Source organism: Centroberyx affinis, unplaced genomic scaffold (assembly GCF_046629955.1).
Source record: "Centroberyx affinis isolate AG114_WGS23_722 - 3 ecotype Tasmania unplaced genomic scaffold, CSIRO-AGI_Caff_v1 ptg002675l_1, whole genome shotgun sequence".
Lineage (NCBI taxonomy): Eukaryota > Metazoa > Chordata > Actinopteri > Beryciformes > Berycidae > Centroberyx > Centroberyx affinis.
In genome coordinates this window covers 548,788-692,966 of record NW_027280859.1, presented here as the reverse complement: position 1 = coordinate 692,966, position 144,179 = coordinate 548,788, and the positions used below count along the sequence as shown (strand labels likewise).

Genomic DNA, 144,179 nt, shown 5'->3' with positions numbered 1-144,179 from the left:
AATCGTCGTGTAATGTAATAATGTGATTTTATTACATTATCCATCAAGTTGTTACATTAAGGTTTTTTTTACTGTTCAACCCATTTAGAGAGACATTTTATTACATTTTGACAAGTTATTAAATTCTCCAGCAGTTATTACATTACCAGTTGCTACAAGCCTAACCCAGTTGATGAAAACACACCAAATTTGCATTTTATTTTTTGCAGCATGTCGAAATTCCCTTACATTTATCTTGACAGTTGGATAGAAACACGGCTATTGACTCAACAAAAGAAATGACTCATCGATCAAATTGGGACGGTATAATTGTTAGGATTAGATCAGCCAGATGAGGATATTTCTTCATTTTAAAAATTCAACAGTGGTGTTTTCTCTTCTTTCCTCTGTGCTGCAGTGACAACCCGTACTTATATATGTAATCGGGGGTCTTGTGTAAGGGCCTCTGTATCTGAACGTCTGTTTTGATTGGTTTGGCTCGCAGCAGCCTCTGCCAGATGACCTACAATTTCCCTCATTATGCAGGAGAAATGGGGGTACTCAGAGGGGAAAGGGTGATTAGAGTAATGATTATAGTAAACCTCTTTCATATTGGTCTGCTGGGCACATGAGAGGAGAAGGGGGAAGTGGGGGATGTGGAGGGGTGAGAGGATGCAGGGGTTAAAAGGAGGATGAGAGGAGAAGAGGGGGTGCAGATGTAAAGAGAGAGAGGAAGAGAGAGAGAGAGAGGGTGATAATGGGAAGAGGAGATTCAACGAAGCCTGCAGAGGTTAGAGAGCGAAGGAAGATGGAACATAAAAACGCAGGAGGAGTGAAAACATAGGAAAGAGCTTGTTGGTGGAAATCAAGAGAAGATAGATGAGCGAGAGATGAGCAGAGATCGCTGGTAAGAGCTAGAAAAGAGGAGGAGAAAGAGATAAAGACAGATTATGGTGAACTGTTGTTGACTCCAGGCTTACAGCTGCTTGATTGTTCATCTGCCTGTGTGTCCCACAGACTATTGGACACAGGACCAATCCTCTTACATGTACCCCGACCTGGGGCCGTCTAATCCATGGCCTCTTTTTCCCAGTCCACCCTGCGCACCCATGGAGAACTGCAGAGTTTTACCCAACCTGGCTCAATTATTAATCGAAAATCCCTTCACTGGAAGCAGTTGCTGTAGCTGTAGAGTATAGTAAGAGAGGGAATTGTACTGGGGTTTTTTTTGCCAATTCTGTTGGTGCCATTGTGCTGAAGGAAATTGATTGTTCCTAGAAAATAAACTAGAAAATAATCTTTTTCAAATAGTAATTAGTCTCTGCTCTCACCTCACCTCTGATTAAAACTGACCAATCAACTCCACCAATACTGATCAAGCTGTTGCTTCACTAATAGGATCCAGTGTGGAGACAACAGCTTTGGGTAAATGGACAAAACATCAGTTATCCACTTCTGTCCTCCTCCGTCTTTTGCCATCCATTTCTATGCAGGTGAAGGAAATACACATTTCAATATTTTGTGGATCCCTCTCTTGTCTCCAAATCTGACCGTCACCAAGAAGTACATATCTGCTTCAACTCTGATGAACAGTTTGATGGTGGAAAGCCTGGATGATATCTGCTTGTCTCTGCTAACATCTTAACATCTGTGATTCAGAGTCAGGAGTGTAAAGGTTTCGTGGCACACAGCATGCATCACACCGCTGTTATTCACACATTACTGTAATTCCTTCGCTGCATTGTATATACACTTCCTAGTTTTTTTTAGTACAGCACTGTCCGCTGACTCACATAGTGGTATTTCCACAGAGGTGTATTCAGGCATATCGTGAATCATCCAGCGTACTTTTCCTCTGCTTACTTCCATGCGAGTAGCTTTCAGACTCTCATGCTCTCTCTCGAAAAGACAGGATGACATAAAATAAAGATCTGTAAGCTTTGAACAGAAGTGTGACACATCAGTTTCTGTCCAAGCGATTTAACATACGGTGCTTTCTGATCAAAATGGCCTCATCTGGCAAAACTTTCAAACGTTTCAAAATAGATTAGGCAGACAAAAGCTTTGGCTCGACTGATGTGTTGGCAGCACAGCCAGCATCCTAAAGAACACAATGGTGGCTGAAACTGAATGTTTCGTGAAGTGCCAGCTTCATAAATGGTTTTCCCAGACTAGACTATGGCTTATACACATACAGTAGGTAGTGGGTGTGATGAATTTTGTGGCTTAATCATCGCTGGAAACCATTGGAAACCATTTAAAACCCCTCATGAGTATACATATGTACTAAAGAACTGCTATTACTCTTCTTCATTTTGACGTATCTATGTGAACTTCAGAGGGAGCAGGAAAAGAATAATGTAAAATTATTATTTTTCTTAGAGGAACCATAGACATAATTAGTCAGCTGACTTAATTGTGTTATCCTGAATGTTAAAATACTTTATGTTTGTTGGTATATTGTACTTTACTGTAATATAGGCCTATCAAATACTTCCATGCCCGAGTCTATATAATGTCATTGTCCTCTCCTTCTTTCTTGCTTCCTAGCCATGAGCCTAAAGGTATTGAGCAAAACCAGAAAGTTACACAAAATGAATTAAACTGTGAAGTAATGTTCGTTACCCTCTTGACACGGTTATCGGTTAAATAATTCCACTAACGTCACTTAGACAGCACAGGTAATAACGTGACCTACCGTTAAGGTTTGCAGGACAGCAGAAGATGTGGATGTCTGTAAATTGACGGCAAAGAGTGTGGCTCTGTGGGATTCAATATGCCATTATCAGTGTATGAGACTGAATGTGGCGTTTAGCCCATAGGCGAGAGGCCATCTCTTAGTCAGAGACGCCCTCTAGAGGCCATCTCACAAAGCGACATCTCACTAAGCGTTACCTGACTGACTGACTGACTGCCTGACAGACTGACTGACTCACTGACTGACTGACTGACTGCCTGACAGACTGACTGACTGACTGACTGACTGACTGACTGCCTGCCTGACAGACTGACTGACTGACTGACTGCCTGACTGACTGACTGACTGACAGACAGACTGACTGACTGACTGACTGACTGACTGCCTGCCTGACAGACTGACTCACTGACTGACTGCCTGCCTGACAGACTGACTGACTGCCTGCCTGACAGACTGACTGACTGACTGCCTGCCTGACAGACTGACTGACTGACTGCCTGCCTGACAGACTGACTGACTGACTGACTGACTGACAGACTGACTGACTGACTGACTGCCTGCCTGACAGACTGACTGACTGCCTGCCTGACAGACTGACTGACTGACTGACTGCCTGACAGACTGACTGACTGACTGACTGCCTGCCTGACAGACTGACTGACTGACTGCCTGACAGACTGCCTGACAGACTGACTGACTGACTGCCTGCCTGACAGACTGACTCACTGACTGACTGCCTGACTGTCTGACCTGAATCAGCCTTGTGATGCCCTCGGCTGCACCGTGGCAAAAACGAATCAAATCTGGATCAAATCTCACATTACAGGTGTGATACTTCCTTGCCCCAAGTCAATGACGTCATTGTCCACGCCATCTTTCCTCCCACGATAATGAAACAGGAAGTTTATGAGGTCAGGTCACATGGGCAGGAGGTGGAAGGGACTGTAATAACTAGTGTATGTGTGTGTGTGTGTGTGTGTGTGTGTGTGTGTGCTTTCATTCCTTTGTGCCTACTCATGTCCACTTAACCTCTGCATTCTCATCAAAACACAGTCTGAGTCAGCAGCACAGTGGTCAAAGACAAACAGAAGTAGTAGCATTGTTAATGGCATATTATCGATCCCTCCGGTGGGAAAGACTTTTAACACTGTATCAAAACTTCTTACTCACTCACTGTGCGATACACACCCTCTTTCTTCCTCTCTTAAAACATTCTTCTCTTGTCCGCTCGCTAAAAACTATTTTCTTACTAGGAGGTGGCAGTTCAATCATTTTCTACATTGTTCATTTGTTTCTCAGCCATTTCTTTTACTGGAACGGCTGCTATTCATACACCGCAATGTAACCTGAGGCAGAACAGAGGCGAGGTGTGGAATTTCACTGGCGAGAGTGTGTGTCTATGTGTGTGTGTGTGTGTGTGTGCGAGAGAGACATGGTTGCACGGCTTTTCTGATCAGCTCCAGGCGAAGGAGAGCTAATATCACAGCGTGTTGGTTTCTGTTCCTGGTCAGGAGTTGCTGCAGGTTAGTACAGCCTGTCATGCTGTCATCATCACCACACTGCAGCCGTGTTCTCTCCGCTGCCTCGCTCCTATTCCCACGTCACTGAAGCCAGGTCAGAGATCTGATCCAGCAAACACAACTGCTCCTCATAAAACACAACACATTCACATTTTAGCACTTGTTTACTCTGTTTCTCAAAATTTAAAAAAAACGTATCGTCTTTGCCACCTACTGTATATAATATGTGATTTTTTATTGATTCTCATAGGTAAATTGTCTTTTTGATCGTCCTCCTCGACAAGGGGGTCAAAGGTCAGGTTCAGCTACAGCAGCCACAAAGCTAGGAGGGATTCAGTGTCTTGCTCAAGGACACTTCAGCAGGGTGGATGCTTGCCAACAGAGGGACTTGAACCCCTGGTCCTCTGGTTGAAAGATGGTCTCTCTAACCTTTCTTCCTTCTTTCTCGTTCCCTCCCTTGTTTATCCGCACTGCATTATCTCTGCACTGCAAAGAAATATCCATCTTAACTTAAGCACTGATTCTTAAAATCCAGTTTTTCTTAAAAAAAAGTGAACAAATCTGTCAAAGGGTCGAGACAATGCCACTTTTTCCCCCAATGCAAATCATTTTGATTCAATAGGTTTCAATAGGTAAGTGTCATTTTCTTGACACTAGCAGAATGATATGCTTTATTGTCTCTGTTTTTTGAAGGCACTGGCACTAGTTTGGCGAAAATTCCTGTGAAGCTGCAGTTCCGAGTGCTTCTGTTGGGTTCCTGTATGTGGAGACATTTGCAGAAGGTGCTCTTTGGTTTAAAGTTGTTGATCTCCCTGAAAAAGTACTTCTTCAAGCAATAAATTAAAAGCCTTAATAGCATGACTAGTTCAAAACAAAATATTAAAACCAACTCCAGTGTCAACATCAGGGAGTAGCACATCAAACTCTTAAGAAAAAATAAGATTTAAGACTGTGAATATGAGACTGCATGGCTCGTTCAGATGGATGTTTTTTGCAGTGTGTCTCTCTCCCGTCTCTCACTTTTATCTTTTCACCCTAACTGAGCTGTCAGCTACTTCAAATCTTCTCCACCTCTGTCTCTCTCTCCCTCTCACATGCTCTCCCAAAAAAAATTTTTTCCAACCCGCGCTCCAGCACACACACACACACACACACACACACACACACACACACCCACACATTACATAGAAACTGAATCACCTTTGGCCTCCGTCACTCTGACGTCAGTAAAGCTGACGGAAGAAATCAACCCCCCAACATGTGAGTTGGAGTAAACACACACACACACACACACACACACACACACACCCAAACAGCCCCCCCCCCAGGTAACAGGGAGTGTACCTGAGGCTGTCTTTGGTGTCTTATCAGCCCTAAATCCTCCACTGTCTGTACTCCCAGACAGAAAACACACAACAGACGCAACGCTTGTGCAACATCTGAAGAGGCGACGCAATAAACTTCCTATTTTGTTGTAAGTTCTTCCCCTTCTTTGTCTGCGCCTGCTGTTTCACTTCTCATTTCCATCTGTCTGTCAGTGGTTTGAACGGGCTTGTTCCAGGTCGGAGCTCCATGAGTGTGAGCTTGCGGGCTGCGTAGCTCACATAGCTGTGATGCTCTGGTGTTTGACAGACATCTCCTCGGAGGCGCAGACAGTGGAAGAGAGGTCTAAATATGTCTTTACGTGGGCAGCGGTGATGGAGATGATACTAATGAGCAAGTTGTTAGCGTCACGGTGACTGACGTGCCGGCTGCATCAGCAGTCCTGCCGCCTTTTATGCAATAATATTGCTCGTCATAATTGAGATCGAGTTGCTGCACGCTGATACGGAGCTGGATGCACTTTGGCACAAATTCTATTCAATTCTGCATGTGAAAACATATTGGCGGCAATTTTAAATGTCTGTTAATGTACTGCATGCATGCTTAAAATAACACACACACACACACAAAAACACACACATCCGAAACACGAAAACGGTAAAGCATGCCTCTTGATTAGGGCCCACAATTAAAAATTGATGCTATGCTCTAGTGAGCTCTTGGCTGTATCTGTTGAATATTTGATAAACAGTCTGACTTTTTTTTTTTTTTGTTACATTGGCACTAGTATGATGTCCTGGGTATATGGGACAGGAAGCCACTTTCCACTACTTCCCGTCTGATAACACAGATCCCCTCTGGAAGACCCGGAGGAAACCCCACCAGAGGAGAGAGGGAGGGCGGGGCGGCTGCTTGGTGACAAAACAAAACCAGGAGTGTTTGGGACATTTCGAGAAGAAGCTGTAAAATTGATGCGTTTAGAAAAGCATATAGTTACTCTCACTGCTCGGTTAGAGTGGAAGACATGGAGACAGAATGGGACCTGTCATACATTTGTCTAATCAAGTTGAAGAGATAAAGGAGCAAAGAAAGTGAGGGAGAGAATAACAGAGAGAGAGAGAGAGGGAGATGCTGGTTAGGGGATGATAGACAGTTTAAGAGTGCAGCGGTAAAAAAAACACCCAGACAGCAAGGAAAACATACAAAGATAGCATGGCAGCAACGGTGTCACAAAGATCCAAGGACTTGTTTTGTCTCTGTGAGTATCAGAGAGGAGCAGGAGGAGGGGGCCAGGAGCTGTGTGAAAGACAGAGTGTGTACTGCTGCTGCTGTGTATGTGTGTGTGTGCGTATAAGAGGGTGGGGGGGACTCAGGGGAAAAAGACGGAACTTCGGCTCAGCCTCCTAAAATCCCTTTCATGTGCGATTGGGGCTGTGCCTCTGTCTCCTCGTTATCTCCTCTCACAGGCCGGGTATCGCTTTCTCTGCTCCGGCTGACTCTGTAACCGACACCGAGTCTCGCAAACACAACTTTGGCCTGCTTTCTTCAGCCCCCCCCCCTCCCCATCTCAACTGATTTGAATGAAGTTAATGCCTCAAATAGCGTTCTATCTCACTCGTGTTTTTGACTTTATACAAGAGTCTGCAGAGTAATCGTTACTAAATACAGACTTAAAGTTGGATGGGGTGAAAGGGAAGTGCTGAGGATTAGATGTAACCAATCACATTGCTTCTGCCATTAAGTGATATCTACCAAACCTGATTGTTTGCTGCAGTGATAAAAATGATCTGTAGCAAAGGTACCACATGATTGGCAGCTGGGAGCCGGTGCGCTGCAAAAAATGTCCATCTAAATAGCCATTTAGAGTACTGATTCAAGATTCAAGATTCAATAATTTACCTTGTCAATAAAGTTGATAGGAATTTGCCTCAGTGCAACGCTCAAGATGATAGACCATGCACAAAATACATAAAATACACAGAATACATAAGTCTTCTTCTTCTTGAGTCTTAAAACATGCATTTTTTCTTGAAACAAGTGACAAAATCTGCCATAAAGGTGAGATAATTTCACTTGTTTCTGTTGAAAATCAACTTGTTCCAACAATTTTCTTGAATCAAGTGACATCACCTTGATGCTGGTGCAGTGATCCACCTTATTTCAAGACGTCACTTGAAATGTCACAAGAAAATAAATGAAATTACCTAATGCATCGGCAGATTCTTAACTTTTTAAACAAGATTTTAAGACTCAATGCGTGATAAAATGACTTGTTTAGAGGGACATTTTTTGCAGTGTGCTGCCCAAACATTTAACAGCTTCCCACATTTTGTCATCAGCAAACAGGTGACCAGTATTGATTAATGTTCAAATTGTCTTGGGCGTTCAGCTGTCACAGAAAATGGCAGCATCTCGAGTGAAGAGTTGCTGGAGTTGATTGCAGCGTGAAAAAACACCACTACATTATACACTGATCAGATTGCTGTCCTCTGGTCCACTGCAGATGATCACTGTGCAGCTGCCAAGGTATTGACTGGTTATTGATTAAGTTATTAGGCTGACTTCATCAATGAGGACAGTGATTTGTAAGGCTTTACCAACAGTCACACATCTGTATAATCCTGTTCATCTCTATCTGTCTCCTAACTTGGTGTCTTTGTCTCTTGGTGTCTCTCTTTGTCTCTCTCTCTCTCTCTCTCTTTCTCCCTCGCTCTCCGTCTTCATTTCTGCACCCATGCAATGTCAGTGGCTTACATAAGGACATACAGACAAAAAGAGAGAGACAGACTGAGAAAGAGGGAGACTAAGCCTTATTAAAACATGACGATTGAAGCAGAGATTCAAGGGGAAAAAAACAGGGAAGATGAAAGGAGGACAGAAAAGGGAAAAGAGAATCTTTAATACCGATGAAAGGGAGACACTTGACAGCGTCTGTGTCATATTTTAAGAGGCTCAGTTGGGATGAGGGAGATCAATGTTTTAACCAGGCTCTTCATCCCAGTCATCCAAGTCAGCATATAGAGCAAGAATATATCTGAGCCTTAGATATGAGGGAAAACTAACAAAAACAATGCAAAAAAACACAAAATAGAAAAACTCTTAAAAAGGTGTCAGAGCATGAAAGAGACATTTTACAGGAGCAAGAGAGGACACATTCACATGAACTCCTTTTTGACAGTGTTTTGGGGAGTTTTAGGGTGGATTTTTCCTTTAAGTCACAGTTATATTCACCATAGACTTCAATCAGCAGCCTGTGCCATACACACACACACACACACACACACACTAGCCCCTCCCCCAATGCAAATGCATCTACTGTACACTAATGCAGACACACAGACACCAAAGACTGCCAAATGTCAGCTGGGATCTGGGGCAGATTCCTCGCAGGCATGGCCCAGACGCCTATATGCGGCCAGATGAGGTCCTATATCCAGCCGAGCATGCGGTTACCACGGTGACCCCGGCCTCTCTTCCTCGCCACCAATGAAAAACGCTAAAAAGCCATGGAAGGGGGATTGTGTCTGCGAGACATTTAGTGGAATGTCACATGGTATTACCCTAAACAGAGGGTGTGTTTGTGTGTATGTGTGTGTGTGTGTGCACATGTTTCAGTGGGACATTTAAAGGGTTGGAAAGGGCCTTGTCTGGACGCTCCGATGGGGTAATAAAACACACACTAAGAGACAGGCTTGTTTAATGTCCCTTTATAGGCTGTTTTTATGTGCGTTTGATTTAGGTTTAGTAGCCATTAACAGCAGCACAGAGCGCCTGCGGGCTTTATTGCACTGATGATTACACAGGCTGATTGACTCTCTTTGTAATTTCCAATGTGGATGCATTTAGGCGCTATTTAAATGGACACATGTGGCTCTTACCAAATTTGCTCTTTCTCTCTCTCTCTCTCTCTCTCTCTCTAGCTTAATCCCATGCACACAAAAGCGCAAACATAAACAATCTCTAATATATTCAGTGTAGTTACACATAACCCATCATGCTTTCGCTTCCATGAGCTACTTTGACCTTAAATGCTCATGAACCAATTAAAGGCAACAGTTAAGCATGTTTTCCATAGCCGCTTCACATCTGCTTACTTCAAAGTTTACATAAATTGACTCTTTTTCCACATCATCTGAATATAGGCATGAAAGCACACTAATACCAAAACAAATGAGAGCAAATTTTCTATTTAATAAGCCGCATTGATTTGTTTTGTTTTTTTGTTTGTGTCTCACATGTTACTCTACATCATTCACTTTGCCTTCATTTGCAGCCAGCCTGTCAACTGTAAATCACCGTGTGTTTAATTAAAAGTTTTGCACCGCTGTGTCAGTGTGTGTCCTTCACTTTACAATGAGGGAGTGGTGGGTGCTTGACCCTAAATGAAACTGGGACGGGGAGGGTGGATGGATATTTAGGGAGAAGAGAGATGGATAAAAAAAGAAAATACAGGGAAGGAAAAAGGGAGAATATTGGGAGGAAGGAGGAATGGGGAGAGACAAAGGTGTAAAAATACAAGAAGAGGGGTGAAGATGGGAAGGAAAGGGGGAGGTGGGAGAGGTGGAGAGAGGCAGGAGAGCGGCAGCATGATGGTGGTGGTAAATCTCTCTCCTGGCTGCTGAGGGAGAGGAGAGAGAGGGCCGCCGCCAGATTTATGGCCGCCTGCTGGGGTAATAAGAGAATGGATCGGATCCTCCTCAACCAACCCCCTTCCCAGCGTTATACGGCCCAAAGCCAATATCAGAGAAACCTCACCACTGCTATATGATGATATATTTACACTCTGAGGTCCAGTACATTATGCAGACTGTTTAATCCAGTGTGATTTACAGTGGATATACTTTTGTCATATGTAGGTCAGTGGCTCCTGTCTGTGTCCCCGCAGACCCGGTTCTGCCAACTGTATCAGGTGATTGTCTGCTGCCATGGAGATAAAAACGGAGCTGGCATCATCTCTGGTGTGAGAGACACACACACACAGACAGATACATACAGTGATGGTAAATACAAAGGTGGGTAAACTATGCCTGCCCCGTTGGTGATCATCATAAGGCAAACAACCACCAATATAAACAAAAAATCATTCATGTTTTCAGAAAAACATTGGGTTTTTTTTGTTGTTTTTACCTTAACACACCCTATGCTCCAATAACCCACATCAGTTTGAAATTACTTACATGATGTATACTATGATATTTCATATCACATAGATTTTGTCAGACTAAAAAAGTGGGTAAATGAGTTTAGATTATCTTAGATTTGTTTTACCACTATATCCCTGCATGCATACATACATACATACTCTACATAAATATATGCATACATAAGGGGAAGACTGTATGCAGAGTAGACAGAGGCATTGCAGGCAGTTAGGCTCACTGACTAAAATGTCAGATTGAAAAATGATTGAAGTCGGTGTGTGTGTGTATGTGAGAGAGAGAGAGAGAGAGAGAGAGAGAGACAGAGGGTCAGACAGACAGACAGGCTGTTTTCAAATGTGCACGTGCAGAGAGGCACCTATGGCAAAATGGAGGTGCTATCTAAGCGGTGTAATGGCCAGTGAGATAACCCCCTTCCTTTTTCCTTCTTCCTGTTGATACCAGGCTGTTTCTCTATAGCTCACCCTGCACATCTTCAGGGGCTAAACCAAAACACTGGGAATAACTAGAAATGATAGAGTTGGGTATCCACCCTGCCAAGTGTCACTCAAGGGAAAACTTCTCTTCTCTCACAGAGACGATGGAGAATGTAGATATCATTTGCCTACAGCAGCGTTGTGTTATTTCAGTGAGATATCATCCTATTTGTCGGAGAGATGGCTGCTGCTCACCTAATCACGTGTGTACATGCACTCTTGTTTGTGTGTGTTTGTATGCATGTGTGTGTGTGTCTTGAATTACTCTCACTCAATCTCAATCTACAATCACAGACTGCCTCTAAGCTTCTATTATGTAGAGGCTGCAGGCCCTTGGCTCTTCCTTTTCCGTTTCTAAACTGTTTTCACTGCTCTGTTGGAAAGATCTTGCAGAGAGACTACAATTAAATTAGTATCTCATTTTGGCAGAGCATTTTCATTTTTAGTGCACATGTTATTGCTCCATAGAAGCTCATGAACAGTCAACCACCGGTATTGGTTGCTTTAGGCACCCGTAGTCACCACCACTACTCCAAAAATGTACTTTTGTTTTGAAACCTCAGTCTAAAAATGTCATTTCTAACACAGAAAAACAATGTAAAGTAGCTCCCAGTAGAATTATGTCATCCTGATCCAAAGACAGACTGATCTCAGTTTGTAATTATGGATATGGTGCCTCATGTTGACAGTGACCCTCCAGGCAGCTATTGTTGGAGGTTGGCTTCTCCTGGTGTCTGGTGGTCTAAAAACTAAAGAAAATATTCTCCCAAAGGGAAATATCCATGTAACAATGTGAATGCACTGGTGGTTTCATTTGACTAAGCCTCCGTTTGGTGATGACATCGGCGTCCTGTGACACGGGATCAAACAAAAATCCTCTGGCTACTTGAGACGAAACATTCAATTTGACATTCATCCTGACAGCAGACTGGCATCGAGTTCTGTGCTGAGCTGTGTTACGAGGGCAGTTCGTACAATTGACAAAAACCATCGTGTTTTTCGGCCGCACGAGCCTTCATCAGGGTCCCTTCACTATATTAAAGCTTTCTCAATTGTCCTCCAAGAGCAGCTGAATTCCTTTTCATTCCTTTGCTTATTTCTATTCCTGCACCTTGGTGGAGCCGTAAGGTTGCGGCAGATTTTTGCTCTTCGTAAACTGTTACCAGCAGAATCAAATTGGAGGCTACAGGTCATGACACACAGGCACTTTGAGGCAACACAGACAGCCAATTTTATCAAGAATTATGACCAATCGTTTTTTCTATTACACTTTCATGCCTTACTGCTTTTGTCCCAGTTACAACATTGCCCATATCCGCTGCCCATGCGTTGCGCGCGCTCTTGTTTTGAGATTCCGCTCTAAAGCGGCCGATGGGTTGTGACTCTGTTGACCTTTAGCGGGGCCGTTAACATGACACACAGCCTTGACCCCCTCAGACAGCATTGTCACTATTAGCTGGAAGCGAGGGAGATATATTGTTCTGCTAACACTCCTACAGGGGGAGGAGGAGGAGCGGGAGGAGGAGGACAACATAAAGTATGAAGTGATCAGATATCTGGGCTGAAGTCGAAGTAGCTGTGAAAAATAAGGATAGGGGAGACACTTGTACTGCAAAAAGTAGACTATTTCTTCATGCTAACAGCTGCAAAGATGATAATGCATGCATAGGTTGTGTAATAGTAAGTATGGCTGTACAATTCATGCACACTTAGAGCAATGCATTTCAAGTGGATACACTCTCCCTCGGGCAAGAATGGAAAAAACATCAATACGTGCCAGCATATAGGGGAGGAGCAGAAACCCTGTCAGTTGCACATAACATGGGCAGATGTGACAATACACAACTATTAAATATGCACACACACATATGCCAAATATGGAAATCTCAAATATCACAATTGTATTTTTAGCCCCTTAGCAAGGGTGTTGCCTCCTATTGTTCAGCACATAACATATTAACTGTACCACAGCCTATGTAGACATTTTTTGTGAAATGCGAATGAAAATCTTTGAGAAAAGTGGTTATGTTGTTGGTGCAGAAGACAGTTATTATATCAGTCAACACTCACAGACCTAATACACTGCAGATCAGAACAAAAAAACTCAGAATCAAGTATTCAATTTCAAAAGTGCAAAGACATTAGCATGTCTTGTTTAAATGAGGCTCCTTCATTCCCCTTTGCTTTCGATGAAATACTACCACAAAGTGCCCTCGGGTCAAAAGGTTAGGTACTTTCCTGAAACTGACAAGCTGTGTGTGTGTGTGTGTGTGTGTGTGTGTGTGTAGAGGGTATGGAGACAGGGTGGGGGAGGGATCCACCCCTCACAAACTGTCAGCAGTCATAAACGATGCTGCGGTTTCTCTTTACGACATGACGCTGTTGCCCGAGGAAGGACAGTAGAGCGAGATCATTTCGCAACTTCTGAGTATGAATGTGTGTGTGTGGCTGGGTGTGATTTAGAGGCGTTGGGTGGGGTGGGGCGGGGTGGGGTTGGGGGTGGCGGGGAGTTGTCTACTTGCTATGGGCTTTATGGGTGCTTGTCCTAATCAACCTCCTGCAACAGCTTCACTTTTACAAGCTGTCATTTAAGCCGACTTTCATGATGCTCTGCAGGTTATTGACCTCCTGCATGCCTGCCCAAGGTTAAACTACTGGGCTTGTGAGCATAAAGTGTCTTAGAGCAGGAGTGTGTGTTTTTCTTCTGACAGCACCATGCAACTGGTCAGGTAATCTGAATACTGGTGCAGCATGAGCTCTCCTGTTCCTACATTCTAAAACTAATGATGGGGTAACTATGGTACAAAGGGAAAAAAAGTTCTGTATAGAGCTAAAACAAACCAGCAAACCAAACGCTTTATAACGCTCTATAACAAAAACAAAGACTCATATTCGTTCACATTCACACACTTTCACTTTCACTCAGCCAGGTTCATTGAGTCGGCTCCTAGCACTGTCTCTTCTCTCATCCGAATCTTCCGTGTGATGTGATTTGACGTTTCTTCTTGTTTCAGAAACCTCTCTCATCATCTTGCCATTCAAATGAGCCTCGACTGACATGTCAGTGTCCATTGCCTGCTTCTTTTGTAAGAACAAAGTCGTGGCAACACTACACTACACCAACATCAGCCTCAATTCTCATGGGGAGAAGCACGCATACCCGCGCACACACACACACACACACACGCATCCTCGGGGTTTCCTGAGGCAACATTCGCTGCTGTCAGTCCATCACCTGGATTATGGTTGACTCTTACTGCCACTGTTGTGTTTTGTCCTTTCTCCAAAGTGATGGGTGTTTGACACGCTCACGTCTCAAGGGGCCAGGAGGTTAGAGCAGGAGACGATGGGATTTAGAAAAAAACCTCTTTTGATCTCTGGTTTGTCTCTGCTCTCTTGAGTTCTTTGTTTCTTCATTCGTCTCTTTCCCTCCCGCTATTTCCCCCTCACATACACACAGACACACACTTTCTCTCTCTCCATGTCTGCCAGTCTTTAGTTTGTAACTTATTGCCTTTCTTTCTCTCTTTGTTTGTTTCAAGCCCACTATGCTTTCTTGTTTTCCTTCTTTGTCTCTCCCACTGTCTTGCTCTGTATCTGGGTGCTGTTGCCTCATCACACGGACCCCGAAGCCGAAAACCACCAAAGGGGAAACAATATATGAATACCGCCGCTTAAACCTCCTCAGTGCATTGCCGTGTATGCTTCTGTTTTTGTGCTTGTTCTTTGTGTGCATACACAGAGAGATGGGGGTTGCACTTTACTTTAGGTGACAACATGGTTTTCTCACTTTGCTACGGATTAATTAGCCTTGAAGATCAAACAGCCAACAGCTAGCGCATGAAAAAGCCATCAGCCCTTTTCCCCCCAGAAACAATTAAGATGCTCCCAATCTGTCTAGTATTCATGGCCTTGTACCATCTGACTGGCCCGCCATCAGACACCTTATCGAGGGTACAAAGGTATCTCTCATGGGAATATTCCCCATCTGCTTATCACAGTGAAATCAGTGGCACATCATGTTTACTGGACCCATTGTGTCAGAGGTGAGGTGTTTCACACTCAACCCTGCAATGTGAATTCAACCAACATCTGGTTTGATTTTGGATTTGGATAAGAGCCTCGATGAAAGATACGAGTGCAGAAGTGCGATAAGATGCTGATTAAGATGTGTGAGTGAGTGCCGTGTCAGAAGCTGTAGGTCTGATGCCCGGAGGTCTCAAATCCTGATGAGATGAGATGAATCAGATTAGATCAGATCAGATCAAATCAGATCAGATCAGATCAGATCAGATGAAACTTTAATGATCCTGTGTGGAAACTACATAATTGCAGCAGCAGAATGAAAGTCAAATAATCAACAAATCAAGACTATATAGGTACAGTTAGCAAAAAGCAGAGTAAGATGTAGATAGCAATACAATAAATAAAGAGAATACCTGCAGAGAGTAGGCTATGTACAGAATATAAAAAGTGTCCATAATATGTACAGATGGGCCAAGGCAATATTGAGCACACCTTCTAAGGTCTCAGAGTCAGCACTTGTTAAGATCTTTTTACATTTGTCACAAACCAACAATTCACATATGAGATCCTATTGTAGTTTTGTGTAACCTGTGGATGCATTGCCATCTAATGGTGACAACAATGATAGCAGGGAAGCAAGACGTGATAAACCAAGTCAATAAACTGTTCATATTAAACACAGCCACATGCAATCTTTAAAACCCAATTGCGCGGTTTTAACCACGAGTTAATTATTAATATTTCAATCTAGGATTTTTTTTCTTCGTCTCACTTGTTATGATCTTTTGTTTGGAGCTCGATAGGAACCATTAATCTGTTGCGTGTTTCCTCAGGTGGAGGCGGACCTACCATTGAAGGAGCAAATCAAAATGGCGAACCAAGAGGAGTCTGTGAGGGAGTTCGTTGCTGTTACTGATGTCGATGAGGAAAGGGCCCGGTTTTTCCTGGAGTCTGCTGGCTGGAATTTGCAGGTACGTGTTAACTTGATTTTCCCCTTGAGTTGTGCGGGATTGTACACTGAGAAATCAAACGGAAACACCAGTGACAGGAGATGTCCGTGTCAGAAGCCTAGCATGCCGGCTAACTAGGCTGGCTAATGTTAGCCGCTGTTGCCGGCGATTTGTGCAAGTCACCCTTTCACAATGGCCTTAGTAAAAACCGCTGTTGTCACCCAAAGACATAGCTGTTGTGCAGATAGCTGTCACAGCTACGGATACAAGGCGGCCTGTTCACGTTACTTGGTACCCTTTAAAGCAGATTCAATTTCATCAACTTGTAGCTAGCTACATTACCTTGAGTCCATTGAGTCGTGCTAGACAAGTAACGTTAGCTTGTAACGTTAGTTAGCTGCTGATGCGACATTGTCAATTGTTCGTTTGAAGCATTTACTAGGGGGTCCTTCTGGAGGTTTCTAGGTGGCCCCCCATCCAAATAATGTTAGTTCACATTCATTCTTATTTTATCCATTAGAAGCTAACGCGAGGAGAGAAAGTATGACTATTTTGATCAGCGGTTTCACATTTTACTGCTCTCTCTCTTCCTGCAGCAGAGTCAGGTGACATAGCCTAAATCTTGTTGTTTTGTCCAAGGAACAAAACCTTCATCAGCTGGTATGCTGTGGTGTAAATAGTATCTATTTCATTTTTATTATTTTTTTGGGGGGGGAGTACTAACCCTTATTTAGATAAGAAGTTATTTAGCCATTCACTGAGCTTTATAAGGCCATTAGTAACACTTATCAGCTTTAAAAACTATTGGTTGGTTAAATCGTCACTTGCTACATAAATTAAGTTGCAGTTAAGAATTGATTAGCTCTCTTGTCAGGGTTTTGGTATGACATGGTCTGACTGAATTCTGCCCCCCGCCCCAGCTGGCACTTGCCAGTTTCTTTGAGGATGGAGCTGAAGATGACATAGTGACACTTCCTCAGCCTGAGGGTGGGTCTTCAGTGTCCCGGTCTGCAGGTCCAAGGTAATGTTTACAACCTCTCATCGCTACTCATCATCTTCTCACACAAAGCACAACTAACATCACAGTTCCCCTCAAAGGTTGCTTGAATTTAAAGACTACCAATGCACTACTACCATTGAAATTTCCATAGTCTTTTGCTTGCTTATCCCCCATCTTTATACTTCTGTCAATCTAAAGTCCAAGACAATAGCAAACAGTCTGAAAACATATCTTTCTATGCAGTGTTGACATACACATTATCAGACTTACTGGTTGTGTAATAGTAATATATTATTGTGACTTGTAATTGACATCATCATCAATAAATGTTTGCTTTGTTTACAGTAGTCAGCCCAGAGTGACCTCCTTCAGAGATCTGATGCATGAGGCGGAGGATGAGAGCGACGAGGAAGAAGGCCAAAGGTCCGTTCCATTCATGATGTTGGATATCTGTTGATCTGTCTAAGCTAATTTCTGGTTATCCTTAATACTGCCAGAGGGAGCACTAGTCAAGGTCAGCTAAAAAACAGCTTCAGTAGGGTGGATTAGGGATTAAAACTGAATTTAAAGACAAGTTTACAAGAGATGTTCCAGAGAACTGCCCAGTTGCTTTCTGTGTGTCTCATCCTCCTAAATGGCTGTCACAGTTGTTCACATGATATCAAGGCTGTAGGCATGCCTGTCTATTTCTAATGTACATCCTTGTAGCGTTTGGATGGTATAACCTCACGTAGCGAGTGTGATTCCAGAATGCACCAAACTATTTTTGGTCTCACCTCATTCACTGGGAGCTGGGCGTGCTTTCTGCAGCATCAACAAATTCTGCTGCTGGGCCGGTGTAGTGGACTGGTTGTTAAGAGATGGTGTTTGTTTTTGGGTGCTGCACTTCCCTACATACATTTATTTCTCATCCAGTGATCTAACATACATCTGCAATGTGTCTCAAAGGAAAATACCAATGTCATTTAGAGTTATAGCCCGTTTACTACTGTCTACGCCTACTTTACATTTCCCCTGATCATTTTGCAATGCATGCGTATGTAATTATATGTTTTAACATAACTTGTTCTTCTGCCTTTTTATAATACAAACGTTATGGTGTCAAACCTAGTTTGGAATGAACTGCTGTCCTGCTAACAAAGATGTCCTAAATAAGAAGACATGGGTGTGACAAAGTTTGTAAAGCAAAAGGTCTTTTAGGGATTATTTCCTGGTGGAGACTTCCATTTCTTCCTGTCAGGTGCTTGGCAGTAAGCAGAGTGGAATGTAATGCAGCACTGTTGTTTAAACACTCAAATCAGACACAATGAAATAAAACAGAAACTTTGACCAAACCAAATGAAGGCATCATGTTTACTGCACTGGATTATCTCGCTCTGTGGAAGCTGTTTCTCCTACTGTATAAGACAGCAGCAAATGGCCTCTTCTGAGGAAACAAGCCCTGATATCTCCAACTATGTTGACTGCGTTCACACTCCACCAGAAATAATAGAAAGCAGGGGGGCAACCTAAATGATTGGCACTCAATAAACACTGGTATTATCCTTTTAAAGTATGGTTCTGAGCCACAAATGTGTCACAGACCAGCTTCTGAGGGCCCCGTACAAGAATAACGCCACAATGTGTGAGTCTGTGATGTGTTGGTGTGATTGGCTTAATTACTCATTTCGGTCATTAGATAAAAGAGTGTCAGAATCCCTGTCCTCGGACTACTAAACCTTACAAACACACTGCTTGTAATCCCTAGCACCACAGCCAAAAAGTCATCTCTCAGATTATTTTTTTTACTAGCTGATGCTCTTATCCAGAGTGATTTACAGTAAGCACAATGAGCTTCAATTTGTAGATCACCATCATTACAACCAACCAATAGTAAGGAGTGCAAGGGTCAGCCATAGTGCCCTGTGTCCATTTGTATTGGAGAAGTCCTAAGAAAAAGAAACAAAAAAAATAAGAGTGGAAAAGATAGGAAAGAGAGTGATGGAGAACAGAGGATATTACTGACTTGTCTGAGTGGGTTGTTTGATATCAGCCCAAAGCCTTTTTTTTCTACAAGGGACAACTATCTTTTACATTGTGGAAGAATTGAATACGTTACCATCTTTCATCATACCCTAACCCGTCCTCTGCCCTCCTTCGCTTCCTTCCAGGTTTTTTGCCGGGGGATCAGAGCGCAGCGGGCAGCAGATCGTCGGGCCTCCCAAGAAGAAGAGCTCCAATGAAGTGGTGGAGGACCTGTTCAAGGGGGCCAAGGAACATGGGGCTGTGCCTCTGGACCGGACTGGGAGGGGGCCGGGGGAGCCCAGCAAAGCCAGGGTAAAGGGTAGCTCATGAAAACAATATGATCAGCAGCACCGTTGGAGCTAATCGGTCTTGTTCACCTTCCCCTTTGCTTTTTTTTTCCTCCCCCTCTCACCCCTCAGGCCTTTGTTGGTGGAGGCTATAGGCTAGGAGCAGCTCCTGAGGAGGAGTCGACCTATGTGGCTGGAGAGAGGCGATCCTCCGGCAACCAACAGGATGTGAGTAGTGGTTCGAATGGATGATCTTTCTAATTTTTAGACACATAACTCTTACTCATATCTAAGTCCCCCTACCATTGTTTCCTGGTTTCATTGCACTCTGTTGATCGCATCCCTGGTGCAAAAACGGTTTAATCTGCATTAACAGGCATCTCAGAGTAACAGATGGAGATGGATGAATCAGATTTTTAAGGAGGCCAGCTGATCAGTGACTAGCACTCCCATGGGCTTGAATATTGTGGAGTAAGGCTAAGAAAAACAAATTGTTGCTGCAGTGTGGAGGGGAAAGCAATGACCTCCATGTGCATGATTAATGTACGTGTGTGTGTGTGTGTGTTAGGTACACGTGGTGCTGAAGCTTTGGAAGACGGGTTTCAGTCTGGATGACGGTGAGCTCAGAAACTACACCGACCCTGGAAATGCCGTCTTCCTTGAGTCGATCCGCAGGGGGTGAGGATTGTCTGTCAACTCATTCACTAATTACATAAAGGTCCATAGTCTCAATATGAGGATATAGTAAGACTATTCTGGGGCCAAACTATATCCATGTATATTAATATTTAAGGATATATACTATGATTGAACCAATATTGGTGTTGTATCGTTTTTTAGTCTGCTTGACCACCACCCCTATTGAAGGTCATTTTTGACACAGTATTGTGATAGTATGAGATTGTCTTCTTTTTCATTTTCATTTTACCCCTGCAGGGAGATTCCTCTGGAGCTGAGGCAGCGTTCTCGAGGGGGTCAGGTGAACCTGGACATGGAGGACCACAGGGACGAGGAGTTCAGCAAACCCAAGATGGCCTTCAGAGCCTTCGGAGGTGAAGGACAGAAGCTGGGAAGGTGAGATCAGTAAGCATGCAGCTTGTCCTTGATGGGCTTGGTTTCATATAAATCTGGTCATAAATTAGGATTATTTTTCACTGCCAACAACAACAGTTTGTCTATTGTCATCTATCATGTCTGTTAAACCAGTCTTACCTGTGCTTCATGGAAATGAACTAGTTTATTTTGGCTATTTACTTGCTGTGCAGGGTCATTCCAGAGAATTAAGTGGTTGGTTTCACTTTCACTTTTTTCGCTTTAATCTGTGAAGCTATGAGGTTTAAATTTGAATCCCAAGAGACTAGGTTATACAGTAGGGTTGTCTCAGTTTGTAGATGTATGGATTTGTTTAACTCTTGAATAAAAACGAGGAGTTTTTCATGGCACTTAGAATAACCTATATTTCTACGAGGACTCAACGTATGTGGCTGATGTTGCTTTTTCTGTCCACAAGAGGGCAGAACAGCCTGGGAAGATATCATTCAGTCCATATAAAAGAACTAGTTTGTTGGACAGGTGTATTTATATTCTAAACATCTCAGTTTTGCTGTCAAATTCAGTTGAGCATTACCCTTCATTTAACTTTAAATACATGGAATATTTACTTAAATTTATCCAGCAATGCCCTGTTGTCAATTTAGTTGTAATTCCACATTCACACCTGGAATCTGCCCAGTATAGCCACAGACTTCTGCTATTGGTCACTGAGCAGCACCACTGGAGAATTTGAGGATAAGGGGTTTAGCGCATTGCTCACTGGCACTTCAGTGGTAGTTGTTGGAGTGGTAGTGGTACATATTCATTTGATTTCCCCCCCCCCAGCCAATCCACAGATTTTGTTTCAAACTTTATTTTGGACAGCAACCTAGGTGCTTAGTAATGATTACTTTTAGGATTATTTATCTGATTATCACACAACAGTTCAACAACGTCTTGAGTGGAAGAAAGTTCTCAGTCCTCTGATCTTTTTCCATCCCTCTTCTCTCCACTCCCTCTTCCAGTGCTACCCCAGAGCTGGTTACAGCTCCGGCCGGCTCCCAGCAGGAGCAGGCTGCCAATGAGGCCCAGGCCAGTGCCTCCGTGACCCTCGACCCCTCCCAGCCCGTCACCAGCATTCAGATCCGATTGGCAGACGGCGGCAGGCTGGTCCAGAAGTTCAACCACACCCACAGGTGAGTGGCTGTGTGGGATGTAGGCCTGCAGATCCATGAGAACAGACCAGAAGTTCAGTGGCTTTTAGTCAGGACTGTAGTCCTGCATATAATTTGGGGCTGGGTATCGTTAAGATTTTACCGATTCCGGTGCCATTTTTGATTCGTCCCATTGGTCTGATTCTTCGGTCTGATTCGATTCCTACTGTATACATTTTCTGGGGTAAAAGACTACATACCGCTTTAGTGGAGATAACGCTCTTTTAGTACTTGAGACATACATTGCTGTTACGTCGGTCTCAGAATTACTTTTCAAAACAGCTAAGGCACATTTGGCATAATGCCTTACTTCAGAGAGCAAAATACCAGAACAAGTGGAAAAAAATAGTGATTGGAGGTCACCACAGAACAAAAAAAATGTGCCACTTTATTAGGTCGTTCCAGTGCGCTCTCCCTATAATTACAATATTTCTGACAGGCAGCATCTGCCTTGAAGTTCTTCAATATAGGAGATAATGAGGTAGGCTATATATTGGATTTTTGGACCCACAGTACAATTATTTGGCTTCAGAACGAGTGGATTATGCTGCATGAGCTGTATGGAGTAATTGTGTGGCCTTTTTATTTGCCGTTTTTGGAACTCTGCTCAGAAACTGTATCCAGCAACTTATGTTGTTTTGAACAACGCTGCCACGGAGCTGGGCTAGCCAACTCGCTGTGTGTTAAATGGACTTAGAAACTTCATCAGTGTTTCAACCCTGGTTTTGACTGACATGAGGGTGAGTACGTACGGACTCGCCAGCATCAAATTGCGTTTGTGATTGACAGCACATGAAAGGTCAAAACGGTTGTTGCGCAGCTCCTGGAGAAGCATCCAGCTGGTCAAAATTCTTAATGATTGATAAGAGGTATCGTTAGTGCGGTTGCTTATCGATTCTGGTGAATTAGGCAATTTGTAGCCGTGATTAAATTGGAACCAGTTCTCAATACCCAGCCCTAGATAAAACCCTCTAGTTTTCAAACAACATTTCCTAATTTGTTTCTGATCTCAATTTGAGAGAGATTTTAATTAGTATTTGCCTTTTATCCATAATTTAGACTAGAATTGTGTATTATGATAACTTTATCATTATTTCATCATGATATGACTTCATTGAAAGATGATAATCAGTAGTATTGAATTATTGTCCAGTCCTGCTTGTGACAGTAAGTACCATTGCAGAATAATATAGCTAACAACCTTGTAGATCCTGTTGTTTTGCTCACACTGAAAGCCATGTCTCCTGTTCTGACTTGGTTGCTATCTCCCTCGGGTGCCTCAGGGTGTCTGACGTGCGCCAGTTTGTGGTTGGAGCCCGGCCCGCCATGGCTGCCAGAGAGTTCATTCTCATGACCACCTTCCCCAACAAGGAGCTGACGGATGAGAGCCAGACGCTGCGGGACGCCAACCTCCTCAACGCTGTCATCGTCCAGCGGCTACAGTGAGGGGAAAGTGAGAACACCCACCCCCACCCCCTGGTGGTGTGGCTGAGTAACTGCAGCCCTGTGAAATCCACCGCCCCTCCTGAGGGAGGAGAAACCATGGACTTATGTATGGACTTCTAATTTCTGATTTTGTTTTTCTAAAGTGAAACATTACATTCTACCCCCACAACCCCCACCCTCTCCCCCTCCTCTGCGGTCTGTGGTGGGCAGTAACAGGGAGGAAAATAAAAAATCTTGAGGAAAGAAACAGAGTTTATGGAAGTGTTGGAAAGGCTGCAGATGCTGTTAAATGGTGGTTTTGATGGGGATGTGTTAACCTGTAAAGTAGTTGGTTTAACCCAAAAACACAGCAACAGTCCAGATTTCTGAAGAGCAATCTGGTTACTAAGCTTTTCCAGAGATTTTCACTAAACCTGTTTTTATTTGCCTGCGACTTGCCGCCCACTCTTCCTCTTCTATTTGCCGTGTTGGCCCTTCAGCCGCCTTTTTCCTTTCAGGTGCTGGGGTGCCAGCAGACCAGTTCAGTGGCAGATTTCTAGTGTGGCTCTGTCTCAACAGCACAAACCAGAGCCATGTGAGGAATAGAAGTCTTGTCATGCTGTTAATGGCTATAAGTACATGAGGTTACCCTGGTTTTGTACTAGTTCCCATCTCTCTCCACCCCCATCTTCCTGGGGAGAGAAGTGTAATGAGGTAACAAAACATATTGAAATCAAACTGCTGCATTATTATTTTTTTTCCCAACCTATACCGGTAGCCTTACGCTCCTTTATTCACCTCCAGAATCACATCAGTCCCTTTGTCCAAATGGAGATTGAATTATTTTTTTAAAGTGACTTTTTTTTCCCTTTCTCTTTCTTTTACAGATGGTAGGATTGTTCCATTAAGACAGTGGGGTTTTGATATTGTGTAACATTAACAATAGTTAGAAATGGCTTTATTATCAAACCAATGGTTGAACAAAAGAAGAACACTTGGATTGTAAACAATGGGTTGTAGTAGTGGCAGTTAAATTCCTATGACACACTGACATCTTCTATGCATCCTGGGGCAAGACAGAAATATGTTGGACCTCTGGAAAAATAAATCCATTTTATGTTTGGTGTATAAAGAATTATCGTCTTGTGTGTTTCTCAGGTAGGAAATGGATATGTAGTAGTTGCCTATGGTGAAATACATGAATCCTAGTCATGATCTCAGCAAGTCAAGTGAAACTGTCCCTGTCCATTTTACTGTAGGTAGGGAGTGTGTAATGGGATGTACCCCTGTATCACAGAGACACATGCTCCTCACCCGCTTTTCATGTTTCACAGTTGCACAGTGGGTGGAACACTGCTCACACCTGGAGGTAACATTATTGAAAAGTTGGATTCTCTCCCTGCCTCGCTGCCAATCTCTCTGACACAGACATATACACACTCTAACACACACAAAAGCTCTGATCCCATACCTTAAAATCTGTGGTGTGTTTTTTTCTGTTTTCATCATTATCTATATCCATTGTTCTCCATAAAGCACGGTGTGGTAAACCAGTTTGTTAAAACTTTCCCAGTAAATATGATGTGACTAACTTTTTTTTACATCAGGAATGCAAAATTGGCACCTTTATCCCAAAATGGGTCACTAACATGAATTGTGCAGATTCGATGAGAAAATTTGATGGGGGGGATAAACATGGATTTTATTAAACACCTCTTAATTTTTAAACTGTTCATCCTTTGAACCAAAGTTACTCTTAACATAATTTTGTGATGACATTAAAGGCCCAGTCACAATTAGAGGGTCCCACCAACAGAAGCCAAAAACACATTTGAAATAGTTTTTATATTCTCAAATTGGCCGGTATGCAACAGTTGCTGGAGTTTTTATATATTTTCTTGAAAGTAAAAGGTTTGTTTACATTTACAGTGTTTATAGACATTGATGTAAAATTTGCTTATGTTTTGAGGTTTAAATATTTTGAGAAAAGATAATTTTACATCTACAAGTCTCCTCTTGACACATCATTTACGGTATACCCAACAATAAAATGGTTAAAAAAAAATCGCAGATTGGGTATTTCACTTGACATGACCCGGCTTCTAAAAATTTCTCCCAGTGGACCTTGTGAGCTCTGATGTGTTTTCATCCCTGTAGACATGTAAATGATAAAAATAAAAAAAGGGGCTTGTCATCCAAAAATTGGACATACTTGACTTACCATATAGAGATACAGAAAGATGTTTTTACTGCATATCTTATGAGGTTATGATGCACTAGATGGCCAAAAGTATGCGGACACCCCCTCTAATTAGTAGATTTGGCTATTTCAGCCACACCCATCGCTGACAGATATATAAAATCAGGCACACAGCCATGCAATCTCCATAGACAAACACTGGCTGTAAAAGGGGCCGTGACTTTCAACATGGCGCCATCATAGGATGCCACCTTTCCAACAAGTCAGTTTGTCAAATCTCTACCCTGCTTCCTCCCTTAGCTGCCTCCACTCTTCTGGGAAGGCTTTCCACTAGATGTTGGAACATTGTTAAAGGGATTTGCTTCCATTCAGCCACAAGAGCATTAGTGAGGTCGGGCACTGATGTTGGGCGATTAGGCCTGGCTCACAGTCTGCTTTCCAATTCATCCCAAAGGAATTGGATGGGGTTGAGGTCACAGCTCTGTGCAGGCCAGTCAAGTTCTTCCACAACAATCTCCACAAACCATTTCTGTATGGACCTCACTCCGTGTACAGGGGCGTTGTCATGCTGAAACACGTTTGATGGTGAAGCGTGATTCATCACTCCAGAGAACTCCAGAGTCCAATGGCGGCGAGCTTTACACAACTCCAGCCAATGCTTTGCCTTGTGCATGGTGAGCTTAGGCTTATGTGCGGCTGCTCGGCCATGGAAACCCATTTCATGAAGCTCCTGATGAACAGTTCTTGTGCTGATGTCGTTTCCAGAGGCAGTTTGGAACTTGGTAGTGAGTGTTGCAACTGAGGGCAGACGATCTGCACGTGCTTCAACGCTTGCCGGTCCTGTTTTGTGTGTGGCCATTGGCCAACCACTTTGCGCCTGAGCTGTTGTTGCTCCTAGATGTTTCCACTTACAATAACAGCACTTACAGTTGACCGGAGCAGCTCTAGCAGGGCAGACATGTGATGAACGGATTTGTTGGGAAGGCTACATCCTATGACGGTGGCACGTTGAAAGTCGCTGAGCTCTTCAGTAGCCTACAGCCCATTCTACTGCCAGTGTTTGTCTATGAAGTTGGCATGGCTGTGTGCTTGATTTTATATACCTGGCAGCGATGGGTACGAATCCACTAATCAGAAGGGGTGTTGGTATAGCCTAATTTTGTGTAGAACACTCCCTTGGCTGTGGGCAATTAAAATGTTAACTTCTGTCAAAGTTGTTGACACAGCTCCAAAGCTGCAAGGCAGGAGATGAAGAAGATAAAGGCATGGTTGCAATTAAGGTCAGAAATGCTTGTGAAAGTAAGTACCATTTCAGAATAATAGCTAACAACCTTCTAGATCCTGTAGTTTTGTCCACGCTGAAAGCCATGTTTCCTGTTCTGACTCGGTGCCATCTCCCTTGGGTGGTTTCTCCTCCCAGCTGCAGCCTTGTGAAATCCACCACCATGGACTTCTAATTTCAGATTTTGTTTTCCTAAAGTGAAACATTACATTCTATATTTATATTATTATTATTATATATTGCAGGGGATTATGTCCCCGGTGTCCCGTGCTTAGAATGTGGTTTTGGGTTTTTGTCACCTTTTTTGAACCGTGATGCACATTTGTGTTTGCATCCCTGTAGACATGTAAATCATGAAATTCAAGAGGAACATGTAACATTGTGCAGGTAAACCCCAAGGGGCTTATAAAAACAGAATTGTCATCCAAAAATTTTACATGCTTGGCTACCGCATAGAGATACATAAATATCATTTCAGTGCGTCTATGATACATAACACTCCCTTGGCTGTGGACAATTCAACAGTTCACAGTGCAGTTTTGCAGTTGTTCCTCAAGTTGTTGACAGAAGAATGGCAGACAGCAAGCGCAAAGGAAGAGATGGATCTACACTTCATGAAGAATCCAGACATATGGGTGCCACCAGGGATGAGGATGTACATCTGGTACTCTATGCATTTCTTTTTCTTTACTGGATTTGGATGTGTTGAACTGAAGTGTCATTGTGTCATAAGTCTGCTAAATGATCATCCTTGATTTGCATGGTAGATAATTAGCACCTTCTTTTCGTCTTTTTGCTTTCCAGTTTATCAGGTGGGTCATAGGTCATAGGTACGGTGGCCATTTTAGGACATCCTCAGCCGCCTTTGTCATTCGTAGATCTACTTTGTCAGATTTCGGTGGACTTGTGTTAGGTTTAGCTGTCTTGTGTCAGACTTAGATGGAGTTGTATCAGGTTTAGATGTACTTGTTGCTCGTCACATTTAGATGGACTTGCGTCAGGTTTAGCTGTCTTTTCAGACTTGGATCTAAATCTGACAGCTAAACCTGACACAGGTCCATCTAAATCTGACAAAGTACATCTACGAATGAAGATGTACTAATGATGAGGATGTCCTAAAATGGACACCGTACATAGTTTACTTGTCCTACTACTGTTGATCAACACTGTTGCAGCCTGCTTGCAGAGAGGCTTTTTCAGCCAACCAATGTTTGAAGGTGGTTCAGTAGAAATGAAAGCATCAGGATTCTTTGAGTGTTGATGAGTGTGACATAACTGCAAAGCATAATCAATGAACAACACTAAGATTTAGGCTGACTGCCTTAAAATGTCATTGCAGAAAAGCCCAGGTATCCCACTGGTAAGGAGGATCAGCTATGGGATAGGTGGCATGCCTTACCAGTTGACTCAGTCTGCCAAGATATTGTTCACACAGATCTTCCTGCTGGATGTGGTGCAGGTCAGTTTCAGTGAGTCATGGGACACATTGGCATTTTTCATTGGCATGTACAGTGTGTCATGAACTGACCTGGTGATGAAACATGGTCATTCCAGACAAGGTGCTCCAGTCTTTTAATTTAAGGATCTTATTTCCTGTATTAGTTACTATCACATATTTTTTCATGGATTTATCATAATCCATTGAATTTGACCAGATGATATTAGATTGATTGCAAAATCTAGGCAAGTAACAGGCTGATAATATTGGTTACTTGATCTATTCTATTCTATTCTGCCCAGATGGATGCTTTCTATGCCTCTCTGATCTTGTTCATGGGTCAAGCTTGGGATGCTATAACGGACCCTATCATTGGATACATGGTCAGCAAGAGTAGGAGGACACGCATCGGTAAACTCATCCCTTGGTGAGTGACATTTCCCATCGAATGTAACTGTAGTGACTGAATGAACTCTAGACTTCACTGGTATACAGTACCATTGACTGGATATTAAAATAAGATATTAAAATAAGATTATAAGACAAACTTTAATTGGGATTTTCATTGGTTAGATATTTACCTTTGTTGCAAAGTACACTACACCTCTTTTTTGAATTCACTCTCTCTTCCTGATTTCCACCCCTTCAGGATTGTATTTTCTCTGCCGTTTGCCATTGTCTCCTACATCATGATGTGGGTCATGCCCCAGGACTCCATGTCTCCAGCATTCAGCTTCTCCTGGTTCTTCATCTGGACCTGCCTCTTCAACCTGTTTCTGACTGTCAGTCATCACTATTGTAGTACAATTACACTCTCAATTAAAAACTTAATTCATTATAAATGATCTATCAGCTATTCCATTAAAGGAACAGTTCACCCAAAAATGAAAATTCAGTCCTTATCTACTCACCCCCATGCCAGTAGAAAATCGGGTAAAGTTTGTTAGTTCATAAAACAGTCCCGAAGATCCCCGGAAGAAGTACATTGCAGCTTTCTCCAAAACAAATGAAGTTGCTGGAGACCTGTCTTCAATCCGAAACCCACAGGGCCCGCAATGTAACACAATGTAATTATAGACTAAATTTCAATGAGTTTTAAATGTAATGAATGGAATAAACTTCTCCAATCCCCAGGTGGTTTATCCCGCCATCCATACATAATATTGTGCGCACACTGCATGGTGCAGCATTAAGTATTAGACTACCTTAGTTAGGCTACACGAGTCTTTGGAAAATTACCTGGCCTCCTTAATCTTTCTGTTTTTTTCGGGTTGCGGATCGGTTTCGGGTCGTTTTATTTGTATGAAAATGGGTCGGGCTGACCCACACATCACTACCGGCCTTGATAGGTACTACTAGCTCGAATAACCAGAAACAAGACTTCCGGTTTGTCAGTTTGACCTTCAAAATAAAGGTGCGAAATTTTAAAATAGGTAGAGATACTGTTTTAAACCAATTAATTTAATTGTCAAATTCAAACAGTGAGCACCCATATTAATGTTTGAAGACATCATTTAGGCCTAAAAGATTTAATTTTCTCCTTTTTTCCCTTTTTATCCTCATGACTTAATGGCTAAGCTGCCTTATTGCTGCTTGCAGCTATATTTATAAATAAATGTCTCTTCTCTCACATAGTGCCACCATGTTCCCTACTCAGCCCTTAACATGTTCCTTGGGGGAGACCAGAAGGCCAGAGACTCCGCTACGGCATACAGTAGGTAAACTACTTACTTGTTTAAGGGTGTCCACTGATGTCAGTGATGACAACAATGTTGAGCAACATTAAATACATTAATAGATGGAAGTAGGGCTGTTTGTGACAGTGATGCATATGTAAATGTCGTGGACTCGTGTAAAGAAAGTCTGGCTGGCTGGCTGGCTGGCCTTTAGGAGACATGGCAATGTCTACAGACAGCAGGTCACTTGTGAAGTGATCACAAAGTGAAGTGAATGTGTGTGTCCTTGTTGATTATATGTGTTATTTATCCTACATTATTATAATTATGCAGATTACATTTAGTAGTAGCTTTCCTTTTGTTATAGGTGGGTGCCTATAACATGACTGCCATTATATGCCACAATATGACTGCCATTTCTACATGGAATTAAATTTCTTCTCCTGTGTTAATTTGTAAACATGATAGGTGGCTGCACCACCCACTGAGTTCATTCAAAAGCGTGTTCTTGAATAAGACAAATAGTACATCTTTTATAGTTACATTATCCCTCTAAACTCACTTCACACAATTTCCGATGTCATACATTCAACATGTCTATCATTTCCATGCGATGTGAGCCATCCTGGAACTTAAACCCATGAGTCAACTGCTTTCCATCATGGTACAGTAGGCTGCGGTGCTAACCACACCCTTGAATTCAGCAAAGAATATTTCTACCAGAGGTCTGAGTTTACTAACCCAGTCACTGTGAAACTTATCAAAGTTATGTTGTTTCACTGACATGGCTCTGTAGGTCAGTGGCAAGCACTATTCTTTCAAGGATTTACGTTCTTGTACAGTGAGATTACCATACCATACAGTCATAAAACTCTATAGCACCCCTATGAAGCATAATGAGCACAATGCCCAAAAATGTAAAACTAATAGAACAATTACAGAGTATTGAAGCTAATACAAGTAATTACAGCAAAAGAACAACAAAACAGATGAATAAATAAAGCATCAAATAAGCATCAATTTATACATTTACAGATTAGAAGTGGATGTGCAAGTGTGCATCGCTTGCTGTTGATTATCACATATATGGATGGAAGGACATATGCACATAAATATGTGCAGATATGCAAATGTAATAATCAAATGGACTCAAATGGAATAAGCATACATACAGAAATTTGTATAGATATTTACAGAAATATGTACAGGCTATGAAAGCAGATTGTGCTAAGCAGGGCAGATGTACAGAGCAGTCAAGAGCATAGGACCAAAGAAAAATAGTCCAGAGCAACCAGGCATCAGCACCCTCCTAGTTAGCTGAGGCTGCGCCTGTTGCCTTCATTGCAGCCCACACAAATATTTAAATGGTAAATATTTGATTCCCTGATAGCTAAAGTATAATATGCTTTTAAATATTTTAATATTTTGGGCAAAAAGTCCAACTATTTTACAAAACCGATTCCAAAAATCTAGACATATTCAAAAGCAGTGTCTCTCATCAGATTGAGATCATTTGAGGGTGAGGTAATACATTAAAACGTCAAAGGTCATGTGCTTTCAGGGGCCCACTTCCTGAACTCAAAAAAGAATAACAAAGTGTCTTGTGAAAATGTATTAAAAAAAAGTGAGAAATGATAAAATTCAAGGTCTACTTCCAGGTAGTTTCAGAATGGCTGTTTATTTCTGTTGTTCAGTGTCTGTTACCTCTACAAGAGACCTATGATTTATGATCATGATGTATTTTATCTGTTTTGTTTTCTTCCCGCCTCTTTAGGAATGGTGATGGAGATGTTTGGGCTGTTGGCAGGTGCAACCATTCATGGTCAGATAGTGGGGGTATACCATGCCAAGAAAGCCCGGACTTGCAGTCAGCTAAACTACAGTGATACTTCCCCAGTAAACCTCTCCTCTCCTGCCCTCCACAACCTCACCTCATCCCTCACTGACAACCTCCAGGATACAGTTAGGTCACATGACTATTCTCAGTATTTTTGTCCTTTCTTTTTCATGTGTTTTCCTAGTTTTCTCTTTCTCACGTCTTTCACAAGGTCACTTTTCTGTAGTGAGCTGGTAGTAACCAACCGAGCAAGTTTACATTGATTTGCTGTTTAAAAGACGTCTAAATGGTTATAGATGTTTAGGCTAAAATTGCCTATGGGTTTTCTCTGGTACATATTTTTTATATTCACAATTTATGCATTGTTTAAATATGTAATAATGTATTTACTGCTTGGTCTAAGTATTGGCTATACACAGCCAAAAGATCTGGGCTAAATGAGAGTTAAAGCTTAGATGTTGAAATGATGTCTAGTGCTCAGTGGGAAGTACCTTTTACCTCACATCTGAGATGTAATTGAATGACAAATGTGTGAGATATCTGACAGGAAAATCCCATCTCATTGTCTTTGACATGATTATTAATTATTGTCTATCAGTAATAAACTCTGTATGTATGTTGGTCTCAGAGGAGGGCCTATACAGTGGCTGCTCTGGTCCTGGCCTCCCTCTACTTCCTCTGTTGTCTGGTGCTCTTCCTGGGAGTCAAGGAGCAGCTGGGTGAGTTACTAGCAGTGTTGGGAATAACGCGTTACAAAGTAACACGTTACTGTAATTACACTACATTTGGCAGTAACTAGTAATGTAACAAATTACTTTTTCAAATTAATAACGCAATTACAATTACTGACATTTAAATGGGCTCGTTACTCATTACTGGATCATCCGGTTTATGATCATCCGACTTTACGTGGCGCAAGTGAATCAAAAGACTACCAACCTCCCTGGAGACTTTATTTCTCAAAAGCGACTAGCGACAAATCTGCCGTCTTTTTCTGACCATGGGAAGCAATGTTAATGTGTTGAATCCCAAAGTATTTGCCAATAAATTGATACGGCTGATGCCGGTTTTCTCTACTTGCTTATCTAATCCAGAAAGTCTGATGATCACAGCCCTTCCCACAGCAGGGGCTGTAGGACAGGGTCCACTTGCAATTCTTACCGGCGTACGCCGAAACTGGCCCGAGTGGGCGGAGTCGGCTACTCCGCGGAGTGCACAAGTGTAGCATTATATATTGATATGCAAATTATCGTATGACATCATCTGGCAGCCAATAGCTACTTTCCTTGGAAAGTGATATCATCAAAGTGATAATGGGTACAATGATAGATAAAATTTGACAGCTGTCTAAAATAATATAGCTATGTGTAATAAGAGAATTGAAGCAGACATTTAAAAGTAACGCAAAAGTTACTTTCCCTAGTAACTAATTACTTTTATTATGCAGTAATTGGTAAAGTAATTAAATTACTTTTTGAGAGAAGTAACTAGTAACTGTAACTAATTACTAATTTTCAGTAACTTGCCCAACACTGGTTACTAGCCATTGGTGGTTAAGGCTTCTGATTGGCTCCTGCTCTACATACTTGATAATTGTGTCACAAATTGATTGACTCTTAAGAGGTGCTGCAGGAGTATGCGGTATCTGGGCTGCTGCTGCGAGCCATTTGGTCCCTGTACACTTGGAGCGAGAGCTGTGTTTGCATTCTTGGCATTTTAGACAGTTCAAGGTGGGCATCGGACTCTGACGAGGATGCACTTTGTCCCCTCTTCTGTTTGTGATAGTCACAGACAGGAAAGTTCTGGAGAGTGTCCAGTTCAGTGACATTAGGGTGGCACCTCTGCTGTTTGCAGATGATGACGCCCTTCTGGCTTCATCAGACAGTGATCTCTGATGTGCACTGGAGCAATTTGCAGGTCGGGACGAGAATCAGCACCTCCAAGTCTAAATCCATGGTCCTATCCTAGAAGATGAAGGGGAGCAGCTACCCCAAGTGGAGGAGGTCAGGTATCTCAGGATCTTATTCACGAGTGAGTGTAAGAAGGACCATAAGATTGTTAGCTGCAGTGTTGCAGGTGTTGTATCAGAGCATGGTGGTGAAGAGAGAGCTGAGCCACAAAGAAAAGTTCTCGAATTACCTTCATTCTGACCCTCACCTATCACAACCTCGGGGGAGTGACTGAAAGAATGAGATCACGGATACAAACCCAGGACACGTTGGAGGGACTACATCTCTCAGCATGCCTGGGAGCGCCTGTGGATCCACTAGGAGTATCTGGAGGAAGTTGCCAAGGAAAAGCTTGCCCTGTTTCCACCACGAAACTGACCCAGATGAACATGGATGGATGAATGGATGGATGGGTGACTCTTAAGTTCAAGGTCATAGCAACTATATTGTGACAGGATTGGATGAAAAAATAGAGATTTAATACCCCATTTTGCATTCTGATGGACTGCTAGGGGGAACTGTCTAAAGAAGTTGGCCAATGAGTTCATATGATCCCTCTTTCTTCTCCTTTGCCCACTCCCCAGCTCCTCTTAGTACTCTGGACAGGATCCAGATGCCCTATCTGACTGGTGTGAAAATGGTGATGAGACACACTCCTTATATCAGACTGATTTTTAGCTTTCTCTTCTCCTCACTAGCTTTTCAGGTAAGAGTTGTGTGTGTGTGTGGATATGTATGTGACTATTGAAAGAGATACACAATACTGAAAAACATGTCTTTACCTATTCTGTCTTTTTTTTTCTCCTTTTTCACTGTTCCCTCCGCTGTCACTGATTTCTTTTTTTTGTGTCTGTGTAGATGTCCATGGGAAACATTTCACTATTCTGTACCTATGCTACAGGCCTGGGGTCTTACCTCCAACATATTATCCTGATCTTAATGGTGGGCACAGTACACACTGATCACACATTTATCTCCACAAATATACTTCCCTATCCTACCTGAAATTGTCCTTTATTAAACTGTGTTTAAAAATGTATGAGCAACTACACACACCTAGGACTCTGCCTCATTGACCATGTTCTTTCAGACTTGGCTTTATTGAGTTATCTTTTTCATGATCATCACATATAGGGTTTCTCCTGCTGAAAACCATGACTGTCAGTATTACCCTTGAATTCAAAGAAAGAAGCGAAGTACAGGAATGCCAAAGTACAGGAATGTCTGGTTAAGGAACATCTCAAGGACATTTTATACTCAAATGCTTGTCCATGAAAAAAGTCTTTATTTTAGTCCATGGTTATCACATGAAGGGTGTCTCTGTTGGAGATGATAATTCCTAATTTTAATAATGAATAAAACATTTCCCTTAATTTCAATCATTTTCAGCTTCGAAATGTATTTTCTGGCCTTATTCACACTACTTATTCACATTACTGATATTAGGCCCCTGCAGCCTACACGATCAGGGTTTCAAGTGATTTCATTAACATAAGTAACAGAATTCAAGAGATATCAATATCTATAACACACGACGAGACTGTCTTAATTCAATTGTCTCTTCCTTTTCTTGTCCAGGTAGCAAATACACTGTCTATCCCACTGTGGCAGATTCTGCTGGGTAGGCTGGGGAAGAAGACTACACTCTACATTGGCCTCTCCGTGAGTTCAACAAGAGGATGCTGTAATGATGCTTACTCAGTCAAATCAGAGAAGGTTAAAGGTAGAGCAGAATTGAAGAATTAGAGCAGGGTAGACTAATGAAGCGAAGCCTGCAAAGCTAGTTCAGGCAGACACCCCCAGACTGATTTTGCTGGCTTGTTAATGTCTATAAAGCATTTTTTTAAAAAGATAGACAAAGTAAAACATTAACACCAAGTAAGGAATTTGGACTGTGCTGTGTTAATTAGAAGTATCTTTCTGAATTCTGACAGTGTTACCATGAGGATGCAGGGTTGGGTTGCAGGGTCAGGTTGGTTGTGATGCAGCGATCTCGTATGAGATGCTTCAAATTAAGCTCTTGGCATCACATGCTTTCCACATGGGTTAGCATCGGGCTACAAGGCCTGCACTGGCACCGCCCATTATTCCCAATGCACTGACTATAATGTTCAGGTTCAGTCATCCTCCTACTACTGCCTTTCTTCTAATAGCCTCAAAAGCATATGGTATTGGATTTCTGACTTGGTCCACAGGTCTTTCAATGTGATCAGAAATTTCAAAATCCATCCTACCAACACTCAATTAGTCTGAGCTCCAGTACTGCACTGACACTTCCTAGTAAACCATTCACATGACATAAGCACTGACAAAAACAAAGATGGTGGTGCGCTGGTTTGCAAATGTAGCATAAAGGCATTTTAATAAATGGATTACTTTTACAATGTTATTTTTATTGTGGTACATCTAAATAATAAACAAAAGCTCTACACAGGTGTCTATTTCGCTATTTCATCTCCACTTAAAGGGCCTGAGTTGTGCATTGACTTCTATTGATAGAACAATGACTAACAAACGAACAAACTGACCATCACAGTATTTTTTATCATCTCCTCACTTGCATGAAGCCCAACATTTCCCCCTTAAGTTTTTGAGTGGCTGTGTCTACAATGTCATCTGTTACAGCATTTTTTCTTTCTTTCTTGCCTCTGTGGTTGTTTCAGATTTTTGCACCAGCAGTGGCGGTGAAAGTGTGTTTTCACAACAACCTGCCCGTCTTCATCTTCATGTCCATCATTATGGGGTCCAGTATAGGAGCGTTCCTACTAATTCACTGGTGAGTTTGTGTGTGTGTGTGTGTGTGAGAGAGAGAGAGAGAGAACATGATTGGAGGCAGGGATGTAGTGGAGAGTAAACCCACCTAAACTCAGTTTACTGACTTTTTTTTGCAGAATAGGGTTCCCATTTTTTTTATGATATAAATTCATAGTATCCATCAGTTAAATGACAATAGGGTCTTTTAAGGGGGGAAAAAATGAAATGAATGCTTTCCTGAAAGTAGAATTTTAATATTTTTTAATAATGTTGTAGTTCATGTTGGTAGTTGGTGCCTCATGATGATCACAGACAGTCCTAGTTTATCCACCTTTTTATGTATCACTCCATGACTGATTAGAGGTATGGAGACGGGTTGTGGCGCTTAGGAGGCCTGCTTGAAGAGGAGGAATGCTGTTGGGAAGAAACTGTTGTAGTGTCGGCTGGTCTGGGCACTGATGCACTGGAACCGTCTTTCAGAGGGCAGCAATCTTCTTTGCCCTTTTTGCTGCTTTGGTGTCACATGGACCTTTGATGGTAGAAAACTACTCTCTCAGCTGTTCGAATTGTACGCTGCAGTCTTGCCTTGGAGCAGGGGTAAGCATAGAAGACTGTGTTGGACGATGTGCCGATGCTTTCAGTGAAGGATCTGTAGAATTGGACCAGGGTGGGTTGTGACACGTTGAGCTGACAAAGTTGACACAAGAAGAACCTGTTGAATAGATAGGTGATGTTTGCATTCTGTCGGAAGGTGTTGCAGATGGCGGACCCCAGCAATTAGGACGACGACTGTGACACCAACGTTAACCATAAGCACATCGGTCTGTGGGTTCTTGTGGATCATCCTTGTCAATCCTCATCTCCACCATCTTTCTAGTATTAAGTTCAAGGTTTTTGGCACACCAAGACGCAACTCTTGGATTCATTTTTCTTTCTTTTTTCTTTTCAAAATCTTTTTATTGAGATTTTCAACAAAGGTTCCCAGGGTTGGGCAGGCATATTCCACATTGTTACAAAATATACATCAATGTAGTATCATATAAAAATAAAAAGTGATAATAGTGACAGTAATAAAGTGAGACGTCCCTACCCCCCCACCCTCCCACCCTCTCGATTACCTAGAATAGGTATGAGGCACAGTATCTAGAAATAAAGAAAAACTAAGGATGTAGCTATTTCCATGAAGTCAGGTGTTATTTGCGTGTCAAGGGCAGGGCTAGAATGCATGTCACACTAAGTTGTTTGGGTGTTATGAAAGTATGTTAAAAAGGGTCCCCAGGTCTTATAGAATTTCTCCCCAGAGCCACTGATTGAGAAGCGTATCATCTCCAATTTAAGGCAGGACATTATATCTCGAAGCCACTGACTAAGTGTGGGCGGGGCAGCATCTTTCCATTTGAGCAAGACTGCGCATCTAGCCAAGAGTGAGGCAAAGGCAACCATGCGGCGCTCTGCAGATGTCAGATGAGGATCATCTTCATCGGTAATGCCAAACAGAGCTACCAGAGGGTCCGGGACTAGATTCTGCTTTAAAATGTTGGATAGGGTACGGAAGACGTCTTTCCAGAAGTTTTGTAATTGAGAGCACAGCCAGAATCATTTTTGTCTATGATTAGACCCAATAATGCCATCCACAGATCTGAATAACTTGACAGAGGGGTCACTGGAGGTGCAGTCACTGGTGTACAGGGGGTAGAGGAGAGGGAGAGACTACACATCTTTGTGATGTCCCTGTGCTCACCAAGACCACCAGGCAGCAGGGAGCCCATCCTGATATACCTGTTAGAAAGTCCACAATCCCTCGACAGATAGGAGGAGCTATGTTGAGCTGGGCAAGTTTAATTGCCTTGCCTTCTTTGCTGTCAGCCTCTCTGTCTCACTGCTTCTGTTTCTCTCTGCTCCCTGTCTTTCTGTTGGCCACTACATGTCTAACTGTTTGCATGTGCGTCTTCACCACCCGTCCAGCTGTTTACCTTTCTAGCTGTGTTTCTGCAGGTCTATGCTCCCAGATGTGGTGGATGACTTCAAGGTGAAGAACCCCAGCAGCAAAGACCTGGAGCCAGTCTTCTACTCCTGCTTTGTCTTCTTCATTAAGTTTGGAGGAGCGCTGTCTAATGGAATATCCACTCTGGTGTTGCAGTGAGTCAGCAACTTTTTCTGAAAATGTTATGCTAAGGCCCAGAATTAGAAGGATTCCAGTGTTCTATATGTTTTAAATACAATCTCTTCAGTTGTACAGGATTTAAGCCAGGGGCTTGCCAACACCCGCCAGCAGTAATCATGGCCCTGCAGGTCCTGTTTGCCCCTGTTCCCATCGCTCTGCTTCTCACTGGGATGTTGATACAATGTTTCTACCCCATCAATGAGAAGAAACGGCAGCAGATACAGAGGGATTTGTACAAAGCAGCGTGAGTAGTTCAGTCTATATATATTGTAGAGTCTATCTCTAGGATTTGTTCACAGAAGTTTGAGCATCACCATGGTACATCGATAAGAATTTAAGGAGGGCAACTGCTATTTCCATTTAAGCCATTTATTGCCACCATGCACACATGTAGAGCAATAGGAGATGATGAGGCTTGGGACGGTTATGGTTTTTATCTGTAAATGATAAACAGAAAAACACACAAGAATTACAATATACAATTAACCCAATGTATAACATTACACAATTAGGTACCTAATAGAAGAATGAATATTAGTACTCTAACCAAGGGGGCGAGGGGTAGGCCAAACACTGCTTAAATGAAAGTACTTCATTACAAAGACTTACTCTTTAGTCTGCCATAAATGTGTGATATACTATAAATTCCTATCATATATAACATGGATGTAACCTCCTTCTTCTTATGTATATTAAGAGGTTACCAAGAGTACTATTATACTGCTATATTGTGATGTGGGTTAGTAACATCAGGGCCAGGTTTCCATCCTAGGTTCAACTCTAGAAGCGAATGAGTCACGGCTCCTGTTCAAAATGCAAATGAACAGGTAAAAATGTATTGAACAATTTCAATTTAAAAAAAAAAAAATCAAGATGCAGTTCCAGTTCAAGTTTATTTATATATCACTTTAAAAAGTACCAAAGTGCTTGACAGAAATTAAAACAGATAAAATAAAAGAATAAAGAATAAATATGCAATGAATAAAACAAGACAAGAATAAAAATACAAGAAGAATAAAAAGCGAACATGCAGAGCTTTGAAAACAAACAGAAGAATTTTGCATTGAATCCTAAAATGGACAGGGAGCCAGTTTAGTGAAGCCAGGATTAGTGTAATGTGGTCTTTTTTTTTTCTTCTACATCTGAACAACAGTGTTCTGTACAAGTTTTAGACGGGAGATAGAAGTCAGGAGGATGTTAATGCTTGAATTACTCTTTCCAGGTCTGAGAAGGACAGAAAGAGCCTGATTTTGGAGGTAACCCTAAGCTGGAAGAAACTGCATTTCACAATTGAGCTGACTTTGCCTCCTTTTTTACTGAAAAGATTCAGAAGATTAGACAGTCAGCACCTCCATTTCAAGTAAAATTTCTGTCACCTTTGTATTTACACAAAACAAACAAAAAACATGTCACAGTTTAATCCAGTTGATTACAAAACACTAGAAGAAGTTGTGTTGCATCTAAAGTCTTCTACCTGCTACCTTGATAGTCTACCGACAAGCGTTTTTAAGAATGTTTTTCATTGTATTGCATTAGATTTACTGCAGATAGTCAACAGTTCCCTTTTATCAGGTGATTTCCCTAAGGCCTTGAAAACTGCAGTTATTAAGCCTCTTCTGAAAAAAAATAATCTTGATGCCTCAATAATTAGTAATTACAGGCCCATATCGAATCTGCCATTTTTAAGTAAAATAATTGAAAAGGTTGTCTTCCTCCAACTTAACAGTTTCCTAACCTCCAATAATACTCTTGATATCTTCCAATCAGGATTGAGGACTGAGACCGCTCTAGTAAAGGTTTTAAATGACATTTGTTTTAATATGGACTGCAGAAAAATCTCAGTTCTGTTTTTATTGGACCTTAAGTGCTGCGTTTACAGTAGACTATGACATACTGGTAGGCAGACTGGAAAAGTGGGTAGGATTGTCTGGCACAGTCCTAAACTGGCTTAAATCTTACTTACAAGACAGAGACTACTTTGTATCTATTGGTAACTGCGTATCTGAGCGAACAAAAATGGCATGTGGAGTTCCCCAGGGGTCGATCCTTGGGCCTCTTCTGTTCAATCTCTACATGCTGCCACTAGCTCCAATTATGCAAAACAACAGTATTTCCTATCATAATTATGTAGATGACACTCAGATCTACATAGCTTTATCAACAGATGACTACAGTCCAATAGACTCACCAAATAAGTGCATTGAACAAATCAATGACTGGATGTGTCACAATTTTCTGCAACTAAATAAAGATAAGACTGAAATAATTGTTTTTGGTGCCAAAGAGGAGAGACTTAAAGTCACTGCTCACCTTGAATCCCTCTCACTGAAGACTAAAAACCAAGTCAGAAATCTGGTGTAGTTATGGACTAAACTTCAATACCCTCATCAAGACAATTACAAAATCTGCCTACTATCATCTTAAAAATATCACAAGAATTAAAGAATTCATGTCCAAGCAGAACCTTGAAAAACTTGCATGCATGTATTTTTCGTAGGCTTGACTACTTTAACAGTGTCTTTACAGGTCTCTCTAAAAAAGCTATTAGACAACTGCAGCTCATCCAGAATGCTGCGTACCTTGCGAGGCAGCTGGATTCGCGAGATCACGATCACACGAATCCTGCTGCCAGGGTACTAATCAGGACTAAGAAAATGGACCACATCACTCCAGTGCTGAGATCACTGCACTGGCTTCCTGTGTGCCAAAGAATTGAGTTTAAAATTCTGTTGTATGTTTATAAAGCACTTACTGGTTTAGGACCAAAATACATTTTCTGATCTTCTTCAATGTTATGAACCCGCCAGACCCCTCAGGTCTTCAGGTGCTGGTCTGCTTACTGTTCCCAGGGTCAGAACAAAGCATGGAGAAGCAGCTTTTAGTTTTTATGCTACTCATGCCTGGAACAAACTTCCAGATAATCTGAGGTCTGCCTCCACTTTACAATCTTTTAAATCAGGGCTTAAAACTTTTCTGTTCGCCAGGGCTTTTTAAGAAATTTAGGGCAACGCTCATCTGCACTGGAATATTTATTTATTTTTATCTTTTCGATTTTCTTTTAAATGTGATTTTAATGCACTTTTCACTTTTCTAATCTTCTTGCACTGTCTTTTTATGTCTTTATTTTTATTTAATTTATGTAAAGCACTTTGAATTGCCGTTGTGTATGAAATGTGTTATATAAATGAACTTGCCTTGACTTGCCTTGCCTAGTGTCTCTGAGTAATGCTACAGTGCCCCCTAGGGGAATTGTAGAGGTACAACAAGAGGTTTAGTCATGGGGCTGTACAATTTATGTGGGTTACACATACATCAAATAAATAGTATCAAGCTGATGTAAGGTATTTAAAGATGGGGTCTTGTGAGTTTGAAAAAAGTGAAAAGGCATGAATTAATGTTTTTCTGAAAATATAACTGCTTTTTGTTTATATTGTGGTTATTGTGGCTTATGATGATCACTGTGGCGTCTGGAGGTTGGTGGAGGTTACACCCACCGTTATATTTACCACGACATGACTGTATATACTGTATGTAACATATAGAAGGTAAAAGGATTTGCCCTCCACAGTAGCCTACTTATTTGGCTTAAAAAAAAAGACGTCTGAACAATGTGTTATTTCCCATTATGTTAACATTCTTCTGGTGGATAGCATTAGGTATGATAAGTCGGCATTAAAATATGATAATTATACTAATAAGTAATGATATAAACAGGTTAAGTGCATAATTCTTGTTTGTTTCCACAGGAAGGAAGATGGAGGTGTTGCCATGGATGAAGTTTCATAGAGGAAGTGACGTGATAAATTACAGTGATGAAGCTAAAAAAAAAAAAAAACATCAATAGAAGAGCAATAAATGGTTTTCTGACTGATTCCACCATTGGGGAACCAAACGAAAAGCTGAGACCAGGTGGAGCGATGACCGGGGCTGGAGGGGAGCCGGCAAGGAAGGAGTTGTGTTAGACCTAATACATGGTGTCTGTATGAAGATAATAAAGAGTATACACCCAGTAGTTTTGACCAACATGTGTGTAATTTAATTACAGTTTCAACTGAGCGATACGGTCTCGAGAAGAGAGACAGCGCTGTCTGAGATTATGCAATTTCAGCTAAACTTTATAGAGGCACGTAAGAGGCACTCAATCCCAATCCTTCATTTCACATCATTGCTTTTACTTTAAGGCAGTGGAGTTTTGATATTGTGTAACATTAACAATAGTTAGAAATGGCTTTATTATCAAACCAATGATTGAACAAAATTCATGGTGACTATGAATTTAAAGTTAGGGATGATCTCTCTCTGAAGTCAGATAGGGCTGAGGTGGAATCTGTTTTTCTAGAGCTCTTTGGTGTCTCTGGTGGAAAGAATGTTATTGTTGGTGTTATTTATCGCCCACCTGACTCTGTCATCAAAGATTTTAATGAAAGTTTGTCCAGTTCTCTTGACCTGATAAACAATGAGGATAAACTCTGTTACATTTTAGGAGATTTCAATATAAACCTCTTTAAAAATAAATTAGATACTCTTACTGAGGATTTTCTCAATATTCTTTATTCTAGTTACTTTTTCCCTCTTATTCATAAATCTACACGAGTTACAGAAAATTCAGCAACTTTGATTGATAATATCTTAACTAACTCTTTGAGCAAAGCAATGAAATCTGGGGTCTTATATTCAGACTTGTCAGATCATTTTCCCATATTTCAGTATTCTTTAATCAAAGTTAATAGAACCAAACATACCAAGAAAATAATGCACAAAAGAATTATGAGCAAGTCAAATATTTCTAAAGTTAAAGACATGCTTGCCAGTACTTCATGGGATGATCTATATGAGGAAAATAATGCTGATTTTGCATATCAAAATTTTATGAAAGTTATTAGCTTTAGTTTCAATGAATGTTTTCCAATTGGCAGTCCTACCAAGAAATACAGTCAACACTTGAATAAGCCTTGGTTTACAGTTGATTTACTGAAGCTGTTGAGGAAAAAGAATAAACTGTACAGAAAATATGTCTCAAATCCTACTCCTCTTACCCATGGTGTTTATAAATCCTATAGAAATAAATATATTCATTCCATTAGATCTGCAAAAAAGAAATACTTCAGTGAAAAGTTTAAGAGGTGTTCAAAAGATATTAAAACCACGTGGAAAGTAATAAATCAGTTGTTGCAAAGAGAAAAGACTACCCCAGAGCTACCTTCAGTCTTTTTAGATGGTGAAAATTCTCTCAACAATCCATTTGATATAGCTCCAAAATTTTATGAATTTTTTGTTAATATTGTTATGAATTAGCTAACAAAATTTCTGCTTGTCTTGGAAATCCACTGGATTTTATTCCAAGAAATTTTCCTATTATCTCTTCTTTTAAGCCCCCTGATATCATATAAGTAAGTGACATAATTGATGAATTAAAAACATCTTCAGCTGGTCATGACAATATTTCTGTATTCCTTGTCAAACAGGTGAAACTGTCAATATTGACACTTGCTCACATCTTTTCTTTGTCTTTGAAAACAGGTGTTGTGCCAGAAGATTTAAAAGTTGCCAAAGTTATTCCTCTGTTTAAAGCAGATGATCCTTGTTGTTTCAATAATTATAGACCCATATCTATTTTGCCATGTTTTTCAAAAATATTAGAAAAAATTATATACAAAAGGATTCTTTTTCATCTTGATTCTAATGCAATTCTTTACAAACACCAGTATGGTTTCCGGAAAAATCACTCCACTTATATGGCTCTGCTTCACCTGATTGACAAAGTTACCTCTGCACTTGATAATACTGAATTTACTTGTAGTATTTTCATAGACTTTTCAAAAGCTTTTGATACAGTTAACCATCATATTTTATTGGAAAAGTTGTATAAATATGGTTTTCATGATACTACGTATAAATGGTTAAAAAATTATGTCTCCAACAGAAGAAAGTTTGTTTGTGTTAAAGGTTGCTACTCCAACAAAGCCAGTCTACTCTGTGGGGTTCCGCAGGGGTCCATTCTTGGACCATTATTGTTCCTTATCTATATTAATGATTTGTCTAATGTCTCAAATATTCTTTCTCCAATAATGTTTGCAGATGACACAACCCTAGTTCTCTCTCATTCAAATTTCAATTCACTGATGAAGGATGCCAATGTTGGTTTAACTGCCTACGCTACATGGTTCAGATTAAATAAACCATCTTTGAATATAAAAAAATCAAACTATCATTTTTAGTGGCAAAAAAATCATGCTCTAAGAATTTATCTAAAGTTATAATTGAGTCTGTTGAGATGCCTCAAGTGTCAACTACAAGATTCCTGGGAATTATTGTTGATGAGAGTTTGAGTTGGAGAGAACAAACTGACTGGGTTAGCAGAAAAATAAATAAATCTATTGGTATAATAAGGAGGGTTAGTCATCTTGTCACCACAAATTGTCTCCTTACTCTTTATTATAGTCTAATTTATCCCTATCTTTCATATTGTAATATAGTTTGGGCGAGTACTTTTCCTACTACTCTCCACAAAGTTTTGGTCCTCCAGAAACGTTTTGTTAGGATTGCAACCCGATCAGAGTCATACATCTCATCTGCTCCTCTATTTCAGAAACTTTATAAGATACATTCAAGTGAAGGGAATATTCGTGACCAGTTCAAGACTTACTCTAAAGCAAATTCACAGGTCCATTCATACTCAACTCGTCAATCTTCAGATCTTCATCCTCCTAAATTTCTCACTTGCAGAGGTCAATTTTCGATAAGATTTAGGGGTACCAAATTATGGAATGGCTTTTCCCACTTGGCAAAAAACTGTTCCTCTATAAAATGTTACAAAAGATGCTTAAAAGACCATTTAACTGCTATTTTGTAACTGCTTTTCCCCATGTATTGTTGTCCATGTGTAGTGACTAAAATTGTGTATAGGGCTGATGTAATTGTTACTTCCCAATCTGGTTCCCCACATACACAGGTAAGTAGGACTGGGCGATATGGTTGAAATCAATATCATGATAATCATAAGGATTTTCCTCGATATCAATATATATCATGATATGGTTCATGCATGCAAAATCACATTAAATAATCAAATTAATGTTCATCTCATTGAACCGAATGGTAATTTTAGGTGTGATGTCAACCAGAACAGAAATATTCAAATAATATTCCTACCATACCTCATTTTATGAGAGTTTTTAAGTAAAATTTGCTTGTCATCATCAATTTAGACAGCAGAAATGTGTGTCACAATATTAAAATATCTTATCTTTCATATCATCACGATATGATTCCACTGAAAGACTCTAAACGATAATATTGAATTATCGCCCAGCCCTACAGGTAAGTGTCCAGAATAAACAGGACGGGAGGCCGATGGCTCAAAAGATAGAAAATTTATTGACAAAATTTTGCACCTGATAAAAAACCATTAAAAAGAAGCGGCCAATCGAGCGAGCCTACAGCTACACCGTAGCAATTTTAAAGTTAGAGTGTGCAATAAGCTAAACACTGACACAATCACTTGATATAAATAGCAAAGGTACACAGGAAGGAAATTAGAGGCTACTAATACATAAATAAGATCCCATAGGGCAAAATACCACTGCACACGTTAAGAATCACAAATCGTATACAATTTCACACCAGGAATAATAGGTAGAGTAACACCGCAAGTAGGTTATGCTATGAGCAGACAACAGTGGCGTTTTCTGCCGGATGCCAAGGGAAGCCAGGCTTCCCCTATTATCCAAACTATCATTGTCACTTTAATAAAAACATTTTCTTTGTCTCGTTCTATGTCCTGTATTTGTATTACATGACATGTCACCGCTATGTCTTCCCCGTTTCTCATTGAGTTTCTTCAAATTGGAGAAACAGCGCCCCTCTGAATTGCAACGTGTGGAAAATGTCAGTCAATGTGTGTGGTGAAAGAGTGTATTTCGTTCCTGCGGTAGCCTTGGAGGCAATCATGTTAAGTCTATGGAAGAGAAGCCAGGCGAATTTGGCCTCCTTTGATCAAAAAAAAAAAGTATCAACCAATCAGATATGGCTATCGCCATGCGACTGCTAAACTGCAAATGGTCAGGACTCTGGAAAAAAACTGTGAAGGGAAGCCACCCGTGCTCTGGCTTCACACCAATCAAATCATAGTATAACCTAACGTCATTCAAACGAAACAACCGGGAAAGTTAGCTAGTTTTCCAGTGTTGCTAAATTATACCAAAAAACCTAGCAGCAGTAATGGAGGGTGGAGATCTGGAGTTTTTGGTGAAAAACAACTTCACAAAATTACCATTTCAGCAACAGCTGAAGATAAAATCAGATGGGAGGCCTACTCCAAAACTGGACTTGCAGCAAGGCAGAAAAATATGGAGAGCCATTTCATTTAAAAGCCCACCCAAACTGCACACCACCTCTCCAGTTACCAGACACCCACCACCCAAACTGCACACCACCTATCCAGTCATCCTGCGCTGCCACCCAGTGGACATCACGCGCGACCCAGTCGACAGCGCAGGTCTCCTTTATTTTCTATATTCGTTTGGTTTCAATTATAAATATTCACCATGGACTAATGAGTAGTGCTAAACACCCCAATGATATTATACCATTTTAAACTTTTATTTAGGCTACAAGAGTCATGGATGAGCATATAAACTCTGTGTTCCGTCCGTCTTTCCAAAATAGGATGGGCCCAATACTTTCTCCTATTTTTACTGTTTAAAAGAATGAACATAACGTTGTTGTGACTGCCACTTTCAATGCCCATTTTCTCTCAGATAATAAACAGGATTTATTTTTCTGTTGGTGCGAAATTGGAACACTAGAATGCGAAAATGTCGGTGTGTAAGCTTCACATGAAGAATATTCCGCAAATCCGTCCCGCATTTTCATGTCGCACCGGTGTGAAACAGCCAGATTGTTTTTTATCTTTTGAACTCTCGGCAGCGCGCGCTGTCGACTGGGTGGCGCGCGATGTCCAATTGGGTCGCTCTGCGCTGTTGACTGGGTCGCGCGCGATGTCCACTGGGTGGCAGCGCAGGATGACTGGATAGGTGGTGTGCAGTTTGGGTGGTGGGTGTCTGGTAACTGGAGAGGTGGTGTGCAGTTTGGGTGGGGTTTTGAATGAAATGGCTCTCCATAGAAAAAGAGGAGGGACATGGACATTCTGTGAGGAGAACTACGTGCGAACGGAGTGGCTAGCTGGCAGTGTCAACCTTCAGCGGCTGTTTTGTTGGCCATGTCTTCTTTTTGACCGGAATACCTGTGGGATAACAGTGACCTAGCCATCTTGGCTCGGGCTATAGAGAGACACAGAAAATCCAGAAATCGAAAAAAAGGCACACCATGTGAACGATTTCTTTCTGTCGTGGATGATCTTTCTTAATATGAGAAAACAGTGACAGTCAATATTGCACTTGAAGACAGTCCTATGAAAATAGACATGGTATTAGGCTACATTCAGGCATATTTTAGAAAACAATGTTCTTCATAAAATCATCAACCCAATATGCCATACCTTTAACTCATTTTGATTTCACCCAGACCAGCGGCGTGCTAAATGTCATGACGACCAATACTAAAAGAGGAAAAGAAAATACACTGAACATCACAGTTTGATAAACATAGCCACAGTTTGATCAAGGTACACTACTTACAATCATAATCCCCATTCAAGGGTTGCACCTTGCGTCCACAAGCAGATGACTGGAAGCGTGATTACAGCGTGCCTATACGGCGGCCAATCTTCCCTCAACTGCTGTTTTCTGTGCTCGCAAACAACTATTTGGCGTCCCTCGTCTACACCCCACTGTACTTCTGTGGACCGGTGTCGGTCGGTGTCCGGCAGTAGAAAGAGGAAGAGCTTCTGTCATCACTAAGTAATATTCCCCTCACTCCCCAGGGTCCTAAAGGCATCCCTGTTACACATGTATCCATGTATCAATTTGTTTCACTCATAGTAACGTATCATTATTATTGCTCAGGAGTCAAAACAGGTGTATAAACCAATATCTCCCTCATAAACATACACACGCACTCACACATATACACGCATGCATGCACACACACATATACACACACACGTACGCACATATGCACGCACACACATGCACACACACACACACACACACACACACACACACACACACACACACACACTCACTCATACATATCAGACACTCACATTTTTTGCCTTTAATTTTGATAGTATTATTGTTATTATTGTTGTTGTTGCTTATATATATTTTGTTTTTATTAGTTTGCCATCACTTTTATGTAGTCATATTATTTTCTGTATGTTATTTTTGTGTTCTCTATAACATTGTGAAATTTTAACCTTTTTTTAGGTGGAGGGTTAGGTTTGGGTTTTCTGCCTTTCCCTGCACTGTATATCATTTGTTATCTTTGTCATTTGTGTATTTTTTTAAATTGTGCAAAAAATAAAACTAAACTAAAACTAAAAGAAGAACACTTGGATTGTAAATAATGGGTTGTAGTAGTGGCAGTTAAATTCCTATGACACACTCTTCTATGCATCCTGGGGCAAGACAGAAATATGTTGGACCTCTGGAAAAATAAATCCATTTTATGTTTGGTGTATAAAGAATTATCGTCTTGTGTTTTTCTCATATATTTTTTACAGATATATGTTTCATTCTCCCCGTACTGGTTGAACTCATGCATTTTCTGGAATTTAAAATGTTACTGCTATAAAATGTTAAAGCCTCCTCTAAGAAAATAGATCAGAATGGATGACCCAAAAGTAAAGTGAAAACTGTGTCCCTGTCCATTTTACTCAGGGTAGGGAGTGTGTGATGTACCCCTGTATCACATTCTCCTTACCTACTTCTTTTCACGTTTCACAATTGCACAGTGGATGGAAAACTGCACACACTGGGAGGTCACATTATAGAAAAGTTGGATTCTCTCTCTGCCTTGCTGCTACTCTCTCTGGCATGCATGTTTACACACACAAACACACACACACACAAGCTCTGACTACAATCTGTGGTGTTTTTCCCATGGCGCAGCCGAGGTTCATCACGAGGCAAATTAAGGTCAGTCAGTCAGTCAACGCTTAGTGAGATGATGTGCTTCGTCAGATGGCCTCTAGAGGGTGTTTTTGACTGTGAGATGCAGAGTGTCCCATACAGAGGCACAAAATCAAAAATTGGTCTGTATAAAAATGGATCTAAATCGATCCCTAATGCGCCTGATGTACGCATCATGTCATGCCTGTAATTATATCCCCAAAATGAGTTTCGGGGATATTATGGATTCACCCCATCCGCCACCGCATCTGCTGCAGATCCTTCGTGTGAACGCAATAACTTGAACAGTTTTTATAAGAATCTTTTCAAATTTGGTATGGACATTGATGACCCCTAGAGGAAGAACTCTATTGATTTTGATTGACTATTATTAATTAACTGATTAAATTAATCTCCATGCTATTTGGACCCATATCTCACCAATGGCACATTAAGTATATTGTATTGAAATTTGTCAAGAGAATTGTTCAGGCAATTATGGAGATTTGTATGAAGTTTGTACTTTCTGTGATTATTATTAATAAATGAATCAATTAATTTTTGTACTGTTACTTTTTTTATTATTATAGTTTTTCTCTTTGGGCTCAATTTCCTGTGAGATGGTAAATGCTAGAGCCATGAAACGTTGCACCATGGTCTAATATGGCTTCAATTAGACTCACAAGAAATATGACCCCCATCAGCCTGATGGTGGCACGATAATTAAAGGTCAAAAACTAAAAAGTTTAAAGGGCCATATCTCCCACACCGTTTGTCCGATTTACATGAAACTTGGTACACATGTCCACCTAACTGTACTCTACAAATTTGCCTTGGGACATCTTTGAGAGATTTTGAATTATTTGAAAAACACATTTTTAACATCTCCTCCTACACCGTTTCACCCATTACCACCAAAATCGATCAGTAGCATCTATGGTCCCACGCTCTCTAAATTTTGTTCATAGATTGTTGATATCTACTGTAGTTTTGAATATATTAACTCTTACAATTGTGAAGGAGGTGTGGCTTATAAGCTAAATTGTTAGAACTTTGTGATAGATGGTCCAATCATCATGAAACTTTAACAACATGTTCACATATAATGAATGAACATGTGTGCAAAGCCATTCAAATATTGACCAATAGGGAGCGCCACAAAGGCCTGAAAACTATATCTCCTAATCCAATAAGTGAAATTGCACGAAATTCGGTACACATGCTCTAGGACCATGTTCTAGTCAAAATCTGAAGTTTGGTCGTTATTAGTGAAAGTGGGCATGGCCTATGACATTTTGGTTTATAACTCTTATACGTGCACACCACGCACACCACCTTCATACAGATCTGACCAGCAGCAGCATTTTGAGTGTACAGCTAAACACAGTAAAGCCAATACAAAGTTGGATATTGACACTACATTCTTCAGTATCAGATCAGGCTCAACAGCCTGATATGACAAAACTGACTGAGTAATCTTAATGTAAACTTCCATGTTTCAGCTCTGGCTGCTGTACTGGCATGAACCCAGCCATTGCCGCTAGCGGCTATATTTAATTAGTTAAACTTATTATTGAGTGTTAAAAAAATAGTTAAGGTACATAGCCTTTATTATTGGGGAGACAATCCCTATCCATATATTTTGGAATTTTTAAGAGTAATAATAATATAATTAACTTTAGATTAGCCCAGAAGGAAAAATTGTATTATTTGGCAAAATAAAAATAGTTGGGACATCCAACCAATATAATTGGGAAGATTAACCCTGGAGTCTCATTGTGTGATTATTGAATGGCTTTTTATTACATTTGACTTAATGGGGCCTTGGAGGATTGGGGAATTTCGGGGATATACCCTTGCTGTCGCCCCCGACACCAGAGATCGACCACGCCCGGGGCAGCCACGTTACGACGTTACAGACCACAAATCAGCAGCATGACTGTCCGTCGACGCCTCTGAGAGCACGGTATCCGAGCTTACAGGACACATGTTGGCATGATCCTGATGGACAATAGACCAATAGACTCAAACCGCAATCAGCATTGTGCTCAGTGGAAAAACGTGCTGTTCAGTGATGAATCCAGGTTCAACTTGCACCGGAATGATGCAAGGTGTAGGGTGTACTGTAAGCGTGGTGAGCGGTTTGCGAATGCGTGCGTACAGCAGTGAGACCCCTTTCGAGGTGGTTCAGTAATTGTTTCGGCCACAATATGCTTTGGATGGTGTTCAGAGCTTGTGGTTATCAATGGTATTTTGACAGGCCAGCGTTGCCTAGAGGATATACTGCGGATTCACGTCCAGCAAACATCCAGCAAAGCAAACATGTGACTTTCATGCATGATAATGCACATGCACATGTTGCACCTGTTTGCAGTACCTACCTGGAGAGAGAGAATGTGAATGTCCTAGCCTTGCCTCCATACATGAACCCCATAGAGCATGCCTGGGATATGTTGGACCGCAGTGAATGCAATTACGTACCATGCTGGCCCAACTACGTACAGCTCTTCTGGAAGAGTGGCTAAGGATCCCTCAGAGGCACATCAATGGACTGAACAAGTATGCCCCAAAGAGTAAACGCTGGTGGGCACACCAGGTACTGAGTCTGGATGGTTTTGTTTTGGCTGTATACTGCAATATTTTGTTTTCTTTCAATAAAAGTAACGTTGACCTTTTATTTTATTTACATTTCTTGTGTCATTCCTTTTCAGTGTTACAAACCTTTACACAAAACACTTTACACACTTTATCTCAAAATGAGTCACTCACATGAACTGTGCAGAATGTGCACATGAGATGCGATGAGAATCAGACCAGATTTGCGGTGCGTTTCATTAGTCGTTTCAACCGGCCCTCGTTGACTTCCCCTCGGCACTTCCCCTCGGGGGAATCCCCGTCGCCATCTTAAGTGTCGTTCCAATACTCTGATAACTCAAGTGAACTTTCTAAAATCGACCCTTCAAGGGCCGAGCGAGCAAGTCAACAACGATGTAGACTTCACAAGCGCATATTTCCCAGGATGCGTTGTGATCGTCCGTCAATTCCGGTGCACGAACAGGTGATAAATATAAATGCAAGTAAACAAACAATATTTAGAGGAATTTAGACATATTTATGAAATGAACTCATCTGCAATATTTCATTACTCATTGTTCTGTGTAATTTTTTATTACTTATTCTTATTATTAATTATTAGGCCTGCTTCAGGGCAAGTGCATTCCATTTAAAATATTCTGCTCCCCCTGCTCTGCAAGTGGCCACTCGCGTTACGTATGGTGCTACGTATTACCAAGTGCCGAGGGGAAGTGAAGGAGGGCTGATTAAATGACTAATGAAACGCAGGTCTGGTCTCACTTTGGAAGAGTGGAAGTGGATCTTTTTCTCTCAAGGCAAAACGCCCACTGTCCACTATGGTTCTCTCTGCTTCATCAAGACAATCCACCCCTGGGGGTGGACGTGTTTGCACACTTGCCATGGCCAACAAGGCTGCTTTATGCCTTCCCTTCTCTCCGTCTCATTTCTCCCTTACTGGCGAAGAGAGGCTGTCTGAGGCTGTAGCCCCAGACCGCACAACGGCACCGTGGTATGTAGAGATGACACAGCTGCTGGCGGCTCAGTCCTGGACAGTTGGGACACTGTCCAGGGCTGGACACTGGGGCACTCTGTTGCAGGCAAGGTGATAGGCATGAGGCCCACTCTGGGTCAGCCCCTCAGGGTTTGGTTCCTGAGGGGGACAGACTGATGCGTGCTGGCTTGTCTGCACAGGTATTGCAGACTATCCAGGGCACGTGAGCACAATCCCCCATCGCTAATGACAAATCAAAATGGCTGGGTTTTGAGAAGTGGTGCAGGGAGAGAGACGTTGATCCACTGAACTGTTCAATTGGATCTGTTCTCTCTTTTCTCCAGCACCTGCTGGAGAGGGGACTGGTGCATTTTCCTATTAAAATGTAAGCATCAGCAATCTCCTCTCGTCATGAGGGGTTTGGTGAGAGGTCAATTTTTGGCCATCCCCTCATGGAATGTTTTCTGCTGGGGGCTAAGAGGAAAACGGCCTGTGATGCATTCCTCTGCCCCCCAGTGGGAATTACTGTTGGTTCTGGAGGACCTGTTGAAGGAACCTTTGAGCCCATTCATCAGGTGTCTCTCAAGCTGCTGTCTATTTAAACAGCACTGTTGGAGGAGAGGAAAAAAACAAAGGGTGGTGAGGTGTGGGAAAAACTGCATTTTGGCTGACCCTCTGCACAGTATTACAGTCAATGGCCAAAAGGATGCAGACACCCCTAGGTGGATTTGACAATTTCAGCCACACCCATTGCTGACAGGTATATGACATCAAGCACACAGCCATGCAATCTCCATAGACAAATATTGGCAGTAGCATGGGCCATACTGAAGAGCTCAGTGACTTTCCACCATTGCCACCTTTCCAACAAGTCAATTTATCAAATTTCTGCCCTGCTTCCCCCCTTCCCACTCTTCTGGGAAGGCTTTCCACTAGATGTTGGAACATTGTTAAAGTGATTTGCTTCCATTCAGCCACAAGAGCATTAGTGAGGTCGGGCACTAATGTTGGGCGATTAGGCCCAGCTCGCAGTCTGCGTTCCAATTCATCCCAAAGGTCCCAGAGGTGTTGGATGGTGTTGAGGTCATGGCGCTGTGCAGGCCAGTCAAGTTCTTCCACACCAATTTCGACAAACCATATATCTATATGGACCTTGCTTTGTGCATGGGGGGCATTGCCATGATGAAACAGGAAAGGGCCTTCCCCAAACTGTTGCCACTTGGAAGCACACAATTGACTAGAATGTCAGTGTATGCTGTAGCATTAAGAATTCCCTTGACTGGAACTAAGGGGCCCGAATCATGGAAAACAGCCCCAGGCCATTTTTCCTCCTCCACCAAACTTTACAGTTGGTACTATGCATTCGGGCAGGTAGCGGATTGCCAGATAATGAAGCATGATTCATCACTCCACATTTCCACTGCTCCAGAGTCCAATGGCGGCAAGGTTTACACCACTCCAGCCAATGCTTGGCATTGTAAATAGTGATATTAGGCTAGTGTGTGGATGCTTGGCCATGGAAACTGATTTCATGAAGCTCCCGAAAAACAGTTCTTGTTTAGGTGTCACTTCCAGAGACAGTTTGGAACTCAGTAGTGAGTGTTACAACCAAGGACAAACAAATTTGCTTTATGTTTCCACTTCACAATAACAGCAGTTGACCTGGAGCAAGACAGAACCGGGGCAGCTCTAGCAGGGAAGAAATTTGACAGACTGACTTCATATGACAGTGCCACGTTGAAAGTCCCTGAGCTATTTAATATGGCCCCTTCTCCTGCCAATGTTTGTCTATGGAGTTGGCATGGCTGTGTGCTTGATATACCTGTCAGCAATGGGTGCCACTAATCCACTAATTAGAAGGGGTGTTTGCATACTTTTGGCCACGTAGAACACCCCCTTGCCTGTGGGCGCAAAGGAAGAGGTGGATCTACACTGCATGAAGAATCAAGTGATATGGTTGCAACCAGGCAGTGGCGTGCACAAGGATGGGGCAGCTATATACCTTTATTTAACCATGCTCTAATGGGCACTTCCATGCTATATTTTTTTTTTGGCATTTTCGCCTTTATTGACAGAACAATAGAGATTAACAGGAAAGACAGGGCAAAGAGAGAGGATCACATGCTGCTGCGATTAGGACTTAGCCTTAATGGTACTTAAAGGTACCCACTCTACCAGTTGAGCCACTGGGGCACCCCTTGCATGCTTCATGCACCCTAGAATGAGTCTCATAATAGTATTGTTTTTGGCTAGTGTGAATGGGAAAGAGGAGTTGGGAGCATACTGGTTAGTGGAGTAATATTAGCGAAATTAAACAGACATTACATTACATTACTACATTACATTACATTACATAATGCCAAGGTGAAAAATAACTAAAGTTAAAAAAGAGAGCGATCTGCAAAATGCAGCTAGAGGCAGTTTCTCATTGAATTTGGCTCCAAACTGCTGCAAGAACAGGAGATGAAGACGATAAAGGTATGGTTGCAATTAAGGTCAAAAATATACAGCTCTGGAAAAAAATTAAGAGACCACTGCAAAATTATCAGTTTCTCTGGTTTTACTATTTATAGGTATGTGTTTGAGTGAAATGAACATTTTTGTTTTATTCTATAAACTACTGACAACATTTCTCCCAAATTCCAAATAAAATATAATCATTTAGAGCATTTATTTGCAGAAAATGACAACTGGTCAAAATAACAAAAAGATGCAGTGTTTTCAGACCTCAAATAATGCAAAGAAAACAAGTTCATATTCATATGTTCAATACTAATGTTTTAATTTAGGAAGAGTTCAGAAATCAATATTTGGTGGAATAACCCTGATTTTCAATCACAGCTTTCATGTGTCTTGGCATGCTCTCCACCAGTCTTTCACATTGCTGTTGGGTGACTTTATGCCACTCCTGGCGCAAAAATTCAAGCAGCTCGGCTTTGTTTGATGGCTTGTGACCATCCATCTTCCTCTTGATCACATACCAGAGGTTTTCAATGGGGTTCAGGTCTGGAGATTGGGCTGGCCATGACAGGGTCTTGATCTGGTGGTCCTCCATCCACACCTTGATTGACCTGGCTGTGTGGCATGGAGCATTGTCCTGCTGGAAAAAACAATCCTCAGAGTTGGGGAACATTGTCAGAGCAGAAGGAAGCAAGTTTTCTTCCAGGACAGCCTTGTACGTGGCTTGAGTCATGCATCCTTCACAAAGACAAATCTGCCCGATTCCAGCCTTGCTGAAGCACCCCCAGATCATCATCGATCCTCCACCAAATTTCACAGTGGGTGCAAGACACTGTGGCTTGTAGGCCTCTCCAGGTCTCCGTCTAACCATTAGACGACCAGGTCGACCAGGTCCAGTCCTCTATGGTCCAATCCTTATGGTCTTTTGCAAACCTCAGCCTGGCTCTTTTTTGCTTCTGAACTCTTCATAAGTTAAAACATTAGTATTGTGTTGTTTAAAAATGAATGAAAATGTTGTCAGTAGTTTATAGAATAAAACAAAAAACTGATAAAACCAGAGAAACTGATAATTTTGCGGTGGTCTCTTAATTTTTTCCAGAGCTGTATATATAAATAATATATATAAATACATTGTGAGAAAGCCCGCAGTGAGTTTAGGGTGACTGAGGCATCTTAACGAGCCCCGTAGCGATGACGTCATATGTCTTAATCGCCTGCTTTAGTTTGCAGAGACTGAGTTGAGGAGGAATACACGGGCATTTTTCCTTTACATCTTTTCCTTTGTTGTGCGTGAATGAACATGATGTAAGTTGTTTCTTTACGATTATTTGTATGTTCTCACTCAACAGTTATCATTTATTAGTATGTTTGCCTTAAACTAAGAATATCTAACCGTTTTGGTACTTAATTGATTCTCACGAGCTAATTGATCGGAGAGCTCACCGCATGGCGGATATATTTTCTGTTTGCTTATTTGGTCAGCACGTTACTGCTAGTAGCCTTATTGTAATGTGTATTAACACTTAAGTTTAATCATTTCTACAATTATCTTGAGAAGTATATGGCTATACTATTAAAAATGACAAAGTGTTGTTATCATCAGGCTGTATAAATTATCATACACTCCATACGGTTGTAATTATTTAATATTCTAATAGGCGCATTGTTGACCATGGTTAATTAAGATGTAGCTTCATTGTTGCTGCTAATAGAAAAGCTGATGTTAAATAGCTTTATTATTGTAAAGGTTGAAACATCTTTGTACCTGCCCGTTAATTCATATATGCATACGTTTGTTATTGTTTTCTCTCTTTGTAGACCACACACATACAACAGTCTACTTTATTAAAGTCCATCGAACTGAGCATCCTCTCTGACCGGAACCTCGTCCATATCTGCCGGCCCAAACCAGTTCAATTTCCAGAGGCCCCTATCCTCTACCATATACATAGATGGTAAACAGCGTTGTCCTGCTTGTGAAAGTAATTACCATTGCAGAATAATCTAGCTAACAACCTTGTAGAACCTGTTGTTTTCTCCATGCTGAAAGGCATGTTTCCTGTTCTGACTATACCTGTCATCTCCCTTGGGTGCCTTAGGGTGTCTAACGTGCGGCAGTTTGTGGTTGGAGTCTAGCCTGCCATTGCTGTCAGAGAGTTCGTTCTCACAATTCAACAGTTCACAATGCAGTTTTGCAGTTGCTCCTCAAGTTGCTGACAGAGGAATGGCAGACAGCAAGCGCAAAGGAAGAGATGGATCCACACTTCATGAAGAATCCAGTGATATGGTTGCAACCAGGGATGAGGATGTAGAGGATGTACATCTGGTACTCTATGCATATCTATTTTTTTTATCTTTTTCTTTACTGGATTTGGATGTGTTGAACTAAAGTGTCATTGTGTCATAAGTCTGCTAAATGATCATCCTTGATTTGCATGGTAGATAATTAGCTCCTTCTTTTCTTCTTTTTGCTTTCCAGTTTATCATTGAGGTGGGTACATTTGTATTCTACAGTCATAGGTACCCATAGGTGGCCATTTTAGGACATCCTCAGCCGACTTGTGTTAGGTTTAGCTGTCTTTTGTCAGACTTAGATGGAGTTTTAGATGTACTAAAACTTTGCATCTAAACCTACTTTAGATGCAGGTTTAGATGTACTTGTTGCTCGTCACATTTAGCTGAGGTTTAGCAGGTTTCAGACTTGGATCTAAATCTGACAGCTAAACCTGACACAGGTCCATCTAAATCTGACAAAGTACATCTACGAATGACGGGGGAATGAGGATGTCCTAAAATGGACACTGTACATAGGTTACTTGTCCTACAACTGTTGATCAACACTGTTGCAGCCTGCTTGCAGAGAGGCTTTTTCAGCCAACCAATGTTTGAAGGTGGTTCAGTAGAAATGAAAGCATCAGGATTCTTTGAGTGTTGATGAGTGTGACATAACTGCAAAGCATAATCAATGAACAACACTAAGATTTAGGCTGACTGCCTTAAAATGAAAACTCCTGCTCTGTCATTGCAGAAAAGCCCAGGTATCCCACTGGTAAGGAGGATCAGCTATGGGATAGGTGGCATGCCTTACCAGTTGACTCAGTCTGCCAAGATATTGTTCACACAGATCTTCCTGCTGGATGTGGTGCAGGTCAGTTTCAGTGAGTCATGGGACACATTGGCATTTTTCATTGGCATGTACAGTGTGTCATGAACTGACCTGGTGATGAAACATGGTCATTCCAGACAAGGTGCTCCAGTCTTTTAATTTAAGGATCTTATTTCCTGTATTAGTTACTATCACATATTTTTTCATGGATTTATTATAATCCATTGAATTTGACCAGATGATGTTAGATTGATAGCAAAATCTAGGCAAGTAACAGGCTGATAATATTGGTTACTTGATCTATTCTATTCTATTCTATTCTGCCCAGATGGATGCTTTCTATGCCTCTCTGATCTTGTTCATGGGTCGAGCTTGGGATGCTATAACGGACCCTATCATTGGATACATGGTCAGCAAGAGTAGGAGGACACGCATCGGTAAACTCATCCCTTGGTGAGTGACATTTCCCATCGAATGTAACTGTAGTGACTGAATGAACTCTAGACTTCACTGGTATACAGTACCATTGACTGGATATTAAAATAAGATATTAAGATAAGATTATAAGACAAACTTTAATTGGGATTTTCATTGGTTAGATATTTACCTTAGTTGCAAAGTACACTACACCTCTTTTTTTGAATTCACTCTCTCTCTTCTTGATTTCCACCCCTTCAGGATTGTATTTTCTCTGCCGTTTGCCATTGTCTCCTACATCATGATGTGGGTCATGCCCCAGGACTCCATGTCTCTAGCATTCAGCTTCTCCTGGTTCTTCATCTGGACCTGCCTCTTCAACCTGTTTCTGACTGTCAGTCATCACTATTGTAGTACAATTACACTCTCAATTAAAAACTTAATTCATTATAAATGATCTATCAGCTATTCCATTAAAGGAATAGTTCAACCAAAAATGAAAATTCAGTCCTTATCTACTCACCCCCATGCCAGTAGAAAATCGGGTAAAGTTTGTTAGTTCATAAAACAGTCCCGCAGTTCCCCGGAAGAAGTACATTGCAGCTTTCTCCAAAACAAATGAAGTTGCTGGAGACCTGTCTTCAATCCGAAACCCACAGGGCCCGCAGATTTATCCGCGGGTCGGGCGGGTGCGGGTCAAATGGGCTACACACACAGTACACACAAAGTACACACACAATGTAATTATAGACTAAATTTCAATGAGTTTTAAATTTAATTAACAGAATAAACTTTTCCAATCTCCAGGTGGTTTATCCCGCCATCCATACATAATATTGTGCGCACAGTGCACAGTGCAGCATTAAGTATTAGGCTACCTTAGGCTACACAAGTCTTTGAAAAAATTACCTAGCCTCCTGAATCTCTTTTTTTTTCTGGTTGCGGATCGGTTTCGGGTCACAAACAGTGAGCACCCATAATAATGTTTAAAGACATCATTTAGGCCTAAATGATTTCATTTTCAAATTTTTTCCCTTTTTATCCTCATGACTTAATGGCTAAGCTGCCTTATTGCTGCTTGCAGTTATATTTATAAATACATTTCTCTTCTCTCACATAGTGCCACCATGTTCCCTACTCAGCCCTTAACATGTTCCTTGGGGGAGACCAGAAGGCCAGAGACTCCGCTACGGCATACAGTAGGCAAACTACTTACTTGTTTAAGGGTGTCCACTGATGTCAGTGATGACAATGTTGACTCAATGTTGACAACAATGTTGAGCAACATTAAATACATTAATAGATGGAAGTAGGGCTGTTTGTGACAGTGATGCATATGTAAATGTCGTGGACTCGTGTAAAGAAAGTCTGGCTGGATGGCTGGCTGGCCTTTAGGAGACATGGCAATGTCTACAGACAGCAGGTCATTCACTTGTGAAGTGATCACAAAGTGAAGTGAATGTGTGTGTCCTTGCTGATTATATGTGTTATTTATCCTACATTATTATAATTATGCAGATTACATTTAGTAGTAGCTTTCCTTTTGTTATAGGTGGGTGCCTATAACATGACTGCCATTATATGCCACAATATGACTGCCATTTCTACATGGAATTAAATTTCTTCTCCTGTGTTAATTTGTAAACATGATAGGTGGCTGCACCACCCACTGAGTTCATTCAAAAGCGTGTTCTTGAATAAGACAAATAGTACATCTTTTATAGTTACATTATCCCTCTAAACTCACTTCACACAATTTCCGATGTCATACATTCAACATGTCTATCATTTCCATGCGATGTGAGCCATCTCTGGAACTTAAACCCATGAGTCAACTGCTTTCCATCATGGTACAGTAGGCTGCGGTGCTAACCACACCCTTGAATTCAGCAAAGAATATTTCTACCAGAGGTCTGAGTTTACTAACCCAGTCACTGTGAAACTTATCAAAGTTATGTTGTTTCACTGACATGGCTCTGTAGGTCAGTGGCAAGCACTATTCTTTCAAGGATTTACGTTCTTGTACAGTGAGATTACCATACCATACAGTCATAAAACTCTATAGCACCCATATGAAGCATAATGAGCACAATGCCCAAAAATGTAAAACTAATAGAACAATTACAGAGTATTGAAGCTAATACAAGTAATTACAACAAAAGAATAACAAAACAGATGAATAAATAAAGCATCAAATAAGCATCAATTTATACATTTACAGGTTAGAAGTGGATGTGCAAGTGTGCATCGCTTGCTGTTGATTATCACATATATGGATGGAAGGACATATGCACATAAATATGTGCAGATATGCAAATGTAATAATCAAATGGACTCAAATGGAATAAGCATACATACAGAAAGTTGTATAGATATTTACAGAAATATGTACAGGCTATGAAAGCAGATTGTGCTAAGCAGGGCAGATGTACAGAGCAGTCAAGAGCATAGGACCAAAGAAAAATAGTCCAGAGCAACCAGGCATCAGCACCCTCCTAGTTAGCTGAGGCTGCGCCTGTTGCCTTCATTGCAGCCCACACAAATATTTAAATGGTAAATGTTTGATTCAGGGTCCCTGATAGCTGAAGTAAAATGATATGCTTTTAAATATTTTAATATTTTGGGCAACTATTTTACAAAACCGATTCCAAAAATCTAGACATATTCAAAAGCAGTGTCTCATCACATTGAGATCATTTGAGGGTGAGGTAATACATTAAAACGTCAAAGGTCATGTGCTTTCAGAGGCCCACTTGCTGAACTGAAAAAAGAATAACAAAGTGTCTAGTGAAAATGTACAAAAAAAAAGTGAGAAATTATAAAATTCAAGGTCTACTTCCAGGTAAACTAGTTTCAGAATGGCTGTTTATTTCTGCTGTTCAGTGTCTGTTACCTCTACAAGAGACCTATGATTTATGATCATGATGTATTTTATCTGTTTTGTTTTCTTCCCGCCTCTTTAGGAATGGTGATGGAGATGTTTGGGCTGTTGGCAGGTGCAACCATTCATGGTCAGATAGTGGGGGTATACCATGCCAAGAAAGCCCGGACTTGCAGTCAGCTAAACTACAGTGATACTTCCCCAGTAAACCTCTCCTCTCCTGCCCTCCACAACCTCACCTCATCCCTCACTGACAACCTCCAGGATACAGTTAGGTCACATGACTATTCTCAGTATTTTTGTCCTTTCTTTTTCATGTGTTTTCCTAGTTTTCTCTTTCTCACGTCTTTCACAAGGTCACTTTTCTGTAGTGAGCAGGTAGTAACCAACCGAGCAAGTTTACATTGATTTGCTGTTTAAAAGACGTCTAAATGGTTATAGATGTTTAGGCTAAAATTGCCTATGGGTGTAAAAGTGAAAGTTTAGTAGGCGTCGAAGAACACTACGTCTTCTGGGGTAAATGATAATAAAGCATTATCTTGTTCATATGGATTTCTCTGGTACATATTTTTTATATTCAGTTTATGCATTGTTTAAAGACTCTATAGACAACTTTTTTTGCTTTAACTTATCATTATGAAGTAAATGATGATTGCACAGTGTAACGGCTATAGAATAACGACACCATTGGCGTTTAGATTGGTTCCCTATAAGCCTCGCTTTCACTATGCAATTCTGTCTGCCACCGGGCACGATATCAGGCTGCTAGTGGTAGCGTTAGCCATGTTGCTAACGCTACCGCTAGCAGCCAGAAAACGAACCAGGAGCTACAAGGAAGCCAGGACCAGCCAGTAACATACATCTATGTTTGTTTCTAGAACAAAAGAAACAAACATCTAACTATGTTTGTTTCTGGCTGCTAGCGTTAGCTATCGTAGCTAGCGTTAGCAACGTTAGCCATGTTGCTAACGCTAACGCTAGCAGCCAGAAACAAACAAATGATCCATTGTCCGTTTGATAATCTAAACAAAGAACACGTTTTCTTGCAGTGGCCTTTCTAAAACGAGCAGTGGTGAAAGTTACTATATTGTGCTATGATCAAGGAGTTGATAAGCAGACAGATGGTTTGTTCTATTGCATGGAGCTAGGCTCTAACAGAAAGCGATCCGGTTGTCTTTGCAACAGCAGCGCAAACAACAATACCACTTGGAAACGCTAGAGGGGGACAACGGGGGGAAAGTTGGAAAGTTGAAAAGTTGTCTGTATCCACTTTAAATATGTAATAATGTATTTACTGCTTGGTCTAAGTATTGGCTATACACAGCCAAAAGATCTGGGCTAAATGAGAGTTAAAGCTTAGATGTTGAAATGATGTCTAGTGCTCAGTGGGAAGTACCTTTTACCTCACATCTGAGATGTAACTGAATGACAAATGTGTGAGCTATCTGACAGGAAAATGCCATCTCATTGTTTTTGACATGATTATTAATTATTGTCTATCAGTAATAAACTCTGTATGTCTGTTGGTCTCAGAGGAGGGCCTATACAGTGGCTGCTCTGGTCCTTGCCTCCCTCTACTTCCTCTGTTGTCTGGTGCTCTTCCTGGGAGTCAAGGAGCAGCTGGGTGAGTTACTAGCCATTGGTGGTTTAAGGCTTCTGATTGGCACCTGCTCTACATACTTGATAATTGTGTCACAAATTGATTGACTCTTAAGAGGTGCTGCAGGAGTATGCGGTATCTGGGCTGCTGCTGCGAGCCATTTGGTCCCTGTACACTTGGAGCGAGAGCTGTGTTTGCATTCTTGGCATTTTAGACAGTTCAAGGTGGGCATCGGACTCTGACGAGGATGCACTTTGTCCCCTCTTCTGTTTGTGATAGTCACAGACAGCAAAGTTCTGGAGAGTGTCCAGTTCAGTGACATTAGGGTGGCACCTCTGCTGTTTGCAGATGATGACGCCCTTCTGGCTTCATCAGACAGTGATCTCTGATGTGCACTGGAGCAATTTGCAGGTCGGGACGAGAATCAGCACCTCCAAGTCTAAATCCATGGTCCTATCCCGGAAGACTTCTAGAGGGAACCCTCTAAAGAAGTTGGCCAATGAGTTCATATGATCCTTCTTTCTTCTCCTTTGCCCCCTCCCCAGCTCCTCTTAGTACTCTGGACAGGATCCAGATGCCCTATCTGACTGGTGTGAAAATGGTGATGAGACACACTCCTTATATCAGACTGATTTTTAGCTTTCTCTTCTCCTCACTAGCTTTTCAGGTAAGAGTTGTGTGCGTGTGGATATGTATGTGACTATTGAAAGAGATACACAATACTGAAAAACACGTCTTTACCTATTCTGTCTTCTTTTTTTCTCCTTTTTCACTGTTCCCTCCGCTGTCACTGATTTCTTTTTTTTGTGTCTGTGTAGATGTCCATGGGAAACATTTCACTATTCTGTACCTATGCTACAGGCCTGGGGTCTTACCTACAACATATTATCCTGATCTTAATGGTGGGCACAGTACACACTGATCACACATTTATCTCCACAAATATACTTCCCTATCCTACCTGAAATTGTCCTTTATTACACTGTGTTTAAAAATGTATGAGCAACTACACACACCTAGGACTCTGCCTCCTTGACCTTGTTCTTTCAGACCTGGCTTTATTGAGTTATCCTTTTCATGATCATCACATATAGGGTATCTCCTGCTGAAAACCATGACTGTCAGTATTACCCTTGAATCCAAAGAAAGTAGCAAAGTACAGGAATGTCTGGTTAAGGAACATCTCAAGGACATTTTATACTCCAATTTTCATCCATGAAAAAAGTCTTTATTTTGGTCCATGGTTATCACATGAAGGGTGTCTCTGTTGGGAGATGACAATTCCTCATTTTAATAATGAATAAAACATTTCCCTTAATTTCAATCATTTTCAACTTCGAAATGTATTTTCTGGCCTTATTCACACTACTTATTCACATTACTGATATTAGGCCCCTGCAGCCTACACAATCAGGGTTTCAAGTGATTTCATTAACATAAGTAACAGAATTCAAGAGATATCAATATCTATAACACACGACGAGACTGTCTTAATTCAATTGTCTCTTTCTTTTCTTGTCCAGGTAGCAAATACACTGTCTATCCCACTGTGGCAGATTCTGCTGGGTAGGCTGGGGAAGAAGACTACACTCTACATTGGCCTCTCCGTGAGTTCAACAAGAGGATGCTTTAATGATGCTTACTCAGTCAAATCAGAGAAGGTTAAAGGTAGAGCAGAATTGAAGAATTAGAGCAGGGTAGACTAATGAAGCGAAGCCTGCAAAGCTAGTTCAGGCAGACAACTCGAGTCACACTGCTGTCACATCAAGTTCTAATAGCCTCAAAAGCATATGGTATTGGATTTCTGACTTGGTCCACAGGTCTTTCAATGTGATCAGAAATTTCAAAATCCATCCTACCAACACTCAATTAGTCTGAGCTCCAGTACTGCACTGACACTTCCTAGTAAACCATTCACATGACATAAGCACTGACAAAAACAAAGATGGTGGTGCGCTGGTTTGCAAATGTAGCATAAAGGCATTTTAATAAATGGATTATTTTTACAATGTTATTTTTATTGTGGTACATCTAAATAATAAACAAAAGCTCTACACAGGTGTCTATTTCGCTATTTCATCTCCACTTAAAGGGCCTGAGTTGTGCATTGACACAACTATTGATAGAACAATGACTAACAAACGAACAAACTGACCATCACAGTATTTTTATCATCTCCTCACTTGCATGAAGCCCAACATTTCCCCCTTAAGTTTTTGAGTGGCTGTATCTACAATGTCATCTGTTACACCATTTTTTCTTTCTTTCTTGCCTCTGTGGTTTTTGCACCAGCAGTGGCGGTGAATGTGTGTTTTCACGACAACCTGCCCGTCTTCATCTTCATGTCCATCATTATGGGGTCCAGTATAGGAGCGCTCCTACTAATTCACTGGTGAGTGTGTGTGTGTGTGTGTGTGTGTGTGTGTGTGTGTGTGTGTGTGTGTGTGTGTGTGTGTGTGTGTGAGAGAGAGAGAGAGTGAGAACATGATTGGAGGCAGGGATGTAGTGGAGAGTAAACCCACCTAAACTCAGTTTACCGACTGTTTTTTGCAGAATTGGGTTCACTCAGAAAGACCTGATTTTTTTTATGATATAAATTCATAGTATCCATCAGTTCAATGAAAATAGGGTCTTTTAAGGAAAAAAAATGAAATTAATGCTTTCCTGAAAGTAGAATTTTAATATTTTTTAATAATGTTTTAGTTCATGTTGGTAGTTGGTGCCTCATGATGATCACAGACAGTCCTAGTTTATCCACCTTTTTATGTATCACTACATGACTGATTAGAGGTATGGAGACGGGTTGTGGCGCTTAGGAGGCCTGCTTGAAGAGGAGGAATGCTGTTGGGAAGAAACTGTTGTAGTGTCGGCTGGTCTGGGCACTGATGCACTGGAACCGTCTTTCAGAGGGCAGCAATCTTCTTTGCCCTTTTTGCTGCTTTGGTGTCACATGGACCTTTGATGGTAGAAAACTACTCTCTCAGCTGTTCGAATTGTACGCTGCAGTCTTGCCTTGGAGCAGGGGTAAGCATAGAAGACTGTGTTGGACGATGTGCCGATGCTTTCAGTGAAGGATCTGTAGAATTGGACCAGGGTGGGTTGTGACACGTTGAGCTGACAAAGTTGACACAAGAAGAACCTGTTGAATAGATAGGTGATGTTTGCATTCTGTCGGAAGGTGTTGCAGATGGCGGACCCCAGCAATTAGGACGACGACTGTGACACCAACGTTAACCATAGGCACATCGGTCTGTGGGTTCTTGTGGATCATCCTTGTCAATCCTCATCTCCACCATCTTTCTAGTATTAAGTTCAAAGTTTTTGGCACACCAAGACGCAACTCTTGGACTCATTTTTGTCTATGATTAGACCCAATAAAGTGTTGCCATCCACAAATCTGAATAACTTGACAGAGGGGTCACTGGAGGTGCAGTCACTGGTGTACAGGGGGTAGAGGAGAGGGAGAGACTACACATCTTTGTGATGTCCCTGTGCTCACCAAGACCACCAGGCAGCAGGGAGCTCATCCTGATATACCTGTTAGAAAGTCCACAATCCCTCGACAGATAGGAGGAGCTATGTTGAGCTGGGCAAGTTTAATTGCCTTGCAATTGCCCTGCCTTCTTTGCTGTCAGCCTCTCTGTCTCACTGCTTCTGTTTCTCTCTGCTCCCTGTCTTTCTGTTGGCCACTTCATGTCTAACTGTTTGCATGTGCGTCTTCACCACCCGTCCAGCTGTTTACCTTTCTAGCTGTGTTTCTGCAGGTCTATGCTCCCAGATGTGGTGGATGACTTCAAGGTGAAGAACCCCAGCAGCAAAGACCTGGAGCCAGTCTTCTACTCCTGCTTTGTCTTCTTCATTAAGTTTGGAGGAGCGCTGTCTAATGGAATATCCACTCTGGTGTTGCAGTGAGTCAGCAACTTTTTCTGAAAATGTTATGCTAAGGCCCAGAATTAGAAGGATTCCAGTGTTCTATATGTTTTACATACAATCTCTTCAGTTGTACAGGATTTAAGCCAGGGGCTTGCCAACACCCGCCAGCAGTAATCATGGCCCTGCAGGTCTTGTTTGCCCCCGTTCCCATCGCTCTGCTTCTCACTGGGATGTTGATCCAATGTTTCTACCCCATCAATGAGAAGAAACGGCAGCAGATACAGAGGGATTTGTACAAAGCAGCGTGAGTAGCCATTCTGCAACTGTACTGGCTATCTATCCTGGTAAACTGACAACTGCAGCTCATCCAGAATGCTGCTGCCAGGGTTTGAACCAGGACTAAGAAAATGGACCACATCACTCCAGTGCTGAGATCACTGCACTGGCTTCCTGTGTGCCAAAGAATTGAGTTTAAAATTCTGTTGCATGTTTATAAAGCACTTACTGGTTTAGGACCAAAATACATTTCTGATCTTCTTCAATGTTATGAACCCGCCAGACCCCTCAGGTCTTCAGGTGCTGGTCTGCTTACTGTTCCCAGGGTCAGAACAAAGCATTGAGAAGCATTTAGTTTTTATGCTCCTCATGCCTGGAACAAACTTCCAGATAATCTGAGGTCTGCCTCCACTTTACAATCTTTTAAATCAGGGCTTAAAACTTTTCTGTTCACCAGGGCTTTTTAAGAAATTTAGGGCAACACTCATCTGCACTGGAATATTTATTTATTTTTATCTTTTTGATTTTCTTTTAAATGTGATTTAAATGCACTTTTCACTTTTCTAATCTTCTTGCACTGTCTTTTTATCTGTCTTTATATTTATTTAATTTATGTAAAGCACTTTGAATTGCCGTTGTGTATGAAATGTGCTATATAAATGAACTTGCCTTGCATCTCTGAGTAATGCTACAGTGCCCTCTAGGGGAATTGTAGAGGTACAACAAGAGGTTTAGTCATGGGGCTGTACAATTTATGTGGGTTACACATACATCAAATAAATACCTTACATCAAGCTGATGTAAGGTATATAAAGATGGGGTCTTGTGAGTTTGAAAAAGTGAAAAGGCATGAATTAATGTTTTTCTGAAAATATAACTGCTTTTTGTTTATATTGTGGTTGTTTGGCTTATGATGATCACTGTGGCGTCTGGAGGTTGGTGGAGTTGACACCCACCGTTAAATTTACCACGACATGACTGTATATACTGCATGTAACATATAGAAGGTAAAAGGATTTGCCCTCCACAGTAGCCTACTTATTTGCGGTAACTCATTCCACCATCGAGGAACCACAGAAGAGAAGAGTCTGGCTAGAGACTTAGGGCCTTGTTGTGGTGGTAGCACCAGGCGCCGTTCCTTAGCAGAGGGTAGACCTGAATGAGGGAGTTCAGGTAGGTGGGAGCCGGTTTGGTTGCTGCTTTGTAGACAAGCATCAAGGACTTGAACTTGATGCGGGCAGCAACTGGGAGCCAGTGGAGGGATATGAACAGCAGAGTGATGTGCTCTTTTGGGCTGGTTGAAGACCAGACACGCCCCCGCGTTCTGGATCATCTGCAGAGTGTGACCAGGTCTAGGTAACCTACAACGCAACCTAGGGAGTTTCACCCAAGGAAATACCACGTCTGCTTAATGCCAACAGATACACAACACAGATTCTTTAAAATTGTAGGAGACAATGATTACATAAAATATTGGAATAAAAGAGGAAATCAGTTTTAAAGTGCCCAAACTGCAAAGGAAAGGGGGGAAATTACCACAAGCAAGGGCACTGGTAGCAAGGGAGCAGAGGGATTGACCACAGGGGGGCAATGCTAAAGGGGCCTAAAGACCATAAGTGTTTACCACCACACCAGGCGTGTACATCACACACAGAACACACGTTCAAAAGTGCTTAGAAACGCCGGGTGCAAGGTACACTCACACACATGCAGGTGAAGGCTACACTTGCCCAATGCAGGTAGCATGGGAATATTTGACACCTTGTTTGTACCCAGACCCAGGAGCCTACACCAGTAGCCCGCCTAAAGGACAAAAAGGCTTGATAAAACACAGGGAAATATATAAAGATTTACTGATCAAAGTTAAGGGTTACTACATACCTTCCTCCAATGCTGAACCGTAGGGTTTGGAGGAGAAGATACCAAACAGCCTTACTCCATTGCCTACATGCAGGCTATTTATACGGGAAGGCCAAATGATGTAACCTATAACACCTGGTGTGTGTAAATTAGTGGGCGGGGACCATAGAGGTAGGTCTCCCTGCTACAAGAGGTTTGAGCGTACATGCCGGTAGTACTGCCAGTAAGAAGTTACAGTATTCAAGTGTGATATTACAAGAGCCTGTACTAGGAGTTGTGCTGCATGTTCAGACAGGTAGAGTCTGATCTTCCTAATGTTGTACAGGGCAAAACTGAGAAGCCAAGCTCAGCGAGTATGGAGAGGAGGATTTGGTGGTTAACCGTGTCAAAGGCAGCCGATAGGTCAAGTAACATTAGAACAGAAGACTGACCAGCAGCTCTAGCTGATCGCAGTGTTTCCACTACAGACAAGAGCGCAGTCTTGGTAGAGTGTCCGCGTTTGAAGCCAGAGACTTGATTAAAGACTGTACGCTCAAGTATCTTGGAAAGGAAGGTGAGGAGTGAAACCGGCCTATGTTGATCCTTTTGAACTAAACCATTTTAACATCTCTTAATTACGCATGCATGTATGGGGTTGTCTTTTGAATGAAATTAACTTAAATCTCAGTTAATTAAACTTGAATCTTAAGTCAGTTAAACTTAATTGACTTGAAATGTGCTGTTCCATCACATGGCTGTTGAATCTGAGACACAGTAACACTTTTTTTGAAAGTATTACAACTATCACCACCTGTCAGCCATTATATTGCTAGCTGTTGTAGAATGGTGGTTTGAGATTAGCATGGGTACATTTTACTTGAAAGACTACTGTTTAATCTAATAATCAAATCAAAATTCTATCATTTTAACTTCAACACTGTCAGTGCTAATCAAAATATAAACTTGGTCCAAAAAATCACTTTCTTACCTCAAAATCTGTTTTTTGGCTGTAAAATCTGCAGTTTTATTTACACAGCCATGAAACCGCACATGTGAGATCAGGAAGGAAGTGGGGGTGTACAGTAGTGATCATATGACTTATTATGATCATATGATCCCTGATTGGTGGAACTGGTGCTGTTACAACTAACCTCATGTTACAACCATCCTCGGTCTCCCCTACAGTAGGAAGTGTCCTTTCCATATATTCACTAAAGGTATACATTCACCCTGACTGAGCCAGGTTTCAGTGGTCATGAAAAATTGTTGGTTATTAGACCTAATAAGACATGGCAGATAATCCCTGCTGTTTGCCTATGCATAAATAGTTATTTTGACTCAAATATAACCACTGCCTCTCCTCTGCTCTGCTCTGATCTCATTTCCTCTGGCCCATGTGAGATCTGAGATCTAGATAGTACTGGGGAACTTTGCATTTTTATGCACCCACGCTACAAGCCTGCGGCCTTATTTCCAACACATCATTCTTGTGTTAAGGGAGTGGCACAGAACACAGATAGCTCTGTAATGTCGTTAGTATCCACACCTACATATTTCCCCATTTTATATCTAAGCATATTTTAGGCAAATGACTTTCTGAACACATTAACAATAAATAGGTCTGAACAACTGCAGAGACCTAGAGTTATACTCCAAGCACCGTACCTAACCACACATCAGAGAGTCTAGCAATCAGACTAAGACCTATAGTTTTTCATTAATAGTCAGTAAAAAATTATATAATATCATATATAATTAATCAATCAAACAAAAAATTGGGTTGTATGTGTATGTGTGGCTGAAAGGTGTGTATGTGTGTGTATAATTTAATTGTATTCACCCAGTGTCCCAGGTGTAAATAAGTCCCTATTATTATTATTCTGCAAATAAAAAGATGGGTAAACTGGGCTTGCCCTTTACTGTATGCCTGTGCCTAGAATAGAACAGAATAGAATAGAATAGAATAGAATAGTATAGAATCCCAGTGCCATAGACCTCCTCTATGCATCCAGTTGGCAGAAGGAAAACATGGAGCCTACGTGTTTGGAAGTAAAAGAAATGCGTCATGTTTGGTTAGTAAAATATTTTTTAAATCAATTTTTCCATGTGAAAGGTCGGTCATTTGTCATAGCAAAATTTGACTGCAAGGCGGTCTTGCCTTCAAAATAAAAGCATGAATGTTGTCATTCCTGGAAATAAGAACAATCAAGGGTGTACAGAATAACAAACATCGTGCAAAGAAAAAACATACAAAGAACGTCTCAAACATCAAACTTATACCAGACCAGTTGGGAGGGTGAAAACTATCTTAAGACAGTCCAGTTTTTATTTCAGTGGCACAACTCTTAAATGCTACGAATGAAATGCTACGAATTAGAGCGCCGGTGGTTTCAAGTCGGTCCGAAAATGCCACCATTGAAACGTTACTTTGCTTGACAGAGCTATCAAAAATACACAAAGAAATTCAGCATTCACCAAACCTATACCAGACAACTTGGAAGAGTCTTATGACGGTCTATTTCAACCTATTTCAGAGCCAAAATTGTTCCTAAAGACTACAACTTTGTAGCTACGTTTTTATAAAGTTATTACCAGTGCAAGTTTGAAACACATTCGTCAATAAGGGTGGGTTTTATTTTGAAGGTTATACTTGGATGCGTGGAAGTAGGCTAAATTATCTGGAGGGTGCTGCCTGGAAATCATTTTCCCCACACTAATAGGTGGGAGCACATCCCGTGGATGTGCGCGCATAAAGTTGTTCAGTTCTAGCTGTAATAAAACAGCAGAATGGCGGACGGTACGAGCGAAGGAAGAGAAGAAGGACCTTCTGATACAGTAAGTGTCCGGTAACAAAGCTGGGATTTAACGGATATCTTTCAGCTTCTTTTGGTTCTTTAGCTGCGGGTGTGCTGAAACTGCCATTCCAACTTGATTAAGACTTGCACAATAGCCTAACTTATTTATATTTATATATATATATATATTATATATATAGATATATTTTTTTCAGTAGCATTAACTTAAGAGGCTTTTTGTGTGGTTATTGTATTGAAGAGATTCCCTAATGAAAAATCACCACAATTCCTATGGAGGATTTGGATTTATGGACTGTCTGTGGCACTCAATAGTGAGTTTTTAGTGGTCTTATATTGTTCTTAATGGTAGGCTATGTATTTTCTTTAATTTGTATGTCAAATAGGGACACATAATTTGAAAATGACCCTTATGAAAACAAAAATGGTCATTTTAGAGGGATTACAATTTTTCTATAAATAAAGGTCATACTGTTGTTGCAGAAAAGCTCAGGTATCCCACTGGTGAGGAAGATCAGCTATGCAGTAGGTGGCATGCCTTACCAGTTGACTCAGTCTGTGAAGGGATTCTTCATGCAGATTTTCCTGCTGGATGTGGTCCAGGTTAGTGTCAGTTGGTGAGGTGACATGCTGGTTGGCAGCAGTGTAAGTTATGCATGAAATTGTCAAATTAGGAACATTTGGGAAATTTAACATTACTCAAATTACCAGTCTATTCTATTCTATTCTATTCTGCCCAGATGGATGCTTTCTATGCCTCTCTGATCTTGTTCATGGGTCGAGCTTGGGATGCTATAACGGACCCTATCGTTGGATACATGGTCAGCAAGAGTAAGAGGACACGCATCGGTAAACTCATCCCTTGGTGAGTGACTGAACTGGGTGTTTGTTTTATGGCTCTGCTCATGAACTCTTGGTTGCTCAATATAAAAACTGGTCTCTTTCTCTCTCTGTCTCTTTCATTCATCTATTTATGCCAGTCTGCTATTTATGCCATCTTATCTTGTCACCTCTGTCTCACCCTTTGTTTCACGCCTTCAGGATTGTATTTTCTCTGCCATTTGGCATTGTCTCCTACATCATGATGTGGTTCATGCCTCAGGACTCCATGTCTCCAGCATTCAGCTTCTCCTGGTTCTTCATCTGGACCTGCCTCTTCGACCTATTTCTGACTGTAAGTTGTCACTGCTGTACTCATTCCATTTTGCATCATGAAATCTTGGAAGAGCCACTGATGTGAAGGTAGACCCCAACCCATATGGTGCCCAGCGCTCAGCACTTGAAGCACATTTGTAGCTGACTTCAGTGTTGCTTATAAAAATGCTGTTATCAGCTGTTTAACCTTTTCTTTACTAATGTGCAGATTTTGTCACGGTCGCCGCAGCCATATTGTTGACATAGCGCTGCAGCTGTCACAGCAGCGCTAATAGGAAGCTAGCCGGTGTTCTCCGCACTAGACTGTCCCCCCGCACTAGACTGTCCCCCATTGAGCAAAACTTGCTCAATGACCTTAATCAATTTTTGTGAAGAAAATATTTAAGACATTGTTACTTTATTGGGCAGCATTCACTGGAATGACACAGGAAAGATGGGGCTGACATGCAACAAACCAAATAATGAGCAAGACTTGAACCTATGACCTTCTGCAGTCTGCACTATTAGCCAGCTCTTTAGACGACTGAGCCACTGTAACCTTTTTCAAACTTCACTTGTAAATCCCATTTGTGTTGCTATCGTTGTGTTTTGCTTTTCTTAATTCCTCTCTATGACTGAGACTGGGGAAAGTCATGATACACACCTTGGCTCTAGTCTTACTGCTTTCTCTTTATTTTGGGTTAATGACAGTATTTTGCTTTTAGAGTGGCCAGTCCACTCCCCTTAGTTGTTTAAATTCTTGAGACAATAGGAAAGCTGAGAGGGGCACAGAGTAGGGGAAAACATCAGAGAAGGTTCTGGTGGGATGGAAGCCCAGACCAGCAGGGGAAGACCTGCATGTAGACCCAAAGACAGGCGGACTGCCACTACCCCTGGACATGAAAATGTCTGTCTACCCTAAATGATAAGGCATAAAGGAAATCATTTTATGCCTTGGGTTCAATTCACTCTCCAACCGAGAGGAAGATTGAGGGGAAAGGTACATTTACTTACATTGGAGTTGAACCCTTCAGCAAACTGAGATCCCTTGATTTACACCAAACTACACAGGGAGATGAAATATCTGGGGCAAGACAACATATCCATATTATCTGATGTGTTACAGTGAGTGTTGTCATGTGTAAAGTTTGAGGTCACTACTTTTGTACATTTGTGAATGAGTGGTAGGCCTATCACACATCTAAAATACTCAAGAGGCTCATGTACAGTATAGGCCTGCCCATGTGAACGATTCTGTGCCTTAGCTCTGATACACAAGTAATGATAAATCAGCCAGGATTACAATTTACAAACTAAAGACCAATTTGGGTTCAGTCATTGCATTTTTGCATTGGATTACCATACAAACCAAGAAAGAAAGGCATAATAACAGAGGGTGAATCCCCTTATACAGATTCCACAGTTCATATCAAAGTTGCTTTTACTGCAAAATGCATACTTTTAGCCCGCATTTAAGTCTATCAAAACGTGTAGACTTTTTGTACCAAAGAACTGGAGAAATGCCATCAACAAATGAGCCAAACCTTAACTACAACCTCAAACCAGATTCTTTCTGTTTACCCCTTTAACCCATTTGTAAAACAGACTGTCCTTTCCACTTAGAATACATTATACAGATCTAACCAGATCTAACACAGCAAGAACCCAATCAAGCATATTAATGAGCATTTATAAATAAATATGCTTGTTTGGGTCCAGGGGTGTTGGAGGGTGAACACCTGACTGACTGTTGTTTGAAATTTTAGCTCACAGTAGCATACAGCACACCCTCAGCAACAATACACTGCATTGGGTAGGCCTATTTGAAATCGCCTATAACCTTTTGAGAGCTACCACAATGATCATGATGAACTTGTCTTCAATGTATTGCATGTTAGAGGCAAGAAGAGAAAATGCAACAAGAAAAGGTGATTAAAATCAACTATTTTTACCCTCACATGCAATAATTTCAAAGATTTTACTGACTTAGTTCATATAATATCAAATCAATTTATCTAGCACTAACCTGTGGATGGCATGTCTGAGGATACAGATGTGCAGAAAAGAGGAATAACTTTTTTTCATAGTTGATATGGTAGGCTGATAGTATATCAACAAGCAATACATGTGTTTTGCTTGAAAATAGCATTTCAGCATCTGTACTACCGTCTAAAACCTTTACCTCGGTGCCTGATTTGTTTCAGACAGCCTTGTGACTTGCTTTGAACACAGAAGAGGTAAGAAAACAAGAAGCAAGCTTAGCCTGCGTGCATATCAAAATGAAGCCGAGAGGAAATAGCATTTAACTTGTTTATTTAAAAATAGTACTTGACAAAAAAAATCGACAAAACTATTTTGACTGTAAGTAGCCCAATACTTTACAAAGGAGGCATGTTTGCCTGGCTCTGGGTAAAGAACGGTTAGCAGTCAAAGATTCCGAGGCCTTAGTAAATTAATACAAGCTTAAATAAATTATTGTGAACAAGACAACATATGAATCTACAGTTAATTCAAAGTATTACATTTGCAAGATACACCTTTGTTTGCTCGTCGTATCAAGCTGTCTCCCCCCGCAGCAGACCAGTGCACTTGCTGTACTTGCTTCTCCAGCTTCTCCACCTCCTCCTCCTCTGACTTTTATGCCTTATAGCGGATCACAGATCACGGATGCCTTACAGGTACACCACACAACTGTTCACTGTTAATTTAATAGCTAGCATTATTGCCGTTGGATCAATTATGACCAATCAATTTACAAACTCTTCTTCCCTTAGCTAACGTTAATGCCTACCTGTGGTCAATCTCGGAACCCATCGTCTATCGGTCTGACGACGATTAGACCCTGGGGGCGACGGCCAATATTTCGGGGTTTTGGACTTCCGGCAAAATGGCGAACTGAGCGCACGTTATTTTGAAAGCTCCATTTGTTTGCCCCCCAAAGTTTAGAAACTAGTCCTTCTTTTTAACGCAAGACTTGTTTTATAGATATTGCTGTGCAAAGATTGAATTCTGACTTTTTATTTAACGTTATTCTCGCCACTGTTTTTAATGCCGAAACCTAACCAGACGAAGGATAACGTTACTGCTGCTACAGCGCTATCCTCGCACAATTACTGTGGTAATGCTAGCGACGACAAAATGGAAACCTCATCCTCGAAGGCACGGCGTCCCACTCAAGAAATCAAAAGATGAAGTGGAGGTATCTAATGCCACCATACTTGCCGCTGTGAACAACCTCTCTGCTATGCTACAAGAGCTTAATGTGCAAATGAAGAACAACTCTGTCATGATTGCAGAAGTGGCCAAAAGTGTGGAATTCAACGCCAAAGAAATAAAAGACTCTAAGTCCAAAACTCTTACTTTGGAAAAAGAGGTTACAAAAATCGGGACAGAGAATGCCAATCTGAGAGAGAGGGTCCTGGAGCTTGAGTGTTATAAACGCCGCTGGAATTTGAAACTGCGCAGGCTCAAGGAGCAAGAAAATGAAAACACGAGAGAGAAGGTGTCACAGATTCTGGTCAAGATCGCTCCACAATGGACTGACAAGATCGACAGCATCGTTGATTCGGTACACCGGCTGGGCAAAAAGGAGGAAGGCAGGCATCGCCATGTCATCATGCAGTTCACCATGGGGTCTGACCAAGGGCTCTGCAGTGTGCAAGGAGCTGAATGTAAGCTTTGCAGAGCACATCCTACCGGCTGACAGGGAGGCGAGAGCAGCAGTATGGCCACAGATCAAGCAAGCCAGAGAAGCAGGTCAGCGAGCGTATTTCAGAGGAAGAATTATGGTCCCCTAATTACCTATTCAGCTAGGTTTATAACTCAAGTCACTTTATTGACCAAACAACTTTTTTTTCATTTCTAAGAAGGACATTTCAGTTGATTGCCTACAAAGGGACATTGCCTTATGTTCATATTCTAAAGCAGCCTTTTTCCTGCAAACAAACCTCGAGTTATTATTTTTAAGTTGTTCTTTAATGTTCTCTGTTAAATCAGATTTTTGTTTCATTTCACTTAAAGCAAGGGGCCTTAGAGACAGTACTAAACGAAAGGCAATTTTTCTTTTCTGCAAAGGCAGGAAACCGCACTGTGTTTTGCTACAAGAGACTCATTCTAATGAATCTGATGAAAAGTTCTGGACCAACCAATGGGGTGATAAGATTTTATTTTGTCATGGAACCAATCGCTCTGCAGGTACTGAAATTCTACTGAACAACTTCCCTGGGAAAATAATTACTTCCAAAATAAGTATGGACGGACATTGGATCCTATGTGTTTTGTCAATTGAGCACTCCTTTGTGATTTTGGGGAATATTTATGGATACAATAATATAAACCAGAATAAGAGCTTACTTTCTGAAATCAATAATCTTATTAAGGATCTGCAATCTAGATACCCAACTAATAATATTATGTTAGGAGGTGACTTCAATATGGTGTATAATGAGTGGTTGGACCGCTCATCCACCAAGTTTCATAACCATCAATATAATCCTCATCTAGTCAATTTTTGTAGTAGTCACAATCTGATTGACCCATGGCACATTATACATCCTAATTTAAAATAATTCTCTTGGCTTAAGCCAGATGGTTCAAGCAGGTCTAGGATTGATTTTTGGTTAATTTCTGACTGTATAAAATAATTTGTTGCTGACTGTTCTATATCTACTGCCCCCTTATCCGACCACTGTTTTATTAGTTTAACTCTGAAACCTACTAATTCTTACGAGCGAAATAAGGGTTATTGGAAATGTAATGCCAGCCTGTTACATTCTGAGGTCTACTGTCAGGGGGTTAAAGACATTATTACTTAAGTTTTTGAAGATGCCAGCCTTTCTTCTTATATCTCCAAATAGGAATTTTTGAAATTCAGAATAAGAAACTTTTCCATATCCTTTAGTAAACAACTGAAACAATCCACCCAGCTAGAAGAGGCCAAATTGACAAGAGAGATAAGTCTGTGCTGCAATAAACCCACAATTACTGATGCTGACAAAAGGAAATTACTCACACTACAAACCAAATTGGATGATATTTACACAAGGTAAGCAAAGGGGGCTTACATTAGATCTAAAGCAAAATGGATTGAGGAAGGAGAGAGAAATTCTTCTTATTTTTGTAGATTAGAAAAAAATAATATTGGAACATTGATCATCAATGGCAGTGAATGCTCTGACCCAAAGAGAATAGCCAATGAAATGTATTCCTTTTACATTATTCTAATTTCTCACCCGATACAGCAGCAATCTTCTTTGACAAAATCAGAGAGTTTATTCCTCAAATATATGAAGATTTCAGGAATGACTGTAAGGCAGATATCTCATATGAGGATCTAGAGAAAGCAGTGCAGTGCTTGACTCCTGATCGCTCTCCCGGCCCAGATGGCCTTACAGCTAATTTTTATAAACATTTTTGGGAACATATCAAAGTACTTTTATTTGAAACACTAAAAGAAACTATAGAAAATGTATCACTTCCACAGACTATGAGGCAAGGTATAATAGTTCTTATTCCCAAACCAGGTAAAGATCCCAAAATATTGGATATTTGGTGACCAATAACGCTCCTCAACAATGATTACAAACTGCTAACACACATATTTTCAAATCGTCTTAAAGAAGGGCTTTCTCAAATAACAAGTGACACCCAGTCAGGATTTATGAGAGGTAGATCAATACATACTGTAATAATGTGCGCCTAGTCCTAGACTTGCTTGAATATAGTGACTATATAAATGATGATGGCTTTATTCTTTTTCTTTTATGAAGCTTTCAACATGGTAGAACATCCTTTTATTTTCAAGGCATTGGAACTTTGTGGTTTTGGAAAGAATTTCAGGAATGTAATCAAATGCTTTTATCATGACACTAATAGCTCAATATCTTTATCAGGTGGTACTTCCCTTCGTTTTACAATTAACAGAGGTATAAAACTTGGGAGATATTGGCCGTCGCCCCCAGAGTCTAATCGTCGTCAGACGGACACACGATGGGTTCCTAGATTGACCTGTGGTAAACAAAAAAACCTGAGGTGAACAAACTATGCTGTGAGGAGCTGGCAGAAAGTTTCACCGGTTTCTCCTAACTTTAACTATCCACACATCTCTCATGCTGGCTTAGATCCTCAGTCTCTTTCCCTTAACGTATGCGGACGGTATGGATACCATAAAAACTAACCCCAGGGATTTTTATTGCTCTCATTACTACAGCCGTGTGTAACGCAGGCCACCATCGCTATTTTGTAATACATCCTAATGCAACAGAAACGGTAATAGACAATAGAGATAACGCTAACGGCGGCTAGCTTCCTATTAGCGCTGCTGTCACCTAGGCTGTCACATGACAGCTGCAGCGCTATGTCAACAATATGGCCGCGGTGACCGTGATGACGCTGATCGAATACTATCCTACTATAAAATGAGGAAAACTCTGTCCGTCTGTCTGCATCCATTTTGTTTCTCAATGGGTTGGCCAATCAATCTGAAACTGCACATGGGCATTGAGCATTGGCATAGGCAGGGACTGACGAAGCTGATTTTTCCATTTTCCCAAATTTACACTGTTTATGCACATTTCTGGCAAGTCTGCACATAGATGTGACGCGCGCATCCCCGGGTATGGACTAGTCTATAGTATTTCTGGATCTCTGTGGGATGTTCTACACATTTATAATAGTTTGCAATGGGATATGTTACCTCTTCACTTGACATTTCTGAACTGTAATGCTAATTTGCCAGGTGGTGTCTGTTGTGAAAACGCCAGTTCGTACTTCGTGTCAAAGTCACGCCACCATTGCTCGCAGGGACGGGAGAGGTGAGAGAGGTTGGGGCAGAGCTGGGAGCTTTGGCTAAGACTTGTGGAGGAGGACGAGGACACATATGTTTGCCAATGTTGTTGTAGTTCCTATAGTTGCCATTAGATGTTACTCAGTAATGCGTTATAGTAATGTAATTACTTTTTTCAGTAACGAGTCGTGTGAGGGATTACAATTTCAAATTCAGCAATTGCATTACAGTTACTAATCCCAGAAATGCTCCGGTACTGCGTTAGTTAAACCTGAACTCCCTTCAACCTTTTCTCTCCTTTTCAAAGTTTTTTTTTTTCCAAAATCCCTGTTTGTTTTTTTTTCCTCATATGTATCTTAAGGACATGCGCTGGCAGGTTTACGTCGGCTACTAGCTAAACAAGCAAAACAAAAGATGAAGGGTGAGGGTGTGACGCATACTTTCAGCAGCTGGAAGTATTCCCATTACTTTGAATTTCTCTCAGTCAAGGATGCAAAGAACATTATCGTCCGTTGTAAACTTTGTGTGGCAGCAAAACGCTTTCCACAGCAAAAAACACAACACCCAAAGCATCTAATACAGCAACACACCAATATGTGAAACTCAGGGAAAAATAGCCCACCACTGCCAACGACGAATGCACTCAGAGTAAACAGAAGCTGGATTTCAGAGCAGGTGGACAGATACTCAGGAGAACAAGCACAGATCCTATACAGACCCGTGTGTTCAATTCTATACACTGAAGCACTGCGACACGGTTCAATTACCTAGTTCCATAACGTTACTTAAATACCACAAGATAATAACACCACCTACCGTTAAAGTTTGTAGGGCAGCAGAAGACGTGTTACACAGGCGAGTTTGGAGCAAACTGTGGAATGTTAAGTTTCACTTTTGTTTTCACACCAGCTAACACTGTGGATTGAATACAATGCTGCTGGTCTGCTGTCTGTGCATCTCCACATGACAGACATGATGTGATGCGCGCATCAGGCGCATTAGAGATCGATTTATATCACGGAGACACAAGGGAGGCAGGGAACACAGAGAAACAGAAAGAAACACAAATGCAGGTCATGGCAGAACCATGACAGATACCTTAAGCGAAGTTGATAGTTTGTAGCAAGCTAATTTATTTAGCTAGTGACAGCAAAGCAGAGCAATGTTACAGTGTAATGGCATTTGGCAAGATGATCAACTGTAACAAAATACAGATTTTTAATTCAATCCGCAAATGTGAAGGAAAGAGACAGCTCCTCACAACAGACTTTGCTGTGAGGAGCTGGCTGAAAGTTTCACCTGTTTATCCTAGCTATCCACACATCTCTCCTGTGCTGGCAGATCCTTGTCTCTTTCCCTTCATGCCTGTGGATGGTAGGGATGGCATAAAAACTAACCCCAGGGTTTTTATTGCTGTTATTACTACAGCCATGTATAACACAGGACACAATCGCTATTTTGTAATAGATCCTAACGCAATAGAAACAGTAATTTGCAATAGGTAATAGGTAACGCTAGTGGTGGCTAGCTTCCTATTAGTGTTGCTGTCACCTAGCCTGCCACTTGTTGATGTTGACAGCTGTAGCGCTATGTCAACAATATGGCTGCGGCGATCGTGATGACGCTAATCGGATTCTATCTGTACTACTTTTTGTTAGGCATATTGCACAAATGGCTGCATTTGAGTGCTTGTTTTTTGTTAACCAATTATATACTCTTTGCTGAAATTATTTAAATTTAGGTTTAATTTAATTTAAATTGTGCAACAAAGCTTTGACTAATTTTAAATATGGATTAACTCATTTGAAACTCAGTTTTACTAAACTCTAATTACAACTAATTTTAGATCAATTTAAACTGTGTTGATGCAGTCCAGCCTAAATTTCCTTCTCTCATGTAGTGCCACCATGTTCCCTACTCATCACTCAACATGTTCCTGGGCGGAGACCAGAATGCCAGAGACTCAGCCACCGGATACAGTAAGACAACAAAATCAAAAAATAGCAACAAAAAACATTTGAGGCTTTGCAGTTGCATCACAATTCCATAGAGGTCCACTGGAGAATTGGCTGTGCACAAAAAATGGCAAAGTCATTGTTGCCAACTAAGGACAAATCTAAGTACTTTTTTGGACCATGGGGAACAATTTGTTGATTCCCAAATCATTTGGCGACAAATGGCTGATGCTGATGCCCGTAAATTTGTGCTACTCGCTTGTCTTATCCAAAGAAGTCTGATAACCACAGTGCTTCCTATACATAGCGTATGGGAAATCTCCCTGTCCACAAATAGTGGCTAAATGTAACACCTAGGCTAGAAAAAGAGATGCATGAAAAAGATAATTGTGGTGTGGATCTAGGTCAATTCAGTAATTTTATAAGTAAAAGTGAATAGTCTGAGATGGTAGATTTGTTTCCCTGTGATACAGAAAACTCCTAGCTCCTAGGCCATGGCATAGAATCATTTTTTATCATGTCTGCATGATAATTTTCTGTCATCTAGAATTTTATGCAAAACCTGTTTTTCCTATTAAGTGAATCAAATCTCCATGAAATTTTGCGACTACGCGATGTCTTTTACTATGGGATGCAGTGTTTCCCTTATAGAGGCACAAATCAAAAGTTGATCAGTGTATTTAAATGGATCTAAATCGATCTCTAATGCCATGTCATGTTTGTCATTCCACTGGGTAGTGGAATGCTGAGGGAACTGTTTTTGTTGGCGGAGACGAATAAAAGGCAAAAATCATTTGTTGTCTCAAATTACCATTACTTGACAAATAGCTTTGTTTATACAAACAAAGCTAGAATTTGGCAGGTTGTCGGTGTGTCTTTAGATGAGAATTGGGCATCCTTGGCCATTTGAGGTGTAATGGAAGACTGGGGTTATCCGAGGGTGAGACCATCATCTAACAGATAAAAGGTTGTGTACTGTGAGAAAACCACTTCCTTAAGCATAAAAAAGAACATCTAAAACAAAGGGAAAGTTACTGGTGGTGTTATTTACGAAATGATGACGAAAACAACAGAAGATAGTTTCATTGTTACTATTTCTTGGAGGTATTTCAATGTCTGAGACATCTGCAAGGATCTCATTTCCACATCTTTCTTTCCCTCTGTTTCTTCTTCTTCTCTGTTTTTCCATCTAGGAATGGGGATGGAGGTGTTTGCAGTGCTGGCGGGTGGGGTCATTCAGAGTCAGATAGTGGGGGTGCACCACGCCAAGAAAACACGGGTCTGCAGTCAACTCAACTACAGTGATACTTCCTCCATAAACCTCTCTTATCCTGCCCTCCACAACCTCACCTCATCCCTCACTGACACAGTTAGGTTGCAGCAGATTCATTTTGTATTATATGCCACATATTATACTCCTTTTATCTTGCCTTCTGTGTCTTTCTCTTTTCTCTTGTGCTTTTCTAGCTTCCATTTTCTCTCATCTCTGACAGGGCCACTGGCCTGTGCTGAGGCAGTAAGTGATCCATGCATCACTTCTCTCCCAAGACTCAAGTCACAATATGTGCTATTAACAAATTACGCTGTGGTGTGTTTCTCACTGACTGCGTTTACATGGACTTGAGTATCCTGGTTATGAGGCTTATCCCGGTTTTGATCATATTCGGGATATGGCGTTTACATGGAACACAGAGGAATCTGGGTATTCCTATCCCTGTATACATGATAAATACTAGTATCCCGGTTACTGATTACTGCATGTTATTTGCGCAGGCGCCTGTGATGTTTACAACACAAACCGGCAATTTTGAAATCGTTAATCTGATATTCCTCTGTAACTGTTAACCTTAAATTAATTTGACTGTGGCTATTGAAAACGAGACCACCAGACTTTGGCTTATATTAAATTTAATATAAATTTGAAAGTTGCTGGATCAGAGCCACTTCTTTTGTTTTGATGTTTGGCCATGTAGTAATGTTTCTTTAGTATTTTCCACCGTGACCTGACTTGCTCCACTGTACGTGTTGGGAAACCGGCGTCCTGTAGTCTGTATACTACAGACTTGAATAGGTCAGCATTTCGATGCTTTCTCCCATCTAAACTGCCAAGTATCCTCATAGCGTTTCCTCATAAGTGAGATGCTCTCGTTGCTGCCATTGTTTGTGTTCTTCTGTTGCGTCACTTGGCTGAAGCCGTGCCTGCGCAGGTAGTCGGCAGCGGTGAGAAACGGGGATAAGATGTATACATGCAACAGTATCCTGGTTTCTTTCGGAGTACTCCAGCTAGCATAATCGGGTTTCTCAAAACCGGGATAAGGGCTTATCCAGGTTTCTGAAATCGGGATATGATGTTTACATGCACAAACACAAAAATGGGATACTTCAAAAACCCGATCATAACCGGGATGCTCAAGTCCATGTAAACGCAGTCACTGTAATTGGCTGCGTTTACATCCATTGAGTAACCCTGTTAGGTTAGTTTAGGTTAGGTCAAGGTTACTTGTGTAATCAGGTTAGGAAGGGAATGGATGGAAACGTAGCCAGTGTGTTCCACTGGGAAAAATGAGGTTATCATCAAAATAAAATAAAAATCTTTACTAACTAACCAACTGCGATCAGCAGAATGTAATGATATTTAACATACATATATCATGACATATGACATATAAGTTGAAGAGAAGTAAATTAGAGGAGCCCCATCTGTAATATCTTTAGCTTTATTTCTTGTTCCTGCAATGTGCCTACAAGATAAATATTTTTGAAATTTGACATCTCATCTCATTGTCTTTATGTAATTATTATTTATTGGCTATCAGTAATCAACTCTGTCTGTTGGTCTCAGAGGAGGGCCTACATAGTGGCTGCTCTGGTCCTGGCCTCCCTCTACTTCCTCTGCTGTCTGGTGCTTTTCCTGGGAGTCAAGGAGCAACTGGGTGAGTTACTGAAGCCCGTAGTGATTTAAGGCTTCTAATTGGTTCTGGCTCTGAGTTCGATGACATGCGATTGGATAATTGTATCAGGAAGTGTTTTTATCCAGCAAAGATTAGTGGCTAAACTCTGGACCATAGCAACAAAGTTCTGACAAGTTTTGTTAAAGGATCATACTATTTTACTCCATTTACTACACTGCACACATAAACTACTGACCATTTTTCAAAGCATATGATATTGGTTTTTTTTTTTACATTTTTGAATATTTCATATTCAATATTCATACTCAATTTCCCTATTTTTCAAAATTCAAACATTCAGCGATAAACCGACCTTAAAATTCTCTTCTGTTCCAGCTAACATTCATGCCCGCATTTAGAAGTCATGGAGGTTTGAATTTAGTATGTGAAAAAATCTTTTCTTCTCAATACTATTTTCTGGTGGAGAAGTGGCCTACATTCTGTTGTGTGGGTTTCAGAGTGATGGTGCATTCAAGTACTATTGATAAATCGGAAAAACTATTTTTCCACTTGGTAATTAGCCAGACTATCATAACATTCTGAAAGCAAGAAGACGCCAAATCCACATCATATTTTTCATGGTGCCTATGTTTCCTTTTCGTTTGTCTGCTGGGTTTGATTTTCTGGCCAAATAGCGTGTGAATGCAATGCCGACTTTAATGATGTCAGAGCTTCCACCAGCATGTCAACATACCAGAATACATGTAGACGGGCAATGTGGGCATTCAACTAAATTACTACACGCCGATACAGTAACTTTGACAAAAATTAACCCAGGCAGGATGTTCAATGTGATGGATTACCTATCTCAAGCAAGTTTCAAGTCTCTGATTTTCGTGCCGTAACAAAATGAACTGAAACGAATGGCTGTCTGGGAGGTAAGAAAAACACATTCAAACATCTAAAAAAGTATGGTATGCTTTTGAAAATGGTCAGTATTAATGTAAAGTATGCACGTGAATAGTAGTAAATGGGTAAAACATGCAAAAACACAGGTATGGTCCTTTAAGTATAATTGGTATTGACTGACCGGTATAGACATTCTGGACTGTAAGAGGGAAATTTGAATCCTATTACTCTACACTGTTAGAAGTGGGAGTACGGAGACAGCAGTTATCAGGTTATGAAACACCATAAGCAGTGCTATGTAGCCATTGAAACACTGGAATTGGTGTTAGGGGGGTGTTCGAGTTGAAACACTAATATCAGTGTTTGGGAGCACTTTAAACACAATACTTTGGTTTTGAAACACAAAACATGGTAAATCTATACTAAAGTGAGGGTTTCGGAGCTATACCCAGTTTTAAATGTTTCAATACACATGTATGAGTCTGCAGACACACAAAGAGTGTTTTGAAAGTTTGAAAGTCAGTTTATACGAGACCATCTTCAAATAGCACCATTTTATTTTACATGAGATAGATTTGACCACTGATCCAAATATTTCAGTTTCAATTACCAATCAAATTTCCAATCTGGATTTTTTGGCCATATAAATTTTGGGAAATTTTCGCTTACATTCTTGAATAGCTTAATTTGTAGATGGAGAACAAGGCCTTCTAACCCATAGTATATCACATGGGCCTGTTTTACTGTATTGTTTTCAAATATTACTAATGTCAACAAAACTGTTATAGACATAAAATACAACGCAATTAAAAACACGTACTTGCCTGCCAAATCAATGTGTCAATAGTTGTCAGTCAATTAAAGAGGGAGCAGTATACACCCATTCCTATTTTTTCATTTTTGGTGCTGGGGGCTACCCATTTGTGTAGGATTTAAGTTGGTATTGAGTCGTTTAAGTCGACTTTAAGTCGTACTTAAGTTGTTTAACTATAGATAACTCAACCATTGTAAATAGTTTCCCTTTTCAACTAAGCATATAAACATTTACATTTATTAAAACACTGTAGTGGTGTTTTCAGTCCATGAAAGTAAGGCAACAAAACAGCTAAGTGGTGTTTGGAGTTGAGGAAAATACGCTCTCGAAACACCTTACTAGGTTTTAGAGTTCCAGGTTTTACAGACCTCGAAACACCGTGAAGTCTCTAATCAGGGGTGTCTCCAATCCTTGAATAAAAGAGTTTGAATCTCTGAAATGTGTTTCAAAACACTTATCTCATTGGTGTATCCATGCTCCATATCAGGTTTGAAAACTCTGTGACCTGAGTGCTTCAAAGCGCCATTTTCGGATCTCAAAACAGTCACAAGAGGGTGTTTTATAACACTAAATGTTGTCTTGATACACCAGTGTAAACAGGGTTTTAACTCCCCTATAATGGTGGCAGCAGAGTTGCCACCACTTTTTGGGTTTCAAAACACTTTCTTCTAACAGTGTACACTACTAAAGAAGTTGGCCAATGAGTTCAGTGATCCCACTTTCTTCTCCTTTGCCCCCTCTCCAGCTCCTCTTAGTACTCTGGACAGGATCCAAATGCCCTATCTGACTGGTGTGAAAATGGTGATGAGACACACTCCTTATGTCAGACTGATCTTTGGCTTTCTTTTCTCCTCACTTGCTTTTCAGGTAAGGGTTGCTATGTGTGGATAGGTGTTTGATTACTGAAATAAGTTTAATAATTCTCTTAACTTGCCTGTAAACAGTTCTTTTGCCTTAAAGATAACCACTGCCTCGCCTTGCCTCTCCTCTCCTCTCCTCTCCTCGCCTCGCCTCTCCTCTCGTCCTGTGACATCTTGTATGTAGATGGCACAGGGGAACATGGCCTTATTCTGTACCTATGCTACAAGCCTGGGGCCTTATTTACAATACATTATTCTTGCGACGATGGTGAGTGGCACAATACACACTGATGACACCTCTGTAATGTGGTCACTATCCACACCTACATACCATTCTTATCATATTTTAGGCAAATTACTTGCTACATTAACAGTAAACAGGTCTGAACAACTGCAGACATGCACTGTACCTCACCACACATCAGGAAGTTTGGGACATCCAGGAGTCTAGCAATCAGACTAATCAAGAGTACAGACAGGTGTTGCTGCCTGCTTGGCATTGCTGCCTGATGCACCTCCGACAGTACCTAAGGAGGGGCCAGCTGCAGGGTCATCAGCCGAGGTTCACAACTCATAGATGTTTCGCTCCTTAACCCTTTGGAGAGGCGCTCCTTAACATTTGCCGTTCTAATCACCCGGTGTCTGGTGGATCTTAATTGGGAAAAATTCTGTGTCGCGCAGGAAGTGATGCTTTTTAAGTTTCCCATTTGTTTGGAATGAACAGAAGAAGAACTGGGTAGTTAGCATGAGCAGTGATAGCCACCATGACTGAACAGACAAAGAAAAGAGCGCCACCTACAGAAAATCAAACTTCATCAACAGAAAATCCAAGGAAAAAGTCGTCACAATACTGCCCACACTGATCTCTGGGAAGTGCAGTGCGATAATACCACAGCAATGACCGCTTAGCACAAAAGATGTTGCCAAAATCTCGCCTTTTACCTCCAATCAATCAATCAATCAATCAATCAATCAATCAAACAAAAACTTTTCTTAAAATATTGCAAAATTACTAGGTATAATCTACTACTACAATCTATGACCTAATTCCTTTCTGAAATACGCTATATCAGTACTAGAATCATCACTGTATAGAGACTCTATACACTATCAGAGTTTCAAGTGATCTCATTCATGTCAGTAACTAGGGATGGGATGATATGTCTATCTCACAATACAATTCAATACACGTTATGGGGTTCACGATTCAATACAACCACGATACGATGTAATAAAGAAATGTTCAGTGACAACAAAGTCTGGCTGTGCAGAATTATGTTTATTTCTGAGCCACAAATCTTTCTAGCGATGACATTGGTTTGCTAGAACGTAAACAACAGTTTTAAAATGTCATTACAAAGTGTAAATAATATAATTTGGATGGAGAGCTTGTGAAATTGTGATGATCAAGCTGTCTCACAGCAGACATACAGCAGAATAAAATGAATTTAATATCACTAATATCATTTTTCTGCCCCACGATACATATTGTCATATTTTTGTATTGCGATATATTGAGTTTCGATATATCGTCCGATCCCTATCAGTAACTCAAAGAGTCTGTCTTAATTGTCTCTTTCTCTTCTTGTTCAGACAGCAGCTACACTGTCTATCCCGTTGTGGCAGATTCTGCTGTGTAGGCTGGGGAAGAAGACCACACTCTACATTGGCCTCTCTGTGAGTTTAACTTCAACAGGAGGATGCTTACTATAAGCTGATATGCATCACGATATAGAGCAATAATGAAACTTTATTTGTAAAGTGCTTTTACAGTTACAGTCCATGTTTCAGATGTTTGCTCCAGCAATGGCAGCCATTGTTTATGCTGGCAACAGTCTTCCTATTTTCATCTTCATGGTCATCATTGGAGGGTTCAGTCTGGCAGTGCTCTTCCTGCTGCCCTGGTGAGTGTGTGTGTGTGTGTGTGTGTGTGTGTGTCCATATATGATCAAAATTACGCCAAAATTCTAAAGAGCCAGTACCTGCAACGCCTACGTGGTGCGTTTGCACTACACTTGACTAACTGCCCTAAGATGCGATACCCATGTTATATATAAATTGATATCTGTCCTCATATGGCACACTATACTACCTGCCTGTAGCGCATAAGAAAGCACATAATGTGTTTATATATTGTGGGGAAATCTACACAGTGGTAAACCATGGCCAAATGCCCCAAGCCTCAAGTGAGTCCAAAGGTGAGGTAAAACAATCAAATAATATAGCGAACACAATGGCCTAACCAATAATTTGCTGAGAACGTTGATGCGTAAATGAGCGAGTAAACCAGACCTGCGACATGTGCAAAGCAATAGGGAAGGTACAGTATATAACTCACTTAGTAAAATATATAGGCTATATATCATCGGTGCAGGGAAAACGCACAACAAGCTGCACCCACTTCCATCAGTGTTGTCAACAATGATGCATCAAATGATGACACGGGCTTGCTAAAAGAAAACAACACCCCAAATAATTTTTGACACACACAGCATGGTGCTGAAGGAGTGCACATTCACACACACACACACACACATACACATCTTGTTTGTGACTCATGTGACTCACCAAATGAGACTGTAAGTTCTCTCATGACCAGACAGGTAAGGAGGTGCAGCAGAGGGGTACTCACAGTCATTCTCTTATTCTGGAGAAAGTGGCCAAGCAGTATGAAAGCAACTGTCGAGAAAATCCAGCACATAAAAGCTATAGCAGCCTATCCAGCAGTGTGCTCATTGTGTTTGTTCAAAACCAGCATTGTATTGTTTGATCCCCATAATAATTATGAAAACAGATTCATACATTTGTTAGGCTGTATTTTGTGCCAAGCTGAAATTTAAAAAAAAATAGGATAATTCATTTGTAATTATAGGACCTTTGAACCCAGCCACAGGCAATGGCATCAGTACAATGAATAGCCTTTCTTTTGAAGAGAAGCATCCACTTTTTAATTCCCACGTTTGTCCACTTGAGGGATCTGTTCACCAAACAGTGTGTTCCATTGAATTACAGTTGGCTAATAACTTACAGCTGCACAAGGCGACTTTACACGTCGGCAGCTCCAGGTGGTAGTGAGAGAGGTGACTGTTTGAAAACTGAGAACTTCAATACCCAGAAATCATGTAACATGTTTACATGTCATTAACCAGGCCGGTCTGTGATGCTTTATACCAAAGGATAGCAAAGACACAAGAGAGACAGAAGATCTAAAGTTGGTGAGTCCAGCTTTCCCTGGACGATGTGCTCGCTCACTGCTGTTTAGGAGACAGTTTTGTATGTTGCTCTGAAGTTTCGATTTGTCACTTTCTGTGGGCAGAAGAGTTTTCCCACCGGTGACCATACCTAACTCTAGATTGTAATATGGGCAAATAGGGTGAATCTGCAGCCTCTCAGTCAGAGGGGGATGGGACGCCCTTCTCTAATGCATCCCCAGGCTGAACAATCTGTATATTTTTGTGTATTTTTACACACACTTTATACTTTGATTGCACACATGCAGACGTTAATACACAGATAACTATAAAAGTAGCCATATTCTCTAACATATAAACACATGAATGCGTACATAATAAATTTACTGTAGCATAGGTGCAGCACAGACATCATTTACACTCTAAGCCAAAGCTACCTGAATGCTAAATTTACACAACACCTAAATGAAAGACATTACGCCAACTTTACAGCTATGCTACATGTGTCCAATGCCTGTGGCTCCACTGTAAGTCTATGTAAATGCATCATTTTCGAGGTTTGGTCAGATCTTACAGGTGTTGGTCTGACGCTAGGTACACACTGCAGGTACTGGTTGTGTAGAATTTTGTTGGTATTGCACCGTTTATCTGTGCCTGTGTGCATGCATGTATCTTTGTACATGCACATGTTTTTGTAAGCTTGCACACAATGTGTACGCACATCCCTACATGTGCATGCAAGTATGTGTCACAGAATCCTCAGATTTAGGCATTCACTTTCATATCTTATGTTTCTACCTCCTACTCATCTATTCTCTCTATTATGATTGTAGCAAACTGTGGATAGACTTCATGGATCTCTGCTGATATTTGTTGGCTTTATTAGTTGTTCTGTTGCTAGGCCAGGCCAACACATCACACTTGGTGACTGCCTTAGTTAGCATGCTGTGTCTTTTCTCAAGAAGCCAGGGGTCACTTGTCTTCACTGTGGTTTCCAGTAAGGAGAAAACATCCTCTTTGTGTGGTTCTTCCTATATTTCATATTCTCATAATTGGTAATCAGTGTTGTAAACTACTGCATGATATGGCAATGCTATACTAACATGTATGCAGCCTGTACAGGCATCTGAGTGGCAGAGTTTCTTTGCAATGCAAATGACTAACAGATATGACAAAAAAAACAAAAACAACACAACAGTATTGTGTGTGCTCAGAGATGTGGAACCAAGACTAATGACATAAAAAAAAAATTGTTACTGCCAAAATTTGGTTTCAGTATTCTGCGTTGTAACATTTATCCCCAGAGACTTGGCCATGCACACCCGCCCACACACACTCACACTCACACACGCGCACTTACACTTACAGCCAATTATCCGTTCTTTGTATAATGACCCCAGCATAACACCCCCGACAACTATTGAGCAGTGATTCCAGATGGTTTGATGAGTCATGAAGAAAATTAGAAAATCAAAATCTCGAAATCGTCGACTGCTCTCTCCAAGTTAGAGAAACCGAAATCCTTTCTGCTTACTGCTACATTATGTTGTCGTGTCTTGGAGAGGATGAAAGAGAACATCTGATGCAATTAAAGTGCTTTGGCACACATGATTTTTTTTTTTATAAGTGATAACACTACATCCTGCCTGGGCTCCTTCCTTACTTTTCATATGTCCCCATATCTGTCTTTCTGCCTCCCTCTCTGTCTCCTTCCTGTCTGCTTCCCTGTCTGTCTGTATGCCACTTTTCCTCTCCCTCTCTCTCTCCGTCTGCCTTCTAGTCTGTCTTTTTGCAGTCGGTTACCTGTCTAGCTGTGTTTCTGCAGGTCTATGCTCCCAGACGTGGTGGATGACTTCAAGTTGAAGAACCCCAGCAGTAAAGACCTGGAGCCTGTCTTCTACTCCTGCTTCGTCTTCTTCAATAAGTTTGTAGGAGGGCTGTCTATTGGATTATCCACCTTGGTGCTGCAGTGAGTTACACACAGCTTTCCAAAAAAGTACACAGGATACACAAAGTACATACAACACAATCAGGCAATTGTATTCTGTGTAACTTGTGAAAAGGTTGTTTCTGTCAAACTGCTTGTCATTTCTTTGTGCCTGCTCGCCCTCAGTTTTGTTGGGTATAAGCCAGGGGCTTGCAGACACCCGCCAGCAGTAATCACGGCCCTGCGGGTCCTGATAGCTCCTGTTCCCATCGTTCTGCTTTTCACTGGGATTCTGCTCTTCTGTTTGTACCCCATCAACGAGAAGAGACGCCAGCAGATACAGAGGAATTTGTACAAAGCAGTGTGAGTAGCCATTTTGCAAGTATTCTGCCTATTTATCCTGGTAAACTGAAGTTTAGATGGGGTTGAGTTCATTCTGTATTCATGTGGGTCTGTTGTAGGCTACTATTTATGTAAATGTAGTGCTGTGTGGGCCTAAATAGACATAGACGAGACTAGACTAGAATAGAATAGAATACAATAGAATAGAACTACTTATACTCATAAACAGTACCCATAAGTCACATGTTTTCTTGTGCCCAGGCTTTACTTAGCGTAGCCCTGATTAGAGCATTTGCTGTCCACAGTTGTTACACGCTTTTTAAAACTTTCCTAACAATGCTTTATTTCCTGATATTTCATCATTCTGCCAGTGGATAATGTTAGACTGCGGACCATGATATATCCAATAATGGGTAATGTCATAGACAGGATAAATAAGCAGTTGTTGTTGTTTTTGTTGTTGGTTTCCACAGGAAGGACGATGCTGGTGTTGCTATGGATACAGTTTCATCCTAGTGATGTGAACAGAGACACACAGCATGGAGATGCTGCTGAGTCTCTGATTGGACATTAGGACAGCTGGACAGTTTGATCAGAGCTGTTCACTTAAATTAGCCGCATTTCTCAGTGCTTTTCTCTGACACCGCTCCCCCTTCTCTATTTATATTTGTCTTGCTGTCTGCCTGCCTGCCTCGTTCTGTATGGGATGGGACTTCTGCCGAGAATAAAGTGTAGTGTACTATAGTCTGTGTATCCCACTAGGCTTTTTTGTGCAGTCAAATGTTATATTTAAAATAAATATTTCATAAGCAAAAGTCTGAGAATGAATCAATGAGAGGAGTTGGTGGTGTTTTTTTTTTTTTGTACTCATTGGAGTAGCACACCCCCACCCAACACACACACACACACACACACACACACAGACAGCTTTGCGCACGATATCACATGGTACACGCTGCCTGCCAGCTGCGTCAAGCCAGTCACAGAAAGTTAGAGGAACGCCGGAAGTACGGCGATTTTGCTTTCACAATAAAAGCGTAAAATTTGTCAAAATTGCTACACAGAGAGCAACACATAGCATTAACCAGTCTTCACTGCGATGGTGTCGTTTATCTAGAGACATACTATGGTAACTTACTCATAAATGAGTATAATATAATGAGGCAAATATTCTGTACATAGGGACCAGGGACTTTAAGCTATCCTGCAAATCAGATTTGTTAACAAAGCTGGTACTAAGGTATAGCTAGCTAACATGCTAACACTATTGAAACACAAAACCAAATAGGCCTAAAAATGATGAAATTATCACTTACCAGCCAAAAACAGCACAGAAATTAACCATACCTATTCAATGTATGTAGATACTATTGCGATGGCCGTCTAAGTTGTAAGTTTAGAAAAGTATGCAATCCCCTCATCATGGATGTTGTTGGTAAATGCTGTGGACCTCCAGTATGGCCGCCAGAGGGCGCGACCTGAAAGCCTCGTAAACGGATTTTATTTTGAAGGTTTTGAGCGGAAGCCGTATTGCACTTTGTGTGTAGCTTGACGCTAGCGTGCCTGCAGAGAGAGAGAGAGACAGCTGAGAACATCCGCTGGAAGAGCAGACAGACTGCGGGAAGAGTCTTGCCCGGGTGGAGGGACAGCTCCAAAACACACAGCGAAATGGGAGTCGAAATCGAGACCATAACCCCAGGCGACGGTAAAGCGATTGCAAAAAAGAAAGAAAGAAATGTGTTTGGTTCATTACTTGGTGTGGATTGATGTTCACTCTTATTTATCTCAGCCGCAGAAAACACCGCCTTGCGTCGTATGCCCGTTATATCAAGCGCCTTTTTGCTTCCTCCACAGGAAGGACTTTCCCCAAAAAAGGACAGACGTGTGTGGTGCATTATGTTGGTGAGTTTTAAATAAGAAACTTGGTATAGTCTACTAGATCATGCCCCCCCTTCCCCCGCTGCATGCACAGCCAAATTCTGCGGATTTATGTTTCTCGTATGGTTGATTCATATTTCTACTCAAGGCCGCATACAAGTGAAGTGACTGCTGTGGGGTCGCCTGCTGTCTCCTACACCCTTACAAAAAATAACTATGGTAACATTAATCCTGTAGTGAATTGAATCATGATACTATACAAGTAGCACAGCAAAACTATAAATTCCTATAGGAATATTATAGGAATACTATAGTGATACCATAAGAGATAAAGAAAATACCATAAAGTACGATAAGGTCACTGTAACTCACTATTGTGCACCACCGACACATTATAAATCCCTCTAGGAGTATTATAGGAATATTATAGTGATTTTTCACTGCATCTCTGTCACCGGACTCGGCTGCATAAAAAATTAACCCCATCGCCACATTTTCATTCACTGGAGTCCCATTTGGATCCCATGCGAATCGATATTCAGCAATCACATGTAGCTATAATGATCATTCCAGCAGTCGTAGCCTCACTCAAAGTACGCTGGAATTATCGCTGCGTAAAATAACGCGCTCCAGTTTTGGCCAAGCGGTCTATTATAGTCTCGTCAACATCGGTGGATAATATTATAGGCTACATTTGTCTTGTCTGCGAGATAAAAAAAAATAAGAAAGAAGAGTAGCAGACGGATTCCGCCGCAGGGTTCATTCAGAGGCCCAGACGGACAGACAGGCAGGCAGACAGACAGGCAGACAGACAGGCAGACAGACAGACAGACAGACCCAGACAGCGACGGGGGTTTTAAATCCCGTCTGATTTCCACCGCTTTCCCGTCTTTGTTGGAGTTTGGGGGGTGGGAGATTGGTGGCGTTTAGCTGAGCGGATTATAACCGTCTGGGCGACCGCAATAATAACAAAATCACCATAATATTCCTATAATATTCATACAGGGACTTATAGTGTGTACATGCTACACAAAAGTGAGTTTATAGTCACTGTAATTCCCTATAGGGGTGTACAGTATGTGATACTCAATATTGAGTTTATAGTAACCATATCATACTTGATGGCATCTCCTATGGTGTCTCTATAATATTCCTATAATATTTCTATAGTGGTGTGTAGTGTGTCTGTGGTACAAAATAGTGAGTTTATGGTAACCTTACTATACTTGATGGTATCTACTGTATATAATATTCCTATTGAAACCTATAGTTTTTTTTACTGTACTAAAATGTATTGTAGAATTATTATTTCATTTCGCCATAAGGGTGTTCTAGGATTTTCACCACCAGTAAAAAAAAATCAATGAATAAAACAACAAAATGGCATTCAGGTGGCTTTTGCATCCCTGTGTGCTATTTATTAGGCTGCTATGTTCTCAAATTGGCAAAGCTGTCAGTCCGCCTGCTCGCCTGGTAAGACAGACATAACTCAGCCTGTAACACAAGCCTCTTTGGTTTAAGATTATGTAACTTGAAATAACAGCCGGATTCGTGCCTATGCACAGTGTAGTGTTTTTTAGGCATGAGAAAGATCAGCCTGCGTTACTGGTTTTTTCTTTATCACAGCAGCTACAGGATTTCCTCTCCGGGCGGTCTCCCTTCCTGTCAGCCTTGAAATGCGACTTGAAACAGGATATTCCATTATAAAAAAGCCATTTTTTTTTATGTGGAGGGTCCAAATTAAGATCAAAACACGCCTTTGCCGAGGTCCTGTCTGCAGGAAATCTTTGCTGTCTGAACATTTCTGCACTGTTTGTGCTGTTGAGCGGTGAGAAGGGGGAAATGCAGTGTGCAGTATGTTGCTGATACTTTGATAGGACCTTTCAGCTCTTACAGATAATTCTATTAGGCTGCCATCTAGACATCCAGAGGACGTGGTCATTGAATCACACCACCCACTCCACCGCCTGGATTACAATCTATATCTTGCCAGTCGCCCCCTGATGTGCCCAACAACAGCGCAGATTACCTCCTCCCACACAACACACACACACACCAGACCACATTTCAGATACCCACACACGCACACACTCTGCCATCATATCACACCACAAACACACACACCAAACCACCACACATAGGCAGTCTTATTGGCGCTAATAACGGTAATAGCGCTGTCATAAATAGTCTTAGAGTGGGTGCCATTCTGTGGATTGATGCTTGCGTTTCCCTGACTGTCAGACTGCCTCCCACCCCGGAGACAGCTGCAGCGGCTATTTCGGAGATCCTTGGAATCCCTTCATTTGCGCTCTCAATATACACACAGCAGGGAAGATGGTTGTCACACAAGCTCAGCACATATATTTGTTTTCGATGCTTATTTTGTTTCTGAGCTGGTATTAATACCGCTTCAGACACAGTTGCCGCAGAAAGCCAGCATTTTCCCACCATACTGCTATCAGTCTGTTAGATAGATCATTGCAATATTGCACAGGCGTTTGGAGGTTGTGGCTGGATATGGGGCTCATGCAGGTGTTGATGTTGTTTCCTGAGGTGTTTCCTTTCACCCGCAGAACGAGGCTTATAAACGTCTGCTGCTTCACTCTAACTTTTTTTTCTCTCTCACCGCCCCCCACCCCCACCCATCCCATCTCCCTCCCCTCAGGTTCCCTTACAGACGGACGTAAGTTTGACTCGTCCCGCGACAGGGACAAGCCCTTCAGGTTCAAGATCGGCAAGCAGGAGGTGATCCGAGGCTGGGAAGAAGGCGTAGTGCAGGTGGGCTGGAGGAGGGGAAGCACACTGCGCATATCCTATATTATGCAGGATTATTGAAGACAAAATCGACAGCCTTTTAGAGCTAATGTACCACAACTTGGAAATGAAATGTGTAGTTTTGTGAATTGATAAGCAAATTGTGTTAATAGAGCAATACACAGCTGTTGTTCTGCCGTCCATCTGTCCCACACTAACTCTAAAAGCTGCACCCATTCAGCCCCTCGGAGTATGTAATACATTACATGTCATACAGTGTTGTCACCACAATAACTAATAGCTTAACCTTTTTACAGTGTATTTATAAAACCCATAGGCTCAGATGGACACCGGAATGATGCAGAGGGAGCAATAATTTGCAATGCAAGACAGAAAATGCATTTGCTGTTTGTTATGTAGTTAGTTCATCAGCTTAAATACATTCATTTGTTGACATGGTTCCATTATCTAATTTCCACATTCACCAAGGTTTCCATTAACACTGCAAACAGTGGGCCTATGTGGCACGGATGCAGCTCTATAATCGCACTAAAGCATGGACGCACTAGAAATTAGATGAAGAAATAATGTAGCGCCATTAATCGGCGAGATGTTTTCGCTGTCTGGCGCCCCGTGGTTTTATTGTCCAGCTTGATGCATTAAACTGAAATATAGACTGCATTAAGATCCAATTAACCGCAGTCACAGGGCAGACTGGCTATTTTACATGACCTCTATTGTTTCTCTCTCTCTCCTCCTGTGTTTGCGTCCTCCGCCTCTTCTCCTGCATCCTCCAGATGAGTGTCGGTCAGAGGGCCAAGCTGACCTGTTCACCTGACTTTGCTTATGGGAATAAGGGCCACCCGGGCATCATCCCTCCTAACGCCACCCTCATCTTCGACGTTGAGCTGCTGAGCTTGGAGTGAAACCTATCCACGGCCTGTTTGTTATTTTATGTAAGTCGTCTGTTTTACTTTTTAGCTGCGAGAGTGTTTGTTAAGAGTGCTTCTGTTTAGTTTAGCACAAAGCCCCCAGGTGCCTGCTGTCCAGCAACAATAAGAAGTCATCAGTCGGCCTTTGTTTGTACACGTCAGATAGAGAAAAAAGTGGAATGACAAACTCAACTCGACTCAGGCCTTATTTTCTGAGTTTTTGCCATTATGACGATTGATTGCATTCAAATTTTTTTCGCTTACTTCACTGTAGAGCTTTTCGTTCCTCCATTTGCTCGCCAACACACACCCACAGAGCAAACACGCTCTCCAACAGTTGAACCCAAAAAGCGATTAAAACACATCCTTTCAGCACAATAGCACTCGCGCTGCAGTTCCACACGTCTTAAAAAAAAACTGTGATCGAACAGTTATCATGACATTTCAGTTTTAATCGTCCCTTTGATACTTTTTTATCGCTGCTCACACACTTAATTGTTAACTTTGCTTGCCGCTGGTTTTCTGCTGCGTTCAAGTCACACTGGAAGAAGAGGAAGAACGGGATTTTGTTGCTTCGGCGTGAAAGCGTTCTTTAGGTGTTTTACATGTTGTAATGCCTACATCCAAAATCATTTGTTTTTATGAATTTAAAATTAACCACAAATTAGCTACAGCAGATATTTCTTGCTTTTCGTAAGTATGGTTCATTCTATTAGTGTGAATCTAACTGATCATTTACATTTTTGATCTGCCGATATCGGTTGCTGTGTTTACGTGTGTTGACACACTTCTGCAATTTGGCATGCTAACACTTTAGCATACAGTAAGTAGGCTAATCATGAGCAATTAGCATTATCCAAAGTATGAAGATAAACCTTTAGTAACCCAAACTTTGTATTGTTTTTTATTGGTTGACTGGTTAACTTCTGAAAACAGAATCTCAATCTTCTTCATTACTTAAACTAGCTGTTAGCGAACCTCACTCACTTCATGTGTAAACTAAACCAGTTAGTCTCGCAGGAAGGAGAGACCTTCTGCCATTCGTTTAGTCAAATTTTAAGTCTAATTTATCAATTCCAAAATGATTTCAATTTCAAAATGAACTAACCATTCAGCCTTAATGCTGCTACAAGTTCTCATTTTCCCACTTTTAGGAAAACGCTAGTCGCCAACGATTACTTAACATGTATGCTGAAGTGTTAGCATGCGCATCGGACAGAGCTATCTACTGGAGACACAGACATTCCAATCCTCGCGTCACATATTGGGTAAACTCCCAAAAAGTCAGAGTAGTCAGTAACAAAGCACTTTGGTCCACCATGACACCCTGTTATTTGTGACTAATCCTACATCTTCCCTTTTATTGTGTCTTCGCAGGTGACTTCCTACCTGGGTGACTTGGAGAGAAGCTAGGAGAGTCTGCACTTGATTCTATAAGAGGCTTGAGTTAATAGTTCCACTACCTTTATGGTCATTATTTTATCCAACTATAAAAATTTGTGTTATTTTGTCTCAGTGACTGAATTATCTACGTATATTTTTTCCATCATAATCTTCCTCTTAAAAAATCTATGGGCCATAACCTTACAAACCTCCATGTTCTTAATCTTGATTTTTTTGAATTGTGCTTTACACTTTGCTTTGTTTTTGTGAAATGTTGGTTGTGCATGGTTATGATGAGTAATACAAAATACCAATGAACTACTAGCAGCAACATTCATCTGTTAAAGAGTCAATGCGTAACTGATATTATAATTTTAGAGGGCTGGTGCTTGTTATAGTAACTGAGAAACAAAAAAGTGTACAAAAGAATATGAAAAGCACATGTTTGTATCTAAACCCCTCCCGGCTGAAAATCAGAAAAAGTGAAACGAGTTTATATTAGAGACGTAGGGCTTAGTGTTGAATTCAGTGGCATACGTGTAGTGAAATGTCAAGTCATGGAAGGCCTTAATGGTGCAACACAGGAACTTTGTTTGATACATAAAATGTCCCCCTCTAGATAGTGATGCTGTGTTTTCTTTTTTTTATTTTAATTGTTAACTTTAGTATGAGCTAGAGAGGAGCAATTGGCACAGAGGAGAACCAGTCACAGTTGTAGATAGTTCTATCCAATATGTGTGCCTAAATATTCTCACGAGACACATGGTTACTACCTTGCCCCGTCTGCATGATCTAGGCCTGATGGAACCCCTAGTCTGTACATGTTGAAAGCTTTGCATTTAACTTGCTTTATTATTGCCTTTTCATCCAGTCAAATCTTTAAACCCCATTTAAAGCCATAAACAGGTTGAACAGTGCAAAGATAGGAACTGCGGTGACGCACATCAATTGGAATTTGTTATGCTTTTCTTAGAAAAAGGGAAATGCTTGAAATTTACAAAAGGGGGTTGAGGAATCAATCCAATTGTGACCTCCCCCAACCTTATTTTCTGTAACAACTTCCATTATCTATTTTTCAGATGCCAACTTTCTATCTCCGAGAATCGACAAAGCTACTGTATAACCTGTGATGATAACTGTTTGTGTTTTTTTTTGTCAGTGTCATTAGTAAAGTACCACACTGCCTAACTGAACTCTATGTTGTGGTAGAAAGAATGCTGACACACAGTCAGGCATCCTAGTGGTTTTGTATCACAAATAAATAGTTTTAAATGGAGTTTAAATGAAAACAAGGAATACGCTGGCCTGGCTGTCAGATACGGACCACGGCTGCTGATGTTACATATTGGCCGAGCAGCAATTGGTATGGCGGCGGTCCACCTCTGTACTGTCTAGTTATGTGCTGATACGTTACTGTATGCAGGCTAAACCAATGATGACATATTTAAAATGTGCCGTTGCAATAAAGTGCTCTCCACCTGCTTTTGGAAAATGTCTTCATATTTACTCCACATTGCACCATGCTGACTTGTGAAACATGTGCCTTATGGCTTTCCACATTTTGATTGATTGATTATTTGAAGATGTCATACATCATCATGTGCCTGTATTTATGAGACACCAAAATATTTGAAAAGTTTTTGTCACATGCAAATTAAACACATTTGATTTGAAGAGAGATCCTGCTAACAGGCCTACCGCCTCTTGAGGTACCCCAACAAGCAAGATTTGAAGCCATGTTCTTTCCATTTGCACTATGAACGTCTCTCTTTGGCTTGGACTCTCTTCAAAGCCAAACATAAAAAGTCAAATAAGCCCAAAGTTCAAAATTCACCCTATCACATATTTTTCCAACTTTTTTCTCTGATGAGAAATCATCAAATCAAGACTGATAATGAGACTGGTTCACAAAAGGTAAAACAAGCATCACTGTTTCTTTTGTATGTACAGTATATTGAATGGGTCATGAGAAGTGAGAGCCAGTCATCAGTTTAAGGCAATGGGTCAGGATTCCAAATGGGCCACAGACCATCTGATCACTGGAGGGTTCCCACATAATGACAGTAGTATTTGTGAGCCTGGGACCTGTGCCGAAACAATTTAATATTAATATTATATGGTCCAAGAATATTAAATTCTGTAGCTCTGAATCAGTACCCCACTGTACAAAAGTTCCAGTATGAAGACAAAATAATAACAGTTGGGTGCTGGTCTGGGGCCATAACTTCTGAGATTCTCTGAATACAGTCCCAATTTTTGACAAGCTGTCAGATGGCCCTTACAGTATAATGGGTCAGTGTGCAGTTTATAGTGAACATATTATACTTTATGCTATTTTTATGGTATGGTTTCACTGTAAATTTCCTCTGGGGACTAGTTTTGCTGAGTATGTGTATAGTATCCTTCTGAAGTTTAGTATGGGGTTACTATTGTTCTTTTTGTATGGGGGATACTGAGCAGGGGGCTGAGCATTTCCACAGAGACTTGAGGGCCTGGTCTACTTTACCCTAACCCTTTACCCTACTGTAGGCTACCTGTACCAGTGCTTTCTGTATCACTGCAACCTTAGAGAGACTTCTCTGCTGAAAGTAATGGTCATGATGACTAATGTTCATGTGACCAATAGGAGGCGTGGCTTTGAACGTCAGCGTTGATTGACGTGTTTGGACGACCAGGAAGCCAGCGGTGACTTCACTCCAGAATTCCCCTTCGCATCACTGACAGTGGTGTCGTCAACGACGAGGTTCCAGACCGACGAAGAGAGAAAAAGACAAAAATAAAGAAGTGTGCTGGTGTCTGAGATTCCGTGGGACTTACTAGAAGTGTTTTAGCTGATTTTACAACCAAGGCATTAAAGGTGAGACTGTCTCTAACGTTAACTAACCTAGCAAACCGTTGTACGAAACCAACGCTACATCAAGCAAGCTAGCGTTCGTTTACCTAGCAAGCTAACGTTATGGCTAACGTTAGCTTTTTGCTTTCCTGCTGTGTTGATGTTGTGTGTCTATGATTTACGAACAAAGACTTGATAGCTTAGCTACTTAGCTAGTTTCCTATTTAGTCAGATAACTTGAAATGTTTTCAAATTCACCGGCGAAACTAAGTATTTGCTGCTATTGATTATAAATAAAAGATTTGCCTGCGGCTTCTTGATCCAGCTAAGTTAGCAGTGTTAGGTTGGTTAATTTTTAATGACTGTGGTAATAATACGTTAGCTGACCCAGTCAGTCAGGTATTTCCTGATGTCGCACATGATACTGACACAACAGAAGTTCATCACTTAACATTATACACAAACATATGCCTCAATATCAGACCAAGGAAAGGGCTAATCTATTGTGGAGTTAGGGGAATGAAGGAGGGGGTGTTCTCAGCCCGAATCATAGCTAGTTAAACCCTACACGATTATCTCTGAGCCAAGTGGTTTCCCCATGCAGTCATATGTTTAAAAAAAAGTACTTAATTTGTAAATGAAATATGTTGTCTGTCCATAACGTGCATATTGTGACCCCAGTGTGGGGTACAGTACAAAGGGTGTGGGCCAGTTCAAAGCAGTACAGACCTCTGTGTTTCCTTACCGTTGTCAGTCTTCTTCCTTCTCCTCCCCCCTCCCTCCCTCTGTCCCTTTCCCAGCCATGTCAATAGACCGGAATAAGTTGCCAAGGGGACCACATTCTTCATGTATCTAACCAATTCGTTCAGGCTTACTGAAGTTAGCCCCCTTTCCTTTCCACCAAGCAATTGGATTGCAAAATACTGTTAGACTGAAAACCAGTGAATGCAATAATAATAATGTGAGCATCTTTCTGTCAGTTGAACTATTCTTAGTACAGTAATGCGTTTAAGGAATACTCATCAAGCTTTGTACGGCCCTATTTCCGCTGCCTGTTTGTTTATCCATTCATGCCGATGTAGGAATTTTCCCTGCAAATTTCAAAGAGCTTCACTTGCCCAATTCAGTTGAACTGCAAATGTAAAAGGGACTAGCTCAAGGATTAGGTTATGTCATTACAAGAGCTGCCCAAACACACATTTTTCCCAAGCTTATTCAGTTATAACTCCAGCCTGTGAGTCTGAATGAGGGAGGAATAAAAAACAAACAAACACAGCTGAAAAGCAAACACTGGATGGTATTAAAGTGCCTCTGTGTCCAGGAACACAATGATGCACTTGTTTGTGAGGACTGAGAATAGCAGATAGAGTAGTGGCTTGAGTGTCTGTGAGAGTCGGATCTCGCAGTAATGTGATTGCGGTCCGAATGATTTGCTTATATTCGGGACTCATTCCAGTTTTCGCCTACAAGTGCGAGAATGAATGTTTGACCACATAACCTACTACTGTGCGTGTCACATCATTATGGACTGTTGTATTTGTGACATTTGTTACTCTTCTAGACATTATGGTACTGGTACTAGAAAAGCACAAAATGTGCCAGTTTGAAAGTAGGAGTATAGGCCTTTTTTGTCTCAATTTTTGTCTTGAGTATGGTTTTTCAAATTGCTGCTATTTGTGTATGTGTGTCTATCAGTAGGTTTCTGTTAGTGTTGTGTAATTTGGGCGTGGGGGACGCAGACTTTGACATAATCTCTGTGGTCACAGCTGCAGTATTACAGTGTCAACCTCTTCACTTTGTTTTCCTGTTCCTCTGTCAGTTACAATGTTCATCATACATCTTGTGATCTTGATTCGCAGTTGTCTGTGCGATGAAAAAAACAAAACAGTCAGTTAGAAATCAGTGCTGCTTCTGCTTTTTCTTTAATGCTTTTTAAGTATAGGGACTGGAAAGACTTGACTGGAATCAAATTGTGTTTTTAATGGTAACAATGTCAGTTACTGTAGATCATGGCTTGAGATGTAGTCACATACCACTTTCATTATTGTTCCAAACCAGAAGGTCCTCATGTTAAATAACAATGCATAGGAAGAAATGGGAGGATTAGGTGTGTACATGATTCAAAGTGTAGGTTATTGATGCAAGTGAATAAAAGGAATCTGATTTACAAACAGAAGTCACACTCACTTCAGGTCTGGCACATGTCACAGTTCCACTGAATGCCTCACCCTGTTGTTCTGTACGGTATACTCACTCTCAGTCAGCTGACTGACTTTTATCTTTCATTTCCTCTTTCCACTCTGCATGCTGCCTGATGACCAAAGTCTCTATCGCTCAGTCGGTATCTTTTCCTTTCTCTGTCTACTGTGTCTGTTTTTTTCTCTCTCTCACTTTTTAATTTGCTCCCATTCTCTCTCTAATGGATATAGCCAAAGTGAGTTGACTGATAGTTGCTCATTAGCCTCTTGCTGAGCCACTTGACTTCCCGTAAAGGAAGTGAGTGCGCAGCTATCCTGTTTTTCCCACAGCCATAGATCAATTGATTTGATGGCTTTGCTACAATCATGAGACACCATGTTGGACATGGATGTTTGTTTTTCTGTGTTTCTGTCTTTGTGCTCTTTGGATGTGGCTTGGCAATGTCATCAGTCACACTAGAAGCCTGCAACTTGGATAGGTTAGCTTGCATAGCTTGGATGCAGTAAGCATTGATAATCTGTTGAGTCATCCTACATTTGATCTATGTTGTCATTAAGTAATTCTAGACCTACTTTAGCCTACCACAGCCCTATATGGAGACGTCCTAGGTTTAGGCTGTTTGGTTATTGGGCATGTGTTGTTAGTAGATGAAAGGTGAAGTATGTTTGCTACTTTTTGAGTATCTGTTTTAAATGACTAGAGAAGGAGCACAAGGGAAGTCATGTTGAGGCTTGCGTAACCATCATGGTTTAAAACAGATGCAAAGCCTGAAGGCAGACAGTGGGACCTGGGAGCCATTACACATTCTCTGTGTGTATGTGCGCCCATGTGTGTTTGTTTGTGTATTTCCACCCTCCATGTTGGCTCAAGTATTATATTTTGTGCCAGCTTGTATTTTATGCAAGTCACCTATTTGTATAGGCCCAAGTGTTTTTCAGATGTCCTTGTTTGAACTTCAACTGACAGCTATCATGGAAAAAATGTGTTACTGCAGTTGCACAGTGTATATTACTGTAGCAGTTGAGCTTTGGGTGTGAAGAGAGTGGATGAATGAAACGAAAAGAGCTAGATGTTTCTTTCTTTTCCCCCTCTTCCTACTTGCACATACCCTCATTCCTCTTGTCTTCCTTCCCGCACAGAGAGGGGGATCATCGAGGATTAGTTTGAAAGACTTTATTGAACAGCAAGAATCTCATTAAGAGCTTTATAGTCTTGTGGTCCCCATGTCTGTCATTCACAGCAATGCAGGGGCACAGTCAACACACACACATGGGCCACCCCAGGATTTAGATTAGTGCCAGGGTGAAATGATCAATTGTAAGATTGAGTAGCTGAAAATTTCACAAGGTAGCCTAGTGCTTGAAATGAACAAGGTAATATTTGAGGACAACTATGCTAACAGTAGTCCTGGGAGTCTCATGATCTAGCTGGGTTGTTATCTTATACAGTCATGCATCCTCCCTTTCTCAAGGTCCTCCACTCACAACTGTTTGTTTCTCTCCTTAGAATGTCCCTGTATCCATCCCTCGAGGACCTGAAGGTCGACAAGGTCATCAAGGTAAGATGAGTGTATTAAAATGAATTTATTTAGACAGAGCCATCTATCTAGAGATAATTAGGCTCAGAATAGCCTATGCTGTTGAAATCAGTAAGGTCCCACAATGGCCCTATGCTTCCTGGTATTATGTTCAACACTTCCATGGAATAAACACAATTCCAGCCTGTAAAGCAAAGGAAATAAGAACCAAATCACTGGGGACTTAAAAATGCTCAGACCTCTCAATATTGCAATTCTTTTGGGAGTCAGTAGTTTAATGTCCTTGTCAAACCAGAACTTAGGGGCATATTTGCATGTGACGCTAGCTATTATATAGCTGGTCTGGTATCGTGTGGTGGAGGAGGAAGTAGCCTACCCTCACTTATCTGGTCCTACTGTTACAAGATAACTGACAGGTTTATTGCCTAGGACCAGCATAGCATACTGGCAAATTTTGATATTCATATAGATCCATTTTATGCTTTAACCTATTCAACCCAGGATTATGATTTCTCTAGGATGTTAGGTTGTTTAGACATGCAGTCATACCTAATAAGGTTTCCTGTTTTTCTTCTACCTTCTACCACTATTTTTATAGTGTCCTGATTAGGGCTGAGCGACATTGACAAAAAACGAATTGTGATTTTTTTGACAGAATATTGCAATTGCGTTTTTCATGTCATACATATTTTTAAACTTTTAAATTGTTTAAAGAATAGTGATTTTGTTAAAGAAAGATATCAGTGTGTTTGAGTATGATGAATAGGTTTTCACCAATATTGTACTTGATTCATGGGCCAAAGACTACCTGGCGCACTAAAACAGCTTGTTTAGAAATCCATTTTGGATATTGCGATTTCGATTTTTTTTTTTTAATTTTGATTAATTGTTCAGCTCTAGTCCTGATGACAACTGCTTTCATACTGTATTCACAATTTTTCCATCATTCGAGTACAGTCCTAATACACTGCTGTGTCTCATTTGATTGTAGGCCCAGGCCCAGTTTGCCCAGACCACCACCCCAATGCCAGCCATCACTGAGGCAACCTACCAACCTCAGCCTGCCACTGTTGGGATGCCAGGATCAAGTGAGTCCCAGGCCTCATGAAGCCTCCAAGTTTAAGAGCCCAGACCAGAATAGACAGACATAGACATAGGCAGAGACCTTCACCTGTATCTGCCCTCCTTTTCTCCATATCATTCTCTCTCTTTTGCCCTTTTTTTCTTATGCTGGATGTTTTTTCATGTCACTCTGTGGGGGGTTTGTCCTTCTGAGCTTGTCTATTCTTGGGAGGAGAACAGTGAGTGGGCTCGGTAGCTCTGTATTGAGGACAGATAAAGACGTGTGGAGTGAGAGGACCAGGATAGGAGGAGGGGGTTATGGAGTCTCCGGACAATAAGGGGAGGGAACGGGCCCCTAGCTCAGCTATGATCTCTCTCTCTCTATCCCTCTCTGTTTCTGACTTTCTGTCTCTCTCTCTTTCATCTTATTTCTGGCCAAGGGGTTTATCTTTTACTGAGTTTGTGTGAAAGTAGGCTGGGACACTGCAGTAAGCCAGTCTCATCAGCGGTGCAAGGAATTTTGGTGTAGAGGGAGAGACACAGGAGGGAGAGAGACAGACAAAGGAGGCACCCACAAAAGATAAAAAGCAGGCAAAAGATGGGCAGGGGGCCCTTGAGGAGAGTAGAAAACACATTTTTTCTGCTCGTTTTCACTCACTCTCCCCCTTTTTTCCCTCTCCCACTCATTCAGTTTCTCTTTCTAGTTCTCTGTTTGGATGCAAAGTCCTGTGGGCTTTTGGTCTTTTGTTTTTCCCTCAGCAGAGCTAGCTATGAGTCACCATGGAGACTGGCTCTAGCAGTGGTGCTGGGACGGGGAAGGACGGGAGAAAGAGAGAGGAGGAGTTGTGTTTGAAGAGAGGGAGGGAGGAGGGAGAGATCCGAGGAGGCGGGTGTGGGCTAGAGGAGAGAAGGGAGGAGTTTCTTCTCCTGGTGTGGAGGAGAGACAGGAAAGGAGGTGAAAGGGGACGGCCTGACTGACATCAGCGCTGGACCACAGCCTGGACAGATACACTAATGCTGTAAACTGTGGTTGCAGCGTTCAGTTTGCCTAAACACCTTGAACTTTATTCTTCCTCTCACAAATTTTCTTTCACCTCTCTCCTAGACTTTTGGTGTTGGAAAAAGAACCGAGACAAGGAAAGAATTAAAACAATTTGTACACAGCCTGCGTTCAGGGTTTTCCCTGACTTTTAGTGTGGCTTTGGTGGTGAAATGTTGCCAGCCGTGTGGGTTTCGAGCATGGAGGAAGGGATAATGATTATAAGAGCACAAACCAACTTTTAGTAACACACTAAAACCACTAGAACCTACATGAGACCCACGCAGTTAACTGAAATAACTTGAACTCATCCAGAAGAAAAAAAAATTCAATGGCAGTTTTGGGGGTCATGGATATGTCATATTTTATGTGTCCTGCCTTAAGATTTTAATAGGTGAAATACAGACCTCAGAGCAGGGCAGCTCCAGTGTTTCTCTCCCTTGGCGAGGGGATAGGACCACCTTCATCATGTCCCTCATCCAGAGGCTTGAGTTTAGTAAAGTGTTGTAACTCAGTTTGTAACAGTTTGTTGGTCTAATGTAGCCTTAGGAATATAGGAATATCTATGCACCTTGTGTGAAAAACCAAGTGAAAAAACAAAAAAACAACTGCATTGTAATACTCTGGGTTTCATTACATATAAACATTCATTAAAACGCAATGTACTGTAGTTGTGACATGGAGGTTCTTTTTTCACTCGGTTGAAACACTTGGTTGTCTGTAAATACCATACTTGGAGCACTTTCCAAAGGTACAAAGATTAATTTCTCCCTAACCAATAAGAGAATCTTGCTTGTGTGGATGCTTGCTTTAATTGATTTTGAACAGATACTGATCGGCCAGTGGAATTTCTCTGAGGAATCTGTGTGTCCAGGCCCTCAATTGTTGAGTAACTTTGAAATGTGGGTTTGAGTTCAATGGTTGGTTCCCAGCTAGCTCTAGATAGACTTCTGAGAAGGAGGGGGTCAGGCTAAGGGCAATCTGCGAGAACAGTGAACTTGTATTTAATTATCCCTGAATAAAGGATCAGAGTTCATTCCCTAGCCAAGGACAGTTTTTTGGATTAGCTCATGTGGGTAGGTGTGGAGGAGGCATTTGTGGGAGAGAATGAGAGAGATTGTGATGAAATACACAACACAAAAACATACATGGGGAAAGCCAACTGAGTAACTATTATGACTAAGCAGTCTTAATAATGAAACACATTTATTTATTTGTTATGGCCTAGTGTAGGAGGTTGGGATGAATCATGGTCTACATGCACCTCCTCGTCTCTTTTTTTCCTGTACAAGTGCTCTAGCACTTTCTAGGTTCTTGGGTGGAGGGTTGGGTGGGGGTATGCATGGTTGGAGTGACTGAAACTACATTGCCTCTAAAGACTCCATCTGTTAACACCAAAGTGCTGTGGTAGCACAGTATTGTAACTAAGAGAATTGCTGAACAAAATACTTAATTAATGCATTGACTAAGCCATTGCAGTTTGAAAATCACCAAGTTGCTTCCTAGTATGTGGATGGTGCAACTTGGTGGACGTACATATTCATGTAGGTGTGTGTATCTCACTTGTTACTCATTTTGCTTGTGCATATTTTCCTACCTCTGAGTACCTTCCTGACATTTCCTTGTGTCTATCCTAGCCAGGATAATGCAGTAATTGTTGCTGTGCCGCAAGGGCAATGACAGGGTCATGTTGCCAGAAAAGTGACGCAGTCATGCAGGCAGGCAAGAAGATAGACAGGTAAACACTGTTCATACAGACAAGCAGGGAAATAGACAGGGGACAGATAGACAGGAAGACAAAGAGGACAAGTGGACAGTGACAGACAAAGAGGCAGGCAGCAAGGCAGACAACTAAGGCCGTTCCATCAGAGCAAGGGGCTGCACATTGATGCCAGGAAAGTTTTACTGCACTGCAACACAGGCTGCTCATTATCAGCACTCTTCCACTGTAGGGCTCAACTTGGCTCAACTATGACCCAGTTGTAATGGGCGGTGTGAATAAAATAAAACGTGTAGGAAAGAATGAGATCAGCGATAAAGACTGCTGTAGGTGTAGCCGAGATAAAAACTACATATGATCACCTTGACAGAATGATTGCACACCTATGACTTTACTACATTTTACTACATACAATCTGATGGAGACTAACCAGCCTGTCTTTGATGTTATAATCTACGGAAAATGCTTAAGTAAAAGCTCTGAGTAGAGTAGAGGTAGGGGCTTAAGGAGGGCATACATATGTATGTATGTATGGGGTTATTAAGTGCTCACCTTCCTTCACAGATGTTTCTTTGAAGTAGGCACACAGCGCTTCCAGAAGCCTTAAGAATAAACTCATGCAGCTTAACAAACAGTGTTGTTAAACTGACATTAAGCCACTCGGATTTTTCCTAGGAATGACCTGGGCTCAATTCTTCCTGCATTTTTCTCTGTTGAGTGTATTCAATGTGCATACCCTTTAGGTTAACTCTTGTTCCCTTTCCCTCTCTGTTCTCTCTCTCTCTCCTCTGCCCTGCCAACCACCTGTCTCTTTCTCTCCACCCATCCCACCTGCTCTCCGTCCCTCCATCTGCTCCCCTAACCCCCTTTCTTCTCCCCCACTCACCTACCTACCTCCTTTTCCTTCAATCTGTCTCTCCATTCTCCTAGGCTTGTACCCGAATCTCGAGGAGCTTGGAGACTATATGGGTCTGAGCCTAAACAGTGATGAAGTCCAGAGGAACCTGGCCCTGGTGCCTGTGGCTGACAATGTAAGTGTGTGTGAGCGTGTGGGCGGGTGTCCATGCATGCAAGCATTTGAAAGCTGGTGTGTGTGGACAGATTATTACCATCATCATTCCATAATGCCTTTATGTGTGGACATAATGTGTACTATTTGATGTTACACTTAATTAAGCAAAACAGTCGAATGTCTCTATCTTAAAACCATGATCCTTTACTGATTTAAAAACCTATTTTTTTTCTAACTGGTAACCTTGTCTGATGGGAGCCATGAGCTGTTGATAAATCAGAGCAGAACACTGTTCTGTTCCTAGAGATCCACATTACTGACTGACTCACCGCAGGCCTGGAGCGGTGTGTAGGAGGGTGTGAGCTCTCCGCTCTCCTCCAAGAGTGTGTCTGTGTGTGTCTGTGTGTGTGTGTCTGTGTGTGTGGGTGTGTGTGTGTGTGTGTACACACAGGTCCTGCATGTGCCAAGGCTCTCACAGTATCCTAGCATGCCCACTGACCTTTCAACCATCTGTATTCTCTGCCGTTTGGTCATATCTTTTACTCTTTTATTATTTTCCTCATTGATTTCATTGCTCAAGCATATTAATGAGGCATAGTTTTTAAAAAGCAGTGCCCAAAGCGTTCCTGCCTCCATTCACTGGTGGAGGAGGAGGAGATGAAATTGAATCCTCCCACACGCCTCTATTTGATACAGCATTCCTTTTTATCTGCGGCTGAATTTTAATGTAACATTTCTCTTTAATCTTTTTTTTTCTCTCTCTCCTACCTCTCTCTTTTTGTTTCACCTCCCCCTCACCCTTGCTTGATTTCCCTCCTGTTCTGTCTCTTTCTTAACCCACCTCTTACACTTTCTCACATTTCTCCCCCTTCCTTCTTCCCTTCCTTCCTTCCTTCTGTCCTTTTGTCCTTCCTTCCCTTCCACAGCAGGTAGCAGTGCCCGCTGGTTTGGGTGTGGGGGGCATGGTGCGGCCGGTGACGGGGGCAGACGTTGGCATCAGGAGGGCAGAGATCCGTCCGGGGCTGCGGGAGGTGATCCTCTGTAAGGACCAGGACGCGAAGGTTGGACTCCGGCTCAGGGCCATTGACAATGTGAGTCTGCAGCACAGACCCTTTGACGGGCAGCTTTTTCCCATTAATTATTCAGCTCAGGCTGAAATTCACTAATACCCCCTTTACACCAGACTAGTAACCCAAGGAAATACACAGGTTGAGGTATTGCAAGTTATTCCACTTGGTGTGAAAATTCTGTATTTATCCTGTGTCACTCCATGTCTGCGTCATATTGTCCACCATGTTAAACAAAGAATGTCAACACACCTGCTACTGATGACGTTGCAATTTGAAAGTCCATACGACATTACTGTGTACGAGGCTCGGTGTGAATTGCCTCCTCCATGTAATGGACCTGGATTAGCACATTTATATTATATTATTATAATCTTCCTGGGATGTAATATGGGTATAAAAATGCTGGGCAGGTCTCAAACTTGCTAAAATGAACTGGTAAAACCATGACTGGGTAGTGTTTATCAGTATGAGGCATTAATATGCTATGTAGGCTTACAAAACCTGATCATTTTTGACACTTGGCTGCTGCACATGGTTAATTATTCAGTTTGTATTGAGTTGCACTAATACAATGGGCAACTTTTGAAACGACTAAAATGAGTTGGCAAAACAGAGGAGATTCAGGATATTGGTAATCAATATAGTGCTGAATCGGAACAGACACAGGACACTACGGACATCTCATCTTTTGTCTCCTGTCTTGAAGCCATACTTTTGCCACAGTGGGGAAAACTCTTTAAAATAGGAGGCCAGCTTGGCGTGATTAGCTTGATGCTAACGGTGCTGACAAGTGACAAGCGTTTTCAGGGCAGCGGAGGGACAAACGTAATTTTCTCTCACTGTGACAAGTGTGTGGAGAAGAAACATACCCAACTAAAAGTATCCTTTATGTCTGACAAAACAGTTAGGAGACATTCCTCCTTCTGTTGATCCTGTTTTCTCGTCTCCTTTTATTCTTTCTTTTATCATCTTTGTAGTATCTTATCTTTTCTCTCCTCTCTTTGGAACATTTCATCTCTTCTCTCTTGTGTCCTTGCCTCTGTCCTTTATTGTTGCTCCTCTGTTTTCTCTCCATTATCTGCCCCTGCTTTCTCTATCTCTCTCCTCTCTTCTCCCGGCTTTCCTTTTATCTTATTTTTAATGTTTTATCTCTTTCCTCTCTCCTCTCCCAGGGAGTGTTTATCCAGCTGGTGCAGGCTAACTCCCCTGCGGCCCTGGCTGGGCTGCGTTTCGGGGACCAGGTCCTTCAGATCAACGGGCAGAACTGTGCCGGCTGGAGTCTGGACAAGGCCCACAAGGCCCTGAAGACGGCCTCCGAGACCCGCATCGAGCTCATTGTTCGGGACAGGTGAGGACTATGTAATACACTGAGGGTATAGGATTAGAGCAGCGTTTCATAAACTATGGGTCAGGATCTGTTTCTTGTTGGTCTCCACGTCACCATTGTACTAATGTGCTTTCTTAGATTGAGAACAAATTTCTTAGATTTGGATCTCTGAAGGGGTTAAAGAACAACCAGATTAGAGTATAATTTACCTGGCAATAGAGAAAGGATTAATGTGCCCTTAGTGGTTTATTTAGCTATGTATAGACCTCAGCTGGTCTTTGTCAGATATATCTGTCCTGTACTATACATGACAAGGAGCAGTTGAGGTCTAAACATTGCTTAATAAACCACTAAGGGTTCATTAATCTATGGTGGGGATATCTTTTTCTATTTCAGTGTCTTGCCTTTTGTATCAAACAACTGGTGAGGGTTTTAGATGTGCATGTACCTCCTGTCTTTGTTTTTTTTACATCAGGACGTGAGAATACAGAGGCAAAGATTATAATGGTTGATACCCTAGTAACAGATATTAATGATCTATTGAAAGCAAATTAACACATGTACATTAGAAAGAAAGTCATCTCTGTGATAGTTTACTTGAAAAATGACAACATACAGGAATTATTATTATTGTTAGGATCTGAGATCAAATAAACAAATGGAGACAAATATATGCAAATTAGTACATAGTGCCTGCTCACACTCTCAGCATCTGGTCTTGTGCAAATTGTGTGTATTTGGTTATAGTTACATTTAAACAGGTGAGATCCACCGTCTGCCATCTGTTGTTATGTAGATAGGTAGCTTTCATTGGATCTCAGTAGAAGCAGAAACGAACATGCGTGACCAAACCAGACCTTTTTTCATATTTGGCTCCCTCTGCTGGCCACCTCATCGCTCTATGCTTTGGCATTTTGCTGTTTCAACAAGTTTGTGCTGCTGCTCATTATACCTTAATTAAAACAGGCAGATGTATAAGTATCTTATAACCAGTACATAGGAAGCTGATGTTCAGTATTTTTCAGGATTTCAGTTTTGTTTTGACACATTTATCACTAAGGGAGTTTCTTGTCTTGCTGCCTTCTCCCATTGCTTCCTGCTTCTTGTGTGTTTTCCTGATCACATTTATAAATACACAGGTACTTGACGAAAGATCTAAACTGACGAAACTTTTCTTGCAACAAATGTCAATATATGTGTGAGCCAGGCTAGGATCCCTAATCTTTTCTGTTTCTCTCTCTAGGCCTTTCCAGCGCACCATCACTATGCACAAAGACAGCTCAGGACATGTGGGCTTTATCTACAAGTCCGGCAAAATCACCTCGCTGGTCAAGGATGGCTCTGCTGCCCGCAACGGCATGCTGACCGACCATTACATCTGTGAGATCAATGGACAAAATGTTATTGGACTCAAGGTCAGATGCTCTTTTCCATAAAGACTATACAATTTTCACTGGGATGGCTAATCACATATTGACAGAATGTAATGCATATACTGTATATGTAATGTAATAGTGTTCTAAGCCCTATTCGCATGCGACTAATATTACTTGGGGATATCCAGTGAATTGAAATAATTGCATCAATTGCCGGTTTTAAACCTGTGCAAATCTGCCAAATCTGCAATTTCTCCCAGCAATTTTAGCTGTAATTTGTTTCTGGTGTACAATTTCTTTTTCTTCTCCTTCTAGACTTGTGATATCTTCCTCTTGTCATGATAAGGGGAGGCAGTAGTGTAATCTTAGAGGAAGGTTATGAATGCATTTTCAGCACAAACTTCAAGTTTTGCTTTGCTAAATCAGAAAGTAACAAATTGTAAAATCTTGGCCTTGTACAGTTGTATGTGCAAAACCCAGTGGTTGGGGGGTAATTAACTAAATACATGAGGTTCCTGCATAATACTAGTTCTGTGCGAATAGATGAGATTCTAGTTTTAAGAATAGTTAGTTATTCTTACTACTGCTGCTGATGATTGTGTTTGTTTGTGTGTTTATTTTTCCAGGATTCTCAGATCAAGGACATTCTGACCACTTCTCCCACTACTATGACCATCACCATCATGCCCAAGTTCATCTATGAACACATGATTAAAAGGTAGGCTCCAGTTCACATTCTTTCAAAGTTTAAGATAATCAAATGTCATTTCATTGTCATGTATCAAGTGTCAATACAGCACGTTTATAAAGAACACATCATGCCCAGCCACACTGTTGCGTAAGTGTGCCTCGTGTCTTAAATTCTGTTTCATCAATTGACCATCTCCTGTACTATGTAGCATCCTGTCCAGGCAGGTGCACTTGTACACTGAGCTGCAGAAACAGGAGATAGGCTCCTGCCTTATGGGCCTGGCTCAAAGAGCACTTGCCTACTTAACATTATTTCCCTCCAGGATTTCAGGGGTTTTCTACATGCAGCTCTCATATTACTTCTTTTTCTTACATTCCACTATTATTCTTTAGCCCTGTTCAAATTGGATTTATTATTACTGGGGGGAAACCCTGTAATTATAATTATTATCAACGGCATCTGAAAATTTTAATCCAGTTTGAATCTGCCATGTCCGTTATTTTTACAAGTCTGGAAAGTAAAGTTAGAGGTCATCTTCTATTAATAATCCACTTTGAATTGACATCTCCGTAATGCAATATCGTGTCGTTAGTTTTATGCAGCTGGCAGATTGTAATGACACATGTAGGCCTCTAGCTCAAATAGTCTAATGGAGGCTGTAGGGCCTTGCTTCAACTACTAACACCACATCATCGAGACCCATACAAAGAAGGAATAAAATAAAGTCCTTTTGGATATCAAAATCTCTAAAAGGACTAAATCTCTTACTTTGATGTGATTTATCTCTCGTATGGCAGCATTTGGTAAGTAGGTAGCTAGCTACATCTAAAGTCTAGTGTCAGACAATGGAGCATTTGTTTGGGTGTAGTATAAACATGATATTAAGTACCAATTTGAGGGAAATCCCATAAAAATTACATTACAGAACCTCCGTCAGTAAAACAAATCCAATCTGAATAGGGCTTGCTTTTGTGCGCTCCTGTTCAGTGCCATGCTTACTCATGTCGATTTTCTTCCAGGATGTCCACCGGTCTCCTGCGGTCAGCCATGGACCACTCTGTCCCCGAGGTGTGAAGACCAGGAGGAGGAGGAACATACACACCTCAGTCAGGATGTCTACAATCTACAGAGAGATGCCTCTCTTGATCTCTCTCTCTCTTTCTTTCCTCTTATCTTTCTCTTTCTAACTGTCTCTCTCTCTTTGTTTTCATACCAAACCACCTCCTGCATCACAATCATTATCGTCGTCAACATTGCTCATCGTTAACATAATCTTAAAATGCCTTTTTTTCTATTTTTCGGTTATCTCGGTATGTTATTCAATATACCCCGGTTCCTTTTCTACATTTTCCTTGTCTCAGTTGACATGTCTAGTACTTTTTATGTTAATCTTGTAGTCTTAAGTATTACATGCTTTTTTTCTTGTTTTCTATGTGACTTCAAGGACAGTACATAACTTTTTTTTTTTTAAAAAGCCATGCACGCTATCATGAGTCCAGAGCTTCCTCCTTGTTGTGGAGATGGATCATTGGCAAGTGACCTTTCACCTCTCATGCTGTAAAAGCCAATGATCCCCATAGTCAGTCATCCAAGCCCTACCATATATATTATGTTTGCCCTCTCAGTCCCTGCACTTGGCCCCCAATGTGTGTACGTAAATAATTTGATTATTTTGAGCGGAATTAATACCCGGAGCCTCGCATATAAAAATGTTCTTTGACTTAATTCTAGATTCCAGTGTACAGTCATTTTCACATTGGTAATGAAAGAAATTTGTTTTAGCAAAGAAAATTGCTGTAGTCCATTGATTTTGGCATCAAGATGAGTTTTCAGAAATCATAACTTTGGCATGGAAGCACAAAAGTTTTGCCTAAGAGCCTTTTATAAGTGAGGTCCCTGGATTCCAAGTTAATTCTAGACTCAGTGAAGATCGGACAGAATTATCACATGGCAGCCTCCACTTTCTCCAAGAGATGGCGATGTGTCATAGGAAAGTGTCGTGATGGGGAGGACGACTCTAATTTGTTGAATTTTTAGGTACTGGGAACAATGTGTGCACATTCCAGGGAGAATTGTAGGGAAAAGGGCAGCAGTGGATGTTTGTTGCCCTATGCAGCTGGGACTTAATGGCCCTGTCCACAAACACTCCATAAGCCACCTATTTCCTTGTGGAACTGTAAGGCAGTGAAAGGCACAAGTAGGCAAGATTGTAGTGCAGTATGTCATTGCCCATCAGACAGTTAGGCGAAAGTCTTTTTTTAAATGGCTTTCTGGCAGATCTCCTGTGCTTTCAAACCTGCTAGATTTTTGAAGGATTGATCATTGGCATGTTTGGTTGATTTTTGGACAGGGTCTGTGCTGGGCGGACCCACTAAGTGCACTTTCCACTACCTTTAAGAGGTTGTCTTTCCTGTATCCATTTCAACAATTGTGTTTTTTTTATTATTGGGTGTTTGTGGTGACTCATATCAATGAGAGAATTCATGAAAACAAACATGTACTTTGTATGTTAACCATAGGAAACTGCGTAAGTTTGATGCTGAAAGTAGTCCGCTCAAATTGAAGGCATTTACTTACACATCAAGGGTTCAGCCAATGAATCTGCTCTCCTTTTGCTAAGCGTCGTTAGAGGACATCCCTCTATTATATTCCTTCCTTGACTGGTGAGCACAGTGAGACTGAACAAGGCTCACAGTTGATAAGTGAATTTCCACTTATGTTATATAAAGTTGTTCCTTTTAATGCTGTTCGTTTGGATGCATGTATTCTGTTTTTTATTTTCTAGAAACGTAATCTGATAAACTCCACATTCTGTAAAAAAAAAAAAAAATGCTAGAAGAATCTAAAAGTTTATATACGAATGTAACCAAGATAATTATTGTAAAACAAATAAACAGTCTTTCTGTTCTCATTGGCTTGCCGTTGTCTGTCATGACCCTTAGGACATTTATCTTCCTACTAGAACATATTGCATTCCAACTGCAGAGTTTTTCATAACTAGATAAGTGTTTGCAGCTGAATTTCCATGAGACGAGGTTAATAAGGATGATAATGACTGCAAATGCGTTAATCCTCTGCACTTTTCTTGCAATTATTTGTCATCTGTTTCCTTTCTGGCTTCTTCATCCCTTGTATCAGGTTGCGTCCCATCTTCTTAGTTTATGTAGCTGTTGATTTTGTGCGGGTGAGGCACTTTAAGAGCTAATTTTATTAGGCGTATTCTATGGTTTTGCAGAGCATATTTGGATGCAATCACTCACTTCTCACTCAGACGCAGGCCTCCCAGAAACACAGCTGCTCTGTGTGTCATTGCCTTTTAGTCTTTAGACTGAAAGCGGCTCTTGTTCAAAAGGCTGATGTGATTAGCTGAGTGCTGCAACGGGTTACCATGACAGCAGAGTCGTGTGGCATGGGTGGGGTCAAGGGTCACACACCTGAACCACTGAACAGTTAACAGATAAGAAACAGTCACAATATCAAGCAAGGAAAACGATGCAGACAGAAAGCGAGAGTGACAAGATTCAGACAAACACACTCAAATGAAAACGACAAGACATTTTTCCTCCATGCTGTTTAATATAGGGGCTTTTGGTTTTTCTTTATACAGTGTGGTGGGAGTGTGAATGGAGAAGTACTGATGAACAGTGATGTCTGTTACTGTACACACTACTATTGCCATTAAAATAGTTCATTTACAATAAGTTAATAGATTTATCCGTAGATATGAGTCATGTCTGCTGAACTCCTATACAAGGCATTTAAGAACGTCCTCAATGTTAGTATGTTAAAGGACCAGGTATAACCTTTGTATACGGTGGATCTCATTACATAGGCTATCGAACACATAATCAGACAATCAGACGAGGAATAAAGCATAAAATGACAATACACATTCAAAGATTCACAAAAGAAGACTTCAAATCCCCCCCCCTCCCCCTCGACAAATATTCAGCATCGTGTGTGTTTATGTCTAGGATATACGTAGTATATAATCTCAAGCACAGACGTCGTACTGTGTCACTCATCCCCTTCAGCACACAAACGCTGGCACAACCTCACACTAACATCTATATGTCACTACAGCAGGAAATTAAATTGTGTTAGAGGATAAAAATAGAAAGCGGGCCGCCGTGAGGTCAAATGCAATCACATCCCGTCAGGAAAGGAAGAGTGTAGGACGTTGTCAGAATAGTGTTAGCTGGCCACCTTGGCGTCATTTTGGGAAGCATTTTGATAAAGTGCTGTGTTGTAACGCTAGTGATCCAGGGCCTGATTGGAGAAAATTCAGATGCACATAGCAAGGGGACAGAGTGGATTGTCGGCATCCAAAATGAGGACACTCCAGGCTATAATGTCGTTTGAATATCGCTGCGGGTCACTTTTGAATTGTCCATCAAACAGGTAAATGTGGGGGGCAAAATGCTTCCTAAGATTAACAATGCAGAGTTCCGGCAACACACAAAGTCCCATTAGGACAAGTAGGAATAAAGACATGAAGGTGTAATAAAGGCCTGTCAAAACATCATGTTAGCAACACCAGCACACACTACATCAAAGATATTAAAGCAAGGAGACGAAAAGCGTTTGAGTTATAACAAGCCATTAGGGTTCAGTAATCAGTACATGACTTTACAATATAAGCCTTATTGTAATTAACATAACAGCAGATACACACACACACGCACGGCCACAGAATGCAGCTAAAGTGTAGACTGTTGTGCATAGAGGTAAATAAAGGGGGTTGAAATGATTGCTGCTGCCCACAACAATCCTGAACTGTCTACCTTACAGGAAGGGAAGAGTCTACTGATGAGACAGCATCACATGCAGTTAGGTGCTGTGTAGTAAAGCTGCCTAAGACACTCAGTTTGGATCAGCTTTACACTGAATGGACATTTCCCTTCCCCTCTCCTCCATCACCCTGTCTTAGTCCCAATGCGAAGAGGCGGAGCAGGTTGTGTTGAACTGACAGCGGGAGAGTCCGACTGCCTCAAATCAAAAGCGCACCGCTGACATGATTATCATTCACACGACTTTCATCCTTCTAGATTTCGAGATACATTTGTATTTAGAGGAGGAGGCTGCCTCCCACATTCTCAGACTTGTTCCCTCAGAGGAATATATGGCTTTTTGTAGAACTGTTTGCTGCCTCCTGAATCACTTTCGCCACGCTGTCCACACAATCAGCAGAGGGGTTATTCACTGCTGGAGAGAATAAGTCGAGAACAACAAGACTACTACTACTGCAGCTCATCGTGGCACAGAAACACTGGGTAAGAGTGATGTTGAGTAAAGGATGAGCGAATGTGGTAGAGTGTGTGTGTGTGTCAGTCCCTTAAGCATTCATTCAATCTTTTTATGGATCTTTATGCATTTTTAACGAATGCTGCTTGCACTGCTCCCTCGGATTGGCTGTTAGTGTCAGGATGAGGTGAGAGGAGGTCAACAAAGTGAAAACCAAGCATAAGAGAGGGATTGTCATGATTGTCGTTGACTTCTGGGCAATGACAATTACATAATGCAACCAAAAAAAAAAGCACAAGCACTGCTCGTTCCATACTAGAGTATTTTAAAAATTGTTGGCTAAAACACATCCTTTAGACTTAAGTAAAGCCTAGTCCTTGTTTCTAGTGTTTTTAAAGAATAGATACCATAGGAATCCATTATTTTGTACTAAGCAATTAAGCATTGTGGTAGAATGGTAAAAGCTGCTGATTAGCTTTTAGCATGGATGAAAGGCAACTGTTTTACAGTGTTCAAAGAGAAATAATGGCATGTACTTTAGTTGTATTTTTTAGGATTTACCTGAAATGTCTACACATTTTATCTGAATTGTGAGTCCAGTACAGTTAGTTACAGCTTAACTTAAATATCCCCCAGCAACTACAATTTCACCTGCGTCATTTTTGCTTTAAAACATCATCTGTAATACAGTAATATATCAAATTTAAATGACATTGCAGACAAACGGAACCATTAGAACTCAGTGGACGTACAACACTTTGGGATACACGTACAATCTTGACTTCAAGTAATTGCTTAAAATTCATAAAGTGAACAATAGTGCAAAATATGTCAACGAAATAGTCAAAAAATTTGATTCTTTCTGCTTATTTCTTCTCTGAAGAACTAAACATTTAAATTGGTGTCAGACTGTTCTTGCTGGTTGCGTCAGGGTGTTTCTCAGTCCATGTTTGGCTCATGAATCTCTGACAGTAAGATGAATTTTATCTTTACATTTGCAGGCTGCGTAATTGCCCTTATTACACATATCAGTAGTTAAGCATCTGTGCGAGATCAACAAACAGAAGAAACTGCCATCAGATGCCAGTTCCATCAGACTCCTTTCATAATACACATACTCACACAAGAAAAACACCCTGATCATAATTGCAATTGCCCCATACCACAAGTCCCATACACAGTCTGTCAAAGATCCCTTATTGATTTACATTGAGTGTGAAATAAATGTAGTAATCCATGTCTTGAAATGCTTTGCAGAATGTTTTGTCATTTGCAGTGACTTACTCTGACTAACTCTTGTACAGTGGACTTAATATACACGCTACCAGAGTGACAGTTAAACTACACTAGGACAGCAGTAAAGTTAGCAGAAATATACAGCACAGACAGAGGTGGGGTTCAATATCACATCTCAATTCATTCAAGATCTACATCAAAATGTCAAACTGAGCCAGTGAATAACTGCGAACAAGCGTCTGCTCATAAAATGACTTTCCCGCTACATTCGATGACCTGTTATTCAATGAGTTTCATTTCACTATCTGTGTTATGTGAATTGAAACTAAACTTGACCCCAATTGAGTTCAGTCAGCGTCAGTAAAAGAGAGCAGCTTGCCTGACCTGCTAGCTTCAGGGTACAAGGAACAACCATATGGCCGAGTTTAGACAAAATTCCACCCTAAAACACAATTTCCATGTTGTTCTTATAAGATTAGACAGCTGAATAGATATTTGCGAACATAAATAACTCTCTCTCAAAGCATGAAGCCAGAGAACAAAGGCTGTGATATAATCAAAATGAAAAAAATCTGCAGCTATGCTATTGATAATGAATTGGAGACCGACGTTGTGGATTCATAGAATGTGTGTTTGAGCTTTTACACCCAAATGAGCTTTGTTTCATTGCCGTGCTGACAGGAATGAACCAACAAAATGTGAACATATCCACTTAGAGTCACCCTGAGTTCCACATTGTCGGTCTCCTGTCTTGATGACATCAAAGATTGGAGTCTTGGCACTCCTGACCGCATGCTCAAGACTGAACTGTCCAACAATCATAGGAAACATGCGTGTGAATTCTGGTTTAGGGTGGATTTTCCCTCACAGCCAATCACTGGTGAATGAGCGTATCATAGCTTCTCTACTGCACAAATATAGACACACCTGCCTCCAGACATCCAGGCCCTTTGGCTATACATGTACACTCTCTGCACTCTTGTGCATACACGCATTTCATGTACACACTCACGCAAACATATCAACACATATCAAAATTGAACCAGACTGGTTGGTAGACCAACATAGATGAGTAAACCTTCCAATCTCCCTGCATTCAAAGACAAAACAATCAGTGTCAAATACACAAGCATCGACCATTCAGTTCTCTCAGTTCATTCAGCTTACTCTCAACCTTGCACAACCAGTTAAGTCAGTTTTCTTGGCAGACATCTTGGTAGCATAGTCATAGAAGCACATTTCCTGTCCCTGATGCTGCCCTCAGCTATTAAGCGGCATAATCTTAATGAGCAGGTGAGGAAATTCTCTCTCTTCCTCCCCTCACATCCCCGTCACCCTATTTTCCAACAATCCTAGGACTCAGGACCACACAGGAGAGGTCAAAGGTCGTATCGAAGGGCCACAGAGCTCCACGTGCTCTAGCCGAACGGCGGTGAACAGACAGGAGCTCCTCTCATATCTGTGATCCCCCCAGGTCTCCCCCGCCTGCGGGGTAGTGCCTCAGCCCGCCTCCCCTGCGCAGCGAGTGGAGCGCCACAGTGCAGCACCCCCGCAGCAGCGATCCTATATGATACATTGGCTGTCCGTCACGCACCGGGCCGCGGCAGAGCCATGCCACCGTGGGCACCACAGGGACGGCCACCGCTAGTAAGTCGACCAGGAAGTGACGACTCCAGTAGCTTTTCTGGACGGTCCCAGAGTCGGATGACGAGTCTCCCTCCATTGCCGCGGCGCCCCCTGCGGCGCCCTGTTCTTCGGCTTCATCTCCGTCCTCATCATGGACTTCCACGACAGTGACCCCGGCTATCTCCTCGTGGGAGGTAGACCTCCTTGGCTGGGAGGTTTGAGGCCTCTCTACACCCGGCGATAACCCAGGGCTGCTTGGATTTAGCTCTTCTGTCTCTACCTGGGTAGACACTGCTAACAGTTCTACCTCCTGCTGCCTCTCTCCCCCACTGTGCCTCTCTAGCTTAGTCTCTCCCTGTCTGCCTTCTCCACTGCATTCTCGCAACCCTATCTCACCCTGACTCCCTGCTGTTGTCTCCACAAAATCCCCCTGTTCCCCTGGCGCTGCTTCCTCCACCGCACCCTGATTTTCCACCTCGCTACATCCCGCTGTTCCCACCTGCGCCTGCTGTCCTTCCTCTCTGTCCAACCTCTCCGCTTCCGCAACCTCACACCTCTCTGAGATTTCGAACATTCCCTCTCCCCCCGATCCCACCGCTGTTGTTTCTTCTTGCTCCTCCATTACAGCAGCTTCCTTCTCTCTCTCCTCTTTCTCCTGCTTCTCCTGTTCCTCCCCTCCCTCGTTCCCCTCACACAGAGGAATCTCCATGGAACACGACATAGTGGCGGAGCGCGGTAAAGGAGGGACCAGTGGCGTTTTGGAGAAGGGGATTGGCTCTGTGGCCGTAGTCATGATCGTTGTTGTGGTTACCGAAGTCGTGGTGGTGATGGAGTCCAGCTCCTCCTCCCCCTCGTCGGACATCCAGGTGGAGGTGGGGCTGCAGGCCTGCGAGCGGAAGGTGCGTTGCTCAGCGATGGTATCCAGGTCGGAGGGGTAACCCGTTGTCGCGGGGACGGGGCAGCTTTCGGTCTGGATGCCCGTCTCCCGCAGGTGGTGCAGGTAGAGGTGGTGGTGGGACAGGCAGGGGTGGCTCACACTGCCCGCTCCGCCCATGGCACAACGAAAGGGTGCCAGCCGGTCGCCCGTGCACAACTTCTCATAGGTGGAGGAGTGGGGCAGAGTGTGGGGCAGAGTGTGGGACAGATTATGAGGCAAGGTGTGGGACAAGGCATGGGACAGAGAGTTGGGTAGGGAGTGGGGCAGGGTCTGCGCATAGGAGTTGAGTAAAGATGCCGTTTCCTCGGACAGGAAGGCGGCCTCCAGCAGCAGGTCGGCCCGGCTGGGGATGCTGTTCTCCCCACAGCACACAAAGCCACTGTCCTGGGTGCCCTCGCCCGACAGACAAGGGAAGTCCGGCCCGTTGCCGTTCCGGTCCGCTAGCGCCTGATCGCTCAGCTTGGTGTAGGTGGAGCTCCGGGTCAGGGAGCGGGCCGGGGAGCCGTCGCAGGAGCACGATCCCCTCCCCCCTATTGCCGGTTTGGGTATTCCCCCAGGACTTTCCCCGGATACTGACGCCGGCGCCGACCCCCCAACTCGGATCCGGCAGCCCGGTATGGCTTCCCCCTCCTTGACTACCCCAGTCTGGGCCAGCTCCATGCAGAGAAGCAGGTTCTCCAGCTTGTGGTTCTGGGTGTTGATGTCCTGAAAGTATTTCTGGACCCCTCCGTCTCCACTGAGCCCCCCCGCTTCGCTGAGGCTGGTACGAACGGTGTCCACAGCGTTTTTGAGCTGCTGGATCTCCCGTCGCGCCTCCTTCAGGGCCAGCTGGGCCTCCACGCGGTGACACTCCTCCTCGATCCAGTCCTCCTGCATCCTGGACAGCTGGCCTCTCAGCTCATCGATCTCTGTGTCCCTAGGAGGGAGGAAAGAGAAAGAGAAAAGGAAAGAGAGAACAGAAGGAGAGAGGATAGAAGTCAGGGGGAGAGAAGGCAGGCAGGATAAAGATAATAAGAAAGAAGACTGGTGTAGGAAAGGAAGAACAGTTGTCAAATAATCTCTTTGATTGTTGTAAGACGATTGGTAATAGTTTCACCTGTGAGTCCAATATTTATTCACTAAAAAAATTGGTGTTTTCTTTAAAGAACAAGGCTAATTATAGAGAGTAATGATGTGGCAGAGGGGTTAACATCATTTTCTGTCCAAAATGTTTGACTGAGGAAATTGCTCAGAACTATGCTTGATCTAGGAAACAGACCAAGATGATTCTTACAACCAGAAGAAGACATGGACATGGACAACTCGATACCAACTACAGGTAATGACAGTAAAGCTGAATTTATGTCAGTGCTGATAGAGCAAGGTTTCAACCCAGGATTTGAGTTTGAACAATTTAGTCTCACCCTTTGGCTCTGGATCATTATAGGGGCCCTACTATAGGAATCCAAAGTTCTACTACATGTATGATTAAAGATGTTTAATGTAAACATTGCTAAAGGTTTTTGTTTGAGTGACTATATTTCAAGTTATTGCATTTTCAAAAATCTATCCTTTTACATAGGCTGTCTCAGACTAATGCCAGCAAACACATCACATCTGCCTGATTGGCTCCCCTCACTAACCAATTGTTAAAATCCTTCCAATCAGGCCAGTTTGCAGCATTTGAACATTGAACATTGGAAAGCCTCCAGGCAGCAGTTTTCCCTCATTTTAATTAAGTAGAGGAGCTGCTGTTGCAGCTATAAGGTTCCAGTATTGTGCCTGTTCGGCCTGTGAGGTCTAAATACCCTCTTAACATTATTCTTATCCTGAGCTATAGTATATTTCAAAAACAAAACCATGACAACTGGATAATGTGGGACTTTTATTGTGGAGTGAATAATGAAAGAGGCCTGCACCCTGAAGTCTAAGAAAGTCTGTACTAGAGAGAATATCTGTATGTCACCTGTCTTGCAGTCTGTCGACGGTTTCCTTTAGCCTGGCCCGCAGGTGTCGGATACACACCTCCTTCTGCTGCAGGGGTGTGAGGTACTGCTCTGGCGGAGGGGGCCGGATACCATGGTTGTCTGTACATGATGTGTACTTCTGGTGACGTCTGGGAAACACACGAGACATGAGATGGTGATAGAAAATAGTGTAGTTTTCCTTAGTCTATGCTCCTGTTTTCCTAGGTTCTCTATGCATTTTTTGGTTTTTGGCATGTCTTTCAATAGCCTGAAAATAATAAGATAAAGTGGGATAAGTGATATATTTTTTCCTGTGTTGTTTCTTTTTGAGAGTTTTTGAGAAGTAATTTTGCTTGTTTCTAATTAGCTATAAAAGAGAAACCTTGCTAGAAACCGTGTGGGAAACACACATTGCAACAGCAGCTAACTTTGGAGTTCGACTGTTCTAAAATGAAGAGGCAATGTAAAGTTCAAATTCTATCTATTACATTCTCCTCCTGTCTTGAAATGAATGCACTCAAACCTTCGACAAAGTATTTTAGACCTTGACACTAGGGAAAAGGTGATAAAGGAAATAAAGGTACCATCATATCTCACAGAAACAGTAAATAAGTTTACATTACTGAATAAGTCATGTGGTGTCTAACGTCTCACCCTTTGGTGGGGCTGCAGTCGCTGCCCTTACAGGAGCCTGAGTTGCTGCTGCTGCTGAGGGACGTGTTGCCATAGGGATCTCTGTTACTGGGCGGGGCCGGCGTCCGCCTGGTCCAAAGCAGGAGGAGAGCAGTTAATGCGTCGCTCATGACAACCACAGCACAGTAAAACCATGAAACCACAATCCAGACAACAGGATGACAGTGAATTCTGTGAGCTGCAGATCAAAACCATCATGACCTTGTTCGAACTACACATTAACACAGCATACTTCAGTCCGGATCCACCAACATGCCAATAAAACACAGCAATGCACAAGTACAGACACATCACAAACACATCAAAGGCCACAGTCATCACTAATAGACGACGAATTCAACTCATTGCATAGTTTTTCCTCAGGAACAAGGGGATACACACTCCATTAGACACTGGCAGTGATATTAAAGATGGGATTTCTAAAAAGTGCCATGCGTTCTGCAAAGATGAAAACGGCTCAGACCAAACCAAACATCAAAACGGATGAGACACTCAAAGGCATGAATGCAGCAAAGAAGTTCCTCAAAGGAAATAAACTGAGGATAGCTTGCATTGGTGAATAACAAAAGAAAAGACAAAATGAAAATGAAAATGAAATGTTAATCGCAACCAAAGAGTGACAGGTCAGACTGCACGCGATGTTGTGGAAACATTTTCCACGATAAAACTCACTAATCATGAAACATTCCACTGAGTGCACAAGGGATTATCCTAAGTGTCTGAACATTCCCATGCTTTAGAGAGTCAACATCAAAGGGGAGAAAACAGTAGAGGAACTCTGACAACAGACCGAGAGCGAGGGGTGGAGGGCGAGTTTGCTGAACGACTGTGGCGCTCCGGAGACTTGGTGGAAGCGTATCCTTTAGTCGGCGACTTGGTCGATGCATAGCCTTTAGTCGGACGCATTGAGACCATATAGCCTGTCTCCATGGGAACGTAGTCTAGCTCTATGAACCTGCAGTAGTCAAACCTGACCAGGCAGAGACAACAGGGTGTTAAATCACAGAGGACAGCAAGTGAGCACACCTGAACGATACAACGTGCATGCTGAAAATGTATGCACACTGTACTATTGAGGTGAGACAATGCTGCCTATCATATAGCATGTTATACTGTATTAGCATTCAGTGGTGCAGTGGTGTCTCTGTGCCTGGGCTGCAGGCAGGCAGATGCCAAATATCAACAAGCACTCAAACACTGAAGGGGCCCAAGAGAGGCATCTCTCTAAAAGTTTTTCAAGCCCCAGCTCAATACGTTCTGCTCCTCTCTTTTATAATAGGTTATATATTTGAGCCAACAAATACGTGGTAATAGCCCAACTGCCTAATAGTTTTCTCATATGAAACATCTACATAAATTCATTTGAAGCTGCGGGGTCTCTATAGCAATTTACTGGTACATAACCTAACACTCCACATCCTAAAACACAAGTCTGATGAGATAAAATGTTCTGAGATCCTAATGATGACAGAAGCAGGGTTAAAAATTTTAGCATTTGTTCCTAACAGCCTAATTATACAGAGTATTTACCCCCTACTGCACTCTCACACAGATGTCTGTACACATAGCGAATTTGCTTTTTTAATTAGGCAGATCAAAGGCATAATCAAACATGACTTCAACCTGTGACACATCTGCTTCAGCCCAAGAGATCGTCTAAATGCAACTTCATCTGCATGATACATCATTCACATTAAGTACAACTAAGTACAACATCTCTCTAATATGGCCAGAAGTGATTTTTGCTTGCTAAGATCTGCATGGATGAACTAATAAGGACAGACCGGTGAAATAAAACCTAAAAATAATCCAGGGTTTATCCAGCTATGAAGCCATATAGACCAAATGCAATTTTAGCCCCATCCCCCAACTCTTTCTCTACACATGCCATCTGAAATTAAGGTATTTCTTTTTCTGCAAAAGCACCAGAGCTGAAAATAACCATGAAGTTGTTCTCTGCTTCCTCCTGAACCCAGAATCTGCACAGCTTCAACCTGGATTATCCTAATGTCAGACAGTGGGAACTATCTCCTCCGCCATGAAATAATATAAAAACATCATTAGAGACAACATAACGGCACATATAACATAAATAATAACACTAGAAAGTAAATTTAAAATAAAATAATTCATATACATTTTCACCTTTAACCTTTGCCACTATTCTGTTAGAGAAAATAACACACAATTACGTCAGTAGTAGCAAGGAAGAGGAAGGGGACTGCAGGAACTGTGATGGGCAACTTCTGTCAAAACCTTCCCTGCAGACTAATAATCACTAATGTCCAAACATATCAGATGTTTAAATGACCTGTTATTATAAAAGGACATGAGTGTTGCCCAGTCACTGGCCTCCACGGAGGGAGGCGGGGACAAGCAGGGCCAATCAGAACAGCCATGAGGGACTTTCACATAGGATGCGATAACTTCACTCCTGCACTCTAAACCCCATTATTTCCAACAGATTGTGCCGCGCATTAATGAATTTTCAGAGAAAATGGAGGAAAAACCGATAGTGGTGGTATCAGAATTTCCAAAATTACATGATGTAAGTGTTCAGTATGGCAGAAAAGCTCTCTCCTGGAAGCATGTTTCTGATCAAGCGGGCATAACAGGTGTGTTTAAAAATGCAGTGGTGATTAGCGATATTTTAGATTTTATACTATATGTATACAGTTCTAACAAGATAACAAATTGCGAGTGGCTCTTCTCCCTGCTTCTCGAAAGCCTATACGCCTATTTTTTCACACGACCCCAACTTTCCCAAGCATCTAGTCAAGAGCATCTAGCCGAGAAAACCGTGTCCCATGTGAAAGACCCAACAAGGGAGGAGGACAGATACTGACTCCACGGTAGGTTTTGGAAGATCAATTATGACAAAAAGCCAAGACGTGAACAGAAAAACAACACAAGCAGGGGAAAGCAGCTGAAGCGGAAAGCCTAGAGACACAGGTAGACAGAATAAAGAATACAACACTTTAAGTCATTTGGTGCAATCTGAGAGTGTATCCCATCCATCTGCTGGGATGGATCTAGTGTCTGGACTGTGGGTGGTAGGTAACAGTCTGGTGGAGGTATGGTAGGTACTGTAGGGTGTTTCACAGGGGTCAGGCAGTGTTGGGTGAGTGTGAGTGGGTGGAGTGCAGAAATTCTCCTTCACACAGTGGGCTGGTTTTCACAGATATGTGGTAGATTCCGGTAGAGACAGAGACGTTGCTCATATGGCTGAAATCATTTTAGATAGAGGAACTGAACTTTCCAGTATAAACCAAATAAATAAACCAAAAGCTCAGTCTTGGCTGCGTGTTATGGCAATGTCAGTGTCTCACCAACTCTCTGCTGTGGAACTGGTCAGTGTCTACAACCAACATAGTTGGTAGATTGAGCGGCAGTGGTTATAAACCAGTGATTACCAGGGATCACTGTCTGCCAAGCCAAACTTCCACAGCACAACTCTAGTGCTACTTCTACAGTGCATGTAGCCGCTAAACACAACTTCATGCTAAGTGTAAATGAGAGAATAAGTGTAACCAGGGCCAAATGGTGTTACCAAATGCTCCAATCCTTATGCAGCCACAAATTCTTTGCATGTCGAGCCTAGATAGCTGGAGTACACACCTACTGTTTTAGTCTACTGTATATCAGGGTTTCCCCTAGTTTTTTTCTGCCAGGACATCAGGAGCCTCTGAGATGACACAACAACATATTCCCCAGCCTCCATGCTGCAAAGCATTATCTGCAGATGTTGAATGTACAGCAAAGAAGCTCCCACCACACACACATACACACACACATACTTGTATTCCATCTGGAGTGAGGATCATCCATTGACTACATTCATTACCTATCCCCTATTCCCTTACCCTAACCTTAACCCTCACCACTACAGGCCTTAATAACCTTAACCCTTACCCTAACCATAACCTAATCCTGATTCTAAACTAAACTAAGAAGTGAAGACCAGCCAAAATGACCTCACTTCACAAAAATGTCCTCACTCTGATAGGTTCAAACTCAATAGATCACAGGAGAAGTTAGCCAGAGAAGCACTGCTGTGGCTGCAGAATGGTAGGGGAAACCCTGGTCTGAAGGCCTAGTTTAAGTTTATTGGGTGTGTCTCAGGTTTGGATTAGAGCAAACAGGAGAAGCAACAGTTTGAGACGCAAAGTAAGCATGTGCTGTTGCCGGTCAAGTTACTGGTCTTGTTTTAGTGGCTACAGTGCATGCCAGAGCTACAGCTACAGCTATGGAGCATGCTCTCTGAGACTGTAACTGAAGTGTGTCTCACGCGGGGGGCGCGGGCACAGGAATGGCCACCGGCGCCGTGGCCGCCGGCACAGCCGTCCCCGACGCCGGCTTGGGCACCGGGACGGGCGAGGACGCCAGCATTTGCTGCAAGCGGCGTTTGGGCTGCAGCGCCTTCAGAGGGTTGAATCTGAGGAGGAGAGACGAGAGAGAGGAGGACCACAGCTACAGACTGAACTGTCTGCAGCTACATGTTACCACACCACTATACCCACTATGACCAGGCGGCTTGGCTCCTGTTCATGAGGGCGCTCGTCTGTCTGTGAGGAAATGACGGATGAATTCCGCTATTTCCTTGCAGAATGGGAAGGTTTTTCATTTCTTTTGCATGCTTGCTTCTTTGCCTTAAACTATGGCTTTAACATATGGATGAGAATACTGATTAAAACACTTTCAAATACTTGAGGCACAGTTGATTTAAGATTGTTTGGCAAGATGCAGGATAGGTACTTATAATGTGACTCCATTGCATTTGGCAAGCCAACCAGTACCAATATCAATGCCAAATTGGCTCTGCATAGTATTAATGCGGCGATGGAGGAAAACTGGACCAGAGATGTAAATCTATGCTTGAAAACCACTTCAACCGTCATATTATACTGTATATGGATGTGTAAAACATACAGGCTTTATCAGCATATTGTGAAACACAAATGTCTAAGCTTAAAGGGCTTAATGGATAGAAAAGGGTTAAGGTAGACGGTGTTATCACTGGTGTCTGAAGAGGGGCAACAAAAACTCAATAACATGGTATTATCCTTTAACCGTTGTCCAGTAAACAGGCCAAGGAAGTGCATCCATGTAGCTGTAGTAGGAGAGAACACATCAGTACACGTCAATATACTCAATAAACTGTGTTCAGGTTACAGTAAACTGGTTCTTTACTGGTCAGTGGTCAGTATATAGGAGCGGGCTGACTGTATCTAGTCTGTTTTAAGCACCTCTTCTGCTCAATAATATCCCTGCTCCTCCTCCAGGATCATTAGAGCTAATCAAACAGTTGCATGGCCCAGCTAGAAAAGAAAAGGACAGCAACCGACTGGTGTAAAATGCTGACACAACCATGACTGCAGAGGAAAGAAAAAAGAGATAGATAGATAGATAAAGAGAGAGAGAGAGAGAGAGAGAGAGAGAGAGAGAGTTGGCTTATGAACTGCTTATGGTGCTCTTACAGCAGCTAGTGGGATAGAAGCAAAGCTCAGCTCACCTAGGTGAAAAAGAACCCTAGTGGCATTCATATAGACAATGAAAAAGTTAAAGGTTTTGAACAATTGTGTGTGTGTGTGTGTGTGTGTGTGTGTGTGTGTGTGTGTGTGTGTGTGTGTGTGTGTGTGTGTGTGTGTGTGTGCGTGCATGCACACACACACACACACACACACACACACACACACACACACACACGCTCTAACACACATACAATTATAGCAGTACTACAAAGGTCACATCACAGTATGCATACATTCATTTGTTGATCTGACAAGAAACAACATAACTGAGCAGGAGAAAAATGAAAGACAGCTGAAGGAGTAAAATAGATTTAATCAAAGGCTGACTAAAGGAGGTTATGAGGTGATAGAGTAAATGTAGAAAGTGGGTCAGCAGAAACACAGTGGGGGGCGGCAGCACTACTGCACCTGGGTCCATGGTGCTGGGGGGCCTGCATCTGGTCTCCTCAAACAGTACATAATGGCTCCTCCTTTTGTGATCAGTGATGGTGAAGAAGTTAAACCTGTCATCTCTGGAGCCACATGTACCGCTGCTGGCTGAGGACTGAATCCCACTAGATTATTTTCCTCTGTGGTTATGTTTTTGCCCCGGCTACTGGCCATAAGGTTATGATCTTAATCGGGTTAATCTGTTAACATGAAACCTTTGATATGTTGCGACTGAGTCTCCCTGTTGCCATCATTGGAGGTGTCGCAGAAGCATTCTGGACTCTCCTAGCAGCCATGTTCGGAGACTACCACTTAATCCCAGTGCAACTGCCTAGTCCAGTGGTGTCAAACCATGTGCCATGTGTAGAGTATGCAGGCTTTCGTTCACTGTGAAATCACCTGGATACCTGCATAACCTCCATGGTACATGATTGGAGAGCTGTGGCCTAGTCCAACTTGCTGCTGTCAATTACATAGGGGCTGTTGTGACAAGTGGTAGCCTAAAGTAGGCCTAGACTTGTTTAGATTGTGCAGTCACTATTAAGATTGTTCATGAATAGGCCTAATCAATGATCTGTTATTCAGGCAACATCAATCAATGTTATCAAACTAAAAGATTAGAGCTGCTGTAAGCAAAATTTTCTGAGCATTGGAGGGTGACAGAAACTGCAATAAATTTGTAAAAAACTCACAGCAAAGTCACTCGCCCACTGCGCTACGGAGGCCTACCAAGGACAAACATTGCAAAGCACTATGCATAAATGCTAATAGCTAAGGTCAATGTACCTAGAAGTGTTGCCGGTCTTGTTTTGACAGATCTTTCTCCCACTGAAGGTTATGTGTGCCACAAACAATGGGCCTCATTCACCAACCGTTCTTAAGAAGAAATTTCTTCTTAAAACCCACGTACGCAGTTTTCATGAAGATTCTGACATTCACCAATGTTTTCTTATTTGGGATTTGTTCTTAGGTAAGAACAGAATCTACGCACACTCAAGAGCACACTTACGCACATTTGAGTGCTGACATGTTTGTGCAAAATAAGTGGTTATTGCGTTTCCTTCAATTCTACAGTTGTATAATATTATAGGATTTAAATTACAATAATATTTGTATCATTTATAATATTTTTTAATAATTATTTTCATTATTTTACAAAGTATTATGGTCTTTTAAAATAAATAAACACTACACTAACACTTCAATTAATATCAATTATGTTAATTGGGATCCCGTGCATCTTTTTTTTCTGTTATTTTATATCCACTACTGACGCTACTAAATATGACAGCTCGTTTGGTGTTCACTTCCTGCAGCAGTACCTCCACCTCAGAACTATTGAAGTTTTTTTTTACGTTTGGAGTCTGGTGCGCCACCCTCTTTAGACTTTTGTTTGGGCATTCTTGACTTCTCTCAACTTTTCTTTTCAATTTCTGTGTGTGATTTCTGTGTGCACACGGCCCTGCAGTCTCATGCCCTTTTATGGGGATTGGCGGGGCGTTTACGTATGCTAATTAGGATCACCTGGCACGCGCTTTCAATTTACGAGGACAATGGGATTCATCATTATAAGAACACAGGTGCGAACAATTCTGCGGTTTAAGAACATGTCATGAATCTGACGTAGACTTTTCTTAGGACCTTTCTCAAGAACAAATTTAAGAAAAAACTTAGGAAGATATTCCTAAATGAGGCCCAATGTGAAGAAGTAGGTAGCAAGTTTACTAGAAAAGAGGTGAAAACAGCAACACAGCTGGCCCGCGTATGTAGATATTGGTTTATATCATGATGTCTCAATGAAATCTCCACATAGCACATATTAGGTTCAGGATTGGTTATACGGTCTGATATCACTTACTGCTGGTTTAATTTTGGTGTGGGGCTGACTGGTATGGTTGTTAAAATATTTAGAACGCTTCTGCAAAGGGCCTGCAAGTATTCCTGTCCACCCACAGACAGAACACCTGCCAGCTGCCGCTCCCTCTTTGACTGAGCAATTACTAGGTTACTTCTACTACAGGGGAAAGAAATGATGATGCCAATAGTAATAGTAATACTAATAGTAAGTACTGCTTTTTTGTTGACCAAAGGTAGGCTACCCATAAATCTGAGTTTGCGCAAATGGCGAAAACCAAAAGGAGTAAGACGTTTCCACACCACAGTAATCTGCAAGTCAGGCATTATTATATATATATATTACAAGTTTAAACAGGGTTAAACAGGGTTATTCTAACCCAATTATGCCGTTTACATGCCTCGCCCCAAAAAACAGGTTGCTTGAGTAAGCTGGTTAAGAATACAATGAGCATGTGCATGTAAACGTAGTCATTGTGTCTCTACTGTATGTCCCTGTCAGCTTTCCTGTCTGTCTCAACAAAGAAAAGAACAAAACAAATAGACCGCCCACTGTCCTTTTAAAAATAATGGAGCCTTTACTTAAAATGCCAATGTTAATTAAAATTATCAACAGTCAATTGTAGGCAGGAAACATAAAAAGACATAAGAAGGGCCTGCCAGCATGTTCATCTGAAGAGAATGAGAGGATGTGGCTGAAAGAGATAAAACAAGGGCTTCTGATTGGCCGCCCACCTGCGAGAACCCGATGCAGACCTCCGATTGGCTGGAGCAGGGGCAGACATGGGGCCAGGGGCAGCCTCTCTCTTTCTCTACCTTTATTCTCTTCTATCCTCGCTTTCTCTCTCTCTTTTCTTCAGCTCCACAGTGACTGCCAGCCTGGAAGCAGACAAGAGAATTGACCAGTTAGTAACCGCATCCACTTAGACAGAGACAATGGAGAGAGAGAGAGAGAGAGAGAGAGAGAGGGTGCAGACGAACATAAAAACTGAGGTTTATGGAGATACCGTAAACCCAGGCATACACTCAGACACACACACACGCACACAGTAAGCTGGGGACAAGTTGTGCTGACTGCCTAGGTGCCGGGCTGTGGATGCCTCAGCATGCAGCATGGTGCTGCTGACTCAAGCTGACACGTTGCTGGCACAGATCTGAAATCAGCCTCCGCAGACAGGACTCCAGGGTTCAGCAGCCATCACCTCTCAGCCGTCTGGGAAGAGTGAAAAATCATCATCCATCTGTCTGGTCCGGGGCCAAAGACTGGAGAGGTGCAGCCGACAAGAGCGAGAGAAGTGACATTTGCATCTGCGTGTGTCTGTCTGTATGTGTGGGCAGATGTGTGTGTGTGTGTGCCTCTGTGCTTGTGTTTAATGTGTGTGTCTATGCGTCTTTGTGAGTGTGTGTGTGTGTGCCTATGTGCCTCTTTCTGTATTCAGTGATCCATGAGGCTGTGTGGATGCAGACAGATGAGGACGTAGCAGTGTGTGTGTGTGTGTGAGAGAGAGTTCCAGCAGCAAACAGTTGACATAACTGATCATAAATCATAACATAAGTCAGAAAAGCCTCCACCAGAAAGGCTGCGCTCTCATAGCTTCACACCCTCATAAACATATAATCGTTGCCCTTGTCCATGACCGCCGCTATAGCGAAGCTGACACTGGCATTGTGCTGCTGGAGGTAAAGGCCAAATGCAAATATGTAATGGGTTTCTGCCACAGCTGCGGTACTCGTCATGTATCTTATCCAAAATATGACGGCAGCACCTGTTCAAAAGGAGGGGAATAGGCTGTGATGGATAGTAGAGAGACAGATTGAGAGGAGAGAGAGAGGAGAGAGAGAGAGAGAGAGAGAGTGGGAGGAGGAAAGAGCACATGGAGGGGAAAAGAGGGAGATTATTTTCATCAATAATACATCACACGCGACTTAATGGGCTCTCAAGTGCCAAGTTTGTGTATGTGTGTGTGTGTTTGTGTGTGTATACACTAAAGGCCTGTGATGTAAGTCACCTACCCACTGTAGCACGTCTAAAGGTTGTTTCCCTGCATGCCAAGACCGACTCCTATCTTAGGTTTTCAGAGAAACTCCTCTGTCTCTCTCTCTCCAATTGCAAAATCCTCCCTGTACACTTGTCTTAGACCAGTTAATGCTAGAATCTGAACCAATCAGTGAATGAGGATATGGCTGAATCAATGAAAAATAAAGTATTATAACAGGTTATCCATCCAAATCCCATTAATACTGTCAAGCTACCTATAACTTTATCCCTCAGTCTTCCTCTGCCCTCTATATCTTCTCCTTTATTTTACAGCATTTCAGCTTTGATTGGATTTTATACATTAGAGAGTGACAGGATAGGTGGGAGGTGTGTGTGTGTGTGTGTGTAAGCATGTAAGCTACTGTTCATGTCACTTGCTTTATTCTGCTGAGTTGACAGGAAACACTGTACTCCTATCTGTCATGTCTGATAACTGGTGACGCATTACACAGAGGACACACAATATAGCAGTGGTGTCCTCTGTTATATAAATACACATACATACACACACACATGCACACAGACACATACATTCACCTACTTGCCAGTGCCAGCCCACACAATTTTCCGGGGAGACTCCTGATTTTCTTGATGTTCTCCCATATTTTGATAAAATTTCAAAATCAGTCATCTTCATGCCAAAAAATTCCAAAACATTCCAATCCCTTATACCCCTTGTTTCCCCCCTGAAAAACAAGCAGTTACACCACCATGTGACACAAAAACTCTCCACTGAAACCCAGGACAACAAGAATAAATATGCTCATGCATACTTGTGTGCTATCTGATTAAACTGTTGTATTAGAATCAATTAAGGTTAAGGGATTCATAGACAATGAGCGTAATATTGACCTATAAATATGTAATCAAACAAACTGCATCACATCCATCACTTTGGAAGTGAGCGGCACTGACTGGATTTTTATTAAGAGGGCCAATATCAGCAAACCGCATATACTGATATATCAGTCTAACCCGTCTAGTGTTGAAGCAAAAGTTGCTGATTCATATTGGTTGTGTCAGTTCAGACGGCATGCTGGGTCCCTGCTTGTTCTGTTACAGCACTTCTGTGACGCTACATCTAAGGAAAGGGATCGAGTAAGGCCCACACATCTATGCACATGCTGTCCAGCTTGCACATCTCTAGATAATTAAACGCACAAATGTCCGTTGATTACACAATAATCCACAAGCCTAATGCCTCTAAATCCTCTTTAATTCGTGTGTTTTAATGTAAAATACAGTTTGTGAGCAAACAGTCAATTATCCATCTGTATAATCAAGCTAGAGAAGGGTGAGGTGACAAGCGGAAACTGCATCGTCACGTTCAAAGACTGAGTGAATCAAAGTGTCGAGGAGGAAACACAGTCAGCGGGGAACTAGAATGGGAAACAAACCTGCAGCCATAACTTCTCTTTCATTGGCTGCTGCTACGCAACCCCAAATCCTCTGGGCCACTGGAGCGGTTTAGATCCGGGGTGCTGGGGAATATGACGATTGAATGAAAATTTGAAGGAGACACAAATGAATAAATACCTTTCCTCACAGACACACAAACGCACACACATACACACAATAATATAGCTAAAAAGACGTGTACTGTCTGAACAGTTATCTTTGAAGTTTTTATACGTTTACAATAAAGACTTTATGGGAGTTATCAGCAGGGCTGGAATATGTTTTTGACCAATCAGATTGCTTGGCTGAAGCGGCCCATCGTATACATTCATAAGCCCTATTTGAAATGGATTCGTTTTGCTGGAGGAGGTCCTGTGGTCATTTTGTATGTGCTATGTGTGTGATTCCAGAGGATCATTCATACAAGATAAAAGATTCTGATTTCCCTCGAACTGCTGCTTGTAGCCTGGCTGCAAAACATCCTGATCTACACTTTTGCTTATTTCTGTAAAAAACTGTAACACATTATTACAAATATACAATATCTGAATTGGGTTTCTATATGAATGCTCACCTTGGATTATGACACAAAGAATTGCAACATCAAATCCTACGTATTGGTTAAAAAAAGAGGTGAATTCAAACTGGATTGCTCATATCAAATGACATTAAATTTTGTCAATAAACAGTAGGTATGCAGATTCATACTGGGTTAAAAGACCAGATGCCACTGATAATAATTAGAGTACTACTAATCCAGTTTGAATGGGGCTAGAGACACTAGTCTCAGAGTAAAGACCATTTAGATCAATAGGGATCCTCCAAAGCATATTTCCGGAGACTTTAAGTGGCATCAAAGCTTTTCCACATTGAGCTACGACACCCTATCTCCCTTCACCCCTTCCACCCCCCATCCCCACCCCCACCCCTCCACACACAAGCACACACACACTCCCTGTATCTCCCGGCAGGAGCGCCGGGTCGGTGTGACAGGAGCCGGGAAGGCAGCGTGTTCTCTGACACCGGCCGCCTTCACGTCGGATGAAACCGCCATCACACAGGACACTCATACAGGATTTATTAAGTTAGGCCTGTTACGTAACATCATCCCCAGCCACAGACTGCCTGAGCGAGGTCGACACGCGAGCAGCCGCTATGCTGACAAGACGGAAAGAGAGAGAGAGAGCAGGGGGGGGTAAAAGAAAGAGATAAGGGGGTGAGAGAGAGGGGAGAAAGAGGGTTGGATAAGAGAAAAATGGGGAGAGGGGAGAGAGAGGAGAAGGGGGCAGAGAGGGTGAGAGAGAGAGAGAGAGAGATGTTTGGAGAGGATAGGAGGAGCAGAAGGCACGTGTGAGGGAGAAAGGGGGAAGGTGAGAGAAAAGAGAGAGAGAGAGAGAGAGAGAGAAGTAGAAGAGGAAAGGACATAAGAGCAAGGATGGGGGATGGACAGCACCATTCTGTGATGTGTGAGGATCTGCGTGAACGGAGAGCTGTGGAAAGACCTAATCGCCTGCACACACACACACACACACACACACACACACTCACGCCACCATTGCTCCTCTCCGTGTGTGTGGCTGCAGCAGAGAAGACACTGCGGTTTCTCTCATGGAAGACAGCATGTCCTTGCTTCCTAGGGAGACGCGACCTTCACTAATCTCACACATATCTAGGAGAATTGCTCTGCAAAACACTGCAGAGTGTGTGCGTATATATATATATATATATATATATATATATATGTGTGTCTATGTGTGTGTTTGTGCAGGAACAGTATGCACGCTACGCCAGAGGAAAACACTGAGAAAGAGTTGAATAAAGAGACAAAGAGTTGAATGAATGAATACTCTCAAACATAATGCAATAAAAGGGTTTACCAGAAGAGGCAGAGAACCCAGTCGAGGCAGACTGCAGTGGTAATGGAACTCACGACTTGCACCCTATAGGTCGGGCAGAGGGGGAAGGGAGGGGTGTGTGTGTGTGTGTGTGTGTGTGTCAAAGTGTGACTCACACCAGCTACGCTAAACTCCAACAGTCTCCTTGAATACCCTGCGCAAACACACACCCCACACACACGCAAATGCAGGCCGACACAGAGGGACGGATACACACCCCAGAGGTCCACAACACTGAGTCACTGCTATTAATCCAGGCGACCAATTCTGCAGTGTGTGTGTGTGTGTGTGTGTGTGTGTTATTTAGTGTTACTCAGTCAAAGCCCCTCTGGTCCTGTGCAACACTTTTGCTGTCTGGTGTTGGACACATTAATGAGAGAGAGAGAGCCAAGCATTGAATAATGCATAGAAACATGTTATTCCAGTGTTTTTTTTGTTTGTTTTTGTTAGTTATTATATCCATATGTGTCCATACAGTCACCTGCAGTGTGCGCTATAGGTTATTTCACTGTGTGTATATTTATGTCACGTCATGCAGAGCTTAAGATTCTGCTGAGTCAGGGTGTCGTGGTGAGTTGCATATTAGTTGCATATGTCATGTGTCGTAACCTCTCCTGACCTTTTAGCTGTCATTATCCACTGTTTACCATCTTTTATTTCAGAAATGCCATAAAAATAATCTTTAAAATTCTATTATTCCATTGCAATAAACAATAAAGAGTAACAGTATTAATACTTTTCCCAGTAATGAGTCGTGTAACGAATTAGTTTCAACTTACGTGATAATATTACAGATTCAAAAAATAAGTCTTTAATTTTGTTATCAAACTTATCAAGTTGATTCATCCAAAAACTAAATCCCACCATCATCCCACAAATAGTTTTTCTGAATGTATGTAATGCATACATAGTTATTGTTCTCTCAGTCTAGATGAGATATATGGGAGAAAAGTTTACTTTCTCCTACTACTTTGATTTTATCACGCAAAAGGATGAAAAGAATACTACACATCAATGCTGTTCGGTCCCCCTGCCCATTCACCCAGAAGTGCACAGCCAGAGGATGAAACTGTCAATTTTGGGTGTGTTATGGAAAATTATATAATGAAAAAAGTAACAAAATACTGGCCCTAGGGAGTCATGAATGAGTGAATGTTGATACTTTTTGAAATGAGTGATGAGTAGTGTATTATGGTATATTAAGGTAAGGATTTTGAACACATCTCCATAATAAATTCTGAATAGTGAATGTTTCCCAGGGCTGGAAAACTTTTCTATTCCTGCACATAATGTCCTCAAACTCTATATACTGCCTCAGAGCATTCCTCTGATTTAAATAATAGATCTGTGGGCCGAATGCGGAGCTGCAGGCACAGTGTCTCATCTGACTGGATGATGATGACGGTGACTCATTCTCTTATCCGGATGTACTGCACAGTCAGCAGCTCCTAATAGTATAACAATGTAACCCACCATGTGTGGTACTAAATGCAAATACCATAAATAGACACTCACAATCGTACAGCAGAAAGAGATGAGGAGAGATTAATTGTAAAGGTGACTGAGATGGTTACAAAAACATATTTCATTTCATACAAGGTCTTATTTGTTAAGGTATAAAAAACATTTTATTCTGGCTCTGCCAAATATAACCCCCAAATTTGTATGCAGTTATGCTAAATTGTGAGGTAATCCCCTCCTCTGTGCCTCAGATCTCGAATAGCGTCACTGTCCAGGAGTCGTTCAGGGCAAACTCACACCAACAGACACAATATCTATTTTTACATACACTGTAAAATGTAGCTTTTTTAAACGCTTGCACGTCAGTTTGCCAGGCCTTACTACAGACATTTACCAGTTCCTGCCACCTTGGAAAATAAGACAACTTGATGATTTCTTACCACAAGTACAGAAGCTATTCAGTCCCACAGCACCTTTGTGGTGATGAGATATAGACAAAATTAATTATCAGTTTATTTGAATGTGACTTCAGCTCTCTGGCTGCTGAGTCAATCAGCTGCCTTCATCTCTTCTATGGAGAATATAGTGATTAGGCTTTTATGCTTGATAGTAAACGTTATTATAAAATGCTAAAATGCTGCTTTATTATAAAATGCAAAAGCATGTGTTGTCTTACAATCATATAAATATTTAGCTATGTACAATATAGCTATACGCATCACTATATTGCAACAGTCCATGCAAACTAGTAGATGAAGAACACAGATGTTCTCCAGTCGTGCGACTCCATCAAAACCCATCTAGAGGATTATGGGAGATTACAACTGCAACTAAGGTGTGAAGATTTATAGTTACATTTTCACAATAATACAACTTGTACAAAATGACTTTCACCACACCATGACGAAGTTTCATAGAGCCCAGGTATAGAGGAGTGATGTGTCTTACTTCAGGTTGCTCTGGCTAAATTTGGCTCTTTAAAAATCACGATGCTGTGGTAAAAATCATAACACACCTGAATGTACCAAGAGTTATATTGTGTGTACCTTTGCATTTTGAATGACTTGTATAGAAGTGGGCTAGGGATCAGAAGGTTGCCAGGTTGAATGCCTGAACCGGGAAAATCAAGACGTTATTGAGAAATGCTCTACCTTCCTTCTACAACTAATATCCAGGTGCTGTTGAGTGAGATAATTTACCCACAACTTGCACATATTCATATCCCAGGTATGAATGTGTGTATAGTAAGTGCATTAGTGTGAAGCAGGGTGCTGCTTCTCAGCAAACCTTCCCCAGGTAAATAAAGGTTGAAAATAGGCAGCATGTTACTTAGGCCTTAGAGAGAGGCGGCTCTACTGTGTAGCTCACCAGAAAGCAAGAGCGGTGACTTATGCTTCTCACAACATACACACAGATCAGGCCAATCCTGCAGAGTCACCCTACTGCTGCAGCGGAGGCAGAGCGGCTTCAGGCACAGCTCTCACTGGCCCATCAATCAACACAACACTTTCAGAGAGAGTGAAAGGGAAAGAGGGGAGGAGAGGAAGAGAGGAGAGAAGCACAGGAAAGGCTAATTGGCAAAAGCAATGACGAAAGAGCGAGGGTATGGGGTGAGAGAGAGAGAGAGAGAGAGAGAGAGAGAGACAGGATGATATACTGTATGAGCAGAGCAGGGGACAGAATGAAAGACGGAAGGAAATAGGAGCTCGGCGATTACGTCAAACACGGGGACAGAGGAGAAAAACGAGAGGCGGGTTGAAAAAATACATGTCTGACCGTGAGGGACAATAATATCAGTTAAACTTGAAGACATTTGAAAAAAGTGACCTACTACTCTGACAAATGGATTGCTGGTATGAAAGTAAAACTCACTATGGAATATTATGAAGGCGTTATTAAATCTTAAGTCGTTTTCTTCAGGATCATCTGCATGGAGTGAAATATTACATCATGAATTTGAGCATTTTGGAATGAAACATTTCCATGTTAGAGGTGATGTGTATTGGCTTGACATTAGGCCTGACTTTCTGTCTGCT

General features: G+C 41.7%; 7 protein-coding genes across 13 annotated transcripts; 6 read left to right on the top strand and 1 right to left on the bottom strand.

The window, feature by feature from the left end:
* Positions 1–16,020: 16,020 nt before the first annotated feature.
* nsfl1c (NSFL1 (p97) cofactor (p47)) lies at positions 16,021–25,200 on the top strand. Of its 3 annotated transcripts, none has more exons than XM_071535159.1 (9): positions 16,021–16,152; positions 17,052–17,152; positions 17,477–17,554; positions 19,282–19,447; positions 19,555–19,650; positions 19,991–20,100; positions 20,359–20,496; positions 21,480–21,650; positions 22,952–25,198. In XM_071535159.1, exons 1-9 carry the CDS (start codon positions 16,051–16,053, stop codon positions 23,112–23,114), a joined length of 1,125 nt encoding a protein of 374 aa, XP_071391260.1. In that variant the 5' UTR covers positions 16,021–16,050; the 3' UTR covers positions 23,115–25,198. The 3 variants fall into 3 exon arrangements, with proteins under 3 accessions (XP_071391260.1, XP_071391258.1, XP_071391259.1); XM_071535157.1 differs by having other exon boundaries at positions 16,030–16,152; positions 17,480–17,554; positions 22,952–25,199; XM_071535158.1 differs by lacking the exon at positions 19,555–19,650 and having other exon boundaries at positions 16,030–16,152; positions 17,480–17,554; positions 22,952–25,200.
* Positions 25,201–27,902: 2,702 nt separating this feature from the next.
* Positions 27,903–38,641, top strand: LOC139657372 (sodium-dependent lysophosphatidylcholine symporter 1-like). Its single transcript, XM_071535182.1, has 12 exons — positions 27,903–28,034; positions 28,316–28,440; positions 28,663–28,795; positions 29,649–29,727; positions 31,464–31,651; positions 32,155–32,245; positions 34,060–34,181; positions 34,334–34,417; positions 35,054–35,137; positions 36,139–36,251; positions 38,225–38,368; positions 38,461–38,641. The coding sequence occupies exons 1-12, from the start codon at positions 27,903–27,905 to the stop codon at positions 38,639–38,641; spliced, it is 1,476 nt and encodes a 491-aa protein (XP_071391283.1).
* A 13,246-nt stretch (positions 38,642–51,887) lies between these two features.
* On the top strand, positions 51,888–67,615 carry LOC139657371 (sodium-dependent lysophosphatidylcholine symporter 1-like). The gene is made up of 13 exons (XM_071535181.1): positions 51,888–52,001; positions 58,459–58,578; positions 58,865–58,989; positions 59,215–59,347; positions 60,074–60,152; positions 61,917–62,104; positions 63,368–63,458; positions 63,980–64,101; positions 64,253–64,336; positions 64,958–65,040; positions 65,713–65,826; positions 67,199–67,342; positions 67,435–67,615. Exons 1-13 carry the CDS (start codon positions 51,888–51,890, stop codon positions 67,613–67,615), a joined length of 1,578 nt encoding a protein of 525 aa, XP_071391282.1.
* Positions 67,616–72,135: 4,520 nt separating this feature from the next.
* LOC139657365 (sodium-dependent lysophosphatidylcholine symporter 1) lies at positions 72,136–93,814 on the top strand. 5 transcript variants are annotated; one of them, XM_071535173.1, is made up of 14 exons: positions 72,136–72,257; positions 72,719–72,838; positions 72,976–73,100; positions 73,277–73,409; positions 82,054–82,132; positions 83,302–83,477; positions 84,951–85,041; positions 87,468–87,589; positions 87,767–87,850; positions 89,176–89,259; positions 89,374–89,486; positions 92,599–92,742; positions 93,026–93,063; positions 93,516–93,814. In XM_071535173.1, coding segments are annotated over exons 1-14 (1,359 nt in total). In that variant the 5' UTR covers positions 72,136–72,209; the 3' UTR covers positions 93,518–93,814. The 5 variants fall into 5 exon arrangements, with proteins under 5 accessions (XP_071391274.1, XP_071391271.1, XP_071391272.1 ...); XM_071535170.1 differs by having other exon boundaries at positions 92,887–93,063; XM_071535171.1 differs by lacking the exon at positions 87,767–87,850 and having other exon boundaries at positions 92,887–93,063.
* Positions 93,815–94,613: 799 nt separating this feature from the next.
* On the top strand, positions 94,614–101,471 carry fkbp1ab (FKBP prolyl isomerase 1Ab). The gene is made up of 5 exons (XM_071535154.1): positions 94,614–94,747; positions 94,897–94,944; positions 97,586–97,698; positions 98,472–98,630; positions 99,984–101,471. The coding sequence occupies exons 1-4, from the start codon at positions 94,711–94,713 to the stop codon at positions 98,598–98,600; spliced, it is 327 nt and encodes a 108-aa protein (XP_071391255.1). The 5' UTR covers positions 94,614–94,710; the 3' UTR covers positions 98,601–98,630; positions 99,984–101,471.
* Positions 101,472–102,673: 1,202 nt separating this feature from the next.
* On the top strand, positions 102,674–118,760 carry sdcbp2 (syndecan binding protein (syntenin) 2). The gene is made up of 9 exons (XM_071535178.1): positions 102,674–102,846; positions 106,528–106,579; positions 107,550–107,646; positions 111,310–111,410; positions 112,318–112,482; positions 113,634–113,809; positions 115,032–115,203; positions 115,791–115,882; positions 116,875–118,760. Exons 2-9 carry the CDS (start codon positions 106,529–106,531, stop codon positions 116,927–116,929), a joined length of 909 nt encoding a protein of 302 aa, XP_071391279.1. The 5' UTR covers positions 102,674–102,846; position 106,528; the 3' UTR covers positions 116,930–118,760.
* A 5,028-nt stretch (positions 118,761–123,788) lies between these two features.
* Positions 123,789–136,136, bottom strand: snphb (syntaphilin b). Its single transcript, XM_071535180.1, has 8 exons — positions 136,087–136,136; positions 131,889–131,972; positions 128,404–128,507; positions 127,931–127,943; positions 127,499–127,606; positions 126,844–126,993; positions 125,169–125,814; positions 123,789–125,081 (listed from the first exon to the last, which is right to left on the bottom strand). Exons 1-8 carry the CDS (start codon positions 136,134–136,136, stop codon positions 123,789–123,791), a joined length of 2,448 nt encoding a protein of 815 aa, XP_071391281.1.
* Positions 136,137–144,179: the final 8,043 nt, after the last annotated feature.

What these genes read in the sequence shown, in the direction of transcription:
- nsfl1c (XM_071535159.1), top strand. Translation starts at nt 16,051, where the DNA reads ATGGCGAACCAAGAGGAGTCTGTGAGGGAGTTCGTTGCTGTTACTGAT. An exon ending in CCTCCGGCAACCAACAGGAT is followed by an intron (nt 19,651 to 19,990) that starts GTGAGTAGTGGT and finishes TGTGTGTGTTAG; the next exon opens with GTACACGTGGTGCTGAAGCT. An exon ending in AAGTTCAACCACACCCACAG is followed by an intron (nt 21,651 to 22,951) that starts GTGAGTGGCTGT and finishes CGGGTGCCTCAG; the next exon opens with GGTGTCTGACGTGCGCCAGT.
- LOC139657372 (XM_071535182.1), top strand. Translation starts at nt 27,903, where the DNA reads ATGTCATTGCAGAAAAGCCCAGGTATCCCACTGGTAAGGAGGATCAGC. An exon ending in AGACTCCGCTACGGCATACA is followed by an intron (nt 29,728 to 31,463) that starts GTAGGTAAACTA and finishes CCGCCTCTTTAG; the next exon opens with GAATGGTGATGGAGATGTTT. An exon ending in ATATCCACTCTGGTGTTGCA is followed by an intron (nt 38,369 to 38,460) that starts GTGAGTCAGCAA and finishes CAATCTCTTCAG; the next exon opens with TTGTACAGGATTTAAGCCAG.
- LOC139657371 (XM_071535181.1), top strand. Translation starts at nt 51,888, where the DNA reads ATGCTGGCCCAACTACGTACAGCTCTTCTGGAAGAGTGGCTAAGGATC. An exon ending in TCTTCAACCTGTTTCTGACT is followed by an intron (nt 59,348 to 60,073) that starts GTCAGTCATCAC and finishes TCTCTCACATAG; the next exon opens with TGCCACCATGTTCCCTACTC. An exon ending in ATATTATCCTGATCTTAATG is followed by an intron (nt 64,337 to 64,957) that starts GTGGGCACAGTA and finishes TTTCTTGTCCAG; the next exon opens with GTAGCAAATACACTGTCTAT.
- LOC139657365 (XM_071535170.1), top strand. Translation starts at nt 72,210, where the DNA reads ATGGCGGACGGTACGAGCGAAGGAAGAGAAGAAGGACCTTCTGATACA. An exon ending in ATCGGTAAACTCATCCCTTG is followed by an intron (nt 73,101 to 73,276) that starts GTGAGTGACTGA and finishes TCACGCCTTCAG; the next exon opens with GATTGTATTTTCTCTGCCAT. An exon ending in GGGAGTCAAGGAGCAACTGG is followed by an intron (nt 85,042 to 87,467) that starts GTGAGTTACTGA and finishes CCCCCTCTCCAG; the next exon opens with CTCCTCTTAGTACTCTGGAC.
- fkbp1ab (XM_071535154.1), top strand. Translation starts at nt 94,711, where the DNA reads ATGGGAGTCGAAATCGAGACCATAACCCCAGGCGACG. An exon ending in GACCATAACCCCAGGCGACG is followed by an intron (nt 94,748 to 94,896) that starts GTAAAGCGATTG and finishes CTTCCTCCACAG; the next exon opens with GAAGGACTTTCCCCAAAAAA. An exon ending in GTGTGTGGTGCATTATGTTG is followed by an intron (nt 94,945 to 97,585) that starts GTGAGTTTTAAA and finishes CCCTCCCCTCAG; the next exon opens with GTTCCCTTACAGACGGACGT.
- sdcbp2 (XM_071535178.1), top strand. Translation starts at nt 106,529, where the DNA reads ATGTCCCTGTATCCATCCCTCGAGGACCTGAAGGTCGACAAGGTCATC. An exon ending in TGGTGCCTGTGGCTGACAAT is followed by an intron (nt 111,411 to 112,317) that starts GTAAGTGTGTGT and finishes TCCCTTCCACAG; the next exon opens with CAGGTAGCAGTGCCCGCTGG. An exon ending in GGCTCAGGGCCATTGACAAT is followed by an intron (nt 112,483 to 113,633) that starts GTGAGTCTGCAG and finishes CTCCTCTCCCAG; the next exon opens with GGAGTGTTTATCCAGCTGGT.
- snphb (XM_071535180.1), bottom strand. Translation starts at nt 136,136, where the DNA reads ATGTCTGCCCCTGCTCCAGCCAATCGGAGGTCTGCATCGGGTTCTCGC. An exon ending in GTCCCGGTGCCCAAGCCGGC is followed by an intron (nt 128,508 to 131,888) that starts GTCGGGGACGGC and finishes CTGCCTGGTCAG; the next exon opens with GTTTGACTACTGCAGGTTCA. An exon ending in TACTCAACTCCTATGCGCAG is followed by an intron (nt 125,082 to 125,168) that starts ACCCTGCCCCAC and finishes CTGCCCCACACT; the next exon opens with CTGCCCCACTCCTCCACCTA.